Source organism: Marasmius oreades, chromosome 7 (assembly GCF_018924745.1).
Source record: "Marasmius oreades isolate 03SP1 chromosome 7, whole genome shotgun sequence".
In the NCBI taxonomy this organism is placed as follows: domain Eukaryota; kingdom Fungi; phylum Basidiomycota; class Agaricomycetes; order Agaricales; family Marasmiaceae; genus Marasmius; species Marasmius oreades.
Window position 1 is genome coordinate 129,237 of NC_057329.1, and position 129,534 is coordinate 258,770.

Genomic DNA, 129,534 nt, shown 5'->3' on the forward strand with positions numbered 1-129,534 from the left:
AAGAGGTAGGATATTCGTATAGAACAGCCTATCTTTACAGGTCGTTACTACCTAGCTTTTATACTACTTTGTAGGTATAATAATAGGTATGTCGTGCTATGTCGTGCTAAGCACGTCTGTGTGAGTTAGAACTAAAGATAGTATCTAATGAATGTGTCTGAGTAACAAGGTTCTTGTTATCTCTAGAGGTCATATAGCTATTGGTAGATATAAGTAGATGTGAGAGAATGCTCAGTCATCTACTGTGAGGTCTATAAGCTATTGGTAGATAAGGAAACTATCCATGTGAATGATAGTGTAAATATAGTGACAGACGTATGTACATGAGTAACTACTAATGTCTATGGAGTCTTGTGTCTAAGTCTTGTGACTGACACGGTCACATGTTAAACGATAAGTTCAACACTCCCTCTCACTGAATTCATATGGTATAGAATTAGTGGAAGGTTAATCCAAGTTCTGTACGGCATTTTTCGAACTTGATTTTGTCTAGGTTCTTCGTGAGAAGATCTGCAGGATTTTCGGTTGTAGGAGAATAGAAGAGTGTAATCTTCTTTTCAGTGATGCATTCGCGAATGTGATGAAAGCGGATGTCCATGTGTTTGGTTCGCTTTTCTTGTACTTCGTTACTGCTTAAAAATAGTGATCCTTGATTGTCGCCAATTAGTGGAATTGACTCTAATGGGAATCCTATTTCTCCAAAGAGGTTTTCAATCCATCTAATTTGTCTAGCGCAGTCGGATAGTGCCATGTACTCGGCTTCCGTAGATGATAATGCAATGGTCTTTTGTTGGTGTGAAACCCAACAGACAGGTGCGTTGGCAAACTTGATTAAGTATCCAGTGTGTGATTTTCGATTACTAGGGTCTGTTGCCCAATCTGAGTCGGAATAGGCCATGAATCCCATGTTTGACTTTCCATCATATGTGAGTGTATATTTGGAAGTTCCTCTGAGATATTTGAGGATATATTTTGATCGATCAAGATGATCTCGGGATGGATTTGCGCCATGCTGTGATAATTTGATAACAGCATGTGCAATGTCAGGTCGTGTTCCAAGCATGAGGTAAAGCAGTGATCCTATTACTGATTGGAACTGTGATCGAAGTTTTGGATCTGGAGTATTTGTGTTGGTAACTGGTGTGTATCCACCAGGTAATGGTGTGTTTGCTGATTTTGCATTTGTCATATCAAATCTTCGGATTACTTTTTCAAGATAGTCGCATTGATCAAGATAGATCTTTCGATTTTTGCGATCTCTCCTGATTCTCATTCGAAGAAATTCCTTTGGTTCTCCTAAATCTCTGCATTCCCAGACTTTCATAAATTCCTTCTTCTTTCTATTGAGAAGGTCCTTGTCGGATCCCATGAATAGGGCATCATCGACATAAATGATGGCAATTACTGTTTTGCCGTTTTCTTGGAAGATGTATACGCCAGCATCTGAAGTGCATCGTGTGTAGCCCATTTTCATCATTGATTGTGTACACGTATGCCACCAAGTTCGACTGGCTTGCTTCAGGCCGTATAGTGCTTTGCGTAACTTCCAAACCTTGTCTTTATCCTTGACGAATCCTTCTGGTTGTTCCATAAAGATTTCTTCCTTTAACTCGCCATATAGAAAGGCGGTTTTGACATCGAGCGCTGAGATTTCCCAGTCTTCTAGTGCTGCTAATGCCAGAAGTAGTCGTACTGTTTCAAAGCGTACAACTGGTGAAAATAGTTCGTCGTAATCTATGCCTTGGATTTGTGAAAATCCTTTTGCTACTAATCGCGCTTTGTAGCGTCCATCCGACTTCTTGTCGAATACCCATCTACATTTGATTGGTTTTTTGTGTGTAGGACGGTTTACTACTGAAAATACTTGTCTTTCATTTAGTGATTTCAGTTCTTCTCCACAAGCTTTCAACCATTCTATCTGTTCCTCTTTTGGGCGAAGGTTGAGGATTTCAGAATAAGACCAGTCTTTGACTGTATCAAAATTTGGTTTGATAGCGGATGAAAGAAATGTTTTAATGAATTGTTCTCCCCCTTCCTGAACAAGTCTAGTCAGAAGTTCTGTCTCGGAGCTTCCTTGTTCAGGAATGACAGTTTCTTTTGGTTTTACTGGTATTTTTTCAGGTATTCCAAGTGGATTCACTGTCTTTTGCCAACTTCGCATGCCTTGTTGTTGGTTTGCAAGAGGATCGCCTGTATAGACGTTTCCTTCCTGTATCCTAGGTATGCGAATTCTAGGTTCGACTTCTCTAGGTGGCAAAGGATCTCTTACTTTCTGAGATCTCTTATGAGTTCGTGGAGGAGGTTGTGGAGGATAATTCTGTTCATGAGGTTTTTCCTGAGGTTGTTCATCCTTTGGAATATTACATTCAGGATCCGGTATAGAAGCCTCATCATCAGAGTTATCATTGGGAAGGTTCCAAAATTCGTCAAAAGCGTCCTTTTGATTGGAATTTGGATGGTGATTATCGTGATCATGACCGTCGTAAGGCCATTGGGAAAAAGGCGTAGAGAGGATTGGTTTGGAAGATTGGTCTATCTCAATAGATCCAGGTGCTTCTTGTTTGCATTTAGGGAACCATGATTCATCAAAAGTAGCATTGGGGCTAACAATGATAGAGTTGCTAGTAATGCGCATAAAACGATAAGCTTTTGACCCTGGTTCGTAGCCAATGAAGATCATTGCTTCTGAGCGTGGTGCTAGTTTGTTTTTGCGTACTTCTTTGTGAATATGAACATAAGCCCCACAACCAAACATTCTGAAATATGAAACATCAGGTTGTTTGTTGTTATAAATTTCTACAGGTGTTTTCCATTCTCTGGAATGAATTGGAGTTCTGTTGTATACATGAAGAGCCGTCTCAATGGCAAATTGCCACCAGCTTTCTGGTGCACAGGCTTGTTGCCGAAGTGCCTCAGATTTCTCTCGTAGTGTTCGATTGAAACGTTCTGCTCGTCCATTTTGTTCATGTATGTGCGGTGCAGATGACTGAATAGAAATTCCATGTTGTTTAAAGAATTCATCTGAGTTCCTAGAGAAGAATTCTCCCCCTCGATCGAAGCGTAGCTTCTTCACTTTTAGATTTGATAGGTTTTCCACCAACGTCTTCCATTCTTTTATCTTTTGAAAAACATCGGATTTGTTTCGTATAGGAAAGGCCCATCCTAATGAGGAAAAGTCATCGATCATAGTTAAGCAATACTTGTTTTGCTGATATGAGTGGGTTGGAAATTCTAGTACATCCGCATGAACTAATTCTAATTTCTGAGAGGCGCGTTTGTTGGAAGATTGATATGATTTAGCTGTCATCTTTCCTTTCGCGCAACCTTTACAGATTCCTGTAGTTGGTTCACGAATTGTAGATTTGGTGAAACCTTTGCATGAATTTTGACACTTGCGCAGCACATTGTAAGATGCGTGTGCAAAACGTTTATGCCAAATAGATGAATCTATGTTTGCAAGAGAAGCCATTATGATTGAAGGCGATTTCTCCTTGGAGAGTACCTTTCCATCAACCCATTTGAGATTATCTGACTCACTACTGGGATATCCAGCTAGGATTTCAGAATGATCTTGTTTGGATCTGAGAGAAGTTGCTCGATCGTAAGATAAGGTGTAGTACCCTTCTTGTTCGATCTTACCAGTGGATAGTATTCGATATGGACTATGGCATTGGTACATGACTGGAAAAAGTTTTATGACACATTTGTGGCCGTTAGGTTTATGACATTCTATGAATACTGTTCCGAGACCAGTAATAGGCGTGTTAGCTTCACTGCCTGCACTAGTCTGAACTGCGATCGGGTTACTTAATTCGTGATAGTCAACAAAATCATTGATATTTGGAGTCATATGATGTGTTGCTCCACTATCTAGCAGCCATTTCTCTTGCTTTTCTTGCTTATCACTCATTGCATTTGTAGAAAACGCAAATATATTGTTACATACAGAAACATTGTTACAACCAATTGTAGTTATACAAGAAGTTTGATCAGTGTTGTTCTGTAGTGAGTGATTAGCATTGAGCTTTGAAATAAAAGAGAAATCTTGCCAGCATTCATAATCACGACCATAGGTGTCTTCACCATTGTATTCGTAGTCGTTGTAGTTGTGATAGTCATTGGGGGTCTCAGACTCTTCCATTTGTCGATCTTCGTAGGAAATTCCATCAGAGAAACGGTGTCTTCTGATGTATCCTTGTGAACTTTCTCCATGTCTTGTACAATCCTTCCAGCTGTGTCCAATGTGCTTGCATTTGAAGCATATGCGTTGTGGACAGTACCTGAAGACATGTTCCGTACTTCCACACTTGTAGCATTTCTTCTGTAATGGTGAATTGTTGCTGAGTTGTGGTCTGGGGGGTCGTCCGCCAGTACTCATTCTTGCAGCTTTGGAAATTCGCCTTTTATTTTCTTCTGCCATTCTTTTTAGGTAATCTACCCTGCTCTCCTTTTTCCATGGGCTTTTACCAGTATCAACTGGTGGCCAATTGAAATCTTCAGCCATTGGATGAAGTTTTCGACATTTGTTTGCAGGGTGAGTAGGGTTTCGGCAGTGAGAACACCTTTGAGGTGGATTAAGAGGACAGTTAGCACGAGAGTGCTTAACCGATTCGCAGATATAGCAAAACATTTCGTCTTTGCCTATCTTAAGTTGTTTCCTCTGAGTTTTAATCTTCCTTAGAGCTGACCGGTGTCTGTCTTTCTCCAATTGATTCATGCGTCTGACATGTTCGTTAAAGTCAGATTCCTCGAATCCGTTATTGCATTCCTCGTATGCTTCCCTTTTCCTCTTCAAACTGTTACGTTTGAGCCATTTTTGCCTTTTCTCATATCTCCGATTGAATCGTCGCTTTATATGGAACCAATTGTGACTGGTCCAAGGTGTGAGATGTGGATCATCAAGATCAACTTCGTTCCTGATGCAGTTCACTGGTAAAGCTTTTGCCAGTGTCATGGATCTTCGGATCGACGCTACTTCTTGAGCAGGTGAGAAGAGTTCCATGGAATTGCTTCCTTGGCCTATAGTCATTGATGTCACAAATTTTCCAGCAGTTCTTCTGCTGTGGTACTCTTTGAGGATTTCCTCTTCTCCAAGATCCCACATGTCATTTCTGAATCTTTGGACTTTCTCGACCATTGGTTCAACGTAAAAACCATTTTTAATGAAGAGAGGGGTCCAAGATAAATCAAGATCCGTCCTTATCACATCATGTTCAGTTATGACGGCGGGAAGGTACTCTTCTTGAGTTATGACTGGATTGGGCAAGTCTGGAGGTGGACTATTGATTGAGAAATCATCAAAGTTGATTCGATTCGGGTTTGTGTCCGTAAGATCCGGCATTGGATCAATTGTCTCGTTTTCTGGTAGAGACATTCCTGGTTCATCATCAGATACATAGATGACTTCGCATTCTAGATCTGATGTTTCCTCCATATGGGTATCTTCTTCTGTATTAGAAGTTTCTTCCATATTGACATATACTGGAGTTGGAGAATTTTCCATTAGGAAACAAATAGTTGCATTCGCATGAACATTGGAAAGTTCTTCTCGGAGACGAGGACTGAATTGCATTGGAAGAGGTTCAGGAGATGGTTGGACTAATCCTCCTGTTTCAGGAGTATTGTTTGGAGTGTCAGATGGTAGACCAAATTGGAATCTGTATGGATCATCTTTCTCATAGTCGTTATCTGAATCGTATTCATCATCATCCCCCCAATTATTCCAAGAAGATCTGGATCGTTGTATCCTTTCTGCTTCTTCTTCTTCTAGATTACGACCAGGCCACATTCGGTCTAGAGTTTGTACTTCAAAGAGTCCTTCCTGGTTTTCAGAAGGAGTCTTTGTAAGACCAAAGTATCGTTCGACACATCTGACTTGAGTAAGCCAGTTGTGATCGATGTTGTGGTCATCGACTTTATTCTTCAGAGGGTTTTGAAGATACCAATCAAGAGCTTTGTACTCTAGATTTTCTTCCACAACCTTTTTCCAGCATTGTGGGAGACGAACTTGGATTGGAGCATTTTCTCTCCATGTGTATTTGTTTTTGAACAGTTGCACAAAATCAGGATAGTTCCTTCTGGCAAGCTCGTTCATTGATACGATTTCCAGAGAGATATCCCTGACTAGTCGTCTGATATCGTTGGCGCTTTGCCATGGATAAAGGTGTGTTGCAGTATGAATCATTAGTGGTGGTTCAATTCGAATGTTTTCGATTTTTGTGTCCTGATCCATCAGGCTCTCGAAGATGAATTGACGTGGTGTCATATTATCTATCCTGTAGATATTGACATTGTACTCTCGACGATGAGTATCTGCAGCTTCTGAGCTGAGTGATAGAGTAATTTTATGATTTCCAGAGATGCTCAGTTCCTCTAGTTCGTGAAGCAGATTATTCTTTTTTGCTTCATCATCAGTGAGGAAAATGTTGTCTATAATGTTATTCCTAAGCTTTCTTCGAAGCTTGAAAATCATTTCATTGATCAACATTTCTGAATGTGATGGTTCTCCAAAGGAGTTTTGCTGCGTGGCTTCGAGTTGCGTATAGCGAAGTGCAGTAGGATTTATCACGGGAGATGGTGGAACTGTATGAGCCAATCCGGTATCCAATTCAACCTGGTATTCAGATTGTGGATTTACATCAGATGCTGTGGAACTAATGGTACATCGGGCAAGTGGTGGTTGGAAGAAATCCGGATTATCACCAAATGTTTCCATTAAGTCTTTGTAGTCTGGGTCGGAAACTGGTTCATGATCAGGAAGTGGTCGTCCAAGGTTGTGACTTGTAGACGTTCCTATCATTTGAAGATCTCGGGTAGCAGTGCTGGGAATATTTGAAGTAGACGCAATTTGTCTTTCTTCTCCATCCCAACTGTAGCCAACACGATTCATGTGTATTTCGACGAGTTGGAGCTCATCGGCTAGTCGTGAACAATTGATTTTAACAGGAGCAGAATGATTTGAAGAGTTTTTATTTTTCTTTCCTCCCCCTTTCTGCTTCTTGTTATTATTAAATTGTTTCTTAGAACCCTGACCAGGATTCTGCTGTGGCTGCTTCCCCTTTCCTTTTCCTTTCCAGTTCTTTTTCTGGTTGCTCTGCTGAGCACCAGGGTTATATTGTTGAATCGGGTTGAAGTTCCGATTCTTTTGACCATTATTCCATTGTGGTCGAAAGTTTGGATTGAAATGCTTCAGCCCAGTGACTCTCGCAGTATTCGATTGTACCAAAGACATCGACTGTTTTTGCATCCATTCAGTGGATACCATTTCAATAATCTTTTGAGTGGTAAACTCCCGCTCAGTAAGATTGTTGATAATTGATATGACGTTCCCGAAGGAAGGAGGTAGCTTGCTGACAATTTGAAAAGCGATTAGCTTATCCGCAAGTGGGTATCCTTTCTCCTGAAGTCTAGCTGCATGGGAAGTGATCTGAGTAATGGCAGGTATTGGATTTACACCATCCTGAATGAAGATATTATTGTATTTAATATATTCTTCATTCGCACTGGCAACCTTAGTAGATTGGAATGCCAGTTTCAATGCATCAAAGAATTGCATAGCGGTTTTGTCTTTTCCGTATGAAATTCTAATAGCTTTTGAAGTGCGAAGGTGGAGGTAACCAAGTGCCTGCTCATTTTTCTCGGACCAAGTATTGTATGTGGAGACAGAGGTGTGATAGCTTGCATGATCGGCAGCAGCAATAGTAGGTGCCGCAGTAGTCAATGCTGTTACACATTTCTGTACTCTACAGTAGTTTGTGAATGTATCAGAGAACTCTTCCCATTTACGTGCATTTCCATCGAAGATCGGGATGACAGAGATCCCAGCAGTAGAAGGAGTTTCGGCGTTGTTAACCATTTGGGTGTAAAGAGGATATTGCTTGAAGTTGGCGACTAGGAAGTCTGATTCTGGATCATTCTTCACAGAGAAGGCTTTGTCAGAACCAGAGACTACTGGAATGTTAAATCCAGCGGGGGTTTTGACGAAAACACCTGATTCTTCGGAAGAAGACATTTGCTAGAAGAAATAAGATTGTAAGCAAAAGCTTTTAAACAATCTGCTTTTTCTAGATTATGAGTCCGTTTGGCCACAAACGGTCGTTATCAATCAAGATAACTAATTCCATGTGTCATGTGTCACTTCAGTGATCCGGTCTCAATCCCGGACTCACTATATATAGTAAAAATCTATATGCCAATAGAAAGCTTTTTGTTTTAAAGTTTGTTGATCGATCTGCATCAATTACACAAGCTTTCTCACATGAAACCCGCAGGTTCATGTTTAGGCATTGTCCAATGAGCGATCCCAAAGCAACAAACTTATAAACTACTAGGCGTTTATATGACTGATAGCATATAGTGGAGGTTTTACTTATTTAAATACGAAAGTGACCGTGACTATTTTACAAGCTATCTAACTTGGGGTCCGAACGGTTGTCCCAAGTGAATCATCCGTGTAAATGGATGAAACCTTCTCAGTCTGCGTTGCACAAGCGTGCGGGCACGACCAGAGGGGTAAGAAGTGTAAAATGTAGATATAGGGCTTGTACGAAAGTGAAGGCCCATGATACTAGTATAGAGGGAAAGAGATAAATGAAATAAATCTTGCCTTTATGCCATATCTACTATCCACTGGTGAACTTCTCTATGTCCCGCAAAGGGTCATAGGTCTGTCCGCCTGACACTGACTAGGGTGTTTGTGGCGTTCGGGGCCCATAACCTATTGAAAGCAACGGGGTGCAAGGCTGTCAGCCTATAAGCACAGTGGATGACTTACTTTACAGGACTTGAGATGATAACTTGTTAGAGTTAAGAGGTAGGATATTCGTATAGAACAGCCTATCTTTACAGGTCGTTACTACCTAGCTTTTATACTACTTTGTAGGTATAATAATAGGTATGTCGTGCTATGTCGTGCTAAGCACGTCTGTGTGAGTTAGAACTAAAGATAGTATCTAATGAATGTGTCTGAGTAACAAGGTTCTTGTTATCTCTAGAGGTCATATAGCTATTGGTAGATATAAGTAGATGTGAGAGAATGCTCAGTCATCTACTGTGAGGTCTATAAGCTATTGGTAGATAAGGAAACTATCCATGTGAATGATAGTGTAAATATAGTGACAGACGTATGTACATGAGTAACTACTAATGTCTATGGAGTCTTGTGTCTAAGTCTTGTGACTGACACGGTCACATGTTAAACGATAAGTTCAACAACAACTATTAAAAAAGTGGCTAGTGCTCCTCTTTTTCGGATGCACTGGAGGTATCGAACACGGGCTATTGGACGTACCCGATGACGTTCCGTCTCTGTCGTCGTCTGAGTTCATACGGAACCCACGGAACTTCTTTCTCTTCTTCAACTGTCTCCTCTCTTGTGTGAACATCAATACCGGTTGTTACAGCAGGTTAGGGATAGGGACATGTATAGGTACTGGATCGGTGGGAGAAGGGGGTGGTTATGTATAATCCGTAGTCTCTGGGTGATCTATCGAAGGGACCGTTCGTAAGAGACGAGGTGCAGTAGAGGAGAATAGTAAACATACACGAAGAAGTATACCCATATTCATCCTCGCTAAAAATGTCCTGACAAACTTGATATAGAGCACAGCTTGCCCATAATCGGCATCGTTTTTTTCTTGCTGCGTTTGGATGAAGGCAGAGGTTGAGCTCGGCGTGTTCTGTGAGAATAGATAGACCGTCGTAAAGAAAGGTCAGAAACGACAACAAAAGGCACAGACTCTTCCCCTGCGTAGCGACCACTTCCCCCAGCGAACACGAACAGCAAGCTACAGGTATCCGTTTCGTTCGTTTCGTCTTTTCCTTTCCAGGTGGAATATAGAATACTTGAACAGAGAATGTTGTCGCGTTTGACGCGCGGGGTCCACTACAAGGGGTCAACGAGTGTTATTGTTGTACGAATGAGCCCAAAAGAGTGTGTAGCGCACATTACAAAGACCTCTTTCTGATTAGGATTCTGGCCATCGAGAACCGTCTCGTACGTCTTTGTGTTCCATTGTGCAGCGGTTGTCATGGAGTTTTATCTTCAACAGTGATGGAAAACTACGGGCCTCCAGGAGCTTTCGGGGCGTAATAGATGAAGACCTTTGCTTCGAATGACTTCATCTGAAGACCTTTTCAGGCGATATCTTGGAGACGGCTGAGTGTGCGTGGGAGTAGAGTTGTGTCTGAGTTGCGTAGGTGCACCACAGGGATTCGTTGATAGGGGGGGAAAAATGAGAAATAAAAGGGCCCCCACATCACATTATCGGTGTACTTCTCTAGCAGCCTTCTTGATCGTAGCTACACCTTCTTCCATGAGCAAGACTACATACACTCTGTGACGTAGCTAAAATTTGAGGTGGTGTAATCGAGACAGAAATCAGATCTGACATTATACCCGCCCCCAAGTAATGAACACCCTTCCGATACTCCTTATCAGCTTCATCAAGCTCTCTTTTGGTGTGAACAATTCTCAATGCGTGGTTTTCCTTTCCCCCCGCTACCAGCATTGACAGATTCACCCTTGCCCAGGAACCCAATGAGGTGATTGAGTTGTTTCCTTCCTTCTTTCGCAAGGTCCGAAAAGGCGGTTGCGGAAGAGCTGGGTGATCTGTTACGACCGCTTGTGCCGCGTGACGGTCGACAATCAAGGGCGCGCAGAGGTTGAGGGGAGGTTACTGTTGGACGAGATGATGAAGGCTGAGAGGATTGTTTGAAACCTTGAAAGTCTGGAGCAGAACCGGTTGGTGGTTGTGAAGTTGGGACAACAGCAGCTTTCTTCGATTCCTGTACAATGACTGGAGTTAGAAACAACATTCCCTAGATCCTTTGAGCGCGTACCTCGACGACCTGAGCTTTCCTTTGATATCTACTCTTCAGCTTTGGTAACCTCCGCATATTCTTGATACGCACGCCGGAGTCTTTCAGGTCCTCTTTGATTCGTTCTTGGCTTTCCTATTGAGTGAGCATAAAACTGGTTGATAATCTCCACGATTCTGGATGGTAAATTGGGTTCAAAAACAAGAAAACTCCGTGTGAAAAGAGTACTCACCCCCTTGAGATTGTCATCGAGAGGAACTGTTCTTTCTTCTTCCTATATGTGCCGACTTGAACGTATCACACGCTTGTCGAACAGGAGCAGCAGAGGGAGAGACCTGATTCACAGCATGGAGGGAGGAGCCATGGCACGGATGGGATTGAACGAGAAAGAGGAACTTTTTTTGAAGCCTCCATGTTTGGAAGCTTTCTTGCGCTTGCAGGCCCGTTGTACGTTGTTGTTTGTATGGCAGAAGTGAAGAAGGCTGCCTGTTGTGGCTACGCTGACCAAATACAGACTTAAGATTCCTCAAGCCCACCGTATCATCACTCCATGCATAAGACCCTCCAAGACGTCCTCCAAGCAAAATATGACACTCGTAAAGCTCAGCCCATCTCAACAAACGACAAGAACGGTTGGGTTTACGTGCTGGAGGGAGAAGGATTTGTGAAGTGTGGCAGGACGAACAAACCGGAACGTCGGATTAAGGAGCATCGGAGGAAGTGTAAAATGGACGAGACGCAGTTGAAAGAGACCTACAAAGTGGAAGTTCCATGGGCGAATCGCGCAGGTGAGTTGCAGCGCTTTGATAACAACCCCTTCGTGTTCTGGACAAATTTTTAGAGTCCTTGCTTCATATACAACTAAAAATGGCTGGTTTTCGGGTCTCCGAGGGCGATTGCGCCTGTACGTTTGGCTCCGGTGTTGTAGATCTTTCTACTGACATTCGGGGATGGAAGGCGGCATAGGACACGTAGAGCGATACACATGCTCCCCAGAAACTGTCGAAGAAGCTGTAGGAAAGATCAAGGAATTAATAGACGAGGTTAAGCATGAATGAAGAGGCGGAAAGGCTTACTTTCGTGGTCCGTATGCAAGGACTGTTGTTCGTTGCTTTTTGTCCAGTTATTTGAATGTCTTTCTTTGGGTCCAAAAAATGAAAAGATCCAACTCGTTTTAAATAAACGTCGTTCCCTTCGATGAAGGTCGATGATTCTTCAGAAAAACCTCACTGATCTGCCGATGGGTGATCAGCCATATGACCTGGCTCCACGAACAGCGATTGGTAGCTATTTTTGTGGGGGATGATTCCCTCCCGTCGGTCTTTCAGATACGAAACATAAGAGTTGCGCGAGATGAAGAGGGTACCCTTGTCATCAGTGATTGTGATGTGAACAACGGTCCAGTTCGGGGGGCAGTTCAGGGGCAACGGATGATGAGTGTTTCTGCGTCCAAAGTAGCTGACTGGTAACGCTCCCGCACCGAATTTCAATGCTCCCTTAGACTAATATCGTCACGACCTGCGTCGTTACCCCCGTCGAAAACACCCAGTGTCTTTCCGTCTTTGCGGGGATAAGTAAAGGACCCGCCCCTGATTGATGACCAGCATAAATCATCCAGAGGCGTTGACGAGGGGTATTTGTCGTGTAACTTCCAACATTTCCTGGCGCGGTGATAGCCGCGATAGCCCTGGTAGCGTTTGTCAAATATCTCAATAGCGGAAGCAAGTCTGTAAAATCCTTCATACCAAACAGACCCGTTACAAGTACGCAACTAGAGGGTGACCCAAAGGCGCTTGGAATGTTCTGACAAGTAGTTGAAGGATATTGCAGTTCGTATATCAGGAACATAATTTGACTGGCCGTGGGTAGCAAGTTACGACCAGAACAGCGTCTACGAAGTTTACAGACTCTGCATGATCTCCCGGAAACTGGGCGGAAGAGACGTCAAAAAAGAGCTGGAAGTGCCCATAGGAAGCGCCACAACTAAGAGCGAGTGAGGAGGAGAGTTTCATAGATTGAAATCGCTTCACCTACTTGTTTCGCCGATGGAGCTCAAGAATATATCAACTCGTCTGAGCCTATATGATGTCGCCAAGAGGGCCATCTTTCCCCGTCTATCAACGGAGGGACCAGTCCACCATATATCCATACAGAAAAAACATCGGTGCGACGCCCGCGACGTCGGTGGGACAGGGTGCTTTGATCCCAGCCCACTACTTTCTTTCAAGTAGGTATCGCACATCCAAAACGAAAAGTACCTGAAGCGCGCCCGCATGCATGTTGAGATGCCCACAGGACAATCGGATGTGGCTTCAAAACAGTGACCACGTTATCTAGATAATCGTATGTGTTTGTATATGTCCTAGGGGTAGACACGGTGGTTCTGGCGAGCATGAATAGCGGTTCTACTACTTGAGAGAAATGATCAGAAAGTGAAGTCTGAGAAGAGACGCCGTCGCTTTTAAAACAAAAGATGGCGGGAGTAAGACTAGAACGCACTCACCCGCCTTAGAGTAGTTCCATTGCCTCTACAACGACCTCGACGATTGTACGAATAACCTCAATATACAAGCTCTGGCACTTCTCTAAGCCCGCTGCACCTTGCCTAAAACCTATTGCATTTCTTTATCTGAGCCATACAAAGGACAAGCGAGTATGTCCGTTAGAGTGGACTTTTCGATATTACTGGGGATAGTATTCGAGATTCCACTTCCTCTGGGGACACTAGTCAGAGAGCTCGAGGTAAGTTGAGTACCTGTCAATCCGGGTTCGTTTGTATCCGAGAGGGGAGAAAGCTGAGCGAGGGCGTTGCAACCAACAATCTTCTGTCGCGCTGCTGATAGTCACCAACTTCCGAAGGCCCAAAAGGCATTTCTTACTTGCCGAAGAGGGTATCAGGGCGGTTTGCACAGACATCCAATTCTGTCTAGTGATTCCAAGTCCTCACTACACAAGACATAAAATAGGAGCGCACCATTCTGCAAGGAGCGGGGGACACCTCTTTTACGGGATCGGCCTTCGGGCATCCGGGTTATGCATTCACCAGATCAGCGAAATCTAACCACTAACACTTCAGGACGTGCCATATCCTATGAAAGCTATGAAGAGAATTTTCGCATAAAATCGGAGGCTGAACTTTGCGTGCAATCGGAAGAAACTCAGTTCTTCCCAGCTCGGGTGCGACTCATCTGAAACATCTAGAGAGGAAGTAATCGTGAACATCAGGATGAAAAGCCGTAACACGTTTACCCACTGTTAGAAATCTTGATAACATGACCATAGGGAGAGGGATACCAAAGGACCGTATACCGTTTTTACGGGATCGGAAAAACGCACCATCGATCGTCCGTGTTGGTGGTAGTACGAATGCTCCCCTCATTACCACTTTCAGCATGGGCACGCCTGCCAACGGCGGTTCGGATTCTACCTCCACTAGCCATCTAAACTGGTAACCAACGCAACTGGTACGGCTATTTCTCGCTTCACTGCCGCTTCATCCATCATGCCAGTTACGAATCGGGGGATATCGCGCCAGGGTCTGCAGATCGAGGAGAGAAGAGGATGTCTCGGACGTAGAGGAAACAGATGACCAGAGTTCGAGGGCTGGGTGTGGGAGGTAGCTGAACGAAGGTTCTGAGGAGTAGGCATGGACATAGAAGGTAGTTCGAGCAGGGTACTGGTGAGGGGGAAAGTCAATACTGTTGCTGTTGGATCTTATGGTGAAGAGGGGCAGTTAAGGGGATATCGTATACGACTGCTGTTGCCATGATGAGGAGTAATGAACCTTCAAGGGCGATGTTAACACTGCCAAAGAATTTGCTGATAAACGCAATGGAACGGTTGCGAAAATATCGGGGACACGAACATGGGGCAAGAGCTGTCACCAGACAATTTATATCCCCGCCTTCGTAAGTTCATTCATGGGGATATTCGAGCCATTATGGGCTATCGATGAGCACACACACCCACCACTGTTATCTTATAAAAGGCTATTAACCCGGTGTTTTAACCCTGTTTTCCACTACGTCGTATTCTCTGATAAATGTTTCGTACAGTCCGAACCAACTAAAGGATCTTCTCCCGTATTGGGAGGGCAAGCAAAGCATCATCTGCTGGAGTAAAGAGAGGTCAGGATGGTTGACAGAATTTGTCGTCGTCACTACTGATCTCCAAACGACTTTCGGAACTATTCGTCGATATCCATAGAATCATCGGCCCAAGGAGCATCGAGTTCTCCTGTCTTCTTCCTCCTTCCCTCGCAGTCTCCTTCCTTGCACTGCTTTCTTGCTGTACAAGGGCGTCAGGTGTGGTCGCCAAATAACGTACGAAAGGATTGAGATCACCCGCTCCATTGCAAGCTTGAATGCCATCGACGGTGCATCTTTTCCGTTTCAGCATCTTGACGAGAGAAATTGGACAGTTTGTCCTCGTCTGCACTCATCTTATCATTCTTTCCAGCCTACTTATTCCCTTAACCTTGCCTTAGCCTCGGACCGCCGTACATCTTGAGGGAGTCAAACGAACTGGATGCCGGTAAAAAGCATTCCATGTAGGAGGAAAGAGATCTGGAAAATGGGCGCCGGATAACCGGAGCCTGGCCTAAGCTTCAGGGGACTATATCGAGAGGATCGACCGGGAGGGAGCACCAACGCGAAGTAGGTGTTTGGAGAGAAGAGTCTGGAAATGGGTTGCAGGAAACCATGCTTATGCACCGTATGGGCTGCGAAACCAGGATGCAGGAGCGCAGAAGCGGACCCCATGGCATCAAATCGACGTGGCCAGCGCCTTAATCCCACAGTGTTCGGAACGCGTTCGGGGAAAGAGATGTCAACGTGAACAGAACGGTGATAGACTTGTGGTCATATCCAGAATCCGAAACCTGGACGGCACGTAGCCAGTGCAGTTTGTGCGGCATGATGCCAGCACTATGTTCAGTCCATCGCTTTTCTGTAACAACCCCGAACGAAAATCGATCAGACCGCGAAAGAGGATAGGTAAAAACAACTGTCAAGGTAACTTGAGGTCTTGAAATGAATGAGTTGCTGAATGTAAATGTAAAACTGGCCAAGGGTGGTGACGTAGGCTTGAAGCTTGAAGCTTGAAACCGAGTCCACTGCTTGAAGTTTGCGGCCTGAGGCTAGAGGGTGTAGAGCAGGTCATGGCAGGTGCGCTCAAGTACTCAACAGTGCGAAACGTTGTGCGTGACGGTGGGAAATTTTCCCGGATGCAGAAACTTAGATACATACACTGACATACACTGCTGGAGACGACTCAGTCAACCCACTTACAGGCATTTCTCATCGAACTGACCATGTTGTCGTTCGTGAAACATGCTCGAGGGCATGACTCTACCTGGCTTGACTACATTGTTGGCCTATCCGCTTCCTCAGACCCGCTCTTAGACCTCCAGCACGAAAACAACAGTTGAACCATCCCATCGCTGAGATCGTTCCACTCTTTCCAGTTGCCTATGTGAGCTTCTCTCTTGTACCCAATTTCTCTTTTTTCTTGTTTCTGATGACTTTTCAGCCAATAACGGGTCTGTAAAAGAGGGCTACAGAGGGAAAGTAATACCGCTAGAACTTGAAGCCATGTCCGTGTCTGGTAAAACGTTCCCACCATCATCTACCTATCTGTTCAATAATTTGTTCTTGTACCCTCAATGGCGCTCCCGCCCGCAACTTCGATAAACTATATCCCCAGTGTAGTGGTGACCGCGCCCCTGTATTCTGGCGCTGACCTCTGTGAAATGGCCAGAAGACTCAATTACCAAATCAGACAAGCTGCAGCATCGATTACAGACACGAGTTTCGAATTCCCTGGGGAGAAAGCTAGGCGTCCGAGGGATAACGAGGCTAGACAGTTCATCAAATCGAAGATGATCAATCGCATATACAACGTGCAAAAAAAAGGCTTGGGGGAAGGACTACTGAGAGTACTTTTGCAAAAAGGGCTTGAGGGTGTGATGGTGGTCGCATGTAGTAAGATGTTAGCCACATGGTCCAAGGATAAGGTGGAGTCAGAGGTGCTATCCAACTTCTATAAATCCAGAATGCAGCAAAGCGGTCAGTGTTTTGAAAGCAACGTGTCTTTCTTCTGTCTCACACTTTAGCCAAACAAGCGTTCTCAGGTTACTGGAGGTCCATGACGAAGAAGGCCGCCAAATTGTCGTTTCACAAGGGGGTCAAAGAAGAGCTTTTAGACTGCCTCAACCAGGTGGTCAACCAAATCATCGACGTTTCCGGAAGGGGGAGTTTCGAGCTCGATGTCGCAATCCAAGATGGTATTGGGGATGTTTGTGATGCCGTGATGAGACTGGATAAGGCTTTGAGCGAAGACCCTACAGATGATGATTGGGAGGTGTTCTACGCTTTTCCAGACAGCGAGATTGACATCGAAACAACTGAACCTAATGGTGAGATATCTGGTCTCGTCATCTGTCCAACAGACCTAGGACTACGTAGAGCAATATTCACCAATGCGACTTCCGATATTCCATCCGGTTCAACAATGGTGGAATTCACGATTTCCCATTGGCAAACCATCTTGAAGGCAAAGGCTTTGTTAGAGGGTGACTGCATATGAACAAAGTTGGAAGTTCAGAGTCGAAGGGAGTAAGCACACAAACCATGCGGTATAGACAGCGTAGATATGTAGTACATGCACAGTTTAGTTTGTAGTCCGTCCATCCGTCATCTACATCCCTGATTTTTTGGTACTTGCTCTTTGGTGAACGCGTCGAACAGTTGAAAGCATTGGTCAATCAGAACCTCCTTCGGGCCATTGCCATGTAGAAACTACAGAGTCGAGACAAGACATGCCACTGAGTGTACGACAAATAGCATTGGAAGTTTTTCGATAGTGATGCGAGATTCCCGGATCATAACAGGGCTCCAAATTTACCTCCTACCAGTATCGAGCCGTCCGGGCAAGTCAAATATTCACCCTGTACCTTGAGTGTCTACGGTTACTCATTCCCTACTCTCTTCTCCCAAGGTTCTTCGTGCTATGTATCAGCAAAAGCCATCCGACACACCTCTTCTCTTCCCTCTGGACAGGCCTAACTACGCTGTAGGCATTCACCCTCTTTTACGGGCCCGTAATTTCGGGAAAATCAAGATCATATTTGTACATTACATCGGGTCCTTCGGCATCCTACGGGGGGTCCAGAGAGGGATTTAATAATATCATATCTCTCCTGGGATTTCTGGAGTGGCGAGCAAAAGTAAAGGAGGCCTGAACCGAGCAGGAGCTGGCTATGCCGCTCCGTATCGACTAGGTACCTGATTGGCAATGCGTTCTCCTTCAGACCGTCTTTCCAGTGCAAACTATTGTTGATTTGACATTAAAGGGAAATCCTACATCATCAAGCACATTGTGATTTAGAACGAAGAAACTGAAGACGAGACCGTGACTTAGCGAATAACTCCAGTTAAAAAATCTGTAAGCATAAGCACGGTGATCGAATGCGTGTCAACCAGATCGAGCAAATTGAAGGTCTGTAATAGCGGTGCCGGTCCAAGTTGCAACTTTCCACCGGCGACCCGACTTCGCGACAAATCTCCTAATCAAATCCATCTCCGATGCGACGGAACGTCAGCAAAACGTCAGCTCCTTCAGCCAAGGAGTCAGGTTGGGTAGCGTAAACACCCAGCCTGAAAAGGTCAGAGGTCGAAATATGAGAGAAGCGCGGGCAGCTCTCAAAATTAACTCTGTAAACGAAGGTACGTCACAGCGTTGCAGTCGAAGTGGCTGAGTCGGGAAAACGCATTCGAAGGCAAGATTCGGCGATGAGAAAGGTTGTAAGGGAATATGAGAACGTTGAGCTTCGAACATCTGGGTTGCCCTGGGCTAGTGTGAGTGGAAGAACGGTTCTCAAGTCGAGGAAGTAATTACCTGCGATGCATCCTCGACACGGTTCAATGGACGCTTCAAAGAATGTCGGGGTAGATTGCTCATCCGTCGAAACCGGTCCCTCGTTTCTTCAAGTCGAATCCAGGGACAAAGGGGGGGAAAGAACAAAAGTTCCCCCACCTCGTTGCGCGCAACCCCCTTGTCTCGAACACAATTCGACGGTGAAAGAAGCTCGCCCATCCGAAATCGGATCGGATCATGAGATTTGGAGAAAGGACGTTAAGCAGTTAAATCTATGCCTGTTTAGACATTCGTTGAGGAGGCGTCGGCACGCTTGTGAACGTCATCACAAAGCAGCACAGGATGACTCGCCTCAAAGATTGAGGCGCACTGGCAATAAGGTTTCCGGAAACGTTGTCAGACGTTACGACGTTAAAAAAAGGGAAGGCGAGCTGAAAGAGAAGATAAGCCCAAAAGAAAGAAAAGGTGGCAACGTGGGCTTACCGAATCGATACGACGCATTGACGGTCCATTTTCCCTGACCATCCCGCTTATCCGCCGCCTGAAAGAACGATTTCCTAACTATGTTGGAAAAAAGGAAGTAAGTCATATTAGTAAAGGAAACTTTTAAGGTCTGGTACCGCTTTGAGTGAGATGAGTGTTGGATACCAGGACAGAAGACCGGGAATCTGGAATGAATTGGATGGAGACGTGAAATCATGGGCTGAAAATTAATGTAGCTAATTAGTTGCAAGAAATCGATCTGCGAGCGAGGGAGAGCTCACAGTCGACGGTATCAACCAGTGCTTCGGAAGAGGTCTTGGACTCGGTTTGAGTGACCAATCACAGTCACCGAATTAATCGGTCTCGCGACAGGAGAAGTCTCAGCGTCCGATGAAGCTTCCGAAGAACGTGCTGGTAAAAAAAAACATATAGGCCAACAACGTAGTTAAGCCTGTTGAGTGGGCATGGTCGAAGCAATGCCGCTACGAATGAACGGCATGTCGCCAGTTCATGAACATTAAAAGAAACGTAAACTGTCGTTCAGGGTAACTCGTGGTTAATTTGAAAGAAACGAGTTGCACTAATTAAGGACATTTTGTAATTTGGAACCGAATCTCAGCGATAGTCAGGATCTGTAAGGGTAATTGAGAGTATGCCCGCCAATTCAGATCGAGCAAACTCGAGGTCTGCCATAGAGGCGCCTGGCGGAAGCTGCAATTTTTCGACGCGACAACCCGACTTCATGATCAACCTCTTAATTACCTCCATCTCGCCTCCAACGCGACTAAAATGCCCACAAAACGTCATCTTCTTCAGCTGAGGGGCGAAGAATGAAGTGAGGAGTGGAATATAGAACAAGCTTTGGCTGTTTGGGTACGGCAATGTCAGAGCTTCCAGGTTGGGTAATGTAAACGCTTCTGCCGGAAGAAAGGGCACGTTCACGACCGCGACGAAGGCTGTGACGCTGCACGAAACGAGAGAAGCGCGTGCAGCACTCAAGATCACGACAAACGAAGATAAGGCACATCGTTGGGCCTCGAAGTGCGTCAGTCGAGAAAACGCGTTAGGTGATTCGCGGAGAAGGTTGCAGTGGTGAGGATACGTGGCAACGCTGAGGGAAGTGAGATTGGGTGTGTCGCTGACTGTGATGACCAGCATATACACCAGCCCCGCTTGTGAATCCTCTTTCGAGCCAGCGGATTGGAAGGTAAACGGCTTGAGACTGTCAGAGGCTGGCGGGTCGACAATCAGAGATACCGACCTCCAGCGGCGCCCATGGTCCAGCAGCGCTGAGAACAGGGACATCCCTAGCTCTCGTTTTCTTAATTCCCTTGAATGGGTGACTGCGAAGCGGAAGTCAAGCTTGAACCCCTCCCATCGCCTTAGGGCAGTGGACAAAAGCACGCTCGGCGAATGGATGTCTGCAGTGGCACAGAGGTCGTTTAAGTCATCGACATCGACAGACATCTTGGACACCCAAAGCCTGGACTCGTCAATTATAAGATCACGCCACTGCGTACAAACAGAGGCGATGACGCTGGCGCTGCTGAGTTTTCCTTGACAGTACAGGACGAATATTTCGGAGAGCAGCTCTGGAGAAAGCTTTGCAATGAAGCACGGTTGTGGATCTGCTAATTCGAAAGGATGCCTCTGTTCACCAAAGAAGAGTTTGTAGAGCTCGGAAAGGACGCCTGTCACCTGTGGCACTGCGGCAAGTGCCTCGAGCCTCTGGGCCAGCCTGAACCGGTATAAGCAGATCAACGGGGTTCTCAAGCCGAGGGAGTTACCTGAGATGCATTCCAGACGTGACGTCCACGAAAGTATGCTGGGAAAGAGTCGCGTTTTGAAGTTGAATCCGGGACCGAGAAGAAGGAAAACAAAGAAAGCGTCACCCGTCGTTCTCAATCCGCTTCTTTCAAACACAACCGATTCGAACACAGAACGTAGAAGAGAATTCCAACCCTGCAGGGACCACATGCCCGAACCGCCCTTTGCAGCCGCTCCACGATGCACCATGAACAAAGGGGACCTCCGGTAACATTCTGGCGCATGATCGGACATTATAATCCAAGAACATAGGGAAGAGCTGAATGGCAGATGCAGTAAACCTAGGAGAACAAAGGAAAATAAAAAAAGCGTGGGCTAACCGAGTTGAGATGACGCAGCCAGCGTCCAGTTTCCGCTACCATCGTCCCGCTTCGATCTAGTTTTGATATCCACGACGGGAGACAGAATTTGTAGTAAAATGACACAAGTATCGGGGATCACCACAAGAAGCACCCTCGCTGAATCGAGTGCGAGTGCTTCAGTTGTCAGTTGTGTGAGGCTAAAGAAGCTCAAAACACACAGCAGGCAGGCAGACGCGCTGAGGTGTCAGCGTAATTAGGCCTGAGCTCGACATGAAGTCATGGTCCTCCAAGTAAAATATGACTCGTAGAGCTCAGCCCATCTCAACAAACGACAAGAACTGTTGGATTTATGTGCTGGAGGGAGAAGGATTTGTGAAGTGTGGCGGGACGAACAAACCGGAACGTCGGATTAAGGAGCATAGAAGGAAGTGTAAAATGCATGAAACACAACTGAATTCCATGCGCTAATCGCACAGGTTATTTACAGCGCTTTTTTGATTCCCAATCCACTACTTTCTTTCAAGTAGGGGTATCGCACATCCAAAACGAAAAGTACCCGAAGTGCGCCCGCATGCATGTTGAGATGCCCACAGGACACTCGAATGTGGCTTCAAAACAGTGACCACTTTCACTTTATCTAGATAATCGTATATATCTTAAGGTTCAAGGTTGACAAGGTGGTTCTCGCGAGCATGAATAGCGGGTCTAGACTTGAGAGAAATGATCAGAAAATGAAATGAGTAATAGATTGGAAAAACAGATTGAAACAGAACTTACCTTGAGAGCTCGAATTTCCGTAGAGTCTGACTCGTCGTCACTGTTCTTCAAATAGCTTTGCAGAACCAATGGCACAAAGTGGACCGAGGAAGTCGACATAGCAGGTCGCCAGCACACCTTAACCCCGTAGCATTGGAACCAGATTCGACGGAAAGAGAAGCCAGCATGAACTGAACGGGGATAGACTTGCGGTCATATCCAGAATCCGAGCCTGGACGGCAGGTAGCCAGCCCAATTCGTGCGGCATGAAGCCAGCACTATGTTCGGTCCTTCGGTCCTTTGCTATAACAACGCTGGTGAACGATTAGACCGCGAAAGAGGATAGGTATAAATACCTGTCAAGTTAAGCTTGAGGCCTTGAATATGGGACATGTCCTTGCGTTGAGTGTAAATGTAATCGGTAAACGGTGGTGAATAGAACGTCATAGGCTTATAGCCCGAGGTGGGTGTGTCGCAGGTCATGGTGGAAGCGTTATGTGTGATGGTGGGAATTCTTCTTTTCGCCAGACATCTTATAACCCTTCATCTCCGTCCGGATCAGTCTCAATCCTACTCTTTTCTTCGCCGAGATTGATTCACAAGAAATTGCACGGCGAGTCCTCTTTCCCGTACTTCCTCATATCTATCCCTCTACAGACTAGTCCATAACACCGACTGGACCATTCAACGAGCTGGCTTCAAGTCGTTCGTAACTCCAGAGAGATGCATTTCATGTCGTTTCTCTGGATCGGCCTAATTACACCGTTGGCCTTCACCCTCTTTTACGGCCCTGTAATTTTCGGATTACTCAAGATCGTGGTGGTCAATAGAACTTCCGGCTTCAAGTTTTGGGTTTTTATACCTTTACTCTTCAATCGACTTCAACGTTAGTTATCTTCCGCAATTGAAGCCGAGCACATCGTTATCCTCTCTCCTGTCAGCGCCCCCTATGCTATCTCGACTGTTTTGCTTACATGTCTTCTCTCAACTAAGCAGGACGCCGCTGAGCATGCCGCTTCAAGCTCTGCACGGATTGCCATGAGGGACAGACAGACCCGACCATTGATCTACTCATTAAAAGTTCGATTCAGTGCGTCGTTTTTCCCCATCAAACCGTAATTCCATCCGATCGCGGGTTTCATCGCGAGTACCGAGCAAATATAAGTTGTGAGGCAGGTTCAATGGGCGGGCAACGCGGCATCCGAAGGCTTCTGTGTCATAGAGCACGCAAATACCTTCGCCGAAAGCTACAGAAAGATTGACGAACAAGGTCATGAAATGTCCATGATGGGCAAAACTTTGGCACCACTCGCGTAAGCGTCCTCTTCAGGTTCTACGTTGGTTTTCTGCAGATGAGACTTGAGGACAATGCCGTTTCTTCTTTAATCAAGCTGCGATTGCTCAACATTTACGGTGCAGTTTTGGGACAAGAGGAAGTGACCATCGACATACTGTACGCGTATGTAGGGAGGCGACATAACGGACAACGGCGGGGTTGTCCTGTCGTTAAAATACCGTTATGTAACGGATAACGGTGGGTCTGTCGCTGGCGGGAGACCGTTACATGGACTAAGTCTTGCGAGAATGTGGCACTGGGATTGTCATACAAATGGAGCATTGTCGCTACAATCAGCGACCGTAACGGCTAACAGTACTACTGCCATTGTCGCCTGCAAAGATCCAAAATTGCCGGGTAACAGTCGATTTGTTGTCGCCTCCCTACATACGCGTACAGTAAGGATTCTTTGTCTTCGTGTTTGTTTGTTTTTCATTTTTCATACCCTTGTACTACGCTTTGACCAAGCATTACAAGTATCTCATTGTGACTGCTGCGAACAAATTGGATGAGCGCGTTCTCCGGGGGGAAATTCCAGTCAACTTGAACCACGTTTTTTTAGCTCACGTTTGATTCTCATGCTGCTACTAGGTAAGGCTGATGGGTCTGATACGACGGCCTCCTAAACTACCGAAACCCGATTTCAAAAGGAACGCTGACGACCCGCCTTTAAAGTCTGATGGGAAGTCTTCAGATACGACACCAGGCTTGTTGATAAAACCTGAAGCTGAAGGCCTGAAGTTCTATCCTTAGTGATAAAATAAGCTGTAGTTGACTCCGTCATCAAAGTCAGGCAATGCTATTATTAGGAATTTAAATCTTGTGACTGCCGGATGTCAAACTCTCAAAAACCCCTATTGACCTCGGACGCCTATTCCGCTTGAATCTGCGTAAAACGAGGGCTCTTCTTCAAGGTAAGACTCCGTCCATCCGTTCTCCTTTACCGACCGGTGATGACCTCAAGTCCAAGTTTCGGGGGACTAACAAGCACGATGGATTCATTTTAAAGTTGCTACTCTGTACCTCAAAAATGATCATCTTCTCTGTTGTTTCTTTTATACTGGGTTTTTACTACTATTGAGATGTGCAGTCAAAATGTTTTGAGTCTTTCTGATTTTCCACATGAATCTTGGCACCCGGCTGGCTGAATCTACCTATTCTTCTCTGGCTACCTGAGTTTGTTCCTCGAAATATTTCACTGCTGCCGTCGACACATCCGAGGTCAACACATCTTGGACAAAAATCTTGATATCACCATCGCTCCAGTTCAGGCCAATATCACACGCCTCTGACCTAAGCATAAGAAGAGTGAGATGCGCATCATCGTCGACCATCCTCGAACTGACCTTGAATTATAAATCCCTGGGTTTGCACCCTTAGTAACTACCACCATCTCCTTTTTGTAATGATTCGCGATCGGGGTATTCAGACACATCAACCAGCTTCTCTCTAATCCTGTAGCGCACTGCCTAGCAACTTCTTCTGAATCATAATAGCGTACGATGCCATTCCGATTCAAGATATCGAGAGGATTCATTTCGGCCCTCGATAAAATGTCGATTACTCGCCCTTAGCTGTCCTTCACTGTACGTATATGACTTACTGTGGAAGACAGTAGCCGGCGTCGACACCGACAACCACGACTGCATAGTCTTTGCTATCTCGAGATCTCAACGCTAGCGGCTTTCGTCGTCGAAGTTGTTCAGTAGTTTCTTTATCACAGAAACCTCAGCTTCAATCCGCGAAAGGGTGCATGAATATGAACCTTGGCGGAACCTTTCAAATATAGGGTCATAGCCTACATTATTGACGACATCAGCGCTCAGGCTTTCGCAGAACCAAAAGTTCACGCACCTTTTCGGTGATTGGTTTGCCATCCCAAGAACTCAAGCACCCTATTGTAAGACACGGGATCTTCGTCGACTTCTTGCTGCAATTGACGGTATACGTCGAGCGGACAACCGTGTTCTAGGACGTTCGTCAAAGCCTCATCGTTCACCCAGTTTGGGTCTGGGCAAGCCAAACATCAATACGTGATCTAGCGCATTATGCGATGCTCACCCTGCGACATTTTTAGAAAATATTCGTTGATCATCCTGTAATGCTTGTAGAGGATAGACAGAAAGAGCTAGGTACACTCTCACGCCGCCCGGAGCTGAGAACGCCAGGTCACGTTTAGTTCAGAGGTCAAAGCTGTTGTTTGATTACCGCTTAAACAAACATCGGCTTACGAATGCTCAAGTTCCCTGGCTCCAACTGTATCGCTTTCAACGAATTGGCTTCAGGTCGTTCGTAACTTCAGAGATATTGACATCATGTCTTCTCTCTGTTCCGGCCTAACTGCACTGTTGGCCTCGGCCCTCTTTTACGGACCCGTATTTTCGGAATACTCAATTTCATGGCGGTCGATGGCACTTTTATCCGTGACTCCACGCTTCAGGCCTTATTGAACCTTCCCTCTTCCATTCGACCTCAATATGAGCTATGTTCTATTTTACTCTCAATCAAACGTTGGTCCTCTGCTTTCTTTCCCCTTTTCCAGTTCACAAAGACACAGCCGACGTCTTTTCAACTCAGGGCCGACTCTTCTTGTCCTTGAGCCTCCCCGACCATGGTCATCGCTCTTTCATAGGACCTCCTCCTGGGCGAATGGCTTGCAGTGCGTTTGACGCCGTCTCTCATCTGCCTACGCCCGTTTTCCTCAAACGGCTACGTGCCCTTCGTGAGCAAGGGAATACGACTTCACGTCTTTTCTCTCAACGGCGAAAGAAACTATCGCTGGCCTCTGTTCAGATTTATTCCTGCTCATGAAAGTCCGCCGATCCTCCAATCCTTCGGTATCGGTGCTCTTCGCCAGTTTAAGCATTCGAGCAATACTTGGTCATTCCTGCTCAAACCCACTTCAGCACTAGACTCTTCTCGTGCACTGAATGCGAGTTCGGACCTCCCGGTAGGGCGAAGACGAGCTCCGGCAAGCGGACTGGCCGGAGCGGACGGCTGCAGCCAATCCACTGCGGTGTTTGTCAAAGTTTTTCGCTCTTTGTTGTTCGAATCTCTTCGTGCATCGTCCCTTTCATTGTCCCGTTCTCGAAAAGCCGCTATGCCTGCTCAACCTTCTCAGGACGACCCCCACATCAACAAATCAATGGAAGAGTTACGACAGATGCTGCAAGCACAGCAAGACATGAATCTTGAAGCTCGGCTGGCTGCAGAGCTGGATGTCAGTAACTAAGATCAGTTCATATTGGCAACGGCTGATAACGTACTCTTTAGATCTCCTCCCGTCGTTCCATCGAAGCCGATGAGGTTCTTACCTTTCTAGAGACGCAATTAACGTGTTCTCTCTGCAACAAGATCTATATCCAACCTCACGTGTACGTCCATGTTACCTTTATCCTGCAATCGTTTGATCTCATTGAGCACCCGTATACTAGAATCACTTGTTGTCACACTTTCTGTGCTCCTTGTTTGAAGCAGTTACTGCAGCTCAAGCAAGGGCAGGAGGAACCCCAGGGCCCATACGAGACTTTTGATTGCACCCCGTGTTGCCCGAGCATCGGCTGCGGCATTCTCATCGAATTCCCACCAATCGCCGCCCTTCAGCTCCAGCAGATGGCGGAAGATCTCGCCCATCGAAAAGGGCTTGAAATCCCTGACCATATCGAGCTCAAGTGGCCTAAGCCGCATCCCTGGATGGAAGCGAAGGCGATGGCTAGATACTATCAAGATACTCGCCGTATTTGATACGCGGTTGATCTATGCAACACTTGATTAGTTCATGTCTTACTGTTTCTAGTCGCTTGTATTCTTCCGAAGCACAGGCCGAGTCCAAAGCGACTGCATTCAATACAGTGTCGTTATGAGTCTAACAGTGTCCGCCGTTCGCCAGAATAAAAGATAACAACGTCAGATTGATATTAAGCACAGTAATTATGGGCAAGCAACAGGTGATCCAGACGCAACAGCGGTGAATGTATCCTTCATTTCCTGGAGTGCTGTTCCCCAGTCCGATTTCGCCTCCACTTGCTTTGCACTCTCAAACTTCCCAATACTCAACCACCACCACTTGAGTGCTGCTAGTAGCACCACCCAACCGTCTTCACCCCAGCGATCGAGGGTGCGCCATTGCCCCTTGTACTGGGGCAGGCTTTTGCCGACAGGCGAGCCTCTTTTTTTTGGTTGAATACTGAACCACCATTTCCAGACCAGTGCAGGGAAACTCGTTCCAAAATCCCCATCGATTGTGGGGTCATTGTCCGAAGAGAACCGCTTGACGCCTTTTGTGTTCATCCAGCGCTGAACAGCAACCGGCCGGTGAGTAATCCCATGTTTGGTGACGGTCTTGTTCCTTTCAGTTGCTGCCCAGACCTGCACGAACTGGTTGTACTCGACGTTCCCATCAATCTTGAGGTACTTCTGGGCAGCTTCAATCCAATCAACTCCCGGAGTAGGAGGGGAGGGTTCCGCCTCTTCTGGCATGGCCATAGGTCCTGAGTTGTCGTCCGGGTATCGCTTGATGCTGCATCAACTACCGTTTACAGTGAACTAAATCATCAAAAGCTTACAAACGTTAGCGTCAACTTTCGCTCTTTGCCAGCCTTTGAAGAGCATTGAGACAGGAATCAGGGGATGGATGAACGTTACTTGTGAGGATCAGTGCACACCTTTACGAGACGTTCCTGAATATCCGTTTCCACAGATACACTCTCAGTTCGAGTAGCCAAGTTCGTTTTTTCTCGTGTCTGCGCATCTGTCTGTACACCGACGTTGTTCGTGATCTTCCCTTCTCTGATGTTCGATCGAGACGTCGTGATGGCTATATCTTCTGACGTCTGCAAGTCCATGTTCTTGCTGGGCTTTGAAGAATTTCCTGTGCTGTTACCGGCGCCATCCTGTAGACACATTGAGCATATGCAAGCCTAATGTGAACGCACGCACCTTGGGAGATGCTCCAGTGTTTGCGAGCAATCTATCTTTGCGTTTCAACTCCGTCTCCTTCCGGGCAAGTTCGTTTCGAAGCATCCAGATCTCAATCTGAAACTGCGACGCAGCTCTAGCTAGCGCTGCCTTTTCAGCTTCTGCGCGCGCACGGCTTTCCCCTTCATTGTCCTGAAAGGTAGACTTGAGAAAAAGATAGTGGTCTAGCGAAGGGTTCATCACCATCAGGCTGTCAAGTTCTAGTTCCAGTTCCTTCACTTTTTTATCCAGTGCGTCAATCGTCTCTTGAGATTCCTCGAGTTTCTCTGCCAGAGCCCGTACTTTGGGCGTTCTTGCAGTGAGCCGGGTGACCTTCTGTGAAACGGGTCAGCCTGAATAATCAAAAATGAAGATAGGAGACAAGGCCATATACGTTGTGTGGAGCGTCTTCATCTTCCGCTCGACGCTTCGACATGGTGTGTAGTGGTGTGTACAGAGCGGCTAGGAAACAGGGCGGAAATACGATGGATTCATCCCAGATCGATTCTTATACGTCACGGTAACACATGTCCATGAACAAAGAGTTTTGAGGTGCGTTAGGATGAATGTCCCTTTGTGTTATGATGGTCGAATTAAGCGCAAAAGCGTGATTTACTCCGCATCCCGACCGAGATACCCATGCAAGCCAGGCAAATCTCCTTTATTGAAATTAATCAACTTTCGCAACAACAATGTTCACATTAGAGATGAAAACAACTTACTGTGGTTTACATTACAAACGAGGTTTGATGCATAACGAAGCGCCGGTATTAGTCCTGCTTGTTCATAGTCTTCTCAGTATTTGCCTATTTGAATTCCTAATAATATGATAAGATCCAGTTTTATGACTTTGGAAGAGACTTACTCGTACGTTACCTTATAAACCTTTTTTTTTTCGGATAGATACAGATACGTACCTCAAAAACGCTGGGAAGTGAGGTTCGTATGATATGTCCATGTGCGTGAAGGTTTAGCGTTGTCGAACACTCAAAGGACGTTTGAAAAGGTGAGCAGAATGGGCTTTATAACTGGGGCTCCAGAAAGACACGAGTAGCGTGTATATGGCCAAAATGATGCGTTATATTTAAACGGCAGCAAGCGGTGTTCGACGTAGCAAACCCGGGATAGGTTGGGCACAGACCCGAAAGAATGGAGGTATATCGAACGTAGATGGACGATAAGGATACAAGAAACGGGTAAGGAGCGACTATACGAAAAGAAAATACATGAGATAGAAAGGGTACCCGGTAGCGTAGAGAATGTCCAAAAAGGAATTCATCCACGCAGCGCTTGAAGCGACGCACTCAGCGGCGTCCTGTTTAGTTAAGAGCGAAATAGTTGAGATAGCATAGAGAGCGCAGTTCGTAAAGGACAGATGGTAAATATATGCTCAGCTTACACAATGGGCAGAAGACGACCAATGTTGAAATCAAATAAAGAGTGAAGGGACGAAAGCCCACTGGCAGAACTTGAGCTTGAAGTCGGAAAGAATGACCGCCACGACCTTGAGTATTCCGAAATTCCGGGTCCGTAAAAGAGGGTGAAGGCCAACAGTGTAGTTAAGCCTGTCCAGAGGGAAGACATGATATATAATACCCATACCTCTTGATTTATGAACGACTTGAAGCCAGTTCCTTGAAATGGTCCAGTCGGCGTTATGGACTAGTCCGCGGAGGAGGTATGAGAAAAAGAGGGAGCACGGGGGAGAAGAACGATGCTCATGTTTGTGGGGACTCAAAGGTACGTCAGAAATGTTTGGTGCCGGTGCGAAGAATTCACGGGAGAAGGAGAAGGGAAAAGAATCGGGCTGGGTCTTGCTTAGTTAAGTAGCTTGTAACTTATAACTTTCCGCAAATTCGAGGTCCTTATCCGAGAATGAAAATTCCCACCGTCACGCTTGCACTCCAGGCCTATCTCAGTCCTCCCATTCATTACCAGTACATTCGCATCCAAACGCTCGTTGGGAGCATTGCATTCAGCTGCAGAGACCTCAAGCTTACATTGACAGGTATTCTTGCACATTCTATTTTTACGTGGTTGATAAGTTCTCATTCACCAGCGTCGTTACAGAGAAGGAGCGATGAGCTGACGATGCTAATCATGCTGGCTCCATGCCGCACAACTTGGACTGGCTACGCGCTGTCCAAGTCTCGGACTCTGGATATGACCACAAGTCTATCCCATCCCGTTCACACTGATGGGTTTCAGGCGCTGGCGACCTGCTATTTTGACTTCCCCGGTTCGCAAGTCCCTTATCTAGGTACGTTTTCGACCTTACTAGTGGAGTATTTCTGCTGAACCTTGTTGTTCGCTTTCTTAGATCACTCGGTTTTTTTTGGATGTAGGCGTGAATTAGGTGCATTGAAATACAACGGAAACATTAGAAACACAACAGAAGTGCATTTTTCATAGCCATTCAAACTCTCGGTACTTTCGACGTGAGCTCCTCCAACACTGGACGGAGGGCTCTCGTCTGCTGCCTGAAGTGGTAAACCCATGACGCCTGTGGATCCCCTCCGAACCACACAAAGCATCCTCTGTTTTCTCTCGCAAGCTTCATTTTCTCTGCCAGTCCCTTCGACAACGCTTCTAGCACCTCGTCCTCCCAAGCACCGTACAATATCGCCATCCTGCAGTCTGTCTTGGGGCACTGTACCGGCTTGCCGTCATAGCATGGTCCCAACTCATGAACGTGGTCCCAGAGGCAATCGGCACAATATGCGTGGCCGCAATCGATGCTGGAACGTCATGAGTAACGTTCGCAATGGAACAGCACAGAGTTTACATGTGAGGCTTGCATACAGCTTTCTTGCAGAGATCACAAATGATGGACGGCATCACCTTCTTTATGAACGCCAGCTTCTCTTCCGTCTCTATCTGTATGCGCTGACAAACGAAGATTGTCAGTGAATGCCGAAACGATAAGACCACCCGAACTCACGTGGATCGAGTTTGTCAAAGGGACCGTTGTACCCAGTTGCCGGAGGATCCTCAGCTCCTCTTGTACCTCCATTGGCACAGCTGCATTCGCAACTGCCTCGTCATCCTTCGCCTTGATCATCGCGGCCGGAACTGTCGTTCATCTTTGTTTTCGTCCTTGAGCTGGGGTTTTTGGGGGCGTGAGTGGCGCGGTGAAGGGAGAATGATACGGGCCCGATGACACTCTGGCATTTCGAGTGCTTTTCGACCGTCCTTTAGGTGGGGTTCTATCAGACATGGAGATGAAGAAGATCGGAGCGGCTCAGAAAAGGGGGGAAGTGGAAGTGGAAGTGAAAGTGAAAGTGAAAGAACAGGTTATCGAAAGCGTGACTTTCCTCTTCTTTTATACCATTCGACAAGCGATCACCTCTTTGTCCTATACACAAAGAGTTTACTCTGTACACGAGGTTTCAAGCATGTGTCAGGAGTCAGTTCTTTCTTTCATCGCCGAAAGTCCCGGATCTCCCTTCCCTCCACTCCCAGGCGACGCTTGGTTTGGTTCTTTTAGTTCTTGACTAAACCCTCCAAAGCTTTGGCAGCATCAACATACGGCTCCAACTTGCCTTTGTTAGGAAACCGTTTACCTGGCAAAATTTGGTAGATTTCGGTGACCTGGCGAACGCACAACACAGACGATTGATGCTCCGTTTTTCCGATCCCGTAAAAACGGTATGCGGTCCTTTGGTATCCCACTCCCTATGGCTATGTTATCAAGATTCCTAACAGTGGGTAAACGTGTTACGTCTTTTCGTCCTGATATTCATGTTTGCTTCCTCTCTAGACGTTTCAGATGAGTCGTACCCGAGATCGCCATGCTCTTAAATGGGTTCGAAACACTTGAAGGGTTTGGTTTCTGTACGCCCTGCTTTTGTTGGAGATCTCTGCTTCAATCCGATTCCAGGCGGCACTGTGCATAACGAACGGTCCATCCCCGAAGACCCGAAACAACGTCCTCATCCGGAAAATAATATCAGCTCACCGACGCCTCTAATCAAACAGGTTACTCGGCTTCTTGACGAACTTCACCAAACTCTACGGACCGTCTATATCTTCCGCACTATCTCTTCGGCTAGCGCCATGTACTCTGTACATATTGTATACGTTAGGCGAGCAGGAGCCTTGTCCTCTTCCTCTTCCTCGTCCCCTTTATCTTCACCCACCAATCCGGATCCCATCCCTTGCCTTTCCTAAACGTGTACCATGTTTCGGTGTGGAGGAAATCGTGCTCTTCCTCGAAGAAACAGGAGAACGAAATCCCAGAGGAATTCCAAAAGCTCCGTTCATCGTAAGCCTCAGTCGCGCTCCAATCGTCCTGAACTAACTTATCTGTCTTTAGGTAGACGTCGATGCACACCTGGGAGGACCAGATGGCGACGCCGAGGATCCCTTGAAAGCAATCCAAGAGTCGATCGGGTACGCACACCATGACTTGGCTGTCAATGACCTCGCACTAACGAGACACATTCACCAGCAAATATCGCTACATGGATGCCAACCTCACTCAACGGCGGCACGGCCTCGAAGAGAAGATAATCGATATCATTGAGTATGGTGCCATTCCTGAACAATGAACATGAAGTCGAAGACGACGGAAAGAAGCTAAAAACATCATTCGAGTTGAACGACACTCTATTCGCAGAAGCAGAGTTGGAGGATACAGATACCATTTTTCTTTGGCTAGGCGTACATCTACTTTCCTTCCTCTGAGTCTTGTCCTGCGCACTCAACCGCCCCAAGGCAAACGTAATGTTATCGTACAACATCCCAGCCGCAATCGAGCTACTAAAATCCAAACTAAAAGCCGCCGAGAAGAGTTTGGCAAACACAGAGGAAGACCTGAAGTTCTTACGGGAGCAACTGACTGTCATGGAAGTCAACATGCATGAGTGCACAACGCAGACGTGAAGCGGAGGAGAGAAAAGATTAAAAGAAGGCGAGAAGGACGGTGGTTGATTATACTTTATATACCTCTTGCGATCATTGAAGGCCAAACCGGAACAGATAATCGTAATCGGCCATCGTCCTCTAACGTTCCTGCCATATCTTCCCCTCAATCATCTGTCCACTTTTGCACTTCATCCTCTAGTACAAGTGGTTCTATTTTTTGCTGTTGCAACTGTTAGTTTGCAACGTCAATATCACACGGGAAAAAACCGTTTGCAAAGCTTACCTCTAATAATCCCTGTCGATTCATACAGCGCCTTCGAATACACATGTTCGTTCATCTCCTCGTTCATGGGGGTACACAACGCCTTTGGCTTCCACTCATATTGAATCAACGATCCATCAACACCTACCCAGACATAATTCGTGGCTTGTACGATGGGACCGAGTCTCCTTGTTGTTGACTCCTCTTTGTTTCCACCATTCAAGGCCCCAATCTCAAACCAGTGATCCTTTACGAGTATCCGAAAATTTATGGTGCCCGAGTCCTGGCAAGACCTTCTCCATAACCACCTCGCCAGGGTACCACCCAGCGACTTCAATGTATGTCTCAAAAATGGAACCAACGGAAAGATCGCTTGCGACAGCTTCTACATTCTTATTCTCAGCACGAGCAAGTCTTACTCAACGACGAGTTCGAACAAGAAGACGCAGACTAACTTTCACTTGATCGCCTCTTGCACGGCCAGACTGTCATTGGACCGACTCCTCGTACGCAAGAGATTGACTATCTGAAATTTGGAGACGCGGACTTGAAGGTTTTAGGCACCTTAGAGAGAGGCCAATATGGTGTTGTAAGTCTAGTATTCGTGCAAGTGTGCGGGATTTTTTGCTGAACTACATAGATCGACGTTGTTTCATACAGACAGCGGCGACAAAGCAAAACTTTACATTCGCAAAACCGTTTAAAACCCTTTTCTCTCCGCACACGACATCAGAACTCTCCAATTACTAAACGCCTTCTTCTCCTACTCGCACATCGCACCAATACACCTTGGGCACCCACCTCATGGCCGCATTCCACACTTCCACACATCTATCCCTGATCATACCTTATGCTCCCCTCAGCAGTCTTTGGGACCTTCTATCTTCATCCCCATTATCACCAGTGTGGATTGGGGAAGAAGAGCTGAAGTGGTGGGTACCGCAGGTGATCTGCGCAATCGCGTGGTACCATGATCAAGGATATGCCCATCGCGACGTGAAACCCCATAATTCTGTTGTCACAGAGGAGAAAAAGATTCTGATCCGCGATTTTCGTTCGGCAGTACCTGCGCACGGTTTAGATGAGGAAGTGCATAGAATCCTAAGTAAAGAACACTTGTCAAATTCCCGTCGGAACATGTGACTACGTCAGCCCGGAAATGCTGAAAGCTCATGAGGCAGCTTTGGTGCAATTAGAGCTGGAGGAGGACGCAGAAATCACTAGCAGGTCAACACTCAGCAACAGAGGCGCCATCGGAAACCTTCATAGGACTTTTTCATCAGGTCCTTTAACTCGCAAGGAAGACGAGGTGTATGGTTGATGATTATAACAGGGTTCATACTGACGCTGAATTTCGCATTGGATGGAGAGAGGTCCAGAAGAGTTTAGGGAACATCCATGGTTCGACAGAGTGAAATGGGACACTTTACATCAAGGTAACGCCTACCGTTTCTTTCCACCGAACCTCGTCAAGTCCTATTTCATAGAACATCCTCTTGAAGCCTTACATCTACCGCAATTCGTATACGCCGGCCCAAACCTCATCCCCACCCCGACGCAGGATGACATGTCTTAAGTCACACCTATCACACTCAGAAGGCTTCCAATCTTCATATACCACCATACCTACGAACAATTCCATTTTAGCGCCGCAGCAAGCTGACGACGGGAACGACCAGGGTCCTGTATTATGTGGGGACGATCCAGCTCTAGTGACACCTTCGCAAGCTCAAGATAGAAAACAAACAATGAATTGGTCGACGCCTGGGTTGTCAATTCTACATTCATGTTCCTGCTCTGCGAACGATAACCCCGCTGCAGCATGGATTGGTTTTTCATGGGGACCTGAGAGGGACACTTTTACCACTGAGACTGAGACCAAGGCCGCGGCCGAGCACCCCACTCTGAAGCACGGAGAAGTCACAGGATATCTTTATCACCAATTCCGATATCCGCACCTCAGCTCACATATGAGAAACATGGTACACCTTTCCGTGCGCCTATGCCCATACCAACCCAGGATGCTTTCAGGGCACCCTTCCGAACATCTTATCAGACACAGACATTACCTATCTATGGCTATAGCGGTGGGGCTGGAGGACTTTATACGCCCAATCCTCATATGGCAACCCCTGGTCCGAGGATTGGGGTGACTTCGTTAACGGGAACGTGCAAGAGGCGGCCTATACCGGATAGACAGGCGATGGCAAAGCTATTCGATTGCATAGGAACGAGTGCGAGGAAACGGGTTGAGGAGAGCGGAAGGAAGTGTAGGATATTGAACGTTGGCTTCACTCCGCCTGATGCAGGGGCCCGGGGAGGGGGCGCAGCTACAAGTAACGGGGCGAGAGGCTTTGATTTGAAGAGGTTTGCGAGCGGCGTTGATTTTGCTCCAGCACTAGAGCCACTCGCAGGGAAAGTGAAGGAAGTGAAAAGAAACCGAGGTTTGCGCTGAAAGATGTCATAGGCAGACATAATGACAATTTAGGTTACGCCGAATATTCGTCACTGGCCTTCAGCGATGTCAATACCGTTGATTTTGCACGCCGCCCCGACCTGAACGATGGAAACGAGTCTGAGGGTGAACTATTCTTCCTGTCCTCTCTTTCACAATCTCGATCGCATATAAGTCACCAATCACGTTGACGGTCCCTATCTCATTCATTTTCCCTTGAAAAAGCGGAGGGGGAGACAGAGACGGAAGAGACAGACCTTGAATCAACTACAACCACGTCAGTTCCACCTAGTCCGTCTCCCTCACCTCGCCCTGGATCGGCTACATCCGGCACCTTGCTGAGTGGTTTGGGAGGTTTGAGTGGATGGGGGAGTTATGGAAGGAGTGGAACTCCAACGTAAACGATGACATTCTTTGGGAAGAATGGCAGGGAGACAATTCTTCGCAGTACGTCAGCTACAGGCCAACGGATCAAGAATAATCCCGAACAAACGAGTCGATAACGACGTCTGAGCGACTACGCCAGCCGTCGTCTTCCTCAGCAGCTAGCTATACCTCATTGTTAGACGGCCCACTCGACGGGATGGGAGAAAAGTATGTAAAGTTGATGAGAGATATCCATCAGTAAGCAAAGAGAACTTGGCATCGTGTAATCGAGATGGGCGTGTGGTCGTATGTATGAGGGTCATGGCCTGTAATGACAGGCAAAGTGTGAGTGATGAGAAGTAAGGAGACAAACTGATCAACTCACCATGTCGTACACGTCTATCGTGGAACCGCAGAGAACTATGAAACGAGAACCATCGGCTGACCACCGTACAATCTCAGCCTCTAAGCAACGAAGTGCGTTGGAGAACTAGAAGGAAGATAGGTCGACAGTACGTTGACTCAACCTCACCGTAGTCTAGCACTTTGAATGGAGTTTGAGGGGCGTCTGTGGGCGGAAGGTCGAGTCTTTGCTGTTTGTGACCACATTCTCCGGTCACACTCTCCCAGTTTCCTCCTCATGGTGGTCTTTTCCAGGCCTCACCAAACCGACTTTCAAGCCCGGTCTCAACGAAAGAACTCGAAAGCTGAAACACCGGGGGAACTTTATCTTCTCCAGGGCAGGACTCAGAAAGGAACAGTCCCTTTTTTTAAGGTCGGAAGGTCAGCGGACGCTCTCCGGCGGTTCCTACAACACAAGAAACAATGTCGGATCGCGCGATGGACACCTGTTGGTTTCTGGCGAGTCAATAAAAGCCATAAAGCCGGTGAGTAGTCGACAAATGCCTCGTGCTTTGACTCGGCCGATCTGGCTTTGATTATAGAGGAACTCACGCACATCGATATGCTCTTGAACGGGTTCGAAAAACTTGAAGAGCGTTGTCTTTGTACGCTACCTATCTTTTTGTCGACCTACGCTTTAATTCGACATCTAGGTGGCACTGTGCATAGCGAACGATTCATCTACGAAGACCCGAAAAAAGCGATCGCCCTCATACGCAAAATAATACTAGCTCACCGCCGCCTCTAATTGCTCATAAACTTCTTGAGAGGGGGGTTTTACTATATCAAACTTTACGTGGGCGTTGATCGCCTAGATTTTGTGGACTCTATCTTGTACCAGCCCTCTGTAACCCTCTTTCTAAACCCTCTGTACGTTATCCGTTGATATCAGTCCTTACATCCGGAAAAGCGGACAACCAGCCGCAAGTTGATCTATAGCGTAGCATATTTTCTTGTATTCCCGGAGACTTTTCTATCATATACTGTGTCTGCGGGATCTGCAAGTACCAGTTCTCAGCGTCCCTCTTTTCCTCATCTTTTTCCTGAATCTTCTCGTCCGACACTGCCCCGAAACTCTCACGCACCTCGCCCTTTTGTCGGGTATTGCGAAAGGACACCCAAATATGGCAGGTATTTGGCCACAAACATGAAGGTGATCTGGGCCCAGATTCATTCCATGTATGTGCTCGGATTACCAAGAAACTTGGCCCAAAATTGCGTCACTGTCTTGATCCAATCATTGGTGGTTTTTGGCCTCGAAAAGGAAAGAGATTAGGCGAGAAACAGGGCGGATTTCTCCTTCCATATAAGGATTATGTCTGGGGCTAAATAGGTACTATATTTGGACCAGTATTCCCATAATATTTGATAAACTTTCTGGTAAAATATCCTGTTTAATGTTTGGCATGCGATATCCTTGCCTGCCCGTGGTGAAAATAGGTCAGAGTAGGTCACGTTATAAGCGGGCTCGCTGATAATCAACTGTACTATATCGGGAAGGTTGTTCCCATCAACTTTAATACAATCCCCGCCGTGCCAATCTCAGAATACTAGTTATACACTAGTGTTTGAACCATCTATCGATAGAATCCACAAGAAGAGGAAACTGAAATGCGGGGAAGAGAGGAGCCGCAAGAATGACCTGATGTCAAGAAGGTAGTCCGGTTCGAGGGGGATCTAGATTGAGTTTTAACGCATGCCAATACCAACCAACCTTCATACCCTTCGATCTTAGTGCATCAAGAGTCTCGGTGACATGACTGGAGTTCAGGAGGACGTCTACCCACTCTGGCTGGTCACCAAAATCGACCGTAAACGTTTTCAAATTCCGGGCATTCGGGATGTTGAGAAGAGCATCAACGTGAATTGGAGAACAATTCAGCAGCTCGAGCTCTTCTAGGCGAGGGCAAATGGCAATGGAAGTCAATGCCTGGATGAGATGTTTATTGACGGGTGAAAACGTTGAAGGAACAGGACCTGCACGGCGATCGAGCTTTCCTATCCGTAGGAACTTCAGAGAGGGTAGTACCGCTAGAGTTTGTACTAGCACCCCCGGCTGTATAGGCAAATCCACCGTTAGATGGGTAAGGGTTTCCTCGCATTGGCTCTCGAGGAGAAATTCGTGGATTGGGCTCTCAGTTACCTGGACTGGTGCACCCACATCGCATGTTATGCAAAATTCTGCGAGAAGAGGAGTGCTGATGACATTGAGAATGTCAGAAATGAGAGACATTTTTGCCCACCGGACAAAGGCGATGTCTAGCTTACGGAGATGTTCCCACTTGCACGGTGAATCAGAAAGAAGAACAGCGTCAGCCTGAAAAAATCCGGAAACCTGTACAGCACAGGCTGTCAATGAGGGGCATAGCTCTGCAAGTAATAAGAGGTGATCAGCGGACATTGGGGTATAAGCGGTAAGCTCGAGTTGAGTCAAACGAGTCCAGAAGGATGCGAGGAGGTGCCTCAAACGGAGGATGTAACCGTCAATGCAAAGGATAGTACGGCTACGTGCCTTCCGGAGAAGTCGTAGCGCGCTTTCGTCCGACAATGGTGATTCTTGGAAGGAAATTTTTTGTAGTACCGATAAGTCCACACCATCTCCTAGTAGTATCTTGAGAACGGAAGGGGGAATATGATTGAGTGAAAGTGTCTGCCACCGTGAGGAGTACAGCAAAAGGAGTGCTGCAAGGTCTGCTGCAAGTTCTTCTGTAGTCGTATTAGGATGATGCGGCCTTTCTACAATGTGCCTCCCCTCCCCCTCCCACAACTCCTCGGCCACCTCAGAGTCGATCTGAGGACTAAGACTAACAGACAAGGAAATTCTGAGCGGCAGTGACCCAGAGTTTTCCAACCATCTCTTTACACCACCGATTCTCGCTCGCATCCTCGTATACCACTCATCGTAAAATACTGGACTTTTATCGGCGACATTTATGTGAATTGCGTTCCAGAGACCCGGCGTCGTCAAAGCTATTTTCCGCCACGAGCGACAGATCCTCATGAGTAACAGTGGTGCCTCCGTTATCGCACGCACTGGGAACTCTGAATGTGGCAAACAGCGAGCAAATACCAGGCTCCAAATTTCCGGAGGAACCCTTCGAGAAGGAGAGAGAATGGCACGATGATTGTTGATAAAAGTGTACAGTACTTCACGTTGAGCCTGCAATTGAGCGATTTCTTCATCGAGCTTTCGCAAATTTTCGAGTGGGTCAAGAAGGATGTCTTTTATGTGATGGATATCTTGGATAGAGGGTGCATCATTCGTGTCAAAATGTCGAGAAAAAGGCGAGTGTGGTAGCATTGCGAGCAAGATTTCTGTAATGAAGCTGATGTTAGCTGCGAGAAAGTGACAAGAAACAGTAACATACCTCGATTCTATTTCCCAGACGAAGGGGTATTCTAGCGGGGCTCTGTAGTAATTGAACGTTGAAGTGGGGATATGAGAGTTGTGGATCAACTAATAAGCTGTTCTACTGCGGCATCTCGGTAAGCCCATCACGTGATGAAACTGGAAGTAGAAGTACAGTAACATTGTGTATCTAGGCGTGATAATTACTATAGTACGGTTAGTACACATTGTGGATTCCTCTTAAAAAAGGAAACAGTCACGATCGAATGTATAAGCTACACGGGATTATGACGGGATTATGAAAAGAGAGGTAGATTACTGCCGGTAAGGAGGAGGAGAACCTTTCGGAGTATTCCTCACCTCTCGTGTAGGTAGCTGATCGAACGCTTCAACGAGAGACTCAGCTCTCCGACATTTAGATTCAAGGTAATCAGACAACTTACGAGTGACAGCTCCTAGGGCAACTTCATCTGCACATATTCGTCGTTTTCGTCTCAGGCACTGCCAGATCAAAAGCGATGCACCGGAAAGCACCACCACCGTGATGGCAATGGAGATGCCAGCAACAGCGCCAGGTGAGAGATGTGGTGAAGCTGAACTTGTTGATGACGGGAAGGGTGTGGACACTGTTGTGGTTAGTGATGTGCGGGCTCGGGCTTGGCCTGAAGCCCGGGCTTGGGCTCGGCTTGAGAGGGCTTGGGCCTGTAAATTCTCAAGCCCGAGCCCTGAGCCCAAGCTCCGGGCACCAAGCCCACGGCTTGGGCCTGAGCCCAGGCTTACTGTACAAAATTTTAAAAGAAGTATGGCTGTAAAAATATCAAATTTTTAGTACATTCTATGAACCCAGAGCCACGTTCCTTTGTGTCTGTTGAACTTAGTGCCAGAATTTGGCAAAGAAAGCCGTTTGGAAGTAATCGGCAGCAGTGGGGGCCAGCAGCCGACATATATTTACGGCAAATTTACAGTCATGTGAATTATTTATATTAAATTCATAGCCGGCCATTAATACTTCGGTTTAATGGACCATTTTGGTAACCTGCCAGTCCCGAAAAAGAAATACATTGATTACATATTAGAAGCCCGGGCTCAGGCCCAAGGCTTGGGCTTTCCAAACTGCAAGCCCGAGCCTTGAGCCCTTCAAAGCCTTATCCCGGGCTCGGCTCGGCTTGCAAAGCCCAGGGCTCGGCTCGGGCCGGCCTAGGGCCTGAGCCCGAGCCCGCACAACACTAGTTGTGGTCGTTCCAAGCGGTAATTGTGACGACGAGAACTCGCTGGGAGATGGCATGAACTCCAAATAATCAATCCAAGTGCCACTCTTGTCAACGAGGAGCTCCAAGGTGAGTACGTGTGGACCATCTTGCAAGATCGGAGAACTGAACATCTTCTGGTGGTAGACAGGTGCTGTCTGGGGAGAAACAGACCACTGTACGGGATCTTGATCATCGAGTGTAAAGAGATCAAAGTTCTGCACGGTTGCAACATTTGAACTTATCGTGCCGTAGACGTCTACTTTTGTCCCTGAAGAGTAATACGGGTTAGCTGGCTGCGGAGAGAAAGCCAGTCTAGTCGACATGCACCTGTGAAGTGAAACACCATCTGAGCTCCTGCAGTTTTCGACCCATGAGTCGTGGAATTGTACTCAGCTGCATTTCCACCCGTGAACCATGATTTCGGTGGGGTATATCTTATACGAGGGTCGGTGTCGTCTATTCGCTGCATCAACTTGCAGAAGGGATGAAAGTGACATTGTATACCGGCTGGCTCATATATAGGTCTCTATAACAACAACAAACCCGTGCGATAGTCGAATGCCACATACAAGTTTTCAGTCAAGTTTGATGAATACTATTCCTGAGGGGGTGTTTCAAATTTTCAAAAGATCCACTTCCGAGTCGGACAATAGCTTCCACATTTTGTCCCCAGCTTCGATTCTCTATTAGAATGATATCATTGTATCCGGCGTATCGAAGTAAAATACTTACATGTGAGTGCGGGAGGGGTGTATCGTTGATGGGCACAGCAAAAGTGGGTGTTTCAAAAAAAAATTCTCACAGCGGCTAAGCAAGCCGCCATCAGGTAGAATTCGAAGTCTGACTGCAAGCGTCATGTTGCGCAGCCCTCGACATCGTCTGAGCACTCCATGGTTCCGGACCCAAATCAAGTTCAAGTAGGTAAGATGATTGAAGAATAAGGTGGCAAATGTGTAATATATCCAGTTGGAATGTAAATGTCCTCGTTCCCGTTGGCGGGTTCCCGGCTCAAAATGCCGGGAACCACAGAACTCCGGAAGAATATTACTTCACGTTGTACTTATCAAAAGTTTCTTTGTAGCTGTGGAGGAGATTGGAAAACTCGAAAGTTTAGTACGCGTAACTCCATGAATTTGAGAGCTAGACGGCTGGAACAAGAATGACAATACCTCCATCCACCCAACAGTTATCCATCCCGTTCAAAAAATTCCATATAGGAATTGACGATATTGAGGTCCTATATAACCCAGAACACATCGCCTCTAAAGCCACTTGAGGCATGGCCTTGACAATTTGACTTGCGAAGACCTGTTCCTCCAATGAAGCTATGCAGATGTATACGGTGGAATGAAAAAAATCCCCAAGTGGGGAGGAATCGTCCGGGATTGTGAGAAAATCTGAATTTAACCGAGTCCTCTTCTTTCCGCTCGCCCAGAATCCGGGACCACGCCGTGTAATCTATCTATCTATCCATCCATCCATCTATCTCATTCATGTTGGCAATTCTCGTATCTGACAATTCCCCACCATGTACTCACAATTACTGACAATGCACATGTTGTCCAAACTCATCATATCACATGATTTTATTTGAACTTGGAGGAATTTTGAATACACTCTCGACGTACCTCACCGACGTGCGGCCAAACTGTCCCCACTTTTACAAAAACAGCGCAGGTCTACCGTCCGAAAACATATACAACAATATGGCCGAGCGCTGCTGAAACAACCAGTAGTAGCAAGACCAGAGGCTTCGCAGAGGGTCGAAGAGGGTCTGATAGACGAGCGACAAGTAAATGTAGGAGTTATGGGACAGGTTTTGAGGCGAGACACGGCATGAGGACGGTCAAGAGCTGAACGATGGATTGAATCCTGATGAAGAGCAGAATTTTACACCAGAACCTCAGGCTGGTTCAACGGCAGGAAGAAGGACGAAGCCCACCACCGCTGCGAAAACCAACCTGTCAATAGCGAATACTTGTCGCTTTCAATCCCAGGCAACATCATCTATCCCGCTGTCAAATCAGAATCGGACGCTGTGATTGCTCCATGCTTCGCTGACCTGCGATTGGCATATCTTCAAGCAGTTATTCACAATATTAGGTCCAAGATGTCGGTACAAAGGTCCGGTGAAAGCCTTGAAATGACTCTCGATGTCCTCGAGATTGCTGACTCCTCGACGGAGAGCGAAAGCCCATGAAGACTCTTCAAAGCACAAAACGACAGCTTGCGCTGGATCCCGATATTCACATTGTTCTAGCGACGACTGTGACGAGATCGTATACAGGGAGAAACGGACAGTTAACTCACGGAGATATGAAACGATATGCGGACGTTACCTCAAGTTTCACTCATTCAAACCCTTCGTCGCAATAGTAAGGCGAAAGGGATTCAGGAAACTAATACGTGACAGCAGGGAAGTGATACAATCCCAATCTCAGAATACTATACGCTAGTGTTTGAACCATCTACCGATAGAATCCCACCAGAAGAGGAAACTAAAATTCGGGGAAGAGAGCCTCTAGTCCCCATCGAGGGGTATCGTGATTGAACAGTTTAATTGCTTGCCAATGCCAACCAACCCTCGTACATTACTGGATTTCAGGAGTACGTCTACCCATTCTGGCTGTATACCAAAATTGACCGTAAATGTTTTCAAATTCCGGGTTTTGGCGACGTTGAGAAGAGCGTCAACGTGATTTGGAGAACAATTCAGCAGCTCAAGCTCTTCTAGGCGAGGGCAGATGGAGATTGAACTCAATGCCTGGATGAGATGTTCATTGACGGAAGGAACAGGAACGGCAGAGTGATCAAGCTCAGTTCCTGTTCTTAGGAACTTCAGAGACGGTAGTACCGCTAGAGTTTGTACTAGCACCTCCAGCTGTTGTCTAGACAAACCCACTGTCAGATGGGTAAGGGTTTCCCCGCACCCACTCCTGAGGAGAAATTCGTGGATTGGGCTCATCGGTGGACTATCGGGTGCAAGTGGGTTATCGGGTGCGAGTGTGTCAGGGAGATCGTAGTATATGTAAAGTTCCTTGAGAAAAGGAGTGTTGAAGATTTTGAGAATTTTAGGGAGGAGAGACACATCTCCCCAATGGTGAATGGACATGTCTAGTTTACGGAGATGTTTCCACTCGCAGGCTTTTGTCAGTGGATGAATGTCTGCCAAAGGGGCAAACCGTAAAGTACAGGCTGCCAATAGGGGGCATAGCTCTGCAAGTGTTGAGAGGAAATGCTCAGCGGGCATTGAGATGTAACTGGTCTCGAGTTGAGTCAAATGAGCCCAGAAGGATGCGGGGTGCATCAAACCATGGAGGGTGCGACTGTCAGTGCGAAGGATGGAACAGTTAGGTGCCTTCTGGAGAAGTCGTGAAACTAGCGCGCTGTCATCCGACAATAGTGATAAGGACAATATTTTTAGTACCGACATGTCCAGATTATCTCCTAGTAGCATCTCGAGAACGGAAGGGGGAATACAATTGAGTGACAGTGTCTGCCACCGTGAGGAATACGGCAGGAGGTCTGCTGCAAGGTCTGCTGCAAGGTCTTCTGTGGTAATGTTAGGATGGCGCACTGCGGGCGGCAGCCCCACAATGTCCCTCCCCAACTCGAGTCCGATATCAGGACCAACAGGACCAACAGACAAGGAAATTCTGAGCGGCAGTGACCCAGAGTTTTCCAACCATCTCTTTACACCACAGATTCTCGCTCGCATGTTCGTATACCATACATCTGAGTCAAATCTTGGAGGTTTCTTGGCGATGTTTATGTGGATTGCATTCCAGAGACCCGGCGTCGTCAAAGCTATTTCCCGCCATGAGCGACAAATCCTCGTGAGTAACAGCGGTGCCTCCGTTAGCGCACGCACTGGGAGCTCTGAATGTGGCAAGCAGTGAGCAAATACCAAGCGCCAAATGTCTGGAGGAATCCTTCGAGAGGGAGAGAGAATGGCACGATGATTGTTGATAAAAGTGTACAGCACTTCACGTTGAGCCTGCAATTGAGCGATTTCTTCATCGAGCTTTCGCAAATTTTCGAGTGGATCAAGAAGCATGTTTTTATGTGATGGATTTCTTGGATAGAGGGTGGATGATTCGTGCCAAAATATTGGGAAAATGGCGAGTGTGGTAGCATTGCGAGCAAGATTTCTGTATTGACGTTAGCAGGCGAGAAAGTGAAAAGAAACGGCAACGTACCTCGATGCTACTTCCCAGACAGAGGGGTATTCTAGCGGGACTCTGCAGCAATTGAACGTTGGAGTGGGATTCCGATATGGGAGTTGTGGATCAAGTAAGCTGTTTCTCAACGGTACCTAAGCCCGTGACGTGATGAAGCATGTATTATTTTGAGCAGAGATGAAACTATGAGTGGGAGTTCGGATCTTGTGGTAGAGATGAGAATATGAGAATTGGTTGAGACATCGAGACCGAGACAAAGTTGAGACCAACATCGTCGTTACTCGTAAGTACCTCCGAGTCGAGACGAGATGTTGAGAACACCAAACAAACTCCGACGAAGACTGACACAGCTCTCCTCTCTAATCCTCTCTAGTATACCGGCCCACTTACGGTCCAAATTGCACCGTCACTCCAAATCTGCATTCGGATGTAAAACTACATAATTAAATATACCGTACACATTATAGATTCCTCTTAAAAAAGAAAACAGTCATGATCGAACGTGTACGCTACAACGGATTATGACGAGATGATGAAAAGAGATACAGCCTTTACTGCTGGTAAGGAGGAGGAGAACCTTTCGGAGTATCCTCAGGCCTCCTCACCTCCAGCGTAGGTGGCTGATTGAACGCTTCAACGAAACTCAGCTCTCCCACATTTAAATTCAAGGTAATCGGACAACTTACGAGTGACAGCTCCTAGGGCAAGTTCATCTGCGGAGCTTGACGTCCATATTCGTCGCTTTCGTCGTAGGCACCGCCAGACCAAAACCGATGCGCCGGAAAGCACCACCACCGTAATGACAATGGAGATGCCAGCAACAGCGCCCGTTGAGAGATGTGATGATGGTGTACCTGATGATGAAGTTGATGGTGGGACTTTGAGAGCACTCGCCGGAATTCCTCCTGTTTCAGAAGATGTGGATGTGGTGGATGACGCACGGTTGAGACACCACTCGAAGTTTTCATCGTTACCGAAACAGAAGCGGTCGATGAAGGCATGGATGTTAATGAATCGCCGCTCGACCTCGACTCGGGGGTTGTGCTTGAACTTGTTGATGACAGGAAGGACACTGTTGTGGCCGCGTCTACCACTTCAGAAGTGGTCGATCCAAGCGGTAATTGTGACGACGGAAGCTCGCTGGGAGATGGCATGAACTCCAAATAATCAATCCAAGTTTCACTCTTGTCAACGAAGAGCTCCAAGGTGAGTACGTGTGGACCATCTTGCAAGATCGGAGAACTGAACATCCTCTGGTGGTAGACTGGTGGTTTCTGGGGGGAAACAGACCACTGTACGGGATCTTCATCGTCGAGTGTAAGGAGATCGAAGTTCTTCGCTGATGCAAGATTTGAACTTATCGTGCCGTAGACGTCTACTTTTGTCCCTGAAAAGTAATACGGGTTAGGTGGCTGCGGAGAGAAAGCCAGTCTAGTCGACACGCACCTGTGAAGTGAAACACCATCTGAGCTCCTGCGGTTTTCGACCCATGAGTCGTGGAATTGTACTCAGCTGCAACTCCACCCGTAGACCATAACCCCGTTGGGGTGTAGTGTATACGAGTGTCGGTGTCATCTAGTCGCTGCATCCTTTGGGAAGAGGATAACAGCGAATATTTTACCGGCTGGATCCTATATAGTTCTCTACAACAACAACGAATCCATGCGGTAGTCGAATGCTGTGAACTTTTTTAAAGCGTATACAAGTTTTCAGTCGAGTTGGATGAATATCGAGATGCTTGCATGTGCATCTGGCTATGAAGGCTGCAACCATCAGATGCAGGAGAATTAGCAAATTGAGTATAAAATACTTACTCTTCACGTTGTATCAAAAGTTTCTTTGTAGCCGTCCCGGAGGAGATTGGACAACTCGAAAGTTTAGGATGCGTAACTCGATGAGTTGGAGAGCTAGACGGCTGGAACAAGAATGACAACACCTCCTCCATCGACTCAACAGTTATCCATCCCGGTCAAAAGATTCCATTTCGTGACATCGGTATTGACGATATTGGGGTCCTATATATCCCAGAACACATCGTCGGCAAAGTCACTTGAGGCATGGCCTTGACAATTTGACTTGCGGAGACCTGTTCCTCCGGTGAAGTACAGCTCTGAGAAGTTATGCAGATGTAAGTGGTGGATGGTTGAGTGCTGACTCGGGCACAGTCGCTGTTCAATGCAATTCGAACTCCGCCGTATCGGGCACCCCGGAATCTGCACCTCAGGCAGGAGTTTGACAGCCACGTAAAGGCCTGTCAGGCCCCCAAAAAAGCCGTGAGAAACCGGGCCTAGAAGGCCTTCTACACCGTCGCACGTTTCCTCAGGAACGCCTCAGGAACAGCTCTACCCTCTCCTACCACCATCTATTCCTCCGCTGCCCCCTCATTCTCACTCCCCTCTGTCCTTCCTATCTGACAGCAACCTTACAAGCCAAATAACTCACCACGAGTCTCCCGTCGCGCGTCCATATATCACGGAAACCACTGGATCCCAGTGTTCGAGGCGGTACTACTTAGCAGGTGCGTTGCCGGTGCTCCTCATATTCCATTCGTTATTCAACCATTCCTCTGTCATCATCAGAATATTTTTCATCATCTTGAAGCTACAATTAGTGCAGATTCATGTGACATTCGTGCTAGTTGTTTTGAGTTGAAATGAAAGTATGGGTCGGGTTGCCGGTGTGTGCTAATTCTGTCTCTCCTTACCCATTTTTGTTCAATTCCTTTCCCTTGGCTTGATTTATCTACAGGGATATGTTAAGCATGGAACCACGGTTTACAGCGTCGAGAGCGAACCGTCTTATTTCTTCTACCATTGGTCACTGGTCTTTTCCTTGTCCTAATATGGTGCGTGCGCATCCCCTTATCCCCTTCGTTATTTGACATCTTCCTCCAGGATATTCAAAATATCAAAAACTCTGAAGCTACAACGAATCCAGCATGATACGGTGCGCCTGCCAAACCGTTAAAATACCCGTCATATCCACAACTGGATTTGAGGTGGTACAGTACTACGGTACGTGCGCGCACCTCTCTATCCGTTTGGTATTTAATCTTTTGCTCTGTAAAGTTCAATTTTTCCCTCGATCTCGAAACTACAACACTCGGTTCACTACGACACGGTGCTACGCTTGCCAAAGCGCTGCTTCCCATTTATACGGTGTACATCTCCGCCGCTACCTTGATTTCTACGTTCCACTATCCCTCAAACTTCCAGCAAGGTCACCTCCGCACCCTAGCCATCCCGGAATATTACACTCTAGGCCCTACATGGGATCTGGGAGTAACTTACGGTTGTGTGCAGTGTGCGCGATTTCCAATTTCCTCGTTTGTTGTCTTTCTCATCTCATTCCCTAGATTGTGACCATCTTGAATGACTACGTGTGTAGGGGAGGACGTAACGGGGACCAACATTCGTAGGTTGTGACCGTTTGTCGGTATTCTATGGGTGGTTTATTAGGCTGCGGGAAATTGTTAATGGCAACCTTATTTGCACCAGCGCCCAGTATTATGTAGACTACGGAATTTGTACAAGTGGTACCGGTTCATTGTAATCCTCTATCCCTTAATTACATATCATCTGTATCCAACTGAGTCGAATTAAAGAAACAATTGCTTGTACCACTGAATTCGCATTGGCACCGGGATGCCGGCTATTCAATAACCGGTATTTCCAAGAGACCTCCGAAACAAAACTTTTATTCCTGTAGGCTTATTACTCGTCCACTCACTTAGTCCCGCGGTAGAATTCATCTAGATTATGGTGAGATTGGTCAGCCAAATTTTGACAATGAGTGGACACTCACAATATAGTGCACGAAAAAGTCAGAAAAACAGGTTCACTCTTTAAGCCATATTTACTGTTAAGTATATTACTGGTGGTAAATCATGGATAGGTTCGTCCCGATGGTCGTATTTATTGTCCTTCCACAAACACTGACTATATTTTATAAAGCATTAATTGACGTTAGCTTCGCTTTGAAGGCCAATGGTTACGACTGGCATACAGTAGTCAACTGCGTATGTTTTCGAGCCACATCTTACGTTTTTCACAAATTTTCGCATGGGAACTCAGGCTCGCGCACCAACCGTTTAGAACGCCTTCTGCCCGTCCAACTAGAGTCTTATTGCTTTAAACATACTAGCTAACACTGAGGAATGTATACTAGACTACTAATAACTACTGATACTGACATAGCGAACATAGTCGAATCCTTACAGTAACGTTGAGTCAATCAGTCACTGTGGGACCATGCCTATGACGCTTGGGAATGGGAAAATGTTGGTAGAGTTCTGGACCAACAGCTATAAATGACAGTTAGCAATGGGGGTTGAACGAATACATAGGAGAGGGGGTATACATGCCATTAACGCAGCCGCAAGAATAGACCTCAAACATCACTTGCCGACGACGAGGAGTGGCAGTAGTCTCATTGTTGGAGCTAACGGTAGGGATGCAAATGAGAGAGGCTTCTGGAAGCTGTGAGACGGACATGAGAGAAAATATGAGGTGTACTAGTGGGAAACACTGTCGTGGTGGTGAGAGGAATGCAGGATGTCGATGTGTGTTTACAGGAGCGTCCGAAAAGCCTTCTTGTAATGTATATTATCGGAGAAGCGAATGTCGAGGCCTGAGGCCTTGAGGCACTGTGACGTGAGTGATGGTGGAAGGAATGGCGAAAGGGTGCCGGTATGATTCGCTTCAAGGGGAATTTGGTGCAACTGTACGGTGGTTGGAAGTTGAGAAATAGCCTACACATCACGGCAAGCCAACAAACTGGTGAGGGACAGGTAGAACAAGGGGAAGAATTGCGGCGTACGTACCTGGAATCCCCCCCCCATATTTCAATCCAAAAGACAAATCATCCAGCGTTCTCGAGACGACTCAGTCTCTGCAAAGCAAAAACACTTAAATATTCAAATATCCAGTCAGATAATGAGAAGGAACGAGATGTGTACCTGCTTACCTGCTGGCTGTAGTACCACGAGTAGGACCTCAAGCTCAAGGCCAAATTCCAGGAGCAGGCAGTTTCCACGGTGACAAGACACTGTGAGAGGCTTAACTTGTATCATCAGGCCCATGATAGTGCTGAAGAATGCACAGGATCGAGGGGAAGTAGGAATTATGGGAGTCGTGTGGTGGAAGAGATGCTAGTCGGAGCGGTAGAGCAGCGTGTTTGACAGATTATCAATGCCGGATCATTCTGCACATAATTTATGTCCAAGATGTCAAAAGGATCCTGAAAATTATAGAAGGAAAGGTCAAGCAACAAAAGTAATGAAAGGTGCGTAGCACGTACCAGCATGCAGTACCACCTCAAATTCCGGGATTGGTAGGTGATTTTACCATACCAAGACAAGGTTGGAGGTGGAAGTCCGAGTTGCACTTTCTGTTGTACGTCAATGGTAGAGGATACAAGGGAAGAGGGAACAAGAAATCTACGGAGCGGCGGAACAGGTGCGAGTAGTACGAGGAAGAGAGCTACTGTACACGGTGCCTGGAAATCGTCCATGGCGTAGAAGGCCTTTGAGGCCCGGTTTCTCACGGCTTTTTTGGGGGCCTATCAGGCCGTTACGTTAGCTGTCAAACTCCTGCCTGAGGTGGGAATCTGGAGATTTTTTTTTGACTCCTGTTGTGGAACAGACTACTACTTCCTCGAAATTTACACAAGTAACGACGGTTGAAGTCAACGCACCGACAAACCTGCTGCATTCAATCCAAGGTTATGAATCGACTTCCACCAGAAATCCTTGGTCAAATATTCTCAAGCCTTGGAGCGCCAATCGACTTGTTGAGGAGTTTCAAACAAAAATCCATATCTACACTCCCGATAGTTTGTTCTCAATGGAGAGACAGCACTTTCGTTGTCGATTCTCTGGACCTGGCTCGCGCTGGGATATCCACCGACGGATGGACGTCTCCTATGGGATGAAAAGGAGGGCGAAAGGATCTGTCAAATGACATTGACTCGTGCTCGTAGCGCCGATTTAAGGATCAATTTTTGGTGTTTGAGAGACGTCAACGATGAATATCCTCCTAATATAGGTCGCGTGTTGCCAAATGTTCTTTGTCGTCGCTCTGGTCAATGGGTCGAGCTCCACTTTTCAGGTTTCTCGCCCTCGTTTTTTGCGACACCCTGAATTTCGGGTTGTGAAAGGGAACCTTGGTAACCTTTCATATCTCGCTCTTAATGTCGACGAAGATGGTAGTCTCGACGTGTTCACAGATTGCCCTGCTCTTCGGACTATCGACCTTTGTTTGGAAATGAACATTCCCTGGCAGCAAATCCAAAAGATGTTCGTTGGCGTAGACCCAGGACTCCAGATGTCATTTCTGCGGCTCATATCTAGATGCTCAAGTCTTGATTCTCTCGATCTCCGGCTCATAGACGGCAAAGCTTCAGGAGCTGATGTCGTTGAGCGCCACATCTCGACAAACATCGAAACCCCAGTGGCAGTAAGCCTCCTTTTGCAGCACTCCTCCGTTGTTTGTCATAAATTCCTCTTCCAACAACTTGAATTTCCCAAATTATCCTCACTCCAGATATCTCCGCTTCTTTACTATCATTCTCATCAGCACCTAGATATAGCACCCCTCCTTGACCAACCGACCAGGTCCCCTTCTCGCATCACTTCCTTGTCCCTTAAACATGTTCGTCTCTCCTACGAGCAACGGCTGCGTCTGCTCGAACTCATGCCTGGGCTTGAGACTCTAGGCATTGCTGAAACATACGAATCGGGACCAATCGCACAGTATAAAGTTCAAACAAACTCGATCTGTACACCCCGATTCCTCGCGGGCCCGTCACCTTCCCCGGCTTTAATACCAAATTTGCGAAAGCTTATTCTCAGCGTTCACCGGCATAATCTCGATCTCGACAAGTTGTATGAGGTGGCACACCCGAGGTGCTCAGATGCAGCTGACTCGACTTCAGACAGGTGGAACCATCTTCGTTCCCTCGAGCTTATCTTCTATCCTGAAGGTAACCCTGGTACTGGCGTTTCGTGGGAGGAACAGATCTCTCAAGAACATGGAGGGCGCGACTGAAGTCCTTAGGACTTTACCTTTCTTTGACGGAGGCATTGCGTTCCTCAAATTAAGTCACACTACAGTACATTCCAATATTTATGCTCCATGTGTCCTACGGTTCATAGCTCTATCGAAAAAACATTCACGAGATGGCAATCTTCTTGTGCGCAGTTTCCTTGCCAACTTCGAGGAAACACGAAGTAAATACACATTCTCGAACGAAGCCTTGGTTTCTTCCTTCTGTCGAGATTGTTATCAACCACAACACACGAAGAAAATTCGTTGAAACTCACATTAACACCCCGAGGAAGCCTCAAAGTCCTCGAAACTTCCCGAACCGTCGTTCACGAACGGCATATCCTTCCTAGCTATCATGCTCTTCCGGGATCTTGGTCTGTCCAGAGACTATCAACCGTCCATGTATGTACGTCAATTCGGACATCCTCCTTTCTGAGACCGGGGAAGTACGGGAAATACAAAGTTGGCGGTGACTGTTTTCTTGGCGCCTTCGCGGAGATCAATTCTGAATATTGGAAGTCAACGTAAAGTCTGTAACGATAAGCGGAAACCTACCTGAGACCGAGAAACCAGTTCGGAGTTATGTCTAGGGCTGGGCAGGCTGACCGCCTTAGCCAGTGAGAAGGAGACCTCCGAGTCGAGGAAGCGGTCGGTTGTTGAAACTTGGTTCGTGGTAGAAGGCCATTTCTCGATTCAGAACATTCTGGAATAATCACTGGGGGGGCGACATATCTTGTAGCGTCCTGACTCCTGAAGGCAGGGGAGAAGGGGGGGGGGAGATTAGAATCACCGTCAAGTGGTCGCGCTACGTGGCAAGTCTTCAAATAATGAAACTTGAATCTCCATGATACCAAGCTCCGATGAACGATCGGATCATACACATACACTACGGAATTCCTCTTCAAATTAGCCAATGTCCACTGCTCGCATAACTGTAGAAGATTTACATGAGATTATAATAAAAACGGACTACCTGTTATCGACGTAAGGAGGAGGAGGATATTTTGGCATGTCCTCGTCATCCGTCTCCACTAGGCCCGTCCCTGCTATTATGGTTGCTTTTGTTATCGACATCAGATGATTGGTCCGGATTCGTTTGGTTAAAAAAAGTGATGCTCACCTGGTACGTCTGGAGTTGAGGATAAACTTGTGTGTGTGGATGTTCGATTAAACGCTGTATAATGTTCATCAGTTCATTCACAAGAAACCAGTCGCTATGACTTGTTATAAGGAAAACTCACAAGTAGTAATCGCTGCCCCAGATTCCCTCTTTACGGATCTTTGTTGCCTTCGTTTCCAGAGAAACCGCCAGACCAGAATTCCCAAGCCCGAAATCAGAACTATAGTGACGGCAATGGAGATACCAGCAACAGCACCAGATGAGAGATGTGATGATGATGGTGTGCCTGATGATGAAGTTGATGGTGGGACTTCGATAGCGCTCGCCGGAATTCCTCCTGTTTCAGAAGAAGATGTGGATGTGGTGGGTGCATGAAGCACGGTTGGGACGCCACTCGAAGTTTTCATTGTTACCCAACCAGAAGCGGTCGATGAAGGCACGGATGTCGATGAACCACCACTCGGCAGGCTCGACTTGGGGATTGTGCCCGGGGTCGTTCCCGTTTCCGGAGAAGACGTGGTCGAAGGAGGCTCGTGTGGGTCGCTACTCGATGTTGTTACCGTTTCCGATGTAGTTGAAGTGGTGGTCGGTGGTGAGGACGATGACTGACCGGGAACGGACGGCATGAATTCCAAATAATCAAACCACAACCCGACATCGTTCCCCATGTTGACCTTCATCGTAAGTAGGTGCATTCCATCTTGCAGTGTATCAGAACTGAACATATTCTGGTGAAACGCAAGGTCCCCCTGGGGAGAAGAAGGGGAAAATTCTACGGCGTTTCCATTGTCGATGCTGAATAGGTAGGTGGTCTTTCTGAAGCCAGGTTGCGTGCCACCGATCGTGCCATAGACAGCTACTTTTGTCCCTTGAAGTGATTGGATTAGGTTGGCCTACTGGAGACGCTAGTTATCATGCACCTTTGAACTCAAACGCCATCTGAGAGCCTGAAGTATCCGACACATGACTCGTCTGCCTGAACTCCCCTACCACCCCATCCTGGCGCCACGCTCCCTTCGGCGTGTACTGTATACGAGAGTCGGTGTCGTCTACTCGCTGCATCAAGCACCCAGGGTGTTTGGGAGGAGGAAGGGTACCGAGGCCAAATCGTAATACACCTGGCTGGAGTATATAAGGCTCATTACGAGTCCGGTCTGTGACGGTTGATACATCATCGCTCGAAACACAGCAGAATAAAACGAAAAAAGGACTGGCGGTGATTATCAGTTGCGTTCAATTTGCCAGAGAGTATTCATGCTCCCAATGTGTACATAGAACCTGGGTAATCATTTATTGAATGGATGGGTGTAGAAAGAATGCCTCCTCTCACCTGTGGCGACGGCGAAAGATATAGACTGGTGTCCTCGAAGTGTCTCTCACCGCCCCTCGTCCAGTATTTCCGTCCTCCCGCCATCTCGCGTGTATGCCGTTAGGTCAAATTTCATGCAACGATACTTGAACGATACAGGCTGGGGAGGCTGACCGCCTTCGCCAGTATGAAAAGGAAAGGTTCCGGTTCTGTAGAAGAACTCGAGGTTGTTGAAACTTGGTTTGTGGACCTCGGTTTATTCAGACCATTCTTGAATAGAAGGCAGATGAAAAGGGGGGAAGATTCTAGAATCACCGTCATGTGGTCGCGTTACGGCACGAGACGCGAAGGGACCTGCGGCGAGGAGACACAAGTCCCCCCGAATAATGAAAAGTAGATCTCCATGATACCAAGCTCCGACGAACGATCATACACATGCAGCACGGATTCCCCCTCAAAATAGCCAATGTCCACTGTTCGCATAACTGTAGAAGATTTACACCGGATTAAAATAAAAATGGACTACCTGTTATCAACGTAAGGAGGAGGAGGATCTTTTGGCATAGTCTCATCATCCGTCCCCAGGCCGGTCCCTGTTGCTTTTGTGTTGACATAAGATGATTGGTCCGGATTCGTTTGGTTAAAAAAAGTGATGCTCACCCGATACGTCTGGAGTTGAGGGTAAACTTGTATGTGTGAATGTTCGATTGAATGCTGTATTATAATGAACATCATTTCATCCACCAGAAACCAGTCGCTGCGATTGCTGTTGAGGAAACTTACAAGTAGTACTTTCTGCCCCAGATTCCCCGCTTTCGGATCTTTGTTGCCTTCGTTTCCAGAGAAACCGCCAGACCAGAATTCCCAAGCCCGAAATCAGAACTATAGTAACAGCAATGGAGATACCAGCAACAGCACCAGATGAGAGATGTGATGATGATGGTGTACCTGATGATGATGAAGTTGATGGTGGGACTTCGAGAACGCTCGCGGGAATTCCCCCTGTTTCAGAAGAAGATGTGGATATGGTGGGGGCATGATGCATGGATAGGACGCCACTCGAAGGTTTTACGGTTACGAAACCAGAAGTGGTCGATGAAGGCGTGGATGAACCATCACTCGACCTCGATTCGGAGGTTGTTCCCGGTCCCGTTGCTGGAGGAGACGTGGTCGAAGAAGGCTCGTGTGGGTCGCCACTCGATGTTATTACCGTTTCGGAAGTGGTTGAAGTGGTGGTAGATGGAGGAGCGGGGTTTGGTGATGGGGACGATGACTGACCGGGAACGGAGGGCATGAATTCCAAATAATCAAAGTACAGACTGCTATCGTCCACGGTGACCTTCATGGTGAGTATGTGCGGTCCATCTTGCAATGTATCAGAACTGAACAGTTGCTGGTTATACACGTCGTCCCTCTGGGGAGGAGAAGGAGGGAAAAATTCTACGGGGTTTCCATTGTCGATGCTGAACAGGTAGGAGGTTTTTCTGGAGCCAAGTGAAGTTAACGTGCCGTAGACGTTTACTTTTGTTCCTTGAAGTGCATTGGATCAGGTTAGCCTACTGGAGAAGCTAGTTATCACGCACCTTTGAAATCAAACGACATCTGAGCGTCTGCAGTATCCGATCCATGACTCGTGTGCATGAACTCTTCTGGTTGCCCATCCCGGAACCAATCTCTCTTTGGCGTGTACTGTATACGAGAGTCGTCGTCGTCTACTCGCTGCATCAAGCACCCAGGATGTTTGGGAGGAGGAAGGGTACCAAAAGCCGGAACGTAATACACCCGACTGGGATATATAAGGCTCACAACTTAAACCTGATTTGTGACGGTTGGTATATCATTGTTCCCGGAACACAGATGGAAAGACAAAACGAAAATAGGACTGGCGGTGTTCATCAATTGCGTGCAAGATGCCAGCCTGAGGATACATTCATGCTGTCAATACGTAGATGGACGCTGGGGTAGTCATTATTGAATTTTGAAGCAATGGGTGTAGAAAGAACTGCCTCTCTCACCTAGGGCGACGGCAGAAGATGTAATATAAACTGGCATCCTGGAAGTGTCCTCTCACCGCTCCAGCACTCCCACACTCCCGCCATCTCACGTGTTTGCCGTTAGGTCCACTTTTTTCAAGTTCATGCAACGATACCTTCCGGCTATGATCGTTCCCAGGCCGTATACGTTCTTCGGTGAGATCAGGATAGATTAAAACGAGTTATGACCAACAACCTATCACGATGGTACTCTCCAAAGGCAGAAGGGTGAATGTCGTCGAGTTTTTTCGGAAATAGGTTGGAAAGAACACCGGACAACGGGGGTGATGCATAGAAACAGGAAGAGTCGTTATCAGTATTTGCCAACTGATCATGATCGAGGGGGATTCCTTCGTAGACTTGGACACTAGTTCGTTACTAGGCAGAGGTGCTAGTGTGATTGTGTCCGGTGGTGTTGGATCCGACCATCAGTAAAGCATAGCACTGATCGCAGCACTTTCTTGATCGCTGACTTGGTGCTAATAGCGAGGTACTAGACGAAGACTAAGGCTCAGATTGACTGCATCCGCACGAGACTTAAAATACTAGTGGGAGTCGAAACTTATGAAGGGAGGAATGGGGAAGCTAATTGCAGCGAAATGAATCCGAGAACATCCGATTCCCATGGGCAGAAACAGCAGTGACATACCTACTACTTACCAACAATCTATCCAACCATCATTCATTCAATAGTGGTCGCCGTTAGAGGGTGATTGGCCATTTTTTGCTTGCCGGTTGTGATTTTGTGCATCAATTTCTACTGGGGAAACCATTGTCGTTTGAGTGCAGGTGGCTTTCGCCTCAGCCCAGCCTAGGATGGCGGTTCGCCAGTCGTTAACCGCGGGATTTCAAGCAATACAGCTCATTTTAATTACTTACACCAGATCCAGTACCCCACCCCTGCCCCACCCCCAGAATACTCAAATTACGGCATGGATTTCTGATATTGCGGTAGTTATGCTGTACCTTCATCATAGCCATAACATCGTACACCGCGAGATATCAAAGGTAAGTTCAAGTTTCCCTCCGTCTAATCTGTCAAATTGTTTGTAGGCAAACGTTCTCGCGGACCGAATATGGACAGTGTTTTTTTCGCCGACTTTGTAGGGTGCTCGACCTGGAAGTCACGGCCATCTCAAAGTTCGACGACGAGGACAAGGATACGATGCTGTGGATGGCACCAGTGCTGTTCAACGACCAGACAATGCCGATCATTCTCCTAAGAATTCAAAACACAGCAATATTAGGCTAAAAGTGACACATCCGTACCGAAATCTTCCCCCCCCCCAACAAAATAGAACCTTCCGAGCGACTGATTCAGGTAATTGGTGCCCTGATTCTGACAAAATATGCTCTGGTTCGACAACCTGTGCATAGAAGAGTCATTTCGCTGCCGAACAGTTCCGTGGAGAGGGGTTCCTTGGGAAGGAGAGTTTCCTTGTCCCTATAGCTTATAACGAGGATGGAGGTAGGAAATGGTCTCCCCAGCAATGAATAGGTGCTGTGTTGTGTAAGCATGAATCCTAGTTACTTGTGAATGCGTCGTTAAGATAGGGATATCGAAAGGTCAAACATGTACTCACCAAGCTCTCCGACCAATGAACCATGCAGTGCTGTTTTCGTCCCTCAGAGCCCGTTCAGATGCGACGGTCAGAGAGAAATTGACCCAGTTTAGAACAAGTAGATGGAGGCAGGGTATCCGGGGACTATTGACCGTATTTATCCTGAAGTTCGAAGCCTGCCATTCAGCTATACGATGCCTTTCAGTGCACGGGCCAATGTTTGAATGTACGTCTGGCCGCAGAGAACGAACTCGGGTCAAATCAAAGCAGACGTGAATCTAAAAATGCTTACTTTCGGCTTATGCCTCCAACCTCCTGCAACTCCACAAACCCAGCGCAAGCCATAATCCGATAAACTGCGTGACCACCACCTCACTACCTGCGCCGACGTTTGTGCGTTGCTCTTCAAATATCATTGATGAAGTCTGGAATCGGAAGGCTTCCCGTAGCCGCATAAATTCAAAGGTATGGCCAGAAGCAGGAGAGTCGTACCTCGTTCATTGCACTACCAGGTATCCATCACAAGCGAAAGACGCCAGTTCGTCCAAGGACACATATCGTAGGGACTCCGGAGAATCGCTTGGACCATCTTTCTCATTTCGAGGGTGACGCGAGCTCTATTAATGACGGTAAATGTGGTGGATGTTGGTCGTTGAGTTGACCTTTGTTTCCCTTGATGATGGTGGTCAACAACGCGTAGCACGTTGCTTGCCGTTGTTTGTACTCAACCTGCCAGCACGCTACTTACAGCCTGATAGGGCTCGGTATTTTTCGCCTTCATCCGTCGGGAAGAGTGTATTTCCAAACCTCTATTTAATCCCTCGCAAGAAGCATTTCGTTCGGCCCGAGTCTCTCTTGATACCAAATGCCCCATCAAACCAACATCAAACCATCCTAGGATTTCTTTTCTCTGCTCGTGATTCATCTCGGTATGGCACCGTTGTCAGCCTTGATCTTGCATCAAACAAATGCCATTACCTGCAGGTAAGTACTGAATGCGAATGACGCTACTGGTGATGTACTTCATTGTCTAACTGCCTGTTAATCCTGTCTCGGTTTGGAGTTGGAGCGCAATGATCAACAAGAGAAGTTGACTCGTGGTCTGTTGATCACAAAAGAGCTTCGCTCAACTGCTACCAGTCGGGTTTTGGCCGAGAGCTTTTACTTCGAACCCATGTCGCCTCAGATTTCTCTGTACTGCCCGCTGGAGTCGCAGTTGACCCTTACTACTGATATCAAGCATCTTAGACTCTTGAGCCCGCAAGACACTGGACCCGACGTCGCATTGTATCAACCTACCTAAGCTACCGAACAATCCGTCAAATTAACGTTTCCTACCCTCGAATCATTTCACAAGCAAGACGTTGTCAATGTTATTCACAGAAAACAAGGCATCCATCTATTGATGCGGAGGTAAGTAGTCTTTTCACTAACTTTTAACTACCTCCGGGACTGGTCCTTTCGCTGATATTTCCCCCCCTCTCTACAACGATGGCTAACGCCGTCTCAGGCGAGGCGGCATTTGCATTGCTGCTCGATTCACCCTCTTTTCCTCTTCCGCCTGGAATAACACCTGGCTCTGCCGCATCCAAGGTAGTATTTGATAAGATGGTACAAGCACTTGAACATCAGCGCATCGTCTCAGTAAGTCGTTTCAACCAATATCGTGGATGACCAAGATAACTATAACTTGGGTTCTAGTACCTAGATGGTCCGACCAACTTCAGACGATCGTGTACTTCTGACTCTGATGGTATGCCACAGTCCTCAACGCCACGCTCTTCGTATACGATGTTATCCTCAATCTCCCCCTTGAAATCGAGCATATCTGGACCAGGAAATGGACATTCCTGACCGTTTTGTACATTGTTCAACGTTACCTCCCGATTTTTGACACCACAGGGGTGAATCTTCACCGTGAGCTCATACATGTACGTTCCGATTTTTGACAGATGATGATCAATTCATATAGACGATTTTGGATCCAATTTAACCCTTCGCACTTGCACCTTGGACTGGAATATTGCCCCGTGTATGTTATATGCCCACTGCAATAATCAACGTGTCTGATGTGAACGCTGTTGACGCAGGGTCTTTCATTAGCGGCGTCATGTTGTCCGAAAGTAAGCGAGGTCGCGCTCATAAAACCGTCACCCGTTCACTTCCCTCGCAGTCCTTCTAACCCTCCGTGTCTGGGCAGTCTGGGAGAGCAAGATCCCCGTAGCTATAGGACTTGTTTTATTCTTTCTCGCCTGTTGGGGGCCTTGCTCCTATTTCTTAGCACAATTCTTGAGTGCCGTGGAATGTAAGTAAATGTTGTCTTCCTTCGTCGTTGAACATAGTTTCATTCCACCAGTTGAAATTCTCCCATTTCCTAACTTTCGCGGATGTTTCATCGCCAGTGGAAGTAACATCTTGTATCGATGTTGGGTTTTGTGGATGGTGTATGACACTGGTTAGTCATTTTGTCCATTTTCGCCTAGGGACGACAATCCCGAAGTGTCGTTTGCAGGTATATTAGTCATGATCCTCTTTCCTGGAGTGGCAGCATGTGTGTCCTAGCCCTTCTCAAGCGTGATCCAAGTCGTTTATGCGCCTTTCCCACTAGATCGGAGAGGCGGAAGATCTGAACTTTATGCAACTGTACGCCAAGACGGTAAGGTCACTACTTGTATACATCTCGTCCGTGCATTAGACTCACTGACCCAAAACTAGGCGTGATTTACTTTGCATTCATATTCTGTGAGCAAGCTCATAATGTCCCGTTTATCGTCTTACTGATATTCCGATCCATTCCAGTGGTCTCGGTGATTAATGTGATCGTCGCCCTTACTCTCCCGGTAGGTGGATACTCGCCTAAACCAGCCGATTATGAGGATGAAAACTGACTGATCTTTAAAACTCTAGCCTGACCTTGTCCATCTTCTATCCTCGTACGTAGAATCAATCCCATCTTCAGCACACATCCCTAACCAAAGTACGGTTCCCCGCCATCGTATGTTTATATTACAGATTTGAGCGCGTAGTACATTCCCTCCTGACCAGTCGCGCAATCCTTCATATCCGCCAAATAGGAGCACGGCGTTCACCTCCCCCGACGATCTCGTACACCGACATTTCTCTTCCTGCTATCTCCAGGAGCTCGAGTACCAGGGACTCGATTGGAGCAGAGAACGATGGGGTGAAATGAATATGCGAAAGAGTACTAAGTAGATATCAATGTCGCTTTTGAGCATAAGAGGGCTCCTGATGAGATATCGCAAGATCGTGGTACTGACACTGACTAGGTAGGCAACGTGATGTACATTATTCCTATCGAGACCTTTTGAGGGGAGGTGAACGATGCAGAAGACAACCGTCAAAGCATTTCAGCAGGATCCTGAGTGTATCCAATGCATTCAGGTCAAAATAATGGATGAAGGTAGGGACAGCGCACCAGGTCGAGATCATGGAAACGAAAACTTCAACTCGTCCAACGCCAGTTGCAATTCCGAAAGGGAGTGTAGGAGCATTGTTCTGAACCTAGAGGCTAGCAGATTCCCGAACTTGGGGAAAAGGAGCGGAAGATTAGATTGCGCATTCCCCGCCGAAGGTCGAACGGGTTCGGGACCCTCGTAGAGTTCTCCTAAGAGTCATCTGTGCACGTCCGGTCGATATCTGTAGGCAGAGGTAGAATAGTGCACCAGATTTTCATAATTGGAGACCTTTTGGGAAAGTTCGACTGGTAGAAACGAAACAAAAACACTCTTAGCTTAAGGGCAGGTCGCTTCACGTCCTAAACGCGACCACGTGTGTTTCTAGAACCTTCCCTCCTTTTCACCTGCTTTCACGACTTCGCCGGACAAGATTGCGTCACCCCAAACTCGATCTTTCAAGAAAGTTCTAAACGCAGCACGTCGAGGTATAAAACTTTGACTGTCGGGCAATTGAACCTCAAGAACAAATCTCGCAAACACAGAACTCAAAACCTTTCAGCAACAAAAGACATGTCTATCTACTACTACGAACCATTCTACAACTTCGACCGCTTCCTTGACGAGTTCTCCAGAAATGGGAGAACAGCTCCTTCTCATGCCGTCGAAGGCGGACAGGGTGTCCAGAGGCACAACTCCGAAGCAATCTCTCAGTCTCTCAAACCAAGGTATGTTCTCATTTAACCGTGTCGACTTATTCCTCCTTACTAACTTTGATGTCAAAGAATGGACCTCCACGAAGACACCGAGAAAAACACAGTCACCGCCAGCTTCGAACTTCCTGGGCTGAAAAAGGAGGACGTCCAGATCGACATACACGATGGTCGGTTGACGGTTTCGGGAGAGACCAAGATCTCTGAAGAGCATAATAAAGACGGATATGCCGTCCGTGAACGACGATTTGGAAAGTTTTCGAGAACATTGAGGCTTCCTCAGGGTGTAAATGTAAGTATACGAGTTTGTTGTGAATTAATTCAGTCAGGCTGACTTCGTATCGACAGGAGGAAGAGATCAAAGCATCTCTCGAAAATGGGGTTCTTACTGTCTCCTTCCCCAAGACTGGAAAGGAGGCGGAAAGGAAGAAGATCACTATCGCGTAGTTTTTGAAATGTTTTGATATTACGCGAACTAATGTAGCATAAATTTGAATGTATGGTTACTTTTAACGTATCTATTGCGCATCGGTTAAAGACTGAGTAGTAAAGAAGACTCGCCTGCTTGGACGGATAGACAACATCAGAAGAATGTCCCATTCTCGCCAAACGAATCAATCCATCCCCGCAAATCCTCAACAACACACTCCATCAAAGACGTCTCAACGACCGTTTCCTGCCAACTAACCGTAACCCAAACACCCTCATTCTCCACACCAGCCACGTTGATCTCAAATGCAGACCCCATAGGTAAAGCACCCTGTGTGAAAACCATACGCTTCATCTGCCAACGTCCTCCTCCTACATCTGAGGCTTTCAAACTTCCAGGGTTTGAACACGACCAACTGTCTTCTCTCCTTTCCCCAATCTTATCCATCCAGAACCGCTTCCAATCAGAGATGTATCGAACGAGGGATAGTTGGTCGTCATGGGGTAAACTGGCGACTTTCCCTTTAAGACTCCTTCTCAAATCAACTGCGAGTTGCCAGATCAAGGATTCTGACTCCGTCGAAGATTCGGTCTTCGAGTTCATTAAGGTACGCAGTTTAGAGATGAGATGAGGGTCAAAAACGTATTCGTGGTCTGTAACGAGGCAATGCATTGTGTTCTTCCGGTCAAATTCGGATTCGTTGGTAAATTGGCGTAAGGAGATGGGAGTACTTGTCTGGAAAGTGGCAGCAGCAGCGATAGGTAGACGGGAGGATAGAGAAGCGGCTGTGAGGGCGTGGAAGAGGGGTGTTAACGTTGTACCGTTTTCTCTACACCCCGTTAAAAGAGTACCGACGTTTTTGGGGGAAATGTGGAAGAGACGAATGTTGGTTTTGTACGGATCCAGGGTAATTCGTTCGCCTGTCCATGGGATGGTAGATAGTTTGGGGGTGAACCAAGATGGGGCAAGGTTCTTCCACAGTTCCGATAGGATGACTTTGAGAAAGTAATTCCACGATAGGGTAAACGGTATGATGGATTCCATAGGACCTGGGAGGATTGCTGTTGAGCTGAAATGAAGAATGTGTCCCTCCAGGTCTGGGGAAGCAGTAGTAGCAGCGCCATTCAAAGCTCGCGAAAAGTCGCGATGGAATATGAGAGCACTCTGGCCGTCTCCAATGGCATGATGAAACGCAAACGAGATGTCGAGGTCGACTATTCCTAATCCTGCTCCTCCAATATTACGGTGTACGATGATCTTCCAACCAGGTCGGTGAACGAGATCTTCCCAAAGTTTGTCGTGCTGAGATTCAATGGAGCGTATAAGGTAGTTGTTGTATTCCTCATCGTCCAAAAACTCCACTTCTCTCCATTCAATGACTCGTTGAAGGTCTATGGACTCCAAATCGACGTAGACAGGGTTGTTGGTGTCCTCGCCCGCAATCCCGACACGTAGCATGGGATGTTGGTTGATAACCGCGACGAGGGCGCTTGCAACGACGGATTTGAGAGAGTCGGATTCTAGAAAAGTCTTGTGGGCAACGTAACGAGCGGTGAAGACTACGCAACGACAGAGACCCAGATTGTGTCTACTGGTGTTGAAGCTACCGCTAGAGACCGTCTCGGTGAGATACAGCTGAATAGCCGCTGAATCGCATTAACTTACGTGCAGCCAACCGGTCGAATGACTCTAGCATCCATTGTTTGAAGGCTGGGATAACGAGCTTGCCAGTGAGGAACTTCATGGGAGGTGGACGAAATGAACCGCAGCTAAGCCTGCCGTAAATCGTGTCCCGGGCCGCGAGTTGACGGAGAACCTTACCCGTACGCTTTGACTTTCTTGCCTCCACTGACCACCATATCGAAGAGGTGGAGGAAGAGACTTACCCACCCATCTTAAGTCAAAATTCTGGTCTTAGAAAGAGATGTTATTCATATGTGGGAAATTCTGAGGAAAAGCAGGTATTTTGGGTAGGCCGTGGAACTTGTGAGTGCTTGTTCCATTGCTGTTCGTCTCTTTCATTTACACATTAAACAGCGGGTACACTTGTTCAGAATGCGCGGCCTTGCTGACCACGCAGATTTTCCAAATCGAACGAACCCTATCGATCTTTTCATGTACATGCCCTGATATGAGATCGCTAACGCGGCCTTATTCACGTTTTTAACCTCAATGCATATCTGTGAGTGATTTACTTTTACTTGCCTCTCTCTTTTTGGAACTGAGAACCAGGCGTTTACTCTGTGTTAAAAATAGGGCGAATGTTGTGCTCGAGCGGTAACTGGTCATTGATCGAGGTGCAGCTGGAGAGATATGGACCGACTGCGCTTGTGTGGTGGTCTTCCCTCGGAACGTCAAGTTTACCGTCTCATGCATCAAAACACCATGCTCGAAGCTTGAAGCTTGAAGGTTGAAACGACACATCATACCATCATGAACAATCACCACTACGCAGAGACTCATCTGACTCTAGCCACTTTCACTTCAACATCGGCTCGCGCGTTCTCTCCGGGCCACTGCCATCCCATCCTCTATACACTAGATCGTACCGAGGTTTCCGAACTGTCACTTCTAGGTGTCATTTCATTACCTCGTCTGACATCGTTCACACTGCTTGCAAGCCTGGGCGTAAATGATTCTGCGGCCTTATCATCCGTGGCAGGGTCTATCCATCCATCCATCTTACGGCGCTTCAGTTCTGGCATATCTGCGCTGACCATCGATCTACATCGAAAAGGCTGTACGTATGTCTATCTGGGCATGGATCCATACCGCTGTTGACGAGCAGGCGCCACAGGAGTTGAGACGAGCGACGCTATATCGGGAAGATGGAGTTTAGTCGGTTATCGGGGATTTTTGTGTCGCATCCGGTACAAGAACGAGCCCGAGGTTGGTAGGCGCGGGGTCACCGTACGTCTGTCATCGTGCTATTCCATCCTCGTTTCTGACCTTATCGGCGATCGCTAGGTAGTGCCAGAAGGGTCCGTTCCAGGACGCTTCTCTGAGTCTCGATACCCCCGGGGGCTTTCATTATGCTTCGCCTGGTGACCAGTGACAAAAACTCTAATTCCAATACTCGGTCGCGATTCTCCCGTACCGCGTCAAATATGGAAGTCCTCCTCCTCCAGCCCGGGAAGCTCGAACGTGGCAACTACGGTGTTTTTCTCGATGTCCCATCCTGCGAAAACAGACTCGGTGAATGAGCACAATCGATAAGTATAACGGTGAACATTGCATTGGAAGGAGCCGTTCTTCCCGTTCTCTAGAGAAGAACACATCGAAGAAGCGATCGAAGTTGTAAAAGGATGCAGTAGATGGATGACACCAAGGCAATTTTTAGTTATTGGGATCAGGGTTTTGTGTAGATCGTCGACGGTCCGTGATGACGAACGATAGTCGCACTATGTCAGATTGCAAACCAGCTGTTAGGTACAAATAAAAGCTAATCTGCTGGATCACAAAGCTCCTTCAAAACCTTCAATAACTCTCGATCGTGTTCCATCGACATTTTTCCATATGCTAACATCCCAGCATCCTGATAGACCTGGAGTTGAGACATGAGGATGGGGTATCGAGCCTCTCCTTCGACACCACACCAATCGAAGTCAACCAGATAGGTTCGTATCTGATTCATACAACCACCATCCTCCTGTACTAGAATATTTTGGACGCGTAGATCACCGAACACAATCTTCTTCTCGTGGAGCTTCTCGAGTGCCTTCTGGATGTCAAGATAGACGGATTGAGGGAGAGATAACGTTCGACTATTGCAAAGGTACGTGTAGGCATTTTGCGCTTTGTCCAGGTATTCCATGACAACCATCAACCAACCACCAGCGATCCTCGTATGATAAAAAAGTTTGGGTGCAAGGCCCTCGGCTTCAAGTAACTGATGAGCAGCGACATTGTAAGTGGGCGTGAACTTGACAATGACAACAGTTCCATCAGGCATCCTAGCACGAAACAGGCGCATGGAGTACTCAAACCGATCAGGAGTGCTCTGCTTCTCCACGGAACTGCGGCACTGTGTGGGATGTAGCATAGGGGAGAGGGTGGATGGAGACAGCTTCTCCAAGAACGTCAATGGCCCGTATGAGGGGGGTTTGAGTGTATTTTGACATATAGGATTGGGGAAAAGGTAATCGGCTCATTTGTCGTCATCCTATGAAAAGCATGGGCTAACAAGAAGAGAGCAGGTAACAATGATGATCGTACCTGTGTAAAAATCATGTGATAGTATATCTGCAAGTCTTGAAGACCCTCGGCTACGATTGTCAGGGCGCAGGCAAGGGTGAGGATGTCCTTCTCTAGGTGCGGACCACCGCGAATGTCTGCTCTAAACACATCCTCCACCAGAAGAACTTGGGTCATGACTGTGAGACTAACTTCGAAAAGTGTGCTCGAAATGCTGAGGATGATGCAAGGGAAATTGGAGCTTGAAAATTTTCCTTCCTAAATGTACGCCTGATGAGTCTCCATATAGTAAGTTGGATCTCAATATCACTGACGTTTTTTAAGCCTTGAAGGGCGTGCAGGCGGGAGAAGAATCCCTGTAATTGCGGGTTCCCTCCCGCCCCCTTCTCATTCTTCTCCTCCAACAACATGGCCAGATCCCAAACAGCAACTGGCGTTGCACTCCCTCGATTGACCGACGTCCGCCAGTCTGCGGGCCCAAACATCTCATCCAAATGGTCTCTGAGAGCATCCTCTCGCTCCTTTCCCTCAGGCCGAGAGAAACTAGGGCGGCAGCCTGGCGTGCCCTCTCTCCTGTTATTTCAACCTTTTCGATCTTGCTGAAGCGTTCCGCAATTTTAGCGAGTTCGGGGCTATATATCGTGGCAGGAAGATGGTAACGGTGCAGAGGCCGGCCTGCCATGATCAAGGGATCACCAAAGTGAGACTGGGGGTCTGCGCATGCTTGTGGCGGCGAAGTAATCGGGCTTCCGAGAACTCTGGTTCGAGCTGTCATTATAATGAGAGAGTCTCCAATACGTAGCAATTCAGACTGACCTTTTATTGCATCGCGGCGGGAACGAAGGCTGTGGGGCAGACCTGCAATTGATTTGACCTCTGGGACAGAGATAATGAGGTTGTTGTTTCAGAGTCATTCGTGAAAGACAGCACCTTCGAGAGCTGTTGAAAAGTTAAAGAATCGAGCTGGCGGCCATAGGATGAAAACATACCTTGGGGTGTGATTAACAGGATGTCCAGATACGCATTCTCCTCCTCCTCTGGTGATAGTTCGGCACTCCAGAACATCGATTGAGGGGCTGCACCTATTAACAGCTCGAGAGAATCACCGCTACCGATTACATCCTCGACCCGCTCAACAAGAGTTTCATCGGGCAAAAGAGGAATGGGAACCTGGAGCGCTATAGCTCAGTCCATGAAAATATCTGGGATACCGTCCCTGCAGCTGCGCAACTTCGGTTTGTATAGGAGAACAGAGTTCTGTGGCAACCCCACAAGCGTCTCGAGTTCATGGGAGTTTTTATTTGTTCGTGTGTGGCGATACCGACTATCCCGCCACGTGACATGACCGAGCACTTCAGACTTGTACTACTAATACATCCCATAAGTAACGGTCTACAGTTCGGTATGCCAGACCATCGGTATCCATACAGTACAGCACTAGCTAAATCTTGGTAAGAGAGAGGTGCCGGAGAGAGCTCACGGTGTTTTCAAAAATCAGTCACGCAATGTCACACATTGCCGATACCTGTGCCTGAACGCCTGAACCCGGCAAGTCGACACCCTCGGAAAGCCAAGTGTAACAAGTTTACCACCTGAGTCATACACCACTGTACCTCTACGAAAACACCAAACTTGAAGCTTGAAGCTTGAAAGGACACATTTAATGCCATCACGAACAGCTGGCACCACTACGCAGAGACACATAGCCACTTTCATTCTGAATATTGTCAACTCGCCCTCTCTCGGGTCCACTGCCATCACCTCTTCTCTAGATACCATTTATTTTCCTCGTCTGACATCGTTCACGCAACCTGCAAGCCTTGGTGCAAATGGTTCTGCGGCCTTAACAACCGTAGCACGGTCTATCCATCCATCCATCCATTTGACGGCTTCGCTTCAGTTCTGGCATATCTGTGCTAAATATCTATCGATCAATATCGAAAAGGCTGTACGTATGTCGATCTGGGCATGGATCCATGCCTCGGTTGACGACCAGGTTTCACAGGTGTTAAGACGAGCGACGCTGTTTCGGAGAAAGATGGAGTTTGGTCGGTTTTCGGGATTTTGTGTCGGCGTAAGAACGAGCCCGAGGGACAAGATTGGGTGGAGTAGAGAAATTGGCAGGCATGGTTTACTGTAGGTACTGTCGTCGTGCTGCTCCATCCTCTTTCTGATCTTAACGCTATTATAGGACAGACGTTCAAATATAGCGCCAGAAATGTCCATCTTAGGACGCCTCTGAGTCTCGATCCCTCACCTTTCATGATGTTTCACCTGGTGGCCAGCTCACAACCATTACACCACTCATTATTCAACGTCAAGTCTCTGTCGGATAACGAAGTCATCCAAGGTTTCCAGCTCACCACCTCTGCTTAGCATATACCGCATAACCCGATATTTGTGCCGCGTTGCTATCCTCGACACCTTGCCCATGTTTCTGTCTCGCTCGCAACACGTTCTCTCCATCGCAATATATTCGCCTCCGCCTGCAATGGGATCTTCTGATGATCACATCGTGATCTCATATCCAGAGTCCAGACTGACGGGCGCTCAAGTTTAAACGCGGGTTCCTGTCAGTTCCGTTCCCGCAGTCTCTGTCGGATACGCAGCTTATCTGTCTGTTTCGTCTCTTCTTTCTCTTTCTCTTGGTTATGAATACCACATCTCAGTCGGCAAGGCTACTCGGAAGATCTGGAGGCACTGAACACATTCATACTGCAAGCTGCCGGACTCGGATCCTGTATCTGGAACTGGCTTGAGTTCGGTAATTGATGTGGAAACAACTATCCTAGCTCCTATTTCGAGACCACTTTGTGATTATGGTGGACTGCAGTCACTCGAGTACTGCAAGGGTTTATCAATTATCGCTTGATCCTCTCCAGCCGTCTCCGAATTCAGTTTCTCCCCCAGGTTTTTTCCGACTCGAAGCCGGATAATCAAAGTTACTTCGGAGGCTCTTTTTGGCCTGGACTTGTAGGATACTGAAGAAGCCTAAAAATTAACCTATCGAACGAGGCCTTCTGATCGACTTTCGCATTATAAAGTTTGAATCACTAACCGCAGATCATCTAATTTTTGAGACAGATGGTGCATCATTGCGTCGGCAACATTTGACATTCACGAAAACACGTCGTCAATCCGATGGGGGTATTCTTAGGATCTAAGCAAGTATTGATGTCGAAGCAATAACCGCCCTTTCCGCCATACATAAGTAACTATTATACATACCATGACCGCCCCCGACTCTTTCCCTCTTTCCCTCTTTCCCTCTTTCCCCTCTGGAACGATGGCTGATGCTGCCGCCGCCGCCAAGTTCCAACAGTTGATACAGACGCTTGGACATCAGCAGATAATCGCAGTGAGTTCTAGCCCAACATCCCGACTACGATCCACTGACTCGTGAGTGTTAGCACCTAGATAGTTGGTACAAGTCGGAATGGCCACTTTAATCCTGAATCTTATACGCCGTTTCACATAGTTTTCAACGCTACGCTACTCGTCTGGGATGTCATAATCAATCTTCCCCTCGAAATTGACTTCATTTGGTCGCGGAACTGGTCATCTTTGACTCTTTTATACATCGTCCAACGTTATCTCCCATTTTTCGACACTGTAGGGGTGACCCTTCATCGTGAGTGCGTTCGTACATCTACGGCCGATCTTGACAATAATTCTCCTTCCATAGACCACTTTGCAGCAAATTTGAGCATTGAGCGTTGCGCCTTGGATTACAAGATCGCAGCATGTACGTCTTTGTGACGCTAAACCATGTTAAGTTAGAAGTGGGGCTCTGATACTTCACGCAGGGTCTTACATTGTCGGCATCGTGTTATCCGAACGTGAGCTGCCTCCGCGGGTTGTTTCGAATGATCGCCGTTCACCCACTTTCCCCCCTTCCAGTCATTCTAGCTCTCCGTGTCTGGGCGGTCTGGAAGAAGAGTATTCTCGTTGGCGTAGGACTTGGAGTATACTTCCTCGCCTGTTGGGTGCCTTGCTATGTCTTCTTAGGCCAATTCCTGAGCGCCATGGAATGTATGTCTTCCCCCTCGTTCCCTCCATCACCCACAGTGACAAAAACTCCAATTCAATACATAAGTCGCGATTCTCCCATACCCACAATTTCGTGGATGCTTTATCTCCGGTGGAAGTCATGTTATATATCTCTGTTGGGTGTTATTGATGATTTATGACATCGGTGAGTCATTCCTGTGCTTTTCTCTCAAACCATTCCTTGATGAAAAACTAATGCGTTTTAACTCGCGGTTTTGTTGTTTATTCAGGTACGCTCGTAATGATTCTTGTCCCTGGATTTAAAGCATGTTCGCTAGCCCTTTTTGAGAATACTATTTGCAAGTTCGTCTGAATTTGCGTTCCTTCTAGATCGGAGAGGCGGAAGATCGGAGCTGGTCAAAACGGTATATCGAGATGGTGAGTCACTGGTTCCCAGGACTGGACTTCTTACGGCCGTATGTTGACCTCGAAAAAATAGGTGTTGTTTACTATGGTTTGATTTTCTGTTAGCTATCTCCCCCCCTGTTTTGTTGTTTTCATGCTGATCCCCGAGATTCCTGCAGCGGTTTCGATGCTTAACGTGATCGTCGCACTCACTCTTCCGGTCAGCAAGCCAACTACCGGTATGAACAGCATGGAGGACTGACTACTCTTACACCCTTAGCCGGACCTCGTCCATCTCTTATCATCGTACGTCCACTCAAACCATACATTCTCTGACATGCATCTCTAACCCACCCTTTACCGCAGATTCGAACGCGTACTACACTCCATCCTAACCAGCCGCGCAGTCCTTCACATCCGCCAAATAGGGTTACAACAATCCCATCCAACCGAATCGATATCACATGAATTGAGTACAGATTTCTCTCTTTCAACTTCAAGTTCGTTTTCGGATAGATTTGTGAGGACATGGAAGACGTAAAAAAAAGCGATTCAAAAGAAGTCGGATGTACGCTTTTATCGTGATTCGTGTAAGTAGTGTGGCTTGTGTAAGGGCCTACCTAAATGATACTGAATCGCTCGTATACAGGTGAATTACTGGGTATTGCTTGCTGCTGTAGGTCGGGCTACGATTGAGGCCTTCGAACCTGGTACAAGGTGGGATCCGGCGAGTCGATGCCCTCCACACGTAAATTTGGATGGGGATAACACCGTCTCGGCACCTCTGCCGACGTACTTGGAGATTCTGCCGATTCCAAACAATTTCCAATTTCCTCGACATGTTCCAGTTCCCGACTTCCTTATAACGGTTCGAAAACGGAGCTGGAACCAGCTACCCGAGCCAGCCAGATAATCATCGCTACCACTGACGCGAGCACAAACGAACGAAGCGTCGAAGCCTAACACGACCCAGTGCCCACTGTATTCGTTAGGCATTTTTAAAGTACAGTTTCGTGCAAGTTTCGTAAGTAACGACTAGTCTAAGTAGAATACTTTCCTACGGTGACTTTGATCAAAACTCTCCAATGACAAAACCAAACCAAAACATTTCAAACGTCAAAAGTGTCTGAGCAGCTGTAACGGCGGTAACGAATCACCTTACGCTTCTTCCGAATTTTCCTCAACCGTACCACCCGAGCAAATCCGCCATCTTCAGCGTCCCAGTCTCTTCAAAGTATACTGGAGTCTGGAACTCAACTGGAACTCGAAGGAGAACGAGAAGTGTAAGCTTTATGCTTTGCATTCTCCGGAGTCGTCGGTTGAACATCGACAAATCGGCCTAGTGCTAGTTCAAGAACTTAAAGGTATACGCGGTTCAAGTTAGTCAATAGCTATCGGCACTGAGAAAGTAAAGATGCGAAGAAACGTTATGGTCCGGAGCGTCGGGCCGAATGACAGAAGTCACGTTTTGAACTCCTCCTAGTGCACCCGCGATTAGGTCCCACGAGTTTTTAGCAAAGCATATTAGCATGAGATGTGTCGAACCTTTTTAGCGTAGCATATTAGCATTGCCAATTAGCTACTAATTAGCAAAAAAAATTGAGGGAGAAATTTTCATCAAATTAGGCCTTTTTCGGCTCTACGCCGACTCTATGCTGCTATAATTTATGGTACAAATGACATCCAATCGTTTTCTGCGGGAATAGCATCCTCCATGGTGATTTATTGCCCCATCCTTCCCCACTTCCTTCACCCATTCGTCACTGATAGACCAGAAAACAACCAGGAAAAGAGTTGAGAGTGGAGGGTCTCCATTTGGTCTCCATTTCCGAGTATAATGGGATGGCATTTGGTAGGTTCCTCATTAGAACTTTTAGCTTCTGGAGGTCTCTTGCCTTGCTCTTGCCTTCTTGACTTCCATTTGTTGAGTTTGAATGCAAGAAAGTACCAGCAAAGTCCGAGAGACGTGTTCTGAATGCGACAAGATTTAACACTGCACATGTGACACCTCCACGTTGTGGAATTGAAAGTGTGAGCAAATTTTCTCAAAACTACTTAAAGAATGTTTCTACATCTAAAGGAGCACTGTGAACCCTAATTAGCAATAAGTAACCTAATTAGCGTCGAATATTTGGGGGTTCTAAGGATACTGCTAATTAGCATTGCTAATAACTTTGACCTAATTGCAGGTGCACTAACTCCTCCTTTCCACGTTCCTCATCTCCCACAAACAACGACCAGAGAAGATGGGACATTAATTAGAGGTGTGAGGCATGCAGCCACACTTTCGATTTAAAAGCACCTAATGTATTTGGGGCAGTTTTTCAAATACTGACCTCAGCCAGATATTTTGCGCAGTGGATTGCTGTTGAAGAGGCAAAAGCAAACGGAGGCTGGCCGTCACCACTGAGGCCAATGGATCTTCAAGGTAAGTTTCGGAGAATGTGAGCTGGGGATACGACTAACACATTCCCTAGAGAACCCTATGAAAGAACAGCAAGCAAGTTCTCGAGCTCGTCAGAACACACAAACACGGAAACCTATTGCCAAACTCACCAGTCCGGTGGCTAGTTCACCGCTACAGATTCCACCTCAGCGCTACAGCTTTGTGCTCAATCCCGACAGCAAACTCGTAGAGTCGAGGGTTAAACGTTACTGGTGAAGATATCCTCAAACTTGGTCCAATTGTAAAAAAAAAACTCTGGTAACGGCGTCCTTTTATATGGAGATCCTTGAATGCGACGGAAACTGTGCAGGTTAATGTTAGGCACCCGACTTTACCACGCACAGTGACCAACGCCACGCATATGCCAGAATGATGGACACTCTGTTGCCTATCTACAGACTACAGTTATCTGGGTTTGCTTAACTGAAATGTATTGCATTTGCATGTAGGAACCTGGATACCTGACTGCGATTTATGTGCACAATATACGTTCTGAATTTAGGACTGGAATTTGAACCTTGTTGGAATCTGTGAATTTGTAGGGAAGGTCGAAATTGTACAGAAGCTTTTCTGTGGCCAATGGTTTCTTGTAAAGGAGAAGACTCAAGTTTTCAATCGAGATCGGTATGGTCTACGAGTTCGCTCATTGGAGCATCTGGTTCATTCCCAGTGTGAAAATTGTGCATCAGGAAAAACTGAGACAGGAATGTATACCTCCGTATTCTTATGTATTGCATGTAGCTCGGGTAGCCCAGTTTAGATCCCCCCCATAGATGTAGCATTTGTAGAGTCCCATGAGAGAAATCTATTACCCCGCATTGCTCTGTATCACCATGTATTGCTGTGTATACCTGCCAACATGACATACGTACCCACTCTGTATATCCCATACACCCCGTAGATTGACAGTTATGGAAACGTATTTGCAAAATATTTATTATAAAATTTTCTTTTTTCTCTAACTCGCCAACTACCATTGCACTGCCCACACTAAGGAATTATTTTAATTTACACTATAGCATTGACTATTCCATTTGTAATGAATTAATACATTATTTATAACACTATGTCAAAAGACGGCACTACTGAAGTAACTACTGCTTGGAAAGCAAAAATAAGCCAGGTGCTAACGATTTTGATTGTGTTACACCCGTGCGTAGGGCTGTACCCACGTACCTGCAGCAGAGCACATGCTGCTTTCACACGCCTCCACCAGTGCAAAAATGCTGAAATCCCCCCATTCAGGTTAGACATCCAAGTTTCTGGATGTCTGGAGGCCATAGTAGTATGGAGTAAATGAAAAGTGTTCAAACCAATCCTAATGAACACCATGGCACTGACTACTGGTAGCTTTCAGGGAAGAAAAGTTGTGGGGATTATAGTACTGAATCTACTGATACAGAGTTATACTGGGTGTACTGAGTGGGTACTCAGCGCTATGGCTTCTACGAACTATACCGTGATGCCAGCAATGCAATACAGATGATACTGGCAGCAACTGGACGGGTATTGACAGCATGGAGGGGCATGGAGAGCCCAATAGTGACATGCTGATGTTACGGATTGTTACATATGGTATGTTATATATGGTGTCTACTGAGCATTGGCCTGGGTGTATGGGCCATTTCCCTGTTTCCTGATGTGTCCATCAAATCAACACCAGCCTTAGGCCGCTTCAAGGCAGGTAGCTTCGCGAAAAAACGCGACCATGTGTGCAATCCCCCCTTTTTCAGCAGCTATTGACAATTCGGACTTCGTGGAAAGGAGATGATGCCCAAGAAGATTACTATTATCTTGCAAATTCTGAACTCTTTTGATGAACCCTGATTACTGCAACATAACAAATGAAATTTTGTAAGTGTATTTACAGACGTGCCAATAGTTGTGGAACATTCCTGATATCACAGGCTATCTCAGAGGTGTTTCTTACAGGGATCGATGCATTATCTGTATCTTGGGTGTACCACATGGTCAGACACCCTTCACCAAAAATATAGACTGCATTCCAAATAGGAGAGGAAGGTTAACTGTAAGTACACAATAAATCACTATACAGCTCCAGTTTAACAATATCTAAATCCTTGGCTTCTGGCCAAGTCACCGTTCAGATGAACTTCGGTTGGAAAGGAAGAAAGAGAGATGTCTGTGCTCCTTCCATGTGTTGATGCATGTTGGCGTTATTGGGTGAAGTATACCACTCAAGAGTCAACCTAATATCAGAGCTATGGAAGTAGCACCAACACCAAATCAACCCAAAAACTAGTAAACCTCCATGTAAAGTCTATCAATAACTCTACACACCAGGAAAGATTGCAAGGGCAGACTGCTTGGCAAAGGTTATGCACAAGATCGCAGTCTCAATATTGTGTGAAGGTCTTATAAAATCAATGCGCAACTGGAAGTGTAAAACACTACAGCTACGGGGTTCAAAGGGGGTTGTACGAAGCTCTGTTTAATGTCCAGTGGACTAAGTGGGACTGTGAATGTCATCTACGGTAAGACTAATTTGAACAATTGAAACAATTTGCCCTTGACGGACACGAAAACTAAGTCCTCGGTGGACATGAACACTAAGACCCTCGACGGATCACGAAACAGTAATCAAGACCTCAGCAGCCTATGGACGGATAGTTCTCAAGTTTGACCTCGACGGTCTCGTATGTTCAAATCAAATCTTATCGTTTCACTGCACAAAGACAGGGCAAATCTCTCTATTGTGTGTCAAGAGCAGTTACTCATGGGCAACTCACTCAGGACTTTCCTATGCACAGGTAGTACTTGTTTTATCTATGGATACATGGGCTGCTTTTATACTATTTCTACACTAGCTTGGTATTCCTATCAGTACTTGTCTCGTTTCTAAATGTAATGCACCGTAGCTATAAATCCATGCGAAATCTTATTGCTAGGGACCACTACATGTGCAGAATCTTGTCTACGGAGCTTTTCCATATTTGAATCATATGTTTTGAACCAGTCTGGACCATTCTTCATTCTTGTTTCAGCATGTAGAATGGACCTACATAGGCATACCATGTGGTATTTCCTGCCTATGGACCTTATCCTGCATTATCAAATCATATGGACTTTGTGTGTCCAAGTAGTTCCAGCATATGGATCCAGAGTTCTGAACCGCCGTAGCACATGAACAGCACAGACTCCGAGATCCGTTGTTCATCCCTGCCTGGTTCCTAGATACTCTATCTGTGATCTGGGATCTGTATCATGTCTTTTTGTCTTTTCCTCAGATTGGGACTCGATCTACGGTCATATCAAATTCCTCCTAGTCTGTGTGGTCTTATGTCCGATTTCTTGTCAACTAAATCCCCCATAGAAGTAGGTACTCCTAGTATGAAGGTCTTTAGACTCCGTTAAGTTCTGCTACGAACGGTTCTGTGAAGACTACAAGTCTTCTAATAGTACAATCCCTTGATATGCCAGTGCATAGTAGAATGTAGAGAGTAGAACTCGGTGAATTACTGCTTAAGTCCTCTGCTCATAGTGTTCTACAGGTTTCAAACAGTCATACAGTTTTCTGACACGATCTACAGCTCTCTCTAACTGGCCTAGCTGCGCCTACAGCACATTCTACTAGCGGCACTAGCTTTAACTAGCAATTTGGGCTCACTCTAGTTCTTAATACGATAAATATCGCTCCGTAGCACTGTTTTAAGTGCAAAAAGAACCTTGTAGCATAGTCAACTTAGTCGCATTAGCGTACAGATTGCTCAAGGGCTACTTGACAGATATGAAGGATTGCGTGACTGGTAAGGAGGGAGTGTAGTACACGCTCAAATCTGTGGGATTTAGGTTAGGGATATGTGACGAGCGTGGGTTTGGTGCTCGACATACGAAGTCAAAAGATGGACAAGGTCAGCCTAGAGGTGTAACTTAAGTCGCTCTCATCATTGCAGGTACAAGATAAGACATAGGCCTGCTTACCGGAAGAATAAGAGCGACTATCACATTAACTGTCAATATGACTGGAGGGATTTAGAGGTTAGCACACCAATGACAGCTCGCATGGTGATGGCTCACCAAATATTAATGCATAATAAATCACACCTAGTTCTGAGGTCAGTCAAAATGTGGCACGGGCAGAGAGGATCCCAATAGGCGGCCTACCATCTTGGCATACAGTTTTAACAAGTTCTGACCTTCCTCCCCTCTGATCTAGATGCAAAACATATCAAGTCTCGAACCATTGTGGCAGAACCAAGTGACGTACATGCCCCGAATCCGGGAATGAGGATCAGCACTAATGTACCTGAAAACAGAGATTGACTCCTGGGGTTCTCAGGTGAAATTTAAAAACGGCTCACCAGTGTCATACACCATCAACAACACCCAGCACAAATACAGAATATGGCTTCCACCTGAGATGAAACATCCACAAAAATTAGGGAAAGGCAGGGTAGTAACTAGGGAGAATCGGATTTGAATTGTGTGCATCAAGGAGGAAGCAGAAGAAACCCACATTACATAGCACTTAGGAACTGTCCCAACAAAACACAACAAGGTATCCACCAGGCAAGGAAGTATATAACAAGTCCTATGGCCACTAAAATACTCCTCTCCCAGACCGCCCAGACATGGAGAGTTAGAAGGACTGCAAAAGAACTTGTGCACGACGACAAATGCAAAACATGACACGACTCCCTTACTTTCAGACAACCCGATCCCTACAATATCAGACCCTGCCATGAACAATCTCATCAGGTCCATTGATTGACATACTGGCATAGCGCAGCGCAGAACATACATGCGGCAATGGTGTAATCCAAGGTGCAAGTACAAGGGCTTAAGTTGGTTCCAAAGTGATCTATGAAGTCACCATCAAGATCAACTCAGAGTATGAAAAACCAACAACCAACACACTTACAGTGTAGTGTCACCCCCGCTGTCTAGAATCAGGAGATAACATTGAAGGATGTACAAAATAGTCAAGAATGACCATTTCTTTTTCCAAACATGCTCAATCTCTTTTTTTTTTTTTTTTTTTTTTTTGGTGGAGCATATCAGTATTTAGACTCTAAAAGTCTTCGTTAAAGTCGGACGACAAAGTCGTCTTCCCGTACCCGCTATGTATGTGCCAGGGATTCAAACCTAGCTAGGAAATGTGTGAAAGTTATACAACCTCTTCTCCAGAGGCTAATATGAGGATAATGCAAATTCAACCACCACGAGGAAATGCCGTTACGCACGGAGTGTGGGACTCATCCTGACCGTTTCGCTTCCATTTAAAAACTTACCTTTCCCTACACCTTCCATTCTCCTTTAATCGCTACGGTTCAATACCCACTAAAACCTCGTTTTTTCCATTTGTCCAGTCACAGTCATAGTCATTTTCATTTGCAATCACGCCTGACCATGTATCACGGACTAGAGACTTTGACAGAGCTTTCTTCTCGTATTTCGGGTGCGTCATATCAATTTCGAGCCGAATTCGTTTATTAATTGTTTTTATCCATCGTTTAGAAATTTCATTCGAGGTTATTTCTCCTTGTTCGTTGATTATGCGATCATTTCTGACCAACCATATCAACCTCGCAGACTCGGATACCAGAATACGAAACAGGCGTTCATTTCCGGATACATCATCTATGTTCCCAAGGGGCTTGTGTCTCAGGCCCGGAATTCCACAGCCTAGAATAGAGCCGAGTTCTGGCCTATGCCATTTCATTCCTTTCATCTCCCAGGTTTTTTCGGCGAGAGCCCAGATGAGTTCCTGTCCAGTAAACTTGCATCCGGTCAGGATATGGTTCATATCTTCCACAACGTTACATTTCTGACAAATGGCTCTCGTTTGTAGTTCAGCTTTATAGTTCGGGCGTTGCCAGTTGGATCCGACCATATATGCGTCGTGAGTCGTCATCCACATGAAGTATTTCGTTTCTCTCGTGAAGTCTTTGTGCCTGATACTCTTCCATATCTCCGAGTCAGTGGGAGAGTGGTTAAATTTTGTTTCGCAGCTTTTCCTCACTTTGTCGAGGTTAATTTTCGTCCTTTTCCTTCCATTATATTCTTTCATTTTCCGTTCTCTGATTCCCTTGTATGCTAGAGACTGTGTCATCGTTGATAGTTTGGCTCCGGTGAGTCGCAGTGGGGGGAGAGGGTCTAGATTGATGATTTTCTCAGTAGTCTGATTAATTTGTTCCTTTGCCAGCGACTTGGCGTTTTCTGATCTAGCTTTTGCGCTCTGGTCGTCTTTTTCTATCCCTCTGACTAGAGTTCTTCGTCTTGTATTGCGAAGACTTGCGACTACTTTTTGGATCAGGCGACGGTTGGCAACACCTATCCACCCCCTGTTTTCGAGGCCCTCTATTTGAGTAAGTAGGAGTTTCAAGGTTTTTTTGGAGGCTATTTCAATCCTGACTGATGTATCTGGTTGTGTATCAGATAGAATATGATCTATCGCTGTTAGTTCAGCTACCTCATTGGATTGATGGAGTATCTTTGGTACGTGGCGGATTATCGGTTCCGTCTCTTTTTCATGGTCGATGATACAAAACACTGATCTTGCCTTGAGACCCTTCGGGTTTTCAGTGTAACCTCTTACCGTGAACGTCTTTAGTGGGAGATCATTTCGGTATAGGTTGGGATCTTTTCTCCGAGGCAGAAAGGAGCATTCGTCGTCCTCTGTGAAGATTCGGAAGACGTCTGCCAGGGTTCCTTTTGCAGTTACGTTTGCATTGAATTCGACAAAGTCTTCAGCTGGCTTGGGGTCTGTTTCGAATTTAAAAGGCTGCGCTTTTCTTGGGTCCCATTTCGGAAGTAGGCAATCAAGCATTTCCTTCGCTCTTTGCATGCAGCGGTTCGGATGTGGGCAACTGTTCCGGTTTTCGAGGGTCATACAACTCAAGCATTCACATTCGTCGTGATGGTTGTGATTTACCTCGTTCAATAGGTCAGCAGTATCTTGTGCATCACCCACAGTTCTAATGTGGTGATTTTCTCTAAGACATTTCGCAGCTGCGGCGTGGTTAAGTCGTCTCAATTGTGGTAGAGCGTCGTTATGGTACCAAAACGGTCTTGCTCTCAGAATTTCTTTTGAAAAAGCGATTCCTTCTACCCGGAGATCGAGTTTTTTGGCTGTGGTGAGTAGTTTCTGTATATGGGCTGGTAAAGTTGTAATTTTTGCTCCCCACGATTGAAGGAAAATATTATCTTTCACTTTCGGGTCAACGTTTTGTTCTGCGCCACTCGCGGGGGTCGCTGCAGAAATGAGGACATCGATTATCTTCGCCCATATAGGTCTCTCATCGTTAAGTTTGAGGTATGATTTTAACCACATAACCTCAATTGCAAGGTTCCTCGCTTCAATATCCAGAGCATCTTGCCCACCTTGTCCTTTCGGGGCTAAAAGTGTCTCTAAGCTCACCGGGCTTTGTGTCTTTTCGCCCCATAGGAATTGTCGAATTCGCTTCGTGAGTAGTTTCTCAATTTCTTTTGGCATACCCTGAACTTGCGTTAGGTACTGAGTCATCCCGCCAACTATCATTTGAATTATTTTCTTTCGACCGTCCATAGTTGGGTGCGTTTTATCCCATTTTTCTAGTGCAGAGTCTATTTTTTCGATCTGATTCGACCATGCTGTTGTCCCGGGGGAGTTATGTCCAAACCAGGCTCCCAGGATACGGATCGCTTCATCTTCCACCGCGATGTGGATATTGGTGGGAATTGGGGAATGGGATTCTTGTCCTTTCCGGTGTTCACGTACTCTCATTCGGTAAGTATTGCTTCCAAGTGGGAGGATCTGCGTTTTTGCAATGTTGAATTTTGCCCTAGCAGCGATACACCACTTGTCAAGGATCTGTGTAAGGTCCTTAAATTCATCGTCTTCTGACAGAAAGACAGTTGTGTCATCTGCGAATAGACTTGTTATTAATCTCTCATGTAATCCAGGAATTTCTAATCCTTTCAAGCTTGATTTTCGTATCGCGGCCGCCAGGGGTTCAATTGCTAAGTCAAATAATAAACACGACATTGGGTCTCCCTGTCGCACACCTCGTGTTACTCGGAATGGGGAGCTCAGGTAACCGTTAATCATTACTTTTGTTTCTGCGTCATTATATAGACTCTCGATGGTATTGATGAATATTGGGGGGAAATTGAACTTCTTCAGGGTTTTTGACAGGTAGTCATGAGCGACTTTGTCATACGCTTTTTCTTGGTCAAGTGCAACGATCAATCCATTCTCTTCAAAATAATCAGCATAATCCATTACGCTTTGTATAAGTTTTGTCTGATTTGATATTTGTCTTCCTGGCATAAAACCAGCTTGGTCTGGATGGATTATCGAGGGACATACTTCTGCTAAGCGTAAAGCAAGGACTTTCGTAAAGAGTTTATAGTCAGTATTGATCAAAGTTATTGGCCGATAGTTACTAATTTTGTTTTTATCCCCCTTTTTATACAGTGGACACATCCACCCTTCGGAAAATTTTGTATGTTTGTCAACACCGTACTGGAGGATATCATTGAAAGCTCCTGTTAGAAGTTTTAAAATATTGAACGGCTTGAGAGCCAGTTGGTCTTTTTCGTTTACATATCTGTCTAAGCAAGATTTAAAAAATTCGTAGATAATACCCCTTGTTCCCGGTGACGTTCCGTTTTTGGACTTTCACAGAGCAATCGCTACCTCACTTTCAGAAAGTAGTTCAGACATTCGATTGTGCTCTTCTTCAGAAAGTTTAACATCGACCTGTTCTAGGATTTCGTTGATTACATGGTCTCTTATATCAAGATGGTCATCTAGACCTTGCGATTGGAGCTCTTCGTGGTATTCTTTTGCAAGTTCGGCCATATTTTGTGACTGTTTTTCATATACTGGTCCCGGTATAGGAGAGTCGTCTCCAGGCACAGGAGTGGGTGGTTGATCTCTCTTCTCAAGTGCGTATATCAACTCTCTCGGCGATGAGCCTTTGCTGGTTTTACACCAGTACTTTCCGATGTTCTCTCGTTCTATTCGGTCATGTGCCGTGACATGTCTTTTAAGCTTACTGTCACTATCGATCTCTAACTGTTTTAGCTCCTTTTTTAGTGAATTGATTTTTCCAACTCTCTCGTGAGGGGGAGATCTTAAGTCAGATATTGTTTGTCTAATTGATCTTTTTAGATTCGCTTTTTGTTGCTGTGTAGGCGTGATGGAGGATTTTTCTATCCGTCTTGCTTCTTCCACCACCTCATTGAGATAATCAGCAAGGATTCGTTGCGGGTTCAGGGATTCACTTCTCGAACCAGAGGCATCCAGTTTTTCAACCGCTATTCTCCCCTTCTCCTTGGCAAAGTTTTTGAAGCTTCTATTCTTCAAGACTTTTTCTGGAAGGGTCCACCTTCCTTTCCCCACAAGGGGAGCTTCTTCATGTGCGACCTGAACTAGCACCATTTCATGGTCTACCCCCTTGATTCCCACAGGTAGGTGGTCCCACTGACGAGCTTCTCTCAGTACCTTCCCGGTTACATAAATACGGTCAAGGCGTGAGTGTGTGTCGGCTCGGGAGAAAGTGTAATTTTTCTCAGAGGGGTATGTAGTTCTCCAACCGTCTTTCAGTTGTAGATTCATTTTTACTGAATCCAAGGCATTTACCGCTTCATACGGGTCGTCCCGCATTGGAAGGCGATCGATTGAATCTTCGACAAGATTAAAATCACCACCCATTATATCGGGTCGCCATGCCCGATTTCGATTCCCCTCGAAGAAACCATTTATCTCGTCCCAGAATTCTCGGCTGTCATTTCCATCGTTTGGGGAAACATTCGGGGCATAGATATTTAGTATTGTTATAGATTCACCTTTGTGCCAGTTTGCTTTTAGTAGAATGGCACGACCCGGGACAATAACTTTTGTCGTGATGTCTCTGACATTTGTGAGCTGTTTATTTAGCACAAAGGCAACTCCTCCTGCTCCTGTGGGATTCGAGGGGTGGTGAGATCCGCAGACCACTAGTCGTGTATGGAAGGCTTTTTCGATTTCAATTCTCCTTTCTTCTGTGAGATGGGTTTCTTGTACTATAAGAATTCCGATTTTGTGCTTGCGTACAAGCTGATTTATTTGTGCCCAACGGTTCCCTTCTTGGAAGACATTTCGACCTCCGAAACCATTCAGATTGAGTGAAGCGACTTTAATCGCAGCTTTTGTGTTCTTTCGACATCTGCATATTTCAGCCCTCCTGGCTCTGCGGTTAGGGCGGTTAGGTGCAGTGTCATCTAGAGAGGCGTAAGGTATGTCGACGTCCTCTCTTGTCCTCGATAATGTTCCGTTTCGTGGAGAGAGGTGTTCGACGTCACCCTCTCCAGTACTTGAAACAATGGGTCTTCTTAGCCCCCTACTTGAACCATTTCTAGGTTCCTGTGATGCCGGTTGTTCCGGTGCATGCTGAGTTATCCTTTCTAAAGATTGTTCCCTATCGAGGGCATGCCATGTGTTTTCATAATTTTGAGCCAGTGGTTCTGGCACGTACCGGGAAATAACGTCTCTTTGCGTTGTTTCCTCTTCTGTACGCATATAGTCAAGGGTGTCGGTCACAAATCCGTCGCCATCCTGGGTACCCATATTCTCTAGGTTTGAACTCCAGGACTCAGGATTGTGTGAACCAGACGATCCGCCTTCGTAAAGTAGACCACCGTCATTGGTCGACAGACTGACGGTAGAATCTGCGCCTCTGGTTAGGGTACTTCCTAAACCTGTAGTAACCGCAGAAAAGTTAGTTTGACTATCATAGTTGTTAGTTGTGTTCGTGGCAAATAGGCTCCCTCAAGGCTTGCTGGGCCTCAAGATCCACCGGGTGTGGTAGACCGAACCATTCCAGACAGGCAGTATGGGCTAGTGATGTGCGGGCTCGGGCTTGGCCTGAAGCCTGGGCTTGGGCTCGGCTTAGGAGGGCTTGGGCCTAACAAAATCCAAGCCCGAGCCCTGAGCCCAAGCTCCGGGCTCTAAGCCCTCGGCTTGGGCCTGAGCCCGGGCTTACTAAGGAAATTTTGTATCAAGGCCGAAGCTTCATTATTTAGGTTATTTAGTACAACTACACATCTAGAATACTTTTAGAGAAGTGGTGGTACTTACTATTGGCAAGTGCGGCAGCAGCAACACATGTGGGAGGTTTTCCCTGGCAGGAAGTATTGATAATAAGGTTATGAGGAGTTGGATATTGTGTATTTGACTCGAAAAAATTGAGCTTTTTAGTCTGTACAAAGAATTATACAGTCTTTAGTGACTTGTCAGCTGCATAAAAGAAGTAAAAGAGTGGTTACTAAAAGCCCGGGCTCAGGCCCAAGGCTTGGGCTTTCCAAACCTCAAGCCCGAGCCTTGGGCCCTGCAAAGCCCTGGCTAGGGCTCGGCTCGGCTTGTGAAGCCTAGGGCTCGGCTCGGGCCGGCCTAGGGCCTGAGCCCGAGCCCGCACATCACTAGTATGGGCTGCCAGCTTTCCTGGAGCGTTCGCTTACCTTGCAAGATGCTACCACTCACCTTAAGAGAAAAATTTATATAGCGCGTGTCCAGCTTTCCTGTCCGCCCTACCAGAGCAAGACGCAGTATATTTGGGCCGATTACGCGCTACGGAAGGTTAAGACTGAAGAAAATTCCAGTCTCGCATTCTTGCTTTTCCCTCCCGGTTTTGGGGACCCATTTCCCCAGCGTTAGGTTTCAACCTGATGTACTCTCAGTACAAATGTGGTGGCTATCATGATATATTCACTCTGTTACAGGTACAAGTCGAAAGAGGAGAGGGGGGTTGAAGGTTCCTTCGGAAGCCGTTCGTGTTAATACTCGTCGCCTTCTACAAAATAGTAGTCCTCATATTGAGGGTTGCTCTGGCGCCCTCCTCGTGAGTAGCCTCCCCCTCTATGGGGTCCACAGCTGCTACCTCGGTATTCTCCCCGAGAGTAGCCTCTATATCCTCCCCCTCGAAAACTGTTATCATTTCCTCCGTGATATCCACCTCGGTAGTTTCCACGGTAATTGTTGGAGCCTCTCAAGCCTCTCGGTGTGTTACCGCGCCCGAAGTTCGTCCTGAAATTTGCCCTGAATGATGTCCCTCGAACCAAGGAGAATCCATCGTCTGGGAGGGGGTCTTTCTCCCCTCTCGCTTTCCTAGCCTTCTCCTTTTCCTTTTGAGAGGCAGCACTCTGATCCCATCTCATTGCTTCATCGAAAAACTTCTTCATCTCGTCATCGTTCATTCCGAGGAAGCCAGGGATTTGGGGGTAGGGGCACGTGAAGCGAGCATGGTTCGATTGACCACACCAAACGCACTTGATGATCCTCTTGTCGACCGAGTATTGGCTGAAACCAACGTTGAAAACGATCTTTCGGAGACTTTCGGCTAGGAAGTGTAGTTCCTTCGGGTTATCGGTAGGTTGGCGACCATGGATTTGATAGCGGGCCTCAATTTTCTTCTGAGCATTTCCGCTCGTAATGTAAGTGATGCGGTATGTCTTGGTGACGTCGTAGAGTACTTGCTCAACTGTTTTGCCCATCAGTTGGGGGTCAGACGAACGAGTCTGGATGAACTTCTTAAACCAGCCAAGGACGCCTTTGTTCTTCCACAGAGTCTCGAGGACTACAGCTAGAACTTCTTTCATGAACACAGGGTCATCGACGACCTGGCTGTTGGTACCCGCTTGGAGATTCATCACAACCCACGATACGTTCTCTTTGTCGAAAGAGTGAGCGAAAAAAGTGGCACCTGGAGATGCAAGGGAGAGCACGGCGATGTTCTCAATCCACTTGCGGACGTCAGGGGTCGCCCCTTCGAGAATGATGGTGTTAGGGAGCTCAAAAGCTGAGTAGACCTTTCTTTCCGCTGCTAGAACATGGACTTTGAGGTTTTTCGATTGCTCATCTGGGAATTCCGCGTCTCTAAGCCATTGTTGGAGGATGAGGTGGGATTCCTTGAATGTTTCGTACTGTCTGTAGAAAGCACCACCACCAAAGACAGTGAGGGGAATGTATTCTTCAGGTTTTGCCAGGATCATAGACTTCTGGGTTGCGTCGACATTTGCGAGGAGTTCTCTAGCGGGGATATAGGGACGAGGGAAGGTGGCTTCGCACCAAACACCCTTGAAACCGCTTGGTTTTGCTTCTATATCCTCAGTTCGAGTCATGCGGTTGTAGGGATAGCCGTCATCATCGCTGGGGTGGAAGGAGTCGTCCCTGGGGTTGGGAAACACAAATGGTTGGGGCATGATGTGGGATTCTTTCTGTTTTTTCCTCGGGGGCTGGATGATATTTTTCTGTGTAGACTTCAGGCGTCGTGAGATATGAGCCACTTTGTTCAATTGGCAACGTACATCAGTTCTGTCTTCCACACCCTCTTCGTCTTCAGAAAAATTGTCTTCGGGGTTAGACCTCTTCTTCTCTCTGCTATCTGTGTCAATATACTCTGTGCGGCCGGTTTTGGGACCAGGCAGTTGTGCTGTGGTAGACGACAGGATGGGCAGTTACGTGTTCTCGTAGAGGGTAGAAGTAGAGAGAATGTTTGGACCATTTGGTCGAGTTTGGATCCTTTATCGGATTCGGCGTTAGTCTCTTTGTGGTCAAAGAAATTCCGAGTATTTGACACCCCTTTGTCCTCCCTTTGTCCTTTTTAACATGAGGCAGGCTCGTGTATGACGGAGCCGTACTCCTAGGAGTGGCGTTTTGTGTTGTGACTCAGTGGCATACTGAGAGACAGAAGGTTGTGTTCTGGGGTTGTTGACGTTGTAGAGGCTAGCGTAGACACGGTTGTGGTAACTACAGCTCTCGCACGTGTAAGAACGCCCACACTTTTTCCAAAATTGATCTTTCGAGATGTAGTCTCATTTATTTCAGTCCAAAGGATTTAGTACACTTTCGTGTTTTGGCAAATATCAGAGACTGTATCGAGCATTCTTGCTCTGACCTCCATTAAACCACTTGAGGCGAGAGTCTTAGTAGAAACTACGGTCCTCTTAGGGTACCCGGATTCTTGGTCCAGGTGGAATTTATAGGTGTTCGGTAATCATATACCATCCAGTACTGATTCGCACTGTCGCTCTACGTTCTTAGAGCCATCTACAATTCTGGTAGACGTTTGCTGTTCAGTTCAAGACTTTACAGCGCGACTATTAGCTTCCCTATCGCCTTTGGATAGGTACTAGTCCCTTTCGCCACTGAGAGGCTAGCCGCTGGACCCCGGTTCATGGCGGTCCTTGTGAAAGGGAACATGCTCAATCTCAAGGGGGAGATTGAGGATGATGTTGTAAATGAGGAGCGTAGCGTTGAAGACTGCAGTATGCAAGATTCAGAAGCAAAGGCAAGATAATCTGACCTGGCATGAACTGTCTATGTGCTGCAAAAATCAAAGTTAGTCAAAAGCTGGTTTTTCGTGACAGACTTACAGTGATTATCTGTTGATGGCCAAGTGCTTCTACGATCCCTTCAAATGCTGCCTTGGCTATGGCGGGAGTATCCATCAATCCAAACAGTAAAAAGGGAAGGAGGGAAAGACGACCAGTGAATCAAGAAGCGCGCCAGTTGCCATCAGCTAGCATAATTAAGTAGTACCAACTTGAGAAGTGAATACACTACCAAAACTGGCCTATGTCGTTAGTGTTATCATCAGTGCGTTCAGTTCGGTTCAGCGCAGTTTGTACCAGTTTGGACTTTGATGGGTCGGCAGGAACCATTCAAGGACACAGTTCGGGCCAAAAACCTGACCCAAACCGGTTAAACTGCAGTTCCTGAGTAAATTTTCCCCAGAAAAATATATTGAACTTTTTGACTACTTTTTGCAACAATGATGGCAAATGGCATTACTTTGATGTGACAGTGATGGTGCTCTGATGTGACATTTCTTGTGACTAATAGGTACAAGTGACCCACTGGGTCGTGTGGTTCAAAAACAGGGTTTTTCGGGCTGAAACCGTTCTATATTTGGTTTTTTCGGCAAACCATTTATGGAACCATTTCGGCAATTTGGTTCACAGTTTGGTTTCAAACTGGTGCTAGCCCGAACTGATGAGAACACTATATGTCGTACAGATATGTGCTACTTTATATATGTCCCATAAACTCAATATATAATGAACATATGTTGACCATGCCGTAACCATGCCATAACACAGTCCAGCAAAGGGAATTTCTGGTGTCCCTTCTTCCTCCTGCTATGGAAATGGGTCCAAATGGCATATTTTACCTACCAAAGGTCAATGTATGCAACAGTAGGGTAGAAGGACCACCGGAAACATTTGTGCTGAGTTTTTATGGCATTGTCATGTGACTCTACATATTGTGAACATATGTGGAGACAGATGGTGATTATATAAAGTAGCACATATGTCAGCTATCTATTCAACTACTATCATCAGGCAAGTGTTTATAAATTTTTATAAACGTACCTCAGAGAACTTGTTCCCATCAAGTATTGATGTTCAGCTTCCGTATGTGAGCTAATATGTATGTAACTTGAATGAATCAACAGAAAAAAGTGGTGTTTTTGAGTTGGTTATGGTTCAAGAGGCATGCCGCAACGACGACTCGAAAAAGGTAGGTGTTTATAACAATCCATAGCCCATCAGTCACGGAACTGTCACAGCAATGTCATTCCGGCAGCATAGCGGCAAATCTCGCTTGGTCAACACACTGCTTGCGACGTGTTTGATATTTTGTTGGACAAACAAGACATGGCTTGGCAGATTCAAACTCTGCATGGAGAGGATTGTGGCAGATGTCACATGAAATGGAAGTCGTAAAAAATCGAGAACTGTGCAGCCACAAATTGCGCTTATGCTCTATAAATTGATATAGAACTCGATAATTAGTATATGAATGCATCCCAGTAGCTTTTAGCACCATCCCGAGTGAAAAACTTAAATCCGGTGACTGTTGTACCCAAATTTGGCCTTAAATCAGTAATTTCGATGTCTTGATCCTCTGCCGAAAAGAGCTTCCCTCCGTGTTCCCTCAAAGTTAATACATAGATTAGTAGTTTAGAGGTAGGTCTTTCAATCCCGAGTGTTGTAGCACAGGAAAACCGAGCGGGACAAAAAAAAATCAAATTTATAAACACCTACCCAGTTATAAAGCCATAACTGATGATAGTATTGGCGGTGTACAGTTGCAGACAATCAAACACGACAAAAAAAATGACTGAATTATTGACACTCGGCCCGCTGTAAGGAACAAAAGAAAACTATGTTTTTGAGCTATTTAGACCAATGTGATCACGATTCAACGAGCCGATTGTGCCCCAGGTCAATATTATATTTTTACACCCCAAAAATTGAGACTCGGCTAAAAAAAATTGCTAAAAATATATAAAAATGCGGAAAATGCTCCTTTTGCCGAGCTGAGCGTGATTTTGGTAAAAGTGGGGACCTTGGAGACCCAAGGGTTCATGTCCAAATATAGTAATTTATGCTGTGTCACTTGACGCTCTTGCAATATGGCAGCGGGAAGGCCTGCCAAACGCAAGAGGAATATCAATGGCCTCCGAAATCAACAGAGAGGAACCGACGTACCTAATGATAGGCCTCAAGAACTCACAGAGACAGTGGCCCCAATCAGTGCTCCAAATTATGGGGGCGAATCTGACAACTTGAAGTCCTCAAATCCAGATGTACGTTCAGCACTGATTATGGATGTGGCGGCTACCATTGGTGTGGTATCAGGAGTTGGATATGACTCAGAGGAGGAGGATGGAGGTTCAGGTGATGAATCAGAGGAGGAATTGGGGGAAGAATGGAAGGAAGATGAGTTTGAAGACGAGGAATTACAAGAGAGGTTGTTTTATTTTGCAGTGGCCATGGATGAAGACTTGAAGGATGAGGATTGGGTTCCCGAGGCATTAAAAAAAGGGGGAAGTGAGAGGCAAGAAGTGAAAAGTCGAAGTTGGAATTCCTCAAAGTCTGTTGCAACCTGATACCATGTATTGAATGAGGTGGACTAAATCTTGTACTTGTAGAACGTGCCAAATATGCGACTGGTCTGGACATTGCGAAGAAGTCAAGGGCAAGCCAATATCGACAGAAAAAATATACAAGCCACCAGAGAATACTCACCTCGTTCACCAACTTTGAAGAATATATAGAACCTATTGTCAAGGGTTACCATGCTCGCCGTGCTGCACCCTCCCAAACGCCGTCATCGAATGAACAAGAGACTGTACTTGTGCAAGCGGATAGTACAGTGCTGAATTTCAGGGGGGATGCTTCTGACAAGTCTGCGAGAGATGTTGACGTGTCGATATGGGAGGAGAGCATTGAGCCGGTATTGGAATGGAATAACCTTGAGATGGATGAAGAACCTATGGACGGCCATTATCCTGAGTCAGGGTTGCCTCATATTGACCTGCCACTGGGAGAACAGACTGCCGCAGAGGATTGGGAAGCGGAGTTGGATGATATTTTGTGTGAGAAGAGGGGTGAAGAGGGAAAAGTGGAGATTCGTAGCTGGGCGGAGTTGAGAGTGCAGATAACAAAAGACCTTTTGACAGTCAAAAAACGTTTTGTGCCCCTGTCCCAAATTAATCAGCTTCAAATTATCCGGAACTTTGCCACTCTTTGCTTTAAGGGATTTGGTCGCATTGCTGCAAGTGAGGAAATCTCCCGACAATGGCATGATGAAGAAGGGATTCATTTCGCAAGACGGGTCCGAGCTTTGGCACACTATTATCAGGTTTTTGAGCAGCTGCCATCAGAGAAGAGAGGAGGATTGCACACCTCACAGACACTATTGTCTGATGAAAATACCTGTAAAGCCTGTCTTGACTGGCTCTCAAGTCAGAAAGTCGGTACAGTGACTCTGAAGACATTTCAGCAAGCTCTTATGAAGGTCATACTTCCTCAGCTCAATATCAGGTGTGAGAAACCTCTGTCAACAAGAACGGCTCACCATTGGATGAAAAAACTCGGTTGGAGGTTGACACACTTGCGGAAAGGGGTTTATATGGATGGCCACGAGCGAGAAGATGTGGTTAAGCACCGTAACAAAATCTTCTTGCCTGTTATGGCAGAATATGAGAGAAAGATGGCACATTGGGAGCTTCCAGATAATGTCCATACCCACATTCCTCCAGTACTCCAGGCAGGCAAGAAGGAAATTATTCCTCAGTTTCACAATGAGTCAACATTCCATATGAATGATTTCAAAACAACGGCTTGGCTTTTACCAGGTCAAATGGTCTTACAGAAGAAGGGCCGAGGGCACTTTGGGCATGTTTCAGAATTCATAAATCAGGAACATGGTCAGCTCATCTGCAAAGATGCAAACGGCAACATCACCCAACAAGCTCGTTGTATCATTTATCCTGGTGCAAACGGAGATGCTTGGTGGGATACAAAGCAGCTCTTGGAACAGATGAAGGAGGCTATCAGTGTCTTCGATGAGGCACATCCGAACTGTACTGCACTCTTTATTTTCGACCAATCTTCTGCCCATGCATCATTAGCTCCTGATGCACTTCGTGCCTTCGAGATGAACAAGTCTGATGGTGGAGGACAGCGTAAACAAAAGGACACCATTATTCCCCACTTGAATCCTGAACCCCAGTTCCGTGGCCAAAAACAAACAATGACACTTCCTGATGGTAAAGCAAAAGGTCTTCAGCGGGTACTCAAGGAGCAGGGGTTTACTGTCAAGGGGATGCGAGCCAAATGTAAACCTGTATGCCCCTCGAGCAACACAGATTGTTGTATGGCAAGGTTGCTCAGTAAGCAGGATGATTTCACTCACCAGATCTCAATGTTAGAAACTCTTATCAAGGAGCTTGGGCACAAATGTATCTTCTTGCCCAAGTTTCACTGTGAATTAAATCCAATTGAAATGGTATGTCACTACATGGTTTTATGGCTGCCAGAATACTAATATAATTGTTACCTTCACAGTACTGGGGTTGGCGTAAGCATCAGTATCGAGAAGATGCCAAGCCAACATTTGCAACTGCAAAGGAAGCCATTTAATGTTATACGGAAGTTTATAAATGGGTGGTTCAGGTTCATGAGTGCATATCGTTATAGGCTTACTGGCAAAGCAGCTGAGTGGGCCGTGCAGAAGCAACGGGGTCACCGAGCAGTCTCGCGGATGGCAATGATGAGTATTGAGGCTGTCCTCAATACAGCCCCATCAACCTGGTAGAGAATAATATACCTGGGGCCGAAGTTGGCCCAAAAAAAATCGTTGAAATTGGTCCAAAAATTGAGACTCAAAAACAGGTCATGGGAAAAACTTCGGAACACCTTTTTTCGACGTATTTCGCTAGTCTGAGTTCAGATCTGTCATTTTTTTGGTCCAGATAATTCAAAATCCCGTGCTAACGGAATTGTCGTGTTTGATTGTCTGCGACTGTAGCCTAATCAGTCCACGTAACGGCCCACGGGACCCCGAAATAGCCGTGAAATCCGGGCCTTGGTAGCGGCCCTACCTTCTCCGAGAACCCCGTATTACGGCTTTTTTTTTTCTCTCCTTGCATCTTGAGTTACTGTCAGTGTAACTCAACTCGAGCCTCCCAGTGATTGTTTGCCGTGTAATGCAGATCCTCCTTTTACCCGATTTTGGTCACATATTCTTGCAGGTACGGAGGGGAAACCTCACCGGCACCTCTTATCTCTTTCGTTGTTGACCACTTTCTCCATCGTTTAGAATTTGCAACATCAGCAAAGATCTGGAAACACTGTAACCGCAATACCACGGGTATCGACAGTTACAATTCAGTACTATGGTTGGGGAGGGTTAGAACAGTCTTATGAGAGTCTTATAACAGTCTTACAATGGTATCAAAATCCAAAGTCACTGGATGAAACTAATAATATTAGTTTTACAAGTTAAATTCCTGTTATAATATAGTTACCGCTAATGACAATCCAATGAAACAATGACAAAATTTGATGCAATAGTGGTGAAACTTGACACTATTGTAGGAGAAGGTTGTTTTCCTCCCAATTGGTAGTAAGGTGCTTAATGGTCAGTGAGGGATACCAGCGAGTTGCGGCTGTTAGATTGGACTGGCAGGCAGACAGCGACATTTTCAGTGATAACTCGGTTGATAAGGCCGGCGTGTCAGTCCAAATTATCTTTCCCACGATCTTTTGCCCTCTACCACCACCGCCTTTTCCACTCGACGCGTCCTCCAAGGCTTGTCCTCCCTCTCCCCTTTGACACTTGGCGACAATAACTATGACGTATCTCATCTTAGCGTGCACAGACCAACCCAGCAACATATATAAGTCCCAGAAACTCGAACTCACCCTCGCCCTTCCTTTCTCCCCTCCATGCACCCCCCTCTCATTCCTCCCTTCCTCTTCTTACCAACACTTTTCCTCGAGCCTGGCCTTATATAGCTCTTCATAACTCATCAATCTTTGGCTCCCAAGACTGGGCATTATTGCTTAATGGAGGAAGCTCATAAGGTGTGTGAATTGTTCTCTTCAATATTCAACAAAACTGAACGACGCCTAGTCATTAATCATTTCTCGCAAGCTTGTACCTTGGAGCACTCAACGCAGTTGACAGTCGTCGTCATCGTCAAGTACCCTGCATATATGCGGCTAATCTGACTACACCGAATGTTCGTAATCCATACCTGTGACCTACAGTGCCAATGAGGTTCATCGTCCTTTACAGCCCACCAGAAGTACCTCTGCCAATCCTAGGACCATGCTCTGCAGTACGTGCCATTGATTAGACCATACCGACATATTCCCACTAATGACAAACAGCAGCTCTATGACGATGTCGCCAACCGCCGCCAGATTATTCATATGGTATGTAACATTCACTAATCTTGCCTACTATTACTTCATATATTGTCAGGTCTTCATGGTGATCGGACAGGAGAGTGCTGGGATGGTACGGATGGTACGTAAGTGTCGTGTTCTACCATTCCGAGTACAGTATTACCAAGAGGTGTTCAATCCGAAAATTTTACATATAAGGTTCCTACGTAGACATAAGGACCCCTGGACCCCCCCCCCCCCCCCCTGCACCTTCCTAATATGGAAATTTTTGATTACCAAATGCCCAGCAAGACCAATTTCCCACATTATATTCCGATATTTGATGTGTCATTCTCACTTTCCCCTCTGCTTTGCTGCCTCTTCGTGACATCTACCATCACAAAAATACTTTTCTATGGGCTTGCCAGCTAGACCACAGCAGCACAGGTGATACTATAAAGAGCAGATAAGATAGACAGCCTTCAAAAGTATTAATAATCCAGATATGATGGAGATAGTACCTTTTTTTCGCCTTTGCTATATGCATGCACGAAGAAAAAAAAAGATTGTTTGTTTCAGTCTGATCAATGAGACTTGATGCAGAAATTTGAGCAAATTTTGATAGCTAAATAAGGAAATTTTTACTGCCACAACTGGGGAAAAGTGCATTTCCTTTTAAAAACAATAATCTGGATCCACACACACTGATTTGAGACAGTATCACATCATTTTGGGGGTGCATGCACCTTTCAAACATAAGGTCCTCCAGGCCCCCCCCCTCCCCCTACCCCATGTCTCGGAATTTGCTGGTGAACACCTCTTGAGTATTACTGATATCTTTCTAAGATGACATTGTTAGTGGTAGCGAGATACTTTTAGGGAACGGTTCAACCAGCCGAGCATATACTAATGTTTTTGTGTATTTAAATTGAATATAATCTTTTTTATTATTCTCTTTCGAGGGTTTCAATTGTATTGTTTTTTTTTGAGGTTGTAGCAACCTCGAGTTGCAACTGTATGATAACAGCCACCTACTCATTCCAGCTATTGATATCAGTCCCACTGGTTTGCGGCTGTTATAACCTTCACAACCAGTTGCCTCCTCCATCTTTCGTTATGAACGCAGATATTCATTGCAAGCCCCACACTTGATTCTAACCTTCCAAACTCGCTACAAGTATCACAACTTGCTACTACTAACCACAACTCGTTGAAAACTCCCTCAGGTGTTACAACAAAATAGACAGTTTGTGACAGTCTTGCAACAGTATCGTGACTGTCTGGTAAGACTATCACAAACCCCCGAGATTAGATAACAATGGGCAGCTTGGGCCTGCCCGTTATACCGGATCGTGAACGCTGTAATGACATTACAGCGTGTCGGGAATTTTGCTGATGGAAGAATTTACTTGATTAGGCAGTAGATTTTGGTCTCGGTTGGAATCTGCCTGGGGTTGCAGGTGCGTGTGCTGTAATCCGTGTTGTTTCCCCGCTGATCCCCTCCACCCTTTCATTTCATTCGACTCACCTGTCAGTCCCACTTATCGGGTCAAATAAGACCGACCATTTCAAGTAATACCCCCCCTAATTAGATATGACAGGAGGGCTCTCCCCTGGCGGGGTTAATTTTTGTTAATAAATAATTTTTTAACGCCTCCATCCGTTAATTTTGAGAGGGCGGGACTGGACAATACGTCACCTAGCCGTCGTCAACGTGTTCGACGTTCCCGATGCATCAAAATGACTCGCCGTCGCTGTCTCTGACAGCGAGCTCGTATCTCCCTCAAATATAAGTCAAAAAATCCCAAAAAAAGCTTGTGTATACTACATAGGATGATAAATGCGAGTCCTCTAGCTGCCCAGTGCAGCCAATCCCTCTATGAGTACAAGATCGTCGTAAGTTTCGGCCACCTCTTCCTCTGCCCTAACGTCTTCCTCGATGCGTTCCTCCTCGTCTTCCTGGTCATTTCCCTCTGCCATCTTAGTGTCTTGTCTCCATGGGCTCAAAGTCCCCACTCCAGCTACAAATGTCGCTGTGCAGCCGTCCTGCTTCAAAATCTTCGAGATCTTCTTGAAGTGGATGTGGTTAAATCGAGTACGCCGGGCTCGGTAGCACTGGATCTGGTACGCAAGGGCTTGATCTGTTTCCTCCCGTTCCTTGGCTAACAGGTAGGCCTCCTCGTCTTGCATCCACGTCACGAGTCGTCGTATTTCAATATCAAGGCGCTCCTTCTCTTCTCGTGCACGTTCAATCTTGTAATGCTGATCCATAAGGTTGCGCGCTGCGGGGGCAGCCCATGTCTCATCTCGAATATCCTTCCTGCCCTCACGAAGTAGGTCGAACTCTGCAAGAAAGGTGTAGTCGACGACAGTCTGGAAGTCGAGTTCCAGCCGGCCTTTCTTGATTGCAGCTCTGTTATAGCGGTCTACGGCGTTCTGGATTGCCTGCGAGCGTGATTTGAGGGCCTTGCCGACGTGTTGACGAAGTTTGTAGCATGTAAACCCAGGAATTGATAGGCAGTAGAACTGTAAGTGGATGTCATATGCACCTTGGCCAGCCTTATTCATTCCCTTTAGCTCAAAAAGCCTCGATACAATGAGGCCTTCCAACCGATCCAACGCCTGTTGGTACTCTATATTGTCAACCAATCTCTCAGCTTCTTTCCACTCATCTGAATCGGGCACCCAACGCTCCCGGATTCCTAGGCGTTTCTCCAACGCTTGAAGTTCTTCTAAGGCTAACCGATGGAGTTCTTGAAGATGTCGACGCTGAGCTTCTCTTGCGTTGGTGCCAGCTGTATTTGTACCGTAGTTCAGAATCGTATCGGGCGTTTCATTCACAAATACATCCCTGGCGAGATTGAGGTCGTCCCTAAGATAAATTGCATATGAGGAAAGTCTACGCTATGATGGAGGGGAAACTTACCGCGCCTTGACAAACCGACGCAGGGCCTTCAGATACTCCATCTGCAGAGTCTCGACTTCCGGCGTTTTGGCCAATCCCTCTAGGTAGTCCTGCTCTTCCTTTCTCCAACCCTCGCACAACATCCTCAGCTCCCCGACATCAGCTTCCTGTTTGCCAACAAAGCTCCTCATGGAGCTGATCCAGGCCGATTCACCTTCCAGAATGTCGAGAGCTTGATAATAGTTGTTGCAGAGGAAGTCGGACAGGTTTTGAAGGGTGTCGAATGCATCGATATATCGACAGAACTCTGAAATCGCCTGACGTCGGTGGAATACGCTTGCGTGCCTAACCGCAGTTGCGAGCGCATTTGACCTGGAAAAGAAACGCTCGCAACCCTCCAGGTCTTCCAAGCCAACCCCTTTCACATACGTCAGAAGATTCTTGAGCTGACAGCGACGGTTATGTGCATGGCCATGGAACAGTCCAACGAGGGTTTTGAGTCCAAGGCGACCCGCTTTCTCTCCTATGGTACTCTTGCTGAGAGTCGACTGAAACTTGCAGCCAATGTCATAAGCACCGCCGAGATTCTTTCCAAGGACATCAAGAAGTCGGTTGACTATAGCGAGGGGATATTTTGCGCTGCCAATGAGTTAGCAAGCATGCGTTAACTTGACGAGACTTAGGAGACTCACAGTTCGCCGCTCCTGACCATATCACAGGCCAAGAGAACAAATCCATGCCTACAAAGTGAAAGGAATACCCCTGTCTCATCGAAAATCCCCCACATTCTTGCCACTGTCTCGTGCCTCATATTCTTCCACCTTTCAGCACATGGGTTTGATCCATCGGCTTCGGCACCCTCATTGCTGGCAGCCAAGGTTTCTTCCAACGCTCCCTTTGACCACACATCCACCTCGTCCCGTGAAAGAAAATAGCCCCCTCCTCCTTCTCGGCTATCGAGTCTCTCTTTTGAAGCCCCCAGCTGGCCTTGCTCACCTGTTTCGCGTCGCGCTATGCATTTGAGTGAGTCGTTTCCATCCATCGTAAAGAGCACCGAGTACTTGAGCTCTTTCTCGTCTTGTAGTTGATACGTGCAGCATGGACAAGCGTTCTTTAGCCGCCATTCAGAGCACCTTCCTAGCTTTTGGTCTATGAAGATGCGGACGTCGGCTAGGATTGAGAAAAAGAGGTCGAAGCAGATTGAAAACTGCTGGGAGAGATATGAACGAAATGGTACGCCGTGAATATCGCAGAGAGCTTTCACGAAGGGCTGGATGTTAAGGTGGGGGCTTTGCATGAACAGCGTTCGATATGCCTCCATGGTGCCGATTGTGACCGCAACAGAGGGTTGAGAGGGTGCACATGGGAGAAGGCCTTGGCGGACAAATGAGGCCAGTACATTTGCGTCTTCAGCTTCGATACAAAACTCGCATGTATATGTACCTGTAGAGTATTAGTTGTCACTGTGTAAGGCCGAAAGTCAAATGTAGCACATACGGAACATGTCGACTACTCGAACAGTTCTCCGTCTGATTTGATCTCCATCTGTAGCTTCCGAGCAGGTTGGACTGACATCGGCCCAATTTCCTCCATCCTTCGCAGCCCACTCCATATACGCTCGAACCGCAGCTGGCATTTGTGCTTGAAAGAGGTCAACGCGCATCTGCACTCGATCTCTTCGTGTCCGGATATCTTTTCTCCTGCGATGTCTCCAGCCACTAGATAGATTAAAGAAAAATATATCGGCAACAGAAAATTATACGTACCTTTGAAGTTCCTCTTCTGCAGCCCGCTCTAATGCTTCCAACTCTCCTCCTGCGTGGCTGATGTTGACTACATCCGCCCCTCGGTATACGCTTTCCAAGTCGTTGATTACGGTTGAAGAAAAGGCATCGCAAGTTGGACCGTGGATGTCGATCCATTCATTGCTATCCTCGTTGTCCTTTTTTGAAGCAACTCGCCTCCTAAGCAGTCTGCGCGATTCTTCCGCCTTTGCCGCTTTCTTCATCTGCTTGAGGTTGAGGATTTCATTTTTAGTCCTGCCAAGAAGGTCATCCAGAGGGCTTAAAGAGGTGAAGCCCCTTACGCCAGAGCTATTCCCAGAAGTTGCGTTTTCACGGCGCCGATGCATTGGAAAAGAGTAGGAAATGAGACGCGTTAGTCACGTGCTGGCGTCGTGTCTTTTGTCTACAACACATCCACTAGTACTTCCTCAACCTCTTCATCACATCCACATCCTCAAAATCAAAGGTGAGCCGTCCCCCTAATTTTTATGCCCCATCTTCTCTCCTCTCCTCGCTTAGTGATAGGCTGGCATTTGAGGATTCAATACTTGGATCCCTTCGCTGGCTGTGCTACGTTAGTTAGGCAGGATTCAATACTTGGATCCCGAAGACTATAGATGAGGCAGTGACTCTTTAACTTTATATCTTATATCTTTGCAATTCTTCACTGCCATTACTTACCTTATCTTCAACAGAATGTCTAGCATCCCAAGCAGCGGCTGGAAACGAATGGTGAGTACCCTGCTTCGCATTTGAATTCCATCGACTTATTAGCCACTCCTCAGCTACAAGGCGGCAAGGAATTCTCACCCATTGTCATTGAAGACCTCGACATACACCCACTATTGGCGGCTGCTTCCAAGAGGGAGGAGGAGATGCTGCAGGATGCGAGTGGGAAGCAGCTTGGTGGAGATGTGCACGATGCCATGGATGAGCTTCCCCCCCTAGAACCCGAATTATCGAACGCAGGTCTCAAGCGCAAGCCGGTCGAAGAGCCCGAGGGGCGAAAGCAGAGCCATACCAACGCAAAGCGTGCTCGCAAACGCCTCAAGCTTAACGACCCCCTGCAGTGGGCATCGGACTATCCCCAACCCTTCACCGATCCGATAAAGCTTCAATTTGAGGCGTGGAATCTCCCTTCAAAGGGAGACGGATTTACAGGGAGGAGCATATCTACTGCGGAGGTGGATGGTGCAAAGAGAGCATACAAGTTGGAAGAATTGAGGAGGCGGGGGTTTCAACTGGTCAGTTGGGACGGAAAGTAAGCGCCATTGCCCTCCATCTCCGCCTTCTGTTCTCAACTTTCGCCCTTAGAGCCCACATACCTATTATTGACTGCCAAGGCCGCATAATCATCACTCTCGTCGGCTCTCTGGATGACCCAACGTTCCTTCAAGATTGTCAAACTTTCCATAGCTTGATACTCGCCAACCGCCAGGTTTTTACCCGCTCAGACGCCTCGCAATTTCGAGGCGACTATCCTGCGCAAGCTTGTGGCATAGCGTATGGAATGGGCCAGCCAGTCCCCATGGAGCTGTCGAACCACAAGTATGGAGATATGATGAAGAAGCTGCTAAGAGAAAAGGTAGCAGTCCGCATCTCGAGCTACCAGAGCGGTGTGTACGCCTCGCTGCCCTTGGAGGCACTTGGAGCCTAACGTGTTTCGGTCTACAGCTTCTTTCGCTCACTGGTCACCAAAGAACTTCGCCCTGTATAAAGAAACCAAGGACTTCATTGAACATCACCCACGTACCAAGGCTGCTCGCTGGAACTTCCCCAATAGCGTTTTTGCCTGCGCAACGGTCAACTTTGGGCCGCGGACTTGCACATACAAGCATCGCGACGTTCAAAATCTCCCACATGGCTGGTGCGCTATAACCTCGATGGGGAACTTTGACCCTCGCAAGGGAGGCCACCTTGTTTTCTGGGATTTGAAACTCATTGTCGAGTTTCCGCCTGGCTCAACAATCCTTCTCCCCTCTGCAACTCTCGTTCACAGCAGTCTTCCGGTTGGTCCAGAGGAGACGCGAACGTCCTACACCCAGTACAGTGCCGGCTCGCTGTTTCGTTGGGTGAAGTATGGGGGACAGAGCATTGGAGAGTTGAAGGCTCACAATCGTGCAGCGTACGATGAACATGAAGCTGGAGTCAAAGCAAAGGCTGGGTTGGCTGGTGTGAATCAGTTTTCTACCTTGGATGAACTTATAGATAGAGGCTTTGTACAATAGAATATATAATTGAATTTGCAAACATATTTTCTATTACCTCTCAATTCATTTTGAAAAACCTTGAAGCCTATCAATAATCAATGTGTGGTATGGCTCTGAATTTTGTTGATATTGGCACTGAGTCTGTGGTTGGGCCATTGAGTTTAACTGTGCGAACTCGAAATTAGCACATGTTAAAGTCACCTAATCATTGGTGCGTTACCTTGAGTCAAATTGTGCCCAACCCAACCCGTACTTTCTCCCTCTCATATTTGTAGCACTTCAAACAGCCTTCGGACACTCAGTAAACTATGCCCCGCAAGAAAAAAATCTCTACACCTCACAAAATTGCTGAACGGAAGCACAGCTGTATCCTTGCGAGAAAGGCATATCTACACGCGTACGTATCTCAATTCTGAAATTTATTGTTTTTATTCACCTTTATCTATTTGATTAATTCACTTTGTTAAACAGAAATCGAGAGATCCTCAGAGTGAAAGCTAGAGAAAGAATGGCAAAGTAAGGTTTAGTTGACAAACTTAGGGTCAGACTCTACCTCTCTAAATACATTCCTCCAAGGCTTCGCACAGAACGATCAGAGAAAGAGAAGAAAAAGGCAAAAGAATGTCAGAAAGAATGGGCACGACAGAGCTATATTCGGTGCGTGGCTCTACTATAAAATTGCGATTTTTTTGTTGACTTCGGCCCCTTCGCACAAGAAACCGCGACAAGATATTGGACAAAGCTGAGAACGCTCGCAAATTGTAAGTAACACATTTTTTTTACGGACTCTACTGTCTAACTGAAGTCCTTTTCACATATACAGCGACTACATCATCAATCGAGGAAAGGACAACCTCGAAGGCTATCCCTCACGCGAAGTCCAGCCACGCAACCTTCTGGCCATGAGAGATGACCCTCAAAAGCAACACCGTTACGAAAGTGCCCATTATCGATGGCAGCGAGGGAAGGGTTTCAGAGGTCGTGAGCAGGAGAATGAGAGAATCGACCAAATTGTAGAGGAGCGGTGGAGATTGGGCTTAGACGAGATTGGATAAGGCAATCATACAGTCATATGCAGTCAGGATTTGGCACAATACAGATTTTGAACCAATTCTCATTTCTTGAAAGCACTTAGCCAGACAATGATTGTTGATAAGTATTGCAGTCTCTACTCTACAGAATTCAGTACTATGGGGTGGCACATAAGCTCCTGAGGTGCTGATTTGCCTCCTCCTCTGTTGCCAGGACATGAATTGAGTCGTCTCTTAGTGAGATGAGGTTTCGACGCCCGATAACTTCCACCAGCTCAGATCTATTTAACACCGACATCAGTTCCAGCGACTCTGCTGATAAGACATGACGCATACCTCCTGCACTTACTAGCCATGGAATTGACAGCAACAACAAACCAGCTATTCTGATATGAGAGTTCTTGGAGAATCTCAACAAGACCCGACGAAAGACATGCTGAATAGGCTCGTTCTGCTTCATCCAATCGTCGGAACCCTTGAACGATGACTCCTGGAGCCGAGTTTGAGAGTATGAAAGCACCCAAGGAATGTTGCGAAGGCTGCCTATATAACACGAGTACATAGTTATATTACGCGAGAAGCTGAAGAACCTTGCTTACCAGCTAGTAACAACCCCGCTATACCGGTCTTTTCCGTTCAAGATCAAGTAGGCCGCTGTTTTCGTTTTCCCAGCTAAAGGGCTTGGCGAGACGGCAGATGTTGCGGGTGACTTGACGCCATGACTTGCCAGAGGTGAGGAATATGATGCCCGATCATAATTTCTAGTCGGCGTTGCTGTGCCAGCTCTAGCAATATGCCAAGCAGCTGGTGGTGGCATTTTGGGACGTTCAGAAGAAGAGACAGGTGGAGGATCTTGTTTTACTGGCGACTGGGCACAAAGAGTTTCGAATTCTTCCACGGTCATATTTGCCACCAGTTCCTCCAAATCATCACTGCCATAGTCAGTTGACAGAGGTTGGGAGGCAGGACCGCCGGCAGTTGCTGTAAAGAACCCACTAGAGCGTTGGGAGTGGCTGTAGTTGCTGGCAAAGCTAGCTTCTGTTGTTCTGGAAGACGCTGCCGAGCTAGCTGGCGTAATCTTGAGCTTGAGGGCTTGCAAGAGTCCATCTAACCTAAACGTAAATCAAGTGCCGAGAAAGAGCAGGAAGATACTCACTGAGAGAGCCCTCTAAGTCTCGTGCTGCCCTCTCCGATCTCTCCACTTGTTTTCTCATTTCATCAAGCGCTGCCCTTGTACGCCCGTTGTTCCAGTGCAGATCTATAAACGTTAGAGTCAAGGCTAAGGAACATAGTGTATAAGTACTTACCAGCAATAGAATTCTGCAGCTGTAGCGCTGCTTTTTCCAACTGGCGTTGATCCATAGCTGCAGTGACTTACCAGATCGAAAGGTTGGTCCTTCAACTGTATTGCAATGGTTTTCTGTGACTGATCTGTAACATTTAGTGTAGGGCCTGGTGAGGACCACCGAGACCACCGACTCACCTTCAGATACATTTTTCTTCAAGCCCTCGGTCCACCTAGCAGTGGTGGTCAGTGATATTGAGACTGTTATGAACGGTGCACTTAACGCGGCGGTCAGTGATGACCCATTGAGTCACAGTGCTTCTCCCGCCGGCAGCCACTCAATTGGCTCCCATAGCAGAAGCGTTGACCTTGACCTCTCGCCACTTCCAGCTACATACACTCAACCAAGTTCTCGAAACACGCCTACAAACTCTCCATTGACAGCCGGGCAACCTCCATCGAAAGGAAAAACTGTAGGACTCAACGAGGCGGAAAAGGCAACGCGTAATGCAGCAAAGGAGTTGAGAGAAAGGAGAGAGGAGAAGTTCGCGTTGGAATTGAAGGCTGCGGTCGGGAGGTTTGAAACGGACTTGCAAGCGATTGCGGAGAAGTACGGAAAGTCTGAGGACAGAGTCCGTCAGCTACTTAACCTCTCCTCCCACTATGGACGACGCAGAACTCCGAGACTCGACAACGCCATTTTACACCACATGAAGAGCAAGTACAATGACGGTAGGTTCACAATATATTACACAAAAGACTGTTCAGCTGATTACGACTCTTTACAGAGCGACCGAAGGGCACAAAGTACTCACCTGAAGAGCTTCGAGAGATGGCGAAAACTGAGCTGTACCTTCAAGACGTCGAAAGCAATGAAGACAAGCAGAGGGAGCTTTTAGATGAAATCATCGACCAACGGCAGTCAAAGGCAGCGGGTGCACGTATTACGGAGCGATCGCAAGCAGCAATGATTAGTGAAGCTCAGAAGCAAACTTCAGACATCGTAAGTGTACATTCCCTTGCGTTACATCTGGCACTAAACCTTACATACACAGATGAGACGTTTGTTTTATAGGATGGATGCGCCATCCTTCGGTCTCGTATCAAAGCCAAACATAATGGAGTACGGCGTTCCAGGATTCTACGCATATGGTGACACTGCCGATTTTATCCAAGAAACATTTGGCATGAACATGTGGAAGCTCACCAGGAAGTTCGAACTTTGGGCAACAAATAATAGCGGCAAGCTTTCATCTCCTCATCGTTGCACTGCTTCTAACGTACATCCTCTACTACAGACTCCAAGAAAGACTTCAATATTGACACCTTGCGAGCGAAGTGCGTCTCGCTCATCACATCTGGGTTGAGTGAGTTATTGTACTGGATATTTTCCGCTCTCGTTAGCTGACGATGTGGCAGAAAACCTTCGAGGCGACAATATGCAGATGAATTGGGTCAATTACGATGCGGCGATTGTCGTGAAGCTTCGCTGCCGTATGGTGGGATGGCCTGAAGGTGTTGACTTCAGCAGCCCATCAGCAATGACCAACCGTGAACACCTTATGCAACTTCTGGATGCCCTGAAGAGCGGAGTATGCTATTGGCATTGTATGAGTACGAAGCAGGTCCACACGCATAAGGATTGGCTGGAGAAGGAGCAGGAGGCTGGACGAAAGGAGCCCAAAAAGAGGGCACCAAGGGCTGACAAGGGTAAAACCCGAGGACAATACAAGCCTCGTAAAGCCGCCAGCTCGGACACCCCCGTCGACAATCTCGCCGAAACCTCACCTTCGTCGACTTCCAATGCCACTGGCATGGATGCCCCCGTCGACAGCTACCCTGAACCCTCGCCTTCGTCGACTTCCAATACCGCTAGCTCGGACGCCCCCATCAGCAATCTCGCCGAAGCCTCACCTTCACCAACCTCGAATGTCTCTAGCATACACTGTATTGACAGCAGCCCATCTCCTGATGTCGCCACCACTCCAGCAGCCACAGCAACGCCTACAGACGCCCATACTTGCCATACTCCCAACAGCCCTGCTAACGCAATCGTTGATTCAAAAACCCCCTCGACGCCTTCAAATGTCTTGTCGCCCTCCACAGATGTCACGGCTATGAAACAGAAGCAAAAAGAGGAGTATGAGCCAGGCAGAAAGAAGAGGCAGAAGAAAAACAGCACCAGCGAGCCTGAATCTTCCCAACCTCGACGCCGTGGACGCCCTCGAAAAAACACTCACCGTGCCAATGCTGAAACACCCCCGTCATCTGAACCAATTGCACCCTTTGTCCCAGCACCTGCTCTGCCACGTATGACCATGGCTCCTATCGAAACATCCCATTTCGCCTTCGCAATGCCCTTCCCAAAACCCCCTCACAATCTCGAAAATCCTTCTCTGCTACTGGTCAACGACGGCAGCTCCATAAAGGCAACAGAGGCTGTGGGTAACATTCTGCAACTGAGCCACCGAGTCCCAGAAGCAAAGGAACCATTTGCCGATGTCTCGCTGGGCTTGGCTGCGAACCACGATCCTACTGACAATGTCGCAAGCATGGACAGGGCCAGCTTCAGCAACAACGGCCAGAATTCCATGTTCACAGAGCAGGAGCTGCAGGACTTGATGGTTTGGAGCATGGGCGAAGGGGAGGTCTACTCAACCAACGCCAACTACACTGAAAGCTCCCTAACCGCCATGCTCTACAGTGAGGAGTAAAGGCTGAACTTGGGGTGTTTGGTAGACAGCAGGGAGGCCAGTGACTGGGGTGTAGGTCATGATACAGTAAACCCAGGCAAGCTGCTACAGTGCTACTTAGATATGTTATAGATGCTTTATCCCGCCAAATATTGCTCCAATTGAAGTATAGAATTGTGTATGATCCTATGGAATATATGCAGGCTTTTTTTTGAGATTTTTTGACTTATATTTGAGAGATATACGAGCTCGCTGTCAGAGACAGCGACGGCGAGTCGTTTTGATGCATCGGGAACGTCGAACACGTTGACGACGGCTAGGTGACGTATTGTCCAGTCCCGCCCTCTCAAAATTAACGGATGGAGGCATTAAAAAATTATTTATTAACAAAAATTAACCCCGCCAGGGGAGAGCCCTCCTGTCATATCTAATTAGGGGGGGTATTACTTGAAATGGTCGGTCTTATTTGACCCGATAAGTGGGACTGACAGGTGATTCGACTGGTCACTGAACTCATTTTATACAAAAAGAATAGATTCAAAACGAAACACCCTACCGTCCATGCAGCTTTTCCGTACTTCCCTCGACTACAGGACGAGACCCCGACTACGCATTGCTCCCTCCCAGATCGCTCAATGCCCCAACAAGTCCGACATACAGAAAAAAAATACGGGTTCCTCGGAGAATGCAGACAAGGCTCCGTTTCTCACAGTCTATCAGGTTCGACTGGACTGAGGTGACTTTCCGCTTTTGCTGCTTTGCAACGGTAAGTTGGGTTGACTTCTCTCACATTGCTCTACTTCCCTCGCTTCCGAAGCCATGGATACTCATTTGCGTAACCGTAACTTTAACTTTTTTCAGGTCGTCTCCTTCCGGTATAACTTATCAGCTACCACCGATAACAGTAGTGAATGATGATAATGCCTGCGAGGTCTGCAGTCAAAACGAGGAGGAGGGATGAAAGAAATTACTCGATCAGTTCGTCAAAAAGCTCACTGCGATGCCCTTACTATCGTTGGCGCCGGGTTGAAAAGCGGGTAGGTATTGGAAAATGGTGATTTTTCCCTTGTCTACTTCCCGTGGCTTATAAAACTCTCGGAATATACTGCTTTGCACTAGATCATATGTGTGTGATAAATTTAGTTGTTTTATTGGGGGATAGGCTATTTGGCAGGCTTTCAAGTGTCAGAAGTGCAAAAAAAAGGTGAAAATAGCCGTCGGATTTAAGCTACACGTCTGGAGCTGCTACAAAAAAGGGAGCGAGAGTTGAGAGAGGTATGAAGAGGTTACCTATCAATTTCCGGAGTCCCTGCTGCTCTTAGTCGTGAGGAGCAAGGGATTCTTCTGGAGGTCGGGTTGAGCGTGACATCGGTAAGACGGGACGGTGTCGCGTCAGTGGCGTGGCCACCCGACATAAGCCAATGCCGAGGGTTTGCCGGATGACGTAGGCGTGACAGATTGTGACATTTTCTTTTCAACACTCCCCTTTCTCGAGACCTTGCAACGGCACGTCAATAAATATGGGAATCCCTCGTGAGGTGGTCATTGTACATGGAATATAGAGACTATATATCTCTTACTACCTTCTGAATAAAGCCGAAGGGCAAACATCAACGGGAACTTACTTTCCGGGAGCAATCTTTCCAAATTTTTCAACACCTACCAAATGATAGTAGTACCGCAAATTCGACCGGAGTATAGTATCAATACATTCATCAATATTCGTTTTATGCTACATGAGTTACGAATGACCAAATTTCCTGAATAACATCCCCGAAACGTTCAAATCTAAGAGATAGTAATCTTCTTGGGTGCTGCCTCCTTGCCAGTCTTGGGGAAGGAGACAATGAGAACGCCATTATCGAGAGATGCCTTTATTTCTTCCTCCTATCGGTATGAAGTCAGCCTGACTGAACCAACCCACGAAAAGGAATTCGTATACTCACATTCACCCCTTGAGGAAGCCTCAAAGTCCTCGAAAACTTTCCAAATCGTCGTTCACGGATGGCATATCCGTCTTTATTATGCTCTTCAGAGACTTTGGTCTCTCCAGACACCGTCAACCGACCATCGTGTATGTCGATCTGGACATCCTCCTTTTTTAGCCCAGGAAGCTCGAAACTGGCGGTGACTGTGTTTTTCTCGGAGTCTTCGTGAAGGTCCATTCTGTGAAATCAGAGTCAGCGGGGAGAAATGAGTATCTAAGATATGGGTAAGCGAGAACATACCTTGGTTTGAGAGACTGAGAAATTGCTTCGGAGTTGCGCCTCTGGACGCTTTGTCCGCCTTCGACAGCTTGAGATGGAGTCGGCGTCGTTCCGGTTCTGGAGAAGAACTCGTCAAAGAAGCGGTCGAAGTTGTAGAATGGTTCGTAGTAGGTGATGGAAGACATTTGAAGGCGAGTCTTTTAGTTATTGAGAGCTTGTTGTCGAGATTGAGATTTCTTTTGAGGTTCAAAAGTCGTCGACGGTCAACCTTTTTATACCTCTAGGGGGTTGCGTATAGAACTTTCTTGAAATATCGTGAGGTCTGGTGTGACGCATCTTGTGAACGCATGAACCGTCATGAACGCTGGTGAAATCGAAGGAAGGTTCTAGATCCACGCACGTGGTCGCGTTTTGATGCGAAGCTACCTGCCCTAAAGCAGGTGTATAATTAGTGCGTTCAACCGTATTGACGGTGATGATACAGAAATATATTCACTGGACGCACGAGACGTTAATTTTGGAAGTAGTTGTGTAACCGTCCCTGATACGGTCTCAGGCATGTTTCCTACAGGGCTCAAATTTTCTCCATTGTCTCAGAACATTACACGGTCGCCGGCCACCTTTCACAAAAAAAAAAAAAGACGATGAACGTTTCAGAACGAGAGGAAGATTGGTTGTAAGTACACAATACACAATTACACGTTCACATGAACTTTGTGCGCAAGGGAAGAAAGTGAGATGTCCGTGCTCATTTCGCTTGATGATAGTGATTGATGAGTAGATTGCCCAAGGGCTACCTGACGGATATGAAGGATTGCGCGGCTGGTAAGGAGGGAGTGTAATACACGCTCAAATCTGTATGATTTTAGGTTAGTGGTACGTGAAGAGCGTAGGTTTGGTTTTAACATACGAAGATAAAAGATGGACGAGGTCGGCCTGGAATGAAGTAAGTTAATCTGCGAGGGTAGGATGAGGCGGGAGGCTAGAGCGCTTACCGGAAGAGTAAGGACGATAATCACATTAATCGTCGAGATTACTGGAGGCAGTCGAAGGTTAGTAAACGAACAAAAAGCTCGCCGTGACGATGAGATGGCTCACAGAATATTAACGCATAATAAACCACACCTAGTTCCGAGGTCAGTTCTAAATTGGCGCGGGCGGAGAAGAAGGCGACTTACCGTCTCGGTATACAGTCTTGACGAGTTCGGATCTTCCTCCCCTCCGATCTGGCAAGGTCATTAAGTGACTTAAACTATTCTTGGATAAGGGCAAAAAGACGCACATGCTGAGATTCCAGGAATAAGAATCATTATCAATGTACCTGATAAACCTTATATTGGCGTCTGGGATTTTCATGTGAAAACTAAATGACTCACCAGTGTCATACACCATCAACAACACCCAGCACAAGTATAGAACGTGGCTTCCACCCGAAATGAAGCATCCGCGAAAATTAGGGAATGGCAGAACGGCGACTAGAAAGAAATCGAATAAGGAGTCTGCGGCGACGTAGGGAAACACTAGAGGACCTACATTCCATGGCGCTCAAGAATTGTGCCAAGAAAACATAACAAGGTACCCAGCAAGCGAGGAAGTATACAACAAGCCCTATAGCCACCGGTGTGCTCCTCTCCCAGACCGCCCAAACACGGAGAGTTAGAAGGACTGCAAAATGAACTTGTGAATGGCAACAAAGTTATAAAACACGACGCAACTTACTTTCAGACAAGACGATCCCGACGACGTAAGACCCTGCATGAACAATCAGATCAAACGCATTGGCTGACATACTGGCATAGTGCGCAGAACATACATGCGGCTATGCTGTAGTCCAAGGTGCAAGTATGAGGGCTCAAGTTGGTTCCAAAGTGATCTATAGAATCATCATTAGAGACCGACTCGGAATGTAAAGAAACCAGCGGACTTACGGTGAAGAGTCACCCCGGCGGTGTCGAAAAATGGGATATAACGTTGAAGGATGTACAAAACAGTCAAATATGACCATTTTCTCTTCCAAACGAGCTCAATCTCGAGGGGGAGATTGATTATCACATCGTAGACGAGGAGCGTAGCGTTAAAGACTGTGTCATGTAAGATTCAGACTAGATAATCCGAGTGACACGAACCATCCACATGCTATGAAAACGCAAGTTAGGACCGTCATGTTACAACAAAAGTCAGTTTTGAGAATAAACTCACAGCGATTATCTGTTGATGACCAAGTGCTTCTACGATCCTTTCAAATGCTGCCTTGGGTGCGGCGGGAGCAGCCATCGGTCCAGACTGTAGAAGGGGAGAGACGGCAGGTGAATCGAGCAGCGTGCCCAGAGTGACGGTTGTCCAGCATAGTAAATACTTATAGTCAATTAAAAATCTCCCATCAACAGGTCCAATAATACCATGGGATGACCGTCCCGCTTTTGAAATGTTCTAAAGCCGAAGTGACAGGTCCATGGGGGAGCCAAGGGGAGCTAGGCACGTCGATGTGACCGTTCGTCAGGTCCTCCGATATCCGACGCAGGAGATATCAAAATTCCAGTCGGTGGTACTATGAAGAGCCCCGAGGAGCCCCGAAGAGACTGGGACCACAGCCGTGGAGGAGGGACCTTGCAAGTTGAACTTGCCTCTTGCGATATTTTGGCAATACTGGATTGATGTCTCACGTGCTCCACCTCGATTCCGAAGCCAAAGCCTAGAATGCCCAGCTACTTGTAGCCCGTAGAGGAACGGTTTTCGTAAATGTAACTTTCAGGTCGCCTTCCTATGATCGAGCGCTACTATTAACCTTCAGCCTTGTTCTTCTTGCAGAGACACTGAGGCGTGAAGCTTGAAGCCTCAGAAGCGGAGAAAAGAGGTTGTAGACTGGCCACTCGCTGGGGCTTCCCGCACTAATCAACAGAAGTAGACTGTGTCCAACACAGACCTAGCACCGGTTGGCATTCGCTGCAGGCCTCCAGGTGCCTGGACGGTTTGCCACCGATCACGATAGTGAATTGATGCCCGCGATGTACTGAAAGTACCATCGTCCGCACCACCCTCCTTACCAGCGCCGTCCGACCTGTGTAGGAGTATGGGCTCGCCTGGTGTTCGACCTGAAGACCAGGAAAAAACGAAGAGAAAGAAGAGATGGGCTGCATAAACAGGCATATCTCCAGATTGACACACGCTTCACATACCCGCGGGTTCCTGTTATTTCACTCGTGGCGTTGTGGGCGTTATAGGCGTTATGATGGGACATGATGAAGACAGCAGAAAAACGTCTGTTCCAGAAGGGAATACATTGACTTGTAGACAACTGCGGGGCCTTGCTCGGCGTACCGTCAAAATCCCCACTAAACCCGGTCAAAGTCCCTGTTCCTCCCCCAAACCTCGTTCCAGACAGCAGTTCATAGTTGGTGTCGCACGTCCGCTCTATCAATCCATGTCAACACCTTTGCCTACGCCCTTCATAATTCGCAGCAGCCGACACAATCCAATACACAAGTTGCGTCTCTGAACGGCTCAGTTTCTTATTGGGGGCCAGGGGCATCCCTCAGGGAGAACTCGAGTCCGATATCCTTCAAGGACTCTAGTCGCTCCACTCCATGTTCTAGGGAGATCTGTTCCTCCAACAACACGCCAGTATTGGGGTCACCTTCACGATAGGAGATGATTTCGAGGGAGCGAAGACCCTTCCACCTGTCTGAAGTCGAGTCCGCTGCATCGGAGCACCTCGAGCGGGCCACCTCATACAACTTGTCGAAATCGATGTCATGTTGGTGAACGCGGAGAATGAGATTTCGTAGTTTTGGTAATAAGGGAGGGGAAGGCGATGGATCCGCAATCCCTTGCGGGAGATCATCATTTATGAGGAGTTCGTCGAGGAATCGGGATGTCCAACTCAAGTTTTTTTGTACTTTATTCTTCGTATTTGATCCCGATCCATATGCTTCGGCAATGTCTAGAGTCTCAAGCCCAGGCACGAGTTCGAGGAGACGCAGCCGTTGCTCGTCGGAAAGATGAACCCGTTTAAGGGACAAGGAGGTGATGGGAGAAGGGTTCCTAGTCAGTTGGTCGAGAAGGGGCGCTATATCTAGACGTCGACGATAACGAGATAGACGGGACGGGGATATTTGGAGTGAGGACAATTTGGGAAATGCAAGCCGTTGGAAAAGGAGTTTATTGCAAGCAGCGGAGGAGTGATGCGAAAGGAGGGTCAGGGTTTCGATATTCGTCGAGATATTGTGCCCAACGACCTCAGCTCCTGAAGCTCCGGTGCTTATGAGCCGGAGTTTGAGAGAATTGAGATTTGAGCATCTAGTCATGAGTCGCAGAAAGGGGATCTGGAGACCTGGATCTACGCAAACGAACGTCTTTTGGATTTGCTGCCAGGGAATGTTCATTTCCAAACAAAGAGAGTCACCGCAAAGGACGATGGTCCGAAGAGCAGGGCAATCTGTGAACACGTCGAGGCTGCCATCTTCGTCGACGTCAAGGTAAAGATGCGAAAGGTCGCCAAGGTTTCCTTTCGCAACCCGAAATTCAGGGTGTCGCAAAAACGAGAGCGAGAAAGATGAAAAGTGGAGCTCGACCCATTGACCAGAGCGACGACAAAGAGCATTCAACACGCGACCTAAATTAGGAGGATATTCATCGTTGTCGCCTCTCGAATAAAATTGAATCGTCAAAGGGGCGCTACGTGCACGAGTCAATATCGTTTCTGTCATTCGACAGATCCTTTCACCCTGCTCTTCGTCCCACAGGCGTTCATCCATCGGACGGTATTCCAATACGAGCCAAGACCAGAGAATCTGCAACGAAAGTACTGTCTCCCTCCATTGAGAGCAAACTGTTGGGAGTGTAGATATGGGATTACTGGATTGTTCGGGACTCCTCAACAAGTCGATTGGTGCTCGGAGGGCTGAAAATATTTGACCAAGGACTTCTGGTGGAAGTCGATTCATCGGGGACGACATAGCTGTGAATTATCCTTGGATAAATGTGGCAGGTTTGTCGGTGAGTTGACTGCAACGGTCGTTATTACGAGCGATGTTGTTTGTATTTCTCGTAAAGATCTGAACTTCTGTTCCACGGATCTAGGTCTATAAACGGGAGTCAAAGAATTCAAGATTTGCAGAATAAAAACAGGAATACTGTACCGTTTGAGGTCTTTCAGGCGTTGTCGCCTGGCGAGTGACAGTGACAGTAGAAGTGTCGATGTCATGCCTTGTCATGCCACACTCATGCGACCACCATCACCATCAACGACAAGAGGCGTTTATGTCCATAGAGCGGAGTCAGCGCCTAACAGGCAACAGCAGCACTCTCGTCGTCTTATACAGCTGCATACCTTCACTGTAATAGGTGTCGCCTGTCAAATTGGCAAGACCGAGCCTTGGACGATGTGTTTATCACGTCATTTCAGAAATCTGGCTCGCAAATGCTTCCATACTCACCTTTTCCCCAATATTTTGACACGAATCATCCACCCTCTATCCAAGATATCCATCACATAAAAGACATCCTTCTTGACCCACTCGGAAATTTGCGAAAGCTCGATGTAGAAATCGCACGATTGCAGGCTCAACGCGAAGTGCTGTACACTTTTATCAACAATCATCCTACCATTCTCTCTCCTTCCCGAAGGGTTCCTCCAGACATTTGGCGCTTGGTATTTTCTTGTTGCTTGCCAGGTTCCGATTTCCCAGTACGTACGATAACGGAGGCACCACTGTCGCTCACGAGGATCTGTCGCTCATGGCGGGAAATAGCCTTGACGACACCGGGTCTCTGGAATGCGATCCACATAAACATCGCCAAGGAAAGCCCAGTACTTTACGATGAGTGGTATACGAGGATGCGAGCGAGAATAGATGGTGTAAAGAGGTGGTTGGAAAACTCTGGGTCACTGCCGCTCAGAATTTCCTTGTCTGTTGGCGAGGAGTACAAGTCAGCCCGGGGGAGCACCTACGTTGGGGCAACGCCGCCCCCGCGCCATCCTAACATGACTACAGAAGCACTTGCAGCAGACCTTGCAGCACTCCTCCTGCCGTATTCCTCACGGTGGCAGACACTGTCACTCAATGATATTCCCTTTTCCGTTCTCGAGACGCTACTAGGAGATGGTGTGGACGTATTGGTTCTACAACAAATCTCTTTCCGACCAGGATTACCGGACGAAAGCACGCTAGTTTCACGACTTCTCGCACGTGGTAACTGTTCCAGCCTTCGTATTGAAGGTCACATCCCCCGTGGTTTGATGCAACCCGCATCCTTCTGGGCTCGTTTGACTCAACTCGAGCTTTCCGCTTACATGCCAACGTCTCGCGATCACTTCCTATTAACACTTGCAGAGCTATGCCCCTCATTGACCGCCTGTACTTTACGATTATTCGGATTATCCGGATTTTCACCCGTTCATCCCCTGACAAAAGCCTGCGAGTGGAAACATCTCCGTAAACTAGACGTGACTTTTCTCGATCTGGTAAATACGACTCTCATTTCCGGCGTTCTCAAGGTCATCAACGCTCCTCTTCTCACCGAATTTTGCATAGCATGCGATTTCTCACTTGTTGGCCCGGGCCAGGCAACTGAGAGCCCAATCCACGAATTTCTCCTCAGGAGCGGATGCGAGGAAACCCTTACTCATCTAACGGTGGATTTGCCTAGACAGCAGGAGATGCTAGTACAAATTCTAGCGGTACTACCGTCTCTGAAGTTCCTAAGAATAGGAAGGCTCAATCGCTGTGAACGTGGAATATTTTCACTCGTCAATGAACATCTTATCCAGGCATTGACTTGCATCTCCATCTGCCCTCGCCTAGAAGAGCTCGAGCTGCCGAATTGTTCTCCAAATCACGTTGACGCTCTTCTCACCATCCCCAACAACCGGAATTTGAAAACGTTTATGGTCGATTTTGGTGAACAGCCAGAGTGGGTAGACGTCCTCCTGAACTCCGGCAATGCCACCAAGTCTCTTGATGCATTAAGATCGAAGGGTATGAGGGTTGGTTGGCATTGGCACGCGTTAAAATGCAACCTATATACTGGACTACTTTCTCGACCTCAGCCTGATAATGTTGCGGGTCTTCTCTTCCCCCCAGTTTAGTTTCCTCTTTTTGTGGGATTCTATCGATAGATGGTTTGAAAGTGTGTAGTCAGTTCCGTTAATATCTGAGACTGACATGGTTCGCTTTGCGGAGTCTGAAGGCGGCTCAGTGGGACAAAGTCCGAGATGAGAACGACCTTCCTGATATGGTACAGTTGATTGATGATTCAACATGCTACTTACTTCCACTGTGACTTCATTCTGGATATTGAGCCTTCTTCGCCTCTGAAACAGACCTCTCATACTTACTTCACAGCTCCGCCTCCCGCTTTGGACTCAGAGCCCTGTTTTCAACTTTCAATTTACATTCGGACAACGTTCGGTCTTATGGCTCATCGTTTCTTCACTGCCAGAACTGAAGATAAATAAATATCCCTTTCACCTTCGCGTGTTCATCATGAAAACGCCGAAGACGCTGAGTCACTTCGATTTCCGGATCGTCAAACCACGACCATGAAACGAACTTACGTGACATTTCAACGTTGCGTTCACTCATGCATGTGTTTCATCAATCATCCGAGAGGTGTGGTGGATTTGATGGATATATCGAGCGTTGGAACCTCTTTTGGAAGCTGTAAAGGAGGCTGGGATATGGGTTGTTTAAATTTTGAGGTTAGTAAAGACGTCATCTTACCTGAATCCTTGGATACTTATCCTCCTTTTAGGTCTTGTTAGCTGTCGCTCGCTCTCCGACGGTATCGACGGATGGTTATTGGAACTCTTGTCTGGAATATTAATGCCGAAACCTAGCAAGAGGACTCGCACACTGGGTGACGACGCTGGACATCTTCGTTCAAATGAGTCGGATTATCGCGAAGCCTTGGACACCGTATATTGAGGTTGTTGGGGAGGCCGCACCGTATCAGATTATGAATGGAGGAATTCAAGTTGGTAAGTTTTACCTTGGTCGCCTTGGTTTTTTTTTTTTCGTTCTCATTTTTAACTCGCAAGTTAAGTTGCGGTATAGACAACAAGTACGGCCAAGATCTAGGAGCTGGGTACCATGAAGATCTTGAAGCGATATATAGGAACAAGGGGTACTGGTTCGGGGATTCCCTTACATATAACGATCCCGGAATGGGGAGAAGTTTTATCCACGGGACGGTGGGTGCTTTTGTGCGTCGCCCAAGTTTTCATCGTGTTGAGTTTTTTTACAGGGTCTGTATCATCCTTCTCGTCCAATTCAATGGGACTGATCTGCTCGGAAAGCTTCGACGCCTACCCTAACCGTTACGATCGTGCACACACCCGGATATGGAAGCCTGTTCTCAAGAACTATCACGAATACACAGTCAACTTGTGGGAGCCGCTATACCGATCCATCTTGCCTCGAAGGCAGCTGTTTTCCATCTGATGGTTGTGGCCTCTATGGATGCACATTCAAGGATGTCTGGCAGCCTATGTGTTCTTGGCCTCAAATACCCTCCTGTACAAGGAGAGATATCAAAAAAAAAAAAAACAGAAAAAGCATTTCTGGCCTGTGAAATGGCTACTCAATACCGGGCGAAACGCATGTTAATTGGGACTATGGAATGTTGGAAGGTGATTAGAGATGGCGGTGCGGATTCGTACCCGGTGAGTCAACGTTTCAACGTCCGAGATATTGAAGTTCCACACACTGGCGTTTCCTGTCGACCATCTCGATAGTTTGTTGCTCAGTAGTCCTGTTCTCGTTTTGGGTTCGTCAGCCTTGTGCCTATTCTGATTCCCGTCACCCAGGCCCAGTAAACTTAGATGCGTCCTTAGAAGTTAGAACGTTCGCACCGTTCAACTGCCGCACAGATTCGTTGTTATTGCGGGGAATTATATATATGCCAGCCGGTGTACAATCTTCGTTATTATCCTCTTCCCAACACCTGCCGCTTGATGCAGCGACTAGACGACACCGACCCTCGTATAACATATACCCCAACAACATCATGGTTCATGGGTGGAGTCGCAGCTGAGTACAATTCCACGACTCATATGTCGAATACCGCTGGAGCTCAAATGGTGTTTCAGTTCAGAGGTGTGTCGACTAGAATGGATTTCTCTCTGCAGCCAGTCAATCTTCATCACCTCTTAGGGACAAAAGTAGATGTCTACGGCACCATAACTTCAAACCTTGCACAGGTGAAGAGCTATGATCTGTTTACTCTCGACAGCGAAGATCCTGTAGAGTGGTCTGTTTCTCCCCAGCAACCAGCTGTCTACCAGACGAGGATGTTCAGTTCACCGACCTTGCAGGATGGACCACATGTACTTACCTTGAAGCGCTACGTTGACAAGAGCGACACTATCATTGATTATTTGGAATTCATGCCATCTCCCAGCGAGCTATCGTCCTCACAATCACCGCTTGGATCGAGCATTTCTGAAGCAGGAACCCAATTTCCATCCAGTCCAAGTGTCTCTACCGCGACCACAACAGTGTTCCCATCACCCACTTTCTCTGGAGCAGGAAAATTATCCAACAGCGTCCTACCATCATCAGTTTCAAATTCATCACATCTCTCATCCGGCGCTGTTGCTGGTATTTCCATCGCTGCCATGATCATGGTGATTTCCGGCGTGTGGGTTTTGATCTGGCAGTGCCAGAAACGCAGACGACGAATGTGGAGGTCAGGTTCCTCGGGTGAACTTGACCTAGATATCAATCGTAAGTTGTTTGATACCTTGAATTAGATATTAGACAGCTGAACTCGTTTGAAGCGTTCAGCCAGACACCTACGCGGGAGGTGAGGAGGCGTGAGGATGTTCCGAAAGGTTCTCCTCCTCCTTACGAGGCGTAATCTGTTGTTGTTTTGTTGTTGTTTTTTGTAATCTCGTCCCGTTGACTGGCGTTTTTATTTTGGAGGGGAATCTGCGATGTGTACTTATATGTTTGCTCTTTTTGTGCAGCGCACGCAATGTGATCCATTCAGAAATGGCATTTTCATGAATTAGTCTGCAGCCTATCATACATTCGATTCATCCGTTCTATATGCTACATGAGTTGTGATAATTGGAATCGACCAGAAATGTCCAATGATTTAACAGTTATGAGATGGTTATCTTCTTGCGTGCCGCCTCCTTTCCAGTCTTCGGGAAGGAGACAGTAAGAATGCCGTCCTCGAGGGAAGCCTTTATCTCTTCCTCCTGTCGACACAGAGTCAGCCTCACTTGAATCGATTTCACGAAAAGTTCGTATGCTCACATGTACACCCTGGGGAAGCTTCAACGTCCTCGAAAACTTTCCAAATCGTCGTTCACGGACGGCATATCCATCTTGAGTATGTTCTTCAGAAATCTTGGTCTCTCCAGAGACCGTCAGTCGTCCGTCGTGCACGTCAATATTGACGTCCTCCTTTTTCAGTCCGGGAAGCTCGAAGGAGGCAGTCACGGTGTTTTTCTCGGTGTTTTCGTGGAGATCCATCCTGCGGAACCAGAGGTGGTAAGTGTGGACAAGTCGATGAGGATAAACATGAACATACCTTGGTTTAAGAGATTGAGAGATTGTTCCAGAGTTGTGTCTCTGGACAGCCTGTCCGCCTTCGACAGCATGAGAAGGAGCAGTTCTCCCAGTTCTGGAGAACTCGTCGAATAAGCGATCGAAGTTGTAAAAGGGTTCGTAGTAGTAGACGGAAGACATTTTAGGGCGAATTTAGTTGTTAGGTTTGGGATTCGGTTGTGTTCTGAGAAATGAGATTGTTCTTGAGGTTCAGTCGCTGCCAACAATCAAGCTTTTATACCTCTACGAACTCGTCTGGAAGCTTCCTGAAGGATCTGATCAAGTTTAGGGTGACGCATCTGGTCTGGACGTGAACGCTGGTGAAAAGGAGAGAAAGTTCTCGAAATTCCGCACGTGGTCGGGTTAAAACGCGGAGCGACCTGCCCTAAAGCCGCCTAAGGCACCGCAATGCTGGTGAATTTTGGAAGGAGCCTGCCAAAAGAAAACATCATTACTGCCCCCAATGCGACTACGCCGAGCGATACTGGGACAGAGTTCAAGTTATCGATACTGCAATCCAATTTTTCCAAAGCTATTGTACATTCCGTAATTGTAATATCCTACATGTGTCCTTTATAACGATATTGAAATGCTCCGTACAAAACAGTCATCGGAGATTTACGAGACCATGATTTTCTTGGGTGCGGACTCCTTGCCAGCTTTGGGGAAAGAGACGGTAAGAACACCGTTCTCAAGCGACGCCTTAATTTCTTCCTCCTATCGAGCCAAAGTAAGTCTCACCAAAAGAAGCTCGTAAAAACTACGACTGTACTCACGTTAACCCCCTGAGGTAGCCTCAAAGTCCTAGAGAATTTTCCAAACCGCCTCTCACGGACAGCATACCCATCCTGGTTATGTTCCTCAGAGATCTTAGTCTCTCCGGAGACCGTCAGTCGCCCGTCGCGTACGTCGATTTGGACGTCTTCTTTTTTGAGACCGGGGAGTTCAAAACTGGCGGTTACCGAGTTTGTTGAGGAGTTTTCGTGGAGGTCCATTCTGTATAAATTGAAATAAGTATCGGTAAGGACGGAAAGTCGGTCTAAACAGTGGAGTGTACGTACCTTGGCTTCAAAGACTGAGAAACCAAATCGGTGTTGGGTCTCTGGACAGCCTGACCGCCTTCGCCAGTATGAGAAGGAGTAGGAGTTCTACCGGTTCGGGAAAAGAACTCGTCAAAGAAACGGTCAAAGTTGTAAAAAGGTTCGTAATAGTAGATTGAAGACATTTTGTTGGTTGGCGTTTATAAGTTTGCGCGTTTGAGAACTGAGATTTGAGACGAGAATTGAGAATGGAGGTTAGTCTTGAACTTCAAGAATTGCTTCAATGCTAGGCCCTTTATACGCTCTGCGATCTACGTTCGAAAATTCTTGAATGTTCGCCTTTTGGGGAGTATGACGCATATCGATGGTCGTGAAGAGATGAAAGGGATGGAAAATTCTAGCAATCAGAGCACGTGGTCGTGTTTGACCTGCCCTAAATCAAAGTCATGTTGCCCTCAAGCTTGTAATCGGGAATGACCGATTTTTCCATTCCTCTTGTGCCGACGCGACGCGCGTCCCCATTCACTTCCCCACTACTGTGGTTTGACTTTTCACACAAAAATGAATAACAAGCTTCGGATATTCGCAGGAGAAATTTCTCGGCATCATCTACATCTGTCAGCTCGTAAAGTTCAATCTGCAAATTCATTGATTTTCGCGTTTCACGGTTGTCTGAAGCCTGATTTCTGAAAATACACAGTAGTAATCCAGTGAGTGTAGTTTTACCGTATCCGGATGATTCAGGCTCATTGATTCGTATCTGGACTGTGGTGACTATAAGAGAGCTTGCAAAAGTAGCTGTTTCAGCATCCTAACGCACACATATTTTTTCACACCTCTTCACGCCCTTTAAAAATGGTTCTTAAAATCCACGGCCATCCGATTTCTACCTGTACAGCTCGCGTTGCGGTGGTCTGCCACGAGAAACAGATCCCATACGAGTTCGTTCTTGTGGATTTCGGGAAGGGTGACCATAAAGCACCTGCGTTTACAGAACATCAGCCTTTTGGACAGGTTCCTTATATTGTGAGTCGTCCGACTATATCTGTATCCGTTGTCTCTCAATCTCACTGTCTCCTGTCTGTTTTTGCAACTTCTTAGGACGATGACGGCTTCATCCTCTACGAATCCCGTGCCATTGCTCGGTATTTAGCAGCCAAATACCCTCAAAAGGGCCTCAAGCTTATTCCCGATCCGAACGACGTGAAGGCAGTTGGATTGTATGACCAAGCCGTGTCAGTCGAGACTGCCAATTTCAGTACAATCGCTGGGAGAGCCGTTTTTGAGAATATGTTTAAACAGTACGTCTCTTTATCTTTTCCTATCGCAATTTCTCAACGACTGACTGCGTATCGTTCTCCTCTCCACCTTTTCAAAACTGCTGTAGAATGGTCACCGGACAACAACCCGATCCAGTTGTCTTTAACGGGTTGATTAAGCAGCTCGAGGAGAAGTTGAAGGTTTATGAGGTGATTCTTGGGAAACAGAAGTATCTTGCAGGAGACGTGAGTGACCCGGCAACTTGTCGTTTTGCAAATTAATTCGATAAAATTGACTTCGTCCGTAAATAGGAACTCACGCTCGCCGACCTATTTCACCTTCCCTATGGCCACAGACTTGCAGCGTTTGGGAGCGATGTCATGTCCAGGCAGGGACCGAACGTAACGCGGTCCGTGATCGTTTTCTTACTTTTTTGCCGTCGTGCAGAACGTTGATTATTTTTTTTTCCAGATGGTGGAATGACCTTTCTTCGAGAGAGTCTTGGAAGTTTGCTGAAAAGGGGGTTCCGTCAGGACTTGCCTGAAATATGATGGGTGTCGTTGGACTGCACCGGTCGCCGTATTCGGAACATTTAGAGCAATATTGGGGAACCGAGATACTTATCGCATAACAAGCCAATTTAAAGCCTTGAAATCCGATCAAACGAGCTTGTAAGGAGAGTTCAATCCCAATCCTTAGGTCTGTTTCTGGAGTTTTGGTGCTGCTGAAGATAGAGTCTGTACATCTTGCGTTTCCGAAACCCAATTGTTAGTGTGCATTAACATGGTGGCAGGATGTAATTACATTTACACCACTGCAAATGTGGACATAGGAGTACAATGAGTTAAGTAACACAAAAAAGCCCAAGTGACACATCAAGCAATATGGCCAGCTAAGCAGGCTATGAGAAAGAAAGCACTGCAAAAAGGATCAACAACCCACCTTCAAGTACTAGTAACTTCTCCCTGGCTGCAACCAGTGAGATCCTTTCCACAGGTGTCGGCACACTCAAAGCCTCACCAACCTCTTTGAGTAGAGACATCCCATTGACCTCCTGTGGAAGACCTTGGCACATGCAAAGAAGCACCTTCTCAGTAGCCCAGACATCTACCAAACATAAATCGACATCCTCTTGTTCACATTCAGCTTCAGGGGCAAGCCATCCAACAGTCCCAAATGGGTAATGGACATGACCAGGAATCTTTTCTGAGGATCCAAAGTCAATAAGAACAATGCCAGGACTGCTCAGAATGCCATCAGGTACACAGATGTTTGCAGGTTTGTTATCAAGATGCACAAAACCTGCATCGTGTATGGCCTGGACTGTTGCAAGGAGGTCCTTGGCTACCTGAAGGGGGGGTGGTACTTGAGAGGACCTGTACTGGTAGGTGCTGCAGTACCACAGAAGATGGGGACCAGCATAGTAGGTGATCAAGAGATTGGTGTCCTTCTTATGCATCACAGGATGATGTGAGAGGATCTTCACAGTCCCAGGAATTGCTTGTAGATGTGATGTGTGGTCAACCTCCTTCCCAGAAGCAAGCTTTGCCATTGCAAACGGTGTGCGATCATCTTCAGATTGAATAAGGGTCAAGATCTGCAAACAAAGCATTAATGCAAGTGACAACAAGGAAAGGAAAAGGGATACCCCTCTGAGCTTGGGAAGAGCTAATTGATTGACAATATCTTGTAGGGCAGATATTAGGGATCATGAGTTGAGATAATAGTCTGCCTCATCTTCTTCTTTCAACTCGAAGTCAGAAGATGTGGGAATGGCTGCTGCTGAGGGTGAGAGGGGCACCCAGACTAGCTGCTGTGCATCCATATTACACCTGTCTGCATCAGGGTTGTCAAGCCAACGACACTTTCTAGATGTACGTCCAGTTCCACCAGCACCACTACTGCCTCCGTCATCTGAGCGGGCATGGCGTTTGGAGGTCCGAGTGAGTGCATCACCAGCTTGGGCCTTGATTACGGCCATGGTTCCGGTGATATAGGTATGAACGGTGACAGATGGGTCCAGTTGTTGGCTGAAACAGCTCCGAATGCTTAGTAATTTGAACATGACATGTAGAAAATTGGAAGCTCCGTCTCGTATCGAAACATCTGGACCTTGAACATTCATCAATACACCATCACACATCTAGAACCCATAGACCTACTGGATCGTAGTCGTGGGACGGTTTGGGGACGGTGGTATTTGAAAGATGGGTGATTTCGGTGGATTTCGAGTTCTCGAGGTCGAAGTTGATGTAAACAGCAATCAAAAGTATCGTTTCGGTTCGGTCGGGGACTAGACTGAAGTATTTGGCGAGGGAGTTCAGGAGGAGTAGCATCTTGCACCTGTCCGAGTCTGCACCCTTAGCCGCATGATCAACCTCTAACCAGTTGACCAGCAATTGACGGTCACCATGTCTAATGTCTATCCAAATATCAGCTCATTCCGGTTTACGCACCGAAGTAACGGAAGAAACAGGAACGGCGGAATGACGATCCCTTATGCTCGCCAGGACTTTGAAATGTCAAGTATTAGCAAGAGAAACCATGAAAAGAAATATGTAGAAACGTACTGAAGAAAGACCCGCTACCCTTTGATCATCAAACTGTACAAATCAAACCGAACCTGGTCGGTCAATGTTCCCGTGAAAGAAAATCAGTACAATGCCGTTTTCTAAACTCCATTCAAGTCTCACGAGCATGGTTTGACAGTCCGGGGATCGAAATGACTTGGCGTCTTTGGCGTTCTCGGATGAATATGTGAAGGGGAAAGGGTATTTATATGACCCATAAGCATTTATCTTCCGAGTCAGTCCTGGCAGTGAAGAAACGATGAACCATATGTTCCGAATGTTGTCCGAATGTAAATTGACAGGGCCTGAGTCCAAAACGGGAGTCGGAACGGTGAAGTAAGTATGAGAGCATCTATCAATAGAATCCCACAAGAAGAGGAACTAAAATGCGGGGAAGAGAGGAGCCGCAAGAATAATCTGATGTCAAGAAATTAGTCCAGATCGAGGGGTATCTAGATTGCATTCTAACGCGCGCCAACGCCAACCAACCCCCATACCCTTCGATCTTAATGCATCAAGAGACTCGGTGACACTCCCGGAATTCAGGAGGACGTCTACCGACTTTGGATGTTGACCAAAATCGACCGTAAACGCTCTCAAATTCCGGGCGCTGGCGACGTTGAGAAGAGCGTCAACGTGATTTGGAGAACAATTCAGCAGCTCGAGCTCTTCTAGGCGAGGGCAGATGGAGATGGAAGTCAGTGCCTGAATGAGATGTTCACTGAGGGGTGGAAAGGTTGAAAGAACAGGAACTACACGGTGGTCGGGCTTTCCTATTCTTAGGAACTTCAGAGAGGGTAGTACCGCTAGAGTTTGTACTAGCAGCTCCAGCTGTTGCCTAGGCAAATCCACCGTCAGACGGGTAAGGGTTTCCTCGCATTCACTCCTGAGGAGAAATTCGTGGATTGGGCTCTCAGTTACCCGGTCTGGTTCACCGACTGGGTTCGCTGAGAGATCGGGTCCGAAATCCCATGCTATGCGAAATTCCGCGAGAAAAGGGGTGTTGATGACCTTGAGAACATCGGAAATGAGAGACATATCTGCCCGACGGAGAAAGGTCATGTCGAGTTTACGGAGATGTTCCCACTTGCACGGTGATGCATAAAAATGAACAGTACCAGCCCTAGGAAGTCTGGCAAACTGTACAGTACAGGTTGTCAATGAGGGACATAGCGCTGCAAGTGCTGAGAGGAAGTGATTAGCGGGCATTGGGATAGAAGTGTTAAGTTGAGTCAAACGAGCCCAGAAGGACGCGGGGTACATCAAACCACGGAGGATGTGATCGTTAATGTGAAGGATAGTACAGCTACGTGCCTTCTGGAGAAGTCGTGAAAGTAGCGCGCTTTCGTTCGACAATCCTGCTCCTTCGAAGGAAATTTTTTGTAGCACCGACAAGTCCACACCATCTCCTAATAGCATCTCGAGAATGGAAGGGGGAATATAATTGAGCGAAAGTGTCTGCCACCGTGAGGAGTACGGTAAAAGGAGTGCTGCAAGGTCCGCTGCAAGTTCTTCTGGAGTCATACTAGAATGGGGCCCGGGCGGCCTTTCCACGGTGTAAACCCGCGAGCTTCGATTCCAATCGTTGACAGTAGTGCCGAAACTAACAGACAAGGAAATTCTGAGCGGCAGTGACCCAGACCTTTCCAACCATCTCTTTACACCACAGATTCTCGCTCGCATCTTCGTATACCATACATCGTCAAATCTTGGAGGTTTCCTGGCGATGTTTATGTGGATTGCATTCCAGAGACCCGGCGTCGTCAAGGCTATTTCCCGCCATGAGCGACAAATCCTCGTGAGTAACAGCGGTGCCTCCGTTATCGTACGCACTGGGAAATCGGAACCTGGCAAGCAACAAGAAAATACCAAGCGCCAAATTTCTGGAGGAACCCTTCGAAAAGGAGAGAGAATGGTAGGATGATTGTTGAAAGTGTACAGCACTTCGCGTTGAGCCTGCAATCGTGCGATTTCTTCATCGAGCTTTCGCAAACTTTCGAGTGGATCAATCAGAAGTATGTCTTTTATGCGATGGATATCTTGGATAGAGGTTGCATAATTCGTGTCAAAAGTTTGGGAAAAAGGCGAGTGTGGTAACATTTGCGAGTAAGATTTCTGTAATAATGTGTTAGCAGCGAGAAGGTGAAAAGAAACGGCACGTACCTCGATGCTACTTCCTAGACGAAGGGGTATTCTAGCGGGGCCTTGCAGCAGTTGAACGTTGAAGTGGGAATATGAGAGCTATGGATCAACTACTAAGTAAGCTGTTCTAACTTCTCACTGCCTCATAACGCACGACGGCCGCTCGGTAAGCCCGTGACATGATGGATGTATGACTTCGGATCTTGTGCTGGAGATGAGAGTAAGAATCGATTAATCGATTGAGAGACATTGACCGAGATTGAGACCAACATCGAACCAACATCGTCGTTACTTGTTGAGGGTCCTGTCACAGGTCTAACGTTCTAAAGTATTCGTGCACCTCGGATGCAAAATAAGTGGCCAAAGCTATACGCGCGGTGAAACCTACTCTTGATAATTGAACGTACAGTTACATACACATCATAGATTTGTCTAAAATAACGGCCACGTTCGAACGCGTAGCTACTGTTGTGGTCGCTAGGACTTTTATGGTGATGAACTCGATGGCGGTAAGCGGCCACCAGGACTGTTCTCCTGCTTCAGTTATGGTCGATCCAAACGGTGATTGTGATGATGCGAGCTCGCTGGGAGATGGCTTCAAGTACATATAATCAATGAAGTGTCGTTCTGGTCTACACAGACCACTCTGCGGGATCTTCATCGTCAAGGTCGTAGTTCTTTACCGTTGCAAGATCGAAGTCATCGTGCCCGTAGACGTCTACTTTTGTGCCTGCAAAACAATATGGGTTAGCTTGATACGGAGAAAAAGTCACCCTAGTCGACACGCACCTCTGTCTGAGCTCCTGTACTCGACCCATTTAATTGCCTCCCATCGATGATCCTAAAGAACATACAGTTCGTCACTCGGCGTTTGGTAACCATTCCACACGCCAGAAATCCTTGAATGCCTCTAGCTAATACAGAGGCCGCAGCCATCAGACCGGAGAAGTAGCAACTGAGCTGGATAAAATACTTGCCAAAGTTGAGATTCCACATTGTAGTAGAAGTTTCGGAAAATACGAGCATCGTCGACTTTCATCGGGTTTCTCAGGAATGTCCCTTTTCTTGCCAGAAACAGATAGAGCTCCATGTGCGTAACCATGACCTTGTATAATCTCGTCGCTGGCGAAGAATTGGCAGGATTTGGGCAGGATACTCCTCGTAGGCTGGACTTTTAGGAAGGGAGTACGTGTAACTGTATAAATTTGAGAGTTAGATGGCTGGAAAACCTCTGATCTTAGCCTTAAAGTGCCCACCAAAGCGACAGAAGGACGGCGGAACGACGAACCCTACAGAAAGACCTGATAAGCCCGCTACTACCATTGGGATCCCGACCTTCATGTGAAATAGAGAGCGGTGACTGGACGATGTTGGAACTTGCAAGATGGTAATAATTCTTTGAATCAGTTTCCTAGACAATCACGGGGACAACCAAGCAAGGGACAACAGAAAATGCCGTACGGCATTACATGCGAGCGGTCTGTCCGGGTATGTCGTACCGGCGTCACCGTCCTAATACAGACCACCACCAGATCATTGCTCGACAACGCTCTACAGTACGCCAACTTTACGCCAAATCTGTGACGACAGAAACATGACTGGACTCGAAGATTATCGTTGATTGAGTAGTAGGGTCAGGCTGAAACTGAAAATTTATCGTGAGCAAACTTCCGTTCGGTTTTTGTAGCCTTCGTTCGATTTATTTCTTATGGAGCGTAGAATTCAGCAAGAGACTCGCCCTCCTAGCGGGTGTTGGGCCGACAAGCTCGGTGCACGAGCCCACAGACCACGATACTACTCTTGTCTTCTGTTGTAAGGAATGAATCCTTTTTTAGTTGTTGGACGAATGAATGGAAAATGTCCAGGCCATTCATCTGTTTTTGGAATGAATGAATGGATGAATGATTGGAAAATGGAAAACTGGCAGTTTGGATGACCCTGGATTATGGAAATGAAGATTTCAGGGCGTACGCTGGGTATTGAAAGCACTCCCTGCGGAACTCGCGCAAAGAATTGCGATACCCGAACATTGTGCGGGACGGGGACAAGTCCCCTAAGGACGGGGCGGGATTTGGGGTCCCTTCACAAACGGGCTGCATCTAGGCTAGTCAAGCGGAGATCGTACCCTTTATGTCTCCATTTACTCCAACATTTTCGCACCTTGACAGTTTCCTAGACGGTTTTCGGGATGACCTAGAGCTTAGGTGAGCTTTTTGGACCCTATTCATGGCTATAATTATGATTTCCAGACGGGCTGTATTCAGGGGGGGTTCGGCTTTCTGATATCCCCACCGACTGAGTCGGTGTTCAGATTCGATACGTTCCGGCCCTACTTATAGACCATGGGCGGACAAACAAGTTACCCCCTACCCCTTCAATGGCGATTCACACCTTGTTCGACGTTCTCCCTTACCCCACCTTTACTATCCCTGCTTTAATCCTCTTCTCATGGGTCAGTCTCGTTCGAACATTCCGATGGAGAAGATACAACTACATTCATCGCGTCTACGGGCCCAAGTACAGCTCTGGCATGTTGACTCCTGAAGATGCGCAGGATGTGATAACCATTTTGCTACGCTATGAAATGCCCCTTGTTCTTGAATACGCAGTCGCATTTTCACTGTTCAAAACGTATGCCATTGTGAGTTTCGATATAATATCCTTTCGTTATGATTGTATTCATCTCCTGGGCAGCCTTCGATATCCAAGATTCTGTGGTCGACGAAGGAGCTCGCCTCTTCTGAAAAAGTTTCCAAACGTTATGCAGATGTGAGCTCGTTGCTCTCTTGTTCTCCTCAATGTTTACTTATTCCAACGCTTAGACTTCCATTCTCATCAGTACGTCCCTGCGGTTCATGACATGTTTGTGTTTTGAAGTTTACTTAACCTGTTTTATTCTAGGTACCTGGATGCATTGCCCTATCTCAGGTTTGGCAGCACAAGTGGGAAGTGGTGAAAAGTCGACACAAGATCCTCGTTCCAGTCTCGCCGTCGCTCGCACCAATTGGCTCCACTCTCGTTATAACATTGTAAGTG

At 46.8% G+C, this 129,534-nt stretch overlaps 48 protein-coding genes across 49 annotated transcripts in view; 18 read left to right on the forward strand and 30 right to left on the reverse strand.

The window, feature by feature from the left end:
* Positions 1-10,443: 10,443 nt before the first annotated feature.
* Positions 10,444-10,896, reverse strand: E1B28_010745 (uncharacterized protein; the record flags this gene model as incomplete). Its single annotated transcript, XM_043155723.1, has 2 exons — positions 10,444-10,785; positions 10,840-10,896. The coding sequence occupies 2 exons, from the start codon at positions 10,894-10,896 to the stop codon at positions 10,444-10,446; spliced, it is 399 nt and encodes a 132-aa protein (XP_043005505.1).
* A 3,987-nt stretch (positions 10,897-14,883) lies between these two features.
* On the reverse strand, positions 14,884-15,216 carry E1B28_010746 (uncharacterized protein; the record flags this gene model as incomplete). Its single annotated transcript, XM_043155724.1, has 2 exons — positions 14,884-14,930; positions 14,979-15,216. 2 exons carry the CDS (start codon positions 15,214-15,216, stop codon positions 14,884-14,886), a joined length of 285 nt encoding a protein of 94 aa, XP_043005506.1.
* Positions 15,217-16,480: 1,264 nt separating this feature from the next.
* Positions 16,481-17,403, forward strand: E1B28_010747 (uncharacterized protein; the record flags this gene model as incomplete). Its single annotated transcript, XM_043155725.1, has 2 exons — positions 16,481-16,883; positions 16,949-17,403. 2 exons carry the CDS (start codon positions 16,481-16,483, stop codon positions 17,401-17,403), a joined length of 858 nt encoding a protein of 285 aa, XP_043005507.1.
* A 2,388-nt stretch (positions 17,404-19,791) lies between these two features.
* On the reverse strand, positions 19,792-21,192 carry E1B28_010748 (uncharacterized protein; the record flags this gene model as incomplete). The annotated part of the gene is made up of 1 exon (XM_043155726.1): positions 19,792-21,192. One exon carries the CDS (start codon positions 21,190-21,192, stop codon positions 19,792-19,794), a length of 1,401 nt encoding a protein of 466 aa, XP_043005508.1.
* Positions 21,193-21,961: 769 nt separating this feature from the next.
* E1B28_010749 (uncharacterized protein) lies at positions 21,962-22,181 on the reverse strand (the record flags this gene model as incomplete). Its single annotated transcript, XM_043155727.1, has 2 exons — positions 21,962-22,015; positions 22,083-22,181. The coding sequence occupies 2 exons, from the start codon at positions 22,179-22,181 to the stop codon at positions 21,962-21,964; spliced, it is 153 nt and encodes a 50-aa protein (XP_043005509.1).
* A 2,892-nt stretch (positions 22,182-25,073) lies between these two features.
* On the reverse strand, positions 25,074-25,468 carry E1B28_010750 (uncharacterized protein; the record flags this gene model as incomplete). The annotated part of the gene is made up of 3 exons (XM_043155728.1): positions 25,074-25,195; positions 25,252-25,407; positions 25,459-25,468. The coding sequence occupies 3 exons, from the start codon at positions 25,466-25,468 to the stop codon at positions 25,074-25,076; spliced, it is 288 nt and encodes a 95-aa protein (XP_043005510.1).
* Positions 25,469-26,204: 736 nt separating this feature from the next.
* E1B28_010751 (uncharacterized protein) lies at positions 26,205-27,141 on the forward strand (the record flags this gene model as incomplete). The annotated part of the gene is made up of 4 exons (XM_043155729.1): positions 26,205-26,210; positions 26,255-26,617; positions 26,671-26,771; positions 26,832-27,141. 4 exons carry the CDS (start codon positions 26,205-26,207, stop codon positions 27,139-27,141), a joined length of 780 nt encoding a protein of 259 aa, XP_043005511.1.
* Positions 27,142-27,327: 186 nt separating this feature from the next.
* On the reverse strand, positions 27,328-28,789 carry E1B28_010752 (uncharacterized protein; the record flags this gene model as incomplete). The annotated part of the gene is made up of 5 exons (XM_043155730.1): positions 27,328-27,909; positions 27,963-27,995; positions 28,062-28,289; positions 28,336-28,689; positions 28,748-28,789. 5 exons carry the CDS (start codon positions 28,787-28,789, stop codon positions 27,328-27,330), a joined length of 1,239 nt encoding a protein of 412 aa, XP_043005512.1.
* Positions 28,790-30,769: 1,980 nt separating this feature from the next.
* E1B28_010753 (uncharacterized protein) lies at positions 30,770-31,414 on the reverse strand (the record flags this gene model as incomplete). Its single annotated transcript, XM_043155731.1, has 3 exons — positions 30,770-31,091; positions 31,139-31,239; positions 31,295-31,414. The coding sequence occupies 3 exons, from the start codon at positions 31,412-31,414 to the stop codon at positions 30,770-30,772; spliced, it is 543 nt and encodes a 180-aa protein (XP_043005513.1).
* A 730-nt stretch (positions 31,415-32,144) lies between these two features.
* E1B28_010754 (uncharacterized protein) lies at positions 32,145-32,523 on the forward strand (the record flags this gene model as incomplete). Its single annotated transcript, XM_043155732.1, has 2 exons — positions 32,145-32,187; positions 32,234-32,523. The coding sequence occupies 2 exons, from the start codon at positions 32,145-32,147 to the stop codon at positions 32,521-32,523; spliced, it is 333 nt and encodes a 110-aa protein (XP_043005514.1).
* Positions 32,524-32,532: 9 nt separating this feature from the next.
* E1B28_010755 (uncharacterized protein) lies at positions 32,533-32,903 on the forward strand (the record flags this gene model as incomplete). Its single annotated transcript, XM_043155733.1, has 3 exons — positions 32,533-32,617; positions 32,673-32,745; positions 32,804-32,903. 3 exons carry the CDS (start codon positions 32,533-32,535, stop codon positions 32,901-32,903), a joined length of 258 nt encoding a protein of 85 aa, XP_043005515.1.
* Positions 32,904-34,285: 1,382 nt separating this feature from the next.
* On the forward strand, positions 34,286-35,057 carry E1B28_010756 (uncharacterized protein; the record flags this gene model as incomplete). The annotated part of the gene is made up of 3 exons (XM_043155734.1): positions 34,286-34,586; positions 34,651-34,790; positions 34,851-35,057. The coding sequence occupies 3 exons, from the start codon at positions 34,286-34,288 to the stop codon at positions 35,055-35,057; spliced, it is 648 nt and encodes a 215-aa protein (XP_043005516.1).
* Positions 35,058-35,599: 542 nt separating this feature from the next.
* On the reverse strand, positions 35,600-35,956 carry E1B28_010757 (uncharacterized protein; the record flags this gene model as incomplete). The annotated part of the gene is made up of 1 exon (XM_043155735.1): positions 35,600-35,956. The coding sequence occupies one exon, from the start codon at positions 35,954-35,956 to the stop codon at positions 35,600-35,602; it is 357 nt and encodes a 118-aa protein (XP_043005517.1).
* A 2,396-nt stretch (positions 35,957-38,352) lies between these two features.
* On the reverse strand, positions 38,353-40,005 carry E1B28_010758 (uncharacterized protein; the record flags this gene model as incomplete). The annotated part of the gene is made up of 1 exon (XM_043155736.1): positions 38,353-40,005. The coding sequence occupies one exon, from the start codon at positions 40,003-40,005 to the stop codon at positions 38,353-38,355; it is 1,653 nt and encodes a 550-aa protein (XP_043005518.1).
* A 1,120-nt stretch (positions 40,006-41,125) lies between these two features.
* E1B28_010759 (uncharacterized protein) lies at positions 41,126-41,772 on the reverse strand (the record flags this gene model as incomplete). The annotated part of the gene is made up of 2 exons (XM_043155737.1): positions 41,126-41,571; positions 41,631-41,772. 2 exons carry the CDS (start codon positions 41,770-41,772, stop codon positions 41,126-41,128), a joined length of 588 nt encoding a protein of 195 aa, XP_043005519.1.
* A 1,941-nt stretch (positions 41,773-43,713) lies between these two features.
* Positions 43,714-45,801, reverse strand: E1B28_010760 (uncharacterized protein). Its single transcript, XM_043155738.1, has 2 exons — positions 45,503-45,801; positions 43,714-45,454 (listed from the first exon to the last, which is right to left on the reverse strand). Exon 2 carries the CDS (start codon positions 45,358-45,360, stop codon positions 43,825-43,827), a length of 1,536 nt encoding a protein of 511 aa, XP_043005520.1. The 5' UTR covers positions 45,361-45,454; positions 45,503-45,801; the 3' UTR covers positions 43,714-43,824.
* A 76-nt stretch (positions 45,802-45,877) lies between these two features.
* Positions 45,878-47,624, reverse strand: E1B28_010761 (uncharacterized protein). The gene is made up of 4 exons (XM_043155739.1): positions 47,299-47,624; positions 46,931-47,247; positions 46,171-46,871; positions 45,878-46,115 (listed from the first exon to the last, which is right to left on the reverse strand). Exons 2-3 carry the CDS (start codon positions 47,070-47,072, stop codon positions 46,183-46,185), a joined length of 831 nt encoding a protein of 276 aa, XP_043005521.1. The 5' UTR covers positions 47,073-47,247; positions 47,299-47,624; the 3' UTR covers positions 45,878-46,115; positions 46,171-46,182.
* Positions 47,625-49,713: 2,089 nt separating this feature from the next.
* On the reverse strand, positions 49,714-49,977 carry E1B28_010762 (uncharacterized protein; the record flags this gene model as incomplete). Its single annotated transcript, XM_043155740.1, has 2 exons — positions 49,714-49,787; positions 49,848-49,977. The coding sequence occupies 2 exons, from the start codon at positions 49,975-49,977 to the stop codon at positions 49,714-49,716; spliced, it is 204 nt and encodes a 67-aa protein (XP_043005522.1).
* A 628-nt stretch (positions 49,978-50,605) lies between these two features.
* Positions 50,606-50,995, reverse strand: E1B28_010763 (uncharacterized protein; the record flags this gene model as incomplete). Its single annotated transcript, XM_043155741.1, has 2 exons — positions 50,606-50,722; positions 50,783-50,995. The coding sequence occupies 2 exons, from the start codon at positions 50,993-50,995 to the stop codon at positions 50,606-50,608; spliced, it is 330 nt and encodes a 109-aa protein (XP_043005523.1).
* Positions 50,996-51,543: 548 nt separating this feature from the next.
* On the forward strand, positions 51,544-52,530 carry E1B28_010764 (uncharacterized protein; the record flags this gene model as incomplete). The annotated part of the gene is made up of 1 exon (XM_043155742.1): positions 51,544-52,530. One exon carries the CDS (start codon positions 51,544-51,546, stop codon positions 52,528-52,530), a length of 987 nt encoding a protein of 328 aa, XP_043005524.1.
* Positions 52,531-52,612: 82 nt separating this feature from the next.
* On the reverse strand, positions 52,613-55,412 carry E1B28_010765 (uncharacterized protein). The gene is made up of 7 exons (XM_043155743.1): positions 54,981-55,412; positions 54,571-54,928; positions 53,772-54,518; positions 53,651-53,704; positions 53,086-53,588; positions 52,806-53,035; positions 52,613-52,752 (listed from the first exon to the last, which is right to left on the reverse strand). Exons 2-5 carry the CDS (start codon positions 54,710-54,712, stop codon positions 53,500-53,502), a joined length of 1,032 nt encoding a protein of 343 aa, XP_043005525.1. The 5' UTR covers positions 54,713-54,928; positions 54,981-55,412; the 3' UTR covers positions 52,613-52,752; positions 52,806-53,035; positions 53,086-53,499.
* Positions 55,413-55,481: 69 nt separating this feature from the next.
* Positions 55,482-57,883, reverse strand: E1B28_010766 (uncharacterized protein; the record flags this gene model as incomplete). The annotated part of the gene is made up of 7 exons (XM_043155744.1): positions 57,872-57,883; positions 57,642-57,803; positions 56,975-57,577; positions 56,543-56,915; positions 55,743-56,489; positions 55,620-55,673; positions 55,482-55,552 (listed from the first exon to the last, which is right to left on the reverse strand). The coding sequence occupies exons 4-7, from the start codon at positions 56,682-56,684 to the stop codon at positions 55,482-55,484; spliced, it is 1,014 nt and encodes a 337-aa protein (XP_043005526.1). The 5' UTR covers positions 56,685-56,915; positions 56,975-57,577; positions 57,642-57,803; positions 57,872-57,883.
* Positions 57,884-60,045: 2,162 nt separating this feature from the next.
* E1B28_010767 (uncharacterized protein) lies at positions 60,046-60,408 on the forward strand (the record flags this gene model as incomplete). The annotated part of the gene is made up of 2 exons (XM_043155745.1): positions 60,046-60,198; positions 60,256-60,408. 2 exons carry the CDS (start codon positions 60,046-60,048, stop codon positions 60,406-60,408), a joined length of 306 nt encoding a protein of 101 aa, XP_043005527.1.
* Positions 60,409-61,077: 669 nt separating this feature from the next.
* On the forward strand, positions 61,078-61,442 carry E1B28_010768 (uncharacterized protein; the record flags this gene model as incomplete). The annotated part of the gene is made up of 4 exons (XM_043155746.1): positions 61,078-61,105; positions 61,163-61,210; positions 61,270-61,296; positions 61,354-61,442. The coding sequence occupies 4 exons, from the start codon at positions 61,078-61,080 to the stop codon at positions 61,440-61,442; spliced, it is 192 nt and encodes a 63-aa protein (XP_043005528.1).
* A 919-nt stretch (positions 61,443-62,361) lies between these two features.
* E1B28_010769 (uncharacterized protein) lies at positions 62,362-63,223 on the forward strand. The gene is made up of 3 exons (XM_043155747.1): positions 62,362-62,695; positions 62,753-62,972; positions 63,029-63,223. Exons 1-3 carry the CDS (start codon positions 62,541-62,543, stop codon positions 63,125-63,127), a joined length of 474 nt encoding a protein of 157 aa, XP_043005529.1. The 5' UTR covers positions 62,362-62,540; the 3' UTR covers positions 63,128-63,223.
* On the reverse strand, positions 63,174-64,884 carry E1B28_010770 (uncharacterized protein). Its single transcript, XM_043155748.1, has 2 exons — positions 64,776-64,884; positions 63,174-64,719 (listed from the first exon to the last, which is right to left on the reverse strand). Exons 1-2 carry the CDS (start codon positions 64,808-64,810, stop codon positions 63,264-63,266), a joined length of 1,491 nt encoding a protein of 496 aa, XP_043005530.1. The 5' UTR covers positions 64,811-64,884; the 3' UTR covers positions 63,174-63,263.
* Positions 64,885-66,552: 1,668 nt separating this feature from the next.
* On the reverse strand, positions 66,553-67,152 carry E1B28_010771 (uncharacterized protein; the record flags this gene model as incomplete). The annotated part of the gene is made up of 1 exon (XM_043155749.1): positions 66,553-67,152. The coding sequence occupies one exon, from the start codon at positions 67,150-67,152 to the stop codon at positions 66,553-66,555; it is 600 nt and encodes a 199-aa protein (XP_043005531.1).
* A 105-nt stretch (positions 67,153-67,257) lies between these two features.
* On the reverse strand, positions 67,258-67,789 carry E1B28_010772 (uncharacterized protein; the record flags this gene model as incomplete). The annotated part of the gene is made up of 3 exons (XM_043155750.1): positions 67,258-67,272; positions 67,326-67,562; positions 67,619-67,789. The coding sequence occupies 3 exons, from the start codon at positions 67,787-67,789 to the stop codon at positions 67,258-67,260; spliced, it is 423 nt and encodes a 140-aa protein (XP_043005532.1).
* Positions 67,790-67,988: 199 nt separating this feature from the next.
* Positions 67,989-68,369, reverse strand: E1B28_010773 (uncharacterized protein; the record flags this gene model as incomplete). The annotated part of the gene is made up of 4 exons (XM_043155751.1): positions 67,989-68,062; positions 68,121-68,180; positions 68,235-68,243; positions 68,294-68,369. The coding sequence occupies 4 exons, from the start codon at positions 68,367-68,369 to the stop codon at positions 67,989-67,991; spliced, it is 219 nt and encodes a 72-aa protein (XP_043005533.1).
* A 524-nt stretch (positions 68,370-68,893) lies between these two features.
* On the forward strand, positions 68,894-70,030 carry E1B28_010774 (uncharacterized protein). Its single transcript, XM_043155752.1, has 2 exons — positions 68,894-69,444; positions 69,496-70,030. The coding sequence occupies exon 1, from the start codon at positions 68,968-68,970 to the stop codon at positions 69,442-69,444; it is 477 nt and encodes a 158-aa protein (XP_043005534.1). The 5' UTR covers positions 68,894-68,967; the 3' UTR covers positions 69,496-70,030.
* A 1,140-nt stretch (positions 70,031-71,170) lies between these two features.
* E1B28_010775 (uncharacterized protein) lies at positions 71,171-72,240 on the forward strand (the record flags this gene model as incomplete). The annotated part of the gene is made up of 8 exons (XM_043155753.1): positions 71,171-71,336; positions 71,401-71,499; positions 71,585-71,623; positions 71,685-71,732; positions 71,794-71,820; positions 71,879-71,919; positions 71,980-72,005; positions 72,066-72,240. The coding sequence occupies 8 exons, from the start codon at positions 71,171-71,173 to the stop codon at positions 72,238-72,240; spliced, it is 621 nt and encodes a 206-aa protein (XP_043005535.1).
* Positions 72,241-85,905: 13,665 nt separating this feature from the next.
* On the reverse strand, positions 85,906-87,330 carry E1B28_010776 (uncharacterized protein; the record flags this gene model as incomplete). The annotated part of the gene is made up of 1 exon (XM_043155754.1): positions 85,906-87,330. One exon carries the CDS (start codon positions 87,328-87,330, stop codon positions 85,906-85,908), a length of 1,425 nt encoding a protein of 474 aa, XP_043005536.1.
* A 16,966-nt stretch (positions 87,331-104,296) lies between these two features.
* E1B28_010777 (uncharacterized protein) lies at positions 104,297-106,744 on the forward strand (the record flags this gene model as incomplete). The annotated part of the gene is made up of 4 exons (XM_043155755.1): positions 104,297-104,762; positions 104,819-105,033; positions 105,086-105,368; positions 105,435-106,744. 4 exons carry the CDS (start codon positions 104,297-104,299, stop codon positions 106,742-106,744), a joined length of 2,274 nt encoding a protein of 757 aa, XP_043005537.1.
* A 1,606-nt stretch (positions 106,745-108,350) lies between these two features.
* On the reverse strand, positions 108,351-109,171 carry E1B28_010778 (uncharacterized protein). The gene is made up of 3 exons (XM_043155756.1): positions 108,952-109,171; positions 108,670-108,889; positions 108,351-108,610 (listed from the first exon to the last, which is right to left on the reverse strand). The coding sequence occupies exons 1-3, from the start codon at positions 109,113-109,115 to the stop codon at positions 108,512-108,514; spliced, it is 483 nt and encodes a 160-aa protein (XP_043005538.1). The 5' UTR covers positions 109,116-109,171; the 3' UTR covers positions 108,351-108,511.
* Positions 109,172-109,625: 454 nt separating this feature from the next.
* E1B28_010779 (uncharacterized protein) lies at positions 109,626-111,204 on the reverse strand (the record flags this gene model as incomplete). The annotated part of the gene is made up of 13 exons (XM_043155757.1): positions 109,626-109,785; positions 109,841-109,866; positions 109,926-109,966; positions 110,029-110,055; positions 110,109-110,156; positions 110,213-110,251; positions 110,307-110,405; positions 110,464-110,595; positions 110,650-110,682; positions 110,744-110,803; positions 110,859-111,011; positions 111,057-111,066; positions 111,130-111,204. The coding sequence occupies 13 exons, from the start codon at positions 111,202-111,204 to the stop codon at positions 109,626-109,628; spliced, it is 903 nt and encodes a 300-aa protein (XP_043005539.1).
* Positions 111,205-112,439: 1,235 nt separating this feature from the next.
* On the reverse strand, positions 112,440-113,885 carry E1B28_010780 (uncharacterized protein; the record flags this gene model as incomplete). Its single annotated transcript, XM_043155758.1, has 1 exon — positions 112,440-113,885. One exon carries the CDS (start codon positions 113,883-113,885, stop codon positions 112,440-112,442), a length of 1,446 nt encoding a protein of 481 aa, XP_043005540.1.
* Positions 113,886-114,134: 249 nt separating this feature from the next.
* On the forward strand, positions 114,135-116,102 carry E1B28_010781 (uncharacterized protein). The gene has a single exon (XM_043155759.1). The coding sequence runs from the start codon at positions 114,350-114,352 to the stop codon at positions 116,015-116,017; it is 1,668 nt and encodes a 555-aa protein (XP_043005541.1). The 5' UTR covers positions 114,135-114,349; the 3' UTR covers positions 116,018-116,102.
* A 788-nt stretch (positions 116,103-116,890) lies between these two features.
* On the forward strand, positions 116,891-117,213 carry E1B28_010782 (uncharacterized protein; the record flags this gene model as incomplete). Its single annotated transcript, XM_043155760.1, has 3 exons — positions 116,891-116,908; positions 116,969-117,121; positions 117,175-117,213. The coding sequence occupies 3 exons, from the start codon at positions 116,891-116,893 to the stop codon at positions 117,211-117,213; spliced, it is 210 nt and encodes a 69-aa protein (XP_043005542.1).
* A 58-nt stretch (positions 117,214-117,271) lies between these two features.
* E1B28_010783 (uncharacterized protein) lies at positions 117,272-117,745 on the forward strand (the record flags this gene model as incomplete). The annotated part of the gene is made up of 2 exons (XM_043155761.1): positions 117,272-117,592; positions 117,737-117,745. The coding sequence occupies 2 exons, from the start codon at positions 117,272-117,274 to the stop codon at positions 117,743-117,745; spliced, it is 330 nt and encodes a 109-aa protein (XP_043005543.1).
* A 138-nt stretch (positions 117,746-117,883) lies between these two features.
* On the forward strand, positions 117,884-118,788 carry E1B28_010784 (uncharacterized protein; the record flags this gene model as incomplete). Its single annotated transcript, XM_043155762.1, has 3 exons — positions 117,884-118,025; positions 118,083-118,655; positions 118,709-118,788. 3 exons carry the CDS (start codon positions 117,884-117,886, stop codon positions 118,786-118,788), a joined length of 795 nt encoding a protein of 264 aa, XP_043005544.1.
* A 155-nt stretch (positions 118,789-118,943) lies between these two features.
* Positions 118,944-119,813, reverse strand: E1B28_010785 (uncharacterized protein). 2 transcript variants are annotated; one of them, XM_043155764.1, is made up of 4 exons: positions 119,728-119,813; positions 119,470-119,670; positions 119,193-119,412; positions 118,944-119,134 (listed from the first exon to the last, which is right to left on the reverse strand). In XM_043155764.1, exons 2-4 carry the CDS (start codon positions 119,625-119,627, stop codon positions 119,036-119,038), a joined length of 477 nt encoding a protein of 158 aa, XP_043005546.1. In that variant the 5' UTR covers positions 119,628-119,670; positions 119,728-119,813; the 3' UTR covers positions 118,944-119,035. The 2 variants fall into 2 exon arrangements, with proteins under 2 accessions (XP_043005546.1, XP_043005545.1); XM_043155763.1 differs by having other exon boundaries at positions 119,470-119,813.
* Positions 119,814-119,989: 176 nt separating this feature from the next.
* On the reverse strand, positions 119,990-120,883 carry E1B28_010786 (uncharacterized protein). Its single transcript, XM_043155765.1, has 3 exons — positions 120,548-120,883; positions 120,263-120,482; positions 119,990-120,203 (listed from the first exon to the last, which is right to left on the reverse strand). The coding sequence occupies exons 1-3, from the start codon at positions 120,709-120,711 to the stop codon at positions 120,105-120,107; spliced, it is 483 nt and encodes a 160-aa protein (XP_043005547.1). The 5' UTR covers positions 120,712-120,883; the 3' UTR covers positions 119,990-120,104.
* A 137-nt stretch (positions 120,884-121,020) lies between these two features.
* Positions 121,021-122,446, forward strand: E1B28_010787 (uncharacterized protein). Its single transcript, XM_043155766.1, has 6 exons — positions 121,021-121,236; positions 121,308-121,552; positions 121,628-121,827; positions 121,914-122,031; positions 122,098-122,195; positions 122,258-122,446. The coding sequence occupies exons 2-6, from the start codon at positions 121,382-121,384 to the stop codon at positions 122,328-122,330; spliced, it is 660 nt and encodes a 219-aa protein (XP_043005548.1). The 5' UTR covers positions 121,021-121,236; positions 121,308-121,381; the 3' UTR covers positions 122,331-122,446.
* Positions 122,447-122,661: 215 nt separating this feature from the next.
* E1B28_010788 (uncharacterized protein) lies at positions 122,662-123,767 on the reverse strand (the record flags this gene model as incomplete). The annotated part of the gene is made up of 4 exons (XM_043155767.1): positions 122,662-122,678; positions 122,729-123,383; positions 123,435-123,472; positions 123,665-123,767. The coding sequence occupies 4 exons, from the start codon at positions 123,765-123,767 to the stop codon at positions 122,662-122,664; spliced, it is 813 nt and encodes a 270-aa protein (XP_043005549.1).
* Positions 123,768-123,835: 68 nt separating this feature from the next.
* Positions 123,836-124,122, reverse strand: E1B28_010789 (uncharacterized protein; the record flags this gene model as incomplete). Its single annotated transcript, XM_043155768.1, has 2 exons — positions 123,836-123,898; positions 123,949-124,122. 2 exons carry the CDS (start codon positions 124,120-124,122, stop codon positions 123,836-123,838), a joined length of 237 nt encoding a protein of 78 aa, XP_043005550.1.
* A 657-nt stretch (positions 124,123-124,779) lies between these two features.
* Positions 124,780-126,679, reverse strand: E1B28_010790 (uncharacterized protein; the record flags this gene model as incomplete). Its single annotated transcript, XM_043155769.1, has 3 exons — positions 124,780-126,471; positions 126,520-126,597; positions 126,653-126,679. The coding sequence occupies 3 exons, from the start codon at positions 126,677-126,679 to the stop codon at positions 124,780-124,782; spliced, it is 1,797 nt and encodes a 598-aa protein (XP_043005551.1).
* A 528-nt stretch (positions 126,680-127,207) lies between these two features.
* Positions 127,208-127,694, reverse strand: E1B28_010791 (uncharacterized protein). The gene is made up of 2 exons (XM_043155770.1): positions 127,476-127,694; positions 127,208-127,412 (listed from the first exon to the last, which is right to left on the reverse strand). Exons 1-2 carry the CDS (start codon positions 127,522-127,524, stop codon positions 127,273-127,275), a joined length of 189 nt encoding a protein of 62 aa, XP_043005552.1. The 5' UTR covers positions 127,525-127,694; the 3' UTR covers positions 127,208-127,272.
* A 1,174-nt stretch (positions 127,695-128,868) lies between these two features.
* The window catches only part of E1B28_010792 (uncharacterized protein), a 1,743-nt gene continuing 1,077 nt past the window's right edge, over positions 128,869-129,534 (forward strand). The window contains exons 1-4 of the mRNA XM_043155771.1: positions 128,869-129,139; positions 129,193-129,267; positions 129,321-129,336; positions 129,400-129,527. Coding sequence (XP_043005553.1) covers positions 128,876-129,139; positions 129,193-129,267; positions 129,321-129,336; positions 129,400-129,527 — 483 coding nt within the window. The 5' untranslated portion in view covers positions 128,869-128,875. The remainder of the gene's footprint in view (positions 129,140-129,192; positions 129,268-129,320; positions 129,337-129,399; positions 129,528-129,534) is intronic.

What these genes read in the sequence shown, in the direction of transcription:
- E1B28_010765 (XM_043155743.1), bottom strand. Translation starts at nt 54,712, where the DNA reads ATGCAGCGAGTAGACGACACCGACTCTCGTATACAGTACACGCCGAAG. An exon ending in GATGGCGTTTGAGTTCAAAG is followed by an intron (nt 54,519 to 54,570) that starts GTGCATGATAAC and finishes AATCACTTCAAG; the next exon opens with GGACAAAAGTAGCTGTCTAT. An exon ending in CTCAACTCCAGACGTACCAG is followed by an intron (nt 53,589 to 53,650) that starts GTGAGCATCACT and finishes CGATAACAAAAG; the next exon opens with CAACCATAATAGCAGGGACG.
- E1B28_010770 (XM_043155748.1), bottom strand. Translation starts at nt 64,810, where the DNA reads ATGGATGCTAGAGTCATTCGACCGGTTGGCTGCAC. An exon ending in ATTCGACCGGTTGGCTGCAC is followed by an intron (nt 64,720 to 64,775) that starts GTAAGTTAATGC and finishes GACGGTCTCTAG; the next exon opens with CGGTAGCTTCAACACCAGTA.
- E1B28_010769 (XM_043155747.1), top strand. Translation starts at nt 62,541, where the DNA reads ATGTCTATCTACTACTACGAACCATTCTACAACTTCGACCGCTTCCTT. An exon ending in TCTCAGTCTCTCAAACCAAG is followed by an intron (nt 62,696 to 62,752) that starts GTATGTTCTCAT and finishes TTGATGTCAAAG; the next exon opens with AATGGACCTCCACGAAGACA. An exon ending in GGCTTCCTCAGGGTGTAAAT is followed by an intron (nt 62,973 to 63,028) that starts GTAAGTATACGA and finishes TCGTATCGACAG; the next exon opens with GAGGAAGAGATCAAAGCATC.
- E1B28_010787 (XM_043155766.1), top strand. Translation starts at nt 121,382, where the DNA reads ATGGTTCTTAAAATCCACGGCCATCCGATTTCTACCTGTACAGCTCGC. An exon ending in TTGGACAGGTTCCTTATATT is followed by an intron (nt 121,553 to 121,627) that starts GTGAGTCGTCCG and finishes GCAACTTCTTAG; the next exon opens with GACGATGACGGCTTCATCCT. An exon ending in AGAAGTATCTTGCAGGAGAC is followed by an intron (nt 122,032 to 122,097) that starts GTGAGTGACCCG and finishes GTCCGTAAATAG; the next exon opens with GAACTCACGCTCGCCGACCT.
- E1B28_010781 (XM_043155759.1), top strand. Translation starts at nt 114,350, where the DNA reads ATGCTTCCATACTCACCTTTTCCCCAATATTTTGACACGAATCATCCA.
- E1B28_010785 (XM_043155764.1), bottom strand. Translation starts at nt 119,627, where the DNA reads ATGTCTTCCGTCTACTACTACGAACCCTTTTACAACTTCGATCGCTTA. An exon ending in TCTCAATCTCTTAAACCAAG is followed by an intron (nt 119,413 to 119,469) that starts GTATGTTCATGT and finishes CTGGTTCCGCAG; the next exon opens with GATGGATCTCCACGAAAACA. An exon ending in AGCTTCCCCAGGGTGTACAT is followed by an intron (nt 119,135 to 119,192) that starts GTGAGCATACGA and finishes CTGTGTCGACAG; the next exon opens with GAGGAAGAGATAAAGGCTTC.
- E1B28_010778 (XM_043155756.1), bottom strand. Translation starts at nt 109,115, where the DNA reads ATGTCTTCCATCACCTACTACGAACCATTCTACAACTTCGACCGCTTC. An exon ending in TCTCAGTCTCTCAAACCAAG is followed by an intron (nt 108,890 to 108,951) that starts GTATGTTCTCGC and finishes CTGATTTCACAG; the next exon opens with AATGGACCTTCACGAAGACT. An exon ending in GGCTTCCTCAAGGGGTGAAT is followed by an intron (nt 108,611 to 108,669) that starts GTGAGTATACGA and finishes TCATACCGATAG; the next exon opens with GAGGAAGAAATAAAGGCATC.
- E1B28_010760 (XM_043155738.1), bottom strand. Translation starts at nt 45,360, where the DNA reads ATGCTTCTTGATCCACTCGAAAATTTGCGAAAGCTCGATGAAGAAATC.
- E1B28_010791 (XM_043155770.1), bottom strand. Translation starts at nt 127,524, where the DNA reads ATGCTCGTATTTTCCGAAACTTCTACTACAATGTGGAATCTCAACTTT. An exon ending in AATGTGGAATCTCAACTTTG is followed by an intron (nt 127,413 to 127,475) that starts GCAAGTATTTTA and finishes CCTCTGTATTAG; the next exon opens with CTAGAGGCATTCAAGGATTT.
- E1B28_010786 (XM_043155765.1), bottom strand. Translation starts at nt 120,711, where the DNA reads ATGTCTTCAATCTACTATTACGAACCTTTTTACAACTTTGACCGTTTC. An exon ending in TCTCAGTCTTTGAAGCCAAG is followed by an intron (nt 120,483 to 120,547) that starts GTACGTACACTC and finishes CAATTTATACAG; the next exon opens with AATGGACCTCCACGAAAACT. An exon ending in GGCTACCTCAGGGGGTTAAC is followed by an intron (nt 120,204 to 120,262) that starts GTGAGTACAGTC and finishes TTGGCTCGATAG; the next exon opens with GAGGAAGAAATTAAGGCGTC.
- E1B28_010774 (XM_043155752.1), top strand. Translation starts at nt 68,968, where the DNA reads ATGCCATCACGAACAGCTGGCACCACTACGCAGAGACACATAGCCACT.
- E1B28_010761 (XM_043155739.1), bottom strand. Translation starts at nt 47,072, where the DNA reads ATGCAGCGACTAGATGACACCGACACTCGTATACACTACACCCCAACG. An exon ending in GATGGTGTTTCACTTCACAG is followed by an intron (nt 46,872 to 46,930) that starts GTGCGTGTCGAC and finishes ATTACTTTTCAG; the next exon opens with GGACAAAAGTAGACGTCTAC.